Here is a 144,179-nt window from a genome sequence, read left to right as displayed (position 1 = left end):
AATTTAAAGGAAATTGGTTGCACACTCTTGCCAAGAGTTAAACAAGAAGATTGATACCACTTTTACGTCTGTATGATATAGATGTAGCTGGAGGCAGCTTAGCTTAGCACAAACACTGGAACCAGAAGGAAACAGCTGGCCTAGCTCTGTCCAAAGGTCACAAAATTCACCTATCAGCACCTCTTATAGCTCACTAATTAACATTTTTATCCCGCTTGTTGACCTGAAAATCTACAAAACCACCCATATGGTATTCCCAAACATTTTCCCCAACTTTGGCATCGTCTCTAACTCAAAACATATCAGAAGAGAAGATCCAGTGGGCCGATCCTCTTGCCTTCTAACCTCATTGGCTATATGACTTACACTGTATGTGTGTGCATTGCTACATAGACTGACGTAACAGTACAGCTCACCCCATCCTCTGTTTCCCTTCCCCTTTTCCATCTCTGTCCCTTTCCCCCATGTTGCCCCAGGCACCAGTGTCACTTCCCATCATGCTTTGCTCTAGCAGTATAAGTGACGCTATATGGCTGTGTGATGTGTTGCTATGTAAATTTTTCCTGCCCGAACAACACTGCAGACTCTTCATTATCATAGTTTATTTGAATTCAATGTTGCATTTTATTGTGAAGTGAAAGTTAAAAGGTGTTTCTGGCAGAGTGCATTAGCATCGTTGTACCATACATTACCCCCCCATGCTTGTTTTTTTTTCCAGTGATCCGCTTCCTGTAGGAAGCTAACTGCTGTTGTGTGTGAACTGGTCTGTGTGTAATCCACATTACAATACACAGCGGCAGCTTTATGTTTTACCTTTTTACCAAAGCACATTGATCCCTTTGTGAGCAGGTCTCATGGGAAAACCACAGCTGCAGACAATCAATGATGGTCAATTTCCAAGCCAACCATACATCCCAGCTATTCATCCATACAGCAGAGTAGATATACTGTGAATAACATTGAAACAAAAGTTACAAACAACAGTCTTTTCTCTCCTCATCATCTAATTGTTCATCTATACATCTAGATTCATATCCCTTACAAACGAATACACATATTGTGCATCGTACTGAAACAAAATACTGAATTCATCTCTGTATGTGGTCTCCGTCCATCTATCCATCCATCCAGTAGATACAGGATGTGGTGCCTGGACAAAATACCAGAAACTCTATGAAATATAGCTTCACATCTCATTCCAGTTTGTCATCAAAGGTATGTGTAGAGAAATATTTGCCACATCTTTTTTGTTAAATTCATGTAAAAAAGAAGGATGAAAACAATTCCCTCACTTTTCCTTCCTGCGAAGTCAGGACAAAGGAGAGACTAACAATGGTTATGGTGAGGGTTAATGCAACACTATGGGTGTTACTCATATAATAAGGCTATTGGAATCAAGGATGTAATAATGCCTAAACAGTGTTATTTATAACGGATACATCATGTTGCTGATGTAGACTCAAAATGCAACCATTAAAACTATCAATGTAATGTAACATACATTTGTAATAGTGTACAGAACATTTTTTCTCCTTAATGGATATGCCATCATGTACACTCCAACTGATCTCTCCCTGTGTTATGTCATTAACATCATTATATGTCATTTTAGGTGTCATGTGATATCCTGTTATAACAGGAAAAAGGAAAATACTGATTTACAAGGTCTTTCACTGTAGAGATTTAATAACATTTAGAGTTGTGTTTTTTGTCATGCCAGTGTTCAGGACTGATTTGAATGTGATGGAACAACATCTTGATTGAACAATGTTGGTCGCACATGGTGCTTAATAAAACTTATTATTTCTTGGCTGTTCTACAGCTGTGCAGAGAAGTGGCGCATACCTACTGGACTCTAAAACATGACAGTCCATACCAGCTAAATACATTTTGCAGTTATTATTACTGTAAGGTAATGATACACTGTGAATCTGTTAGGCTTGTTTGGAATTTTTTTCCATCTTTAGCTTATGCTGTTTTAAAATGTATGGCTTATTAGACACCCCCATATTCTAAAAAGACCATAACTTCATCCATTTTGGCCAACACACAGAATTTTTTGTGTGTGTGTATTTTAATGTGTAATTGCCTTTGCTAACCATTCATCCACCCCGACACATACATGATGTATAAATTCAACTTGATACACACATAGTAAAAATATACAGAGAAGTGCACAATGCTTTAATAAACGTGAGTAACCTCCTTGTCACCCTCTGCTTCCTCTTTCAATCCATCCATCCATCCATCCATCCATCCATTCATCCATCCAGTGTGATTTATCTGAGTGTGTGGCAGAGGCCACGTTTCCAAGCCTTCCTGCTCCCACAGTCATGGTCATATGAAACATTAAAGCCAAACTCAGACCATCTATATTTCATACAGCATTTTGCAAACAACAGATGAATAAATTATACCATGAAAGTGGGCATAACCTCTGCATCAGCATATCACCATGGCCTATTTCTCTGCTTTTCTGAATGGTGAGTGGGGTTGATGTATGTTTGTGTGTGAACCAGGCATGTGTGTTGGGGGTAACCACATACGTACATGTGAGTTTATCTGTGTCGTGTATGTGTGTGTCTTTGCATCACTTTTTCCATTGTATTTAACTGTGTGCGTGTGTTCAGTGTCAGCAGGGTTAGGTGTGTACTCTTCAAGGATTAATGAAAGCTCCGCCGTGCCCCTTCTGTGTAAAAAGAGCAACACTGATACACTCGCCAGCTCGCCATCTCTTCTGTCCCCAACCATTATCACTCCCATAAAGACTCTCTTATATAATATGTCCAGCCATTAATGGAAGATAACACCCAGCTCCAACAAAGGACAGAAATGTAATTACCGGTCTGAATAGCACTGCTGCTCCTTATTCTTACCCAGAGAGAGGAGGGAGAGAGACAAGTAGAGTGATAGAAAGGCAAGGGAAGGATTGAGAGACCGGACAAGCATTTAGTGAAAGGGAAAATTATAAAAGGATGAGGGGAGTGTGGGTAATAAGAACAAAGGCAGGGGGAAAGGTTATAGTGGGGAAAGGTACTTCTTTTGTTCTCCCGCTTTGCTCAGTTTGTGTGCCATGTTGATCTGTTGTTGCAATGTGCAGAGCAGATCTCTCCCTGACCTTTCTGACTTTGTTGGCTCTGGGGCAATAGGCATGTGAGTGTGTTGCTCATAACCCAACAAGTCCTGCAGCCTAAAGGACGAAACAGATTGTGTGTCGTAGCCAAAGTCTCGCCACTCGGCAACCATCTTGGCAACGCCCCCGGGCAGTTATTCTGGGCTAACAAGACCCGGCCCCTATCTGAATGGATAGTGAGAGAGCCATAACTGCACTTTCAATGGTCAACGGGACACAAAAACTGCATGTATAATATTACCGGTAAAATCGTATAAAAACTGCTTAAAAAGTTGGATGACTTTTCCCCAAAATAACATTAAAAAGCTTTACACATGAGAAATGTTTCGCTTGCATCAGTGCAACAACGTGATTGGCTAGATATGTCTCCTGTTCAATTGTTATAAAGCTTTTTGGGGGGAGGAGTGGGACATGTGTCACACAACCGCCATCTTTGGTGTTACAGATTTTTCTATTCATACAAAATGTGGTGCATTGTATTAAACCTTCCACCCCTATTGTTGAGCTTCAGCTGAGTTCAGGCTATAAAATCTACCTGGTTAAGGGTAGGGCATCCCCATGGTCATTTTAAAAGAAACCAGTGTTGACTTTTCTGTAGGAAACCCGCGGTGAACAGTGGTCAAGTCACGGTTTTCTGAACTGCCAGCACTATGGCTAAATTTCGCTTGAAAAAAAAACACTTTGACAAAAAAAAAAAAGTCAAATATGACCTCTCATTTCCAAGGTCAGGAAAGAATTTTCACAGTCTACTTGGCTAAGCTTAAGGGATGTTAGTAGTTGGTAGAAAATGGGATGTGAATGGCGATAGGGTTGGAGTCCAATAGCTGATACCATTTTGGATCTTTTCCCCAGTTGGCAAAATACCATTGAGCTCCAATGCAAACAAATCTTTTATCTAACCTTTTAGCTCTCTTTGTTTTTGTTATTGGCAAAAAACAATGCACACAAACATTTAGGTAGCAGTAATTTTTAGCATTAACTCATTCATGAATCGTCCCTTTCCCGGTCAAAATATCCAACATCAACAGTGGCAGAATATATCAGCTGTAGCTGATTAACACTGATACTGTCACAGCTAAAATTAAAATTTGGACTGTTGTTGGGTGAAATTCCATATTTCACTTTACCCCATTTTATTTATTATTTATTTTATTTTGATAAACTTATGACCTGCATCTGGACCTCTGCTATTTGGACAGAGCAAATTTTGAAAATCAAGAAGTAAATTTGAGTAGTCTGCTCCTGTTATTTTATCATGTCTGATACATTAAATCAATTTCATTTCATATCTAATGCTGTTCATCTCATTTTCAGATTGTAGATACAGATGTTGAACATTAATTCTACTGCCACTCAAAAGTGCAGCATTTCTGCCTACTCAGCTAACAGAAAATGATTACAGAGTTCTAAGTTGAATGTTTTAGTTTTACTTATGTGTAAGTTCCGTTTTATGGTAAATTTTAAAAGCTAACCCTAATTAAGATTCGAAAAAGGAATTTGAACGGCTTCTGATTCAATAAGTGGAATAAAACCTGGATTTGGATTCAATGGAATGCTATCAAACCATAGTCTTCGATATCAAAGTGCGACATAAAAGAAAGGATGCAAACAACAGTTTTCTGTGTCCAAGTTAGAAACCTTGTATAAGTAAAAAACCGAATCATTTATTGACGTTTTTGTTTACAGTAACATATGTGAGGTGACTTGTCTGATGAAACACAATTCATTGCATAATATTCTTATCAATGTCAAGATGTTACAGTCATTTCTGACATATCATCTAGTGTTTATCTTTTCATATGACTCCCCATAACAGATATAATGTACCTGTTGTGTCGAATATATTACTTATTATTCAGGATTATTTGTTTGAGATAAATTATTTTTTTCAGTGATCTTTCTTGCTCTTGTGACAGGCATCATGTCAGGTTTGTGGTTGTTTGTCCTGAATCCTGTCAATAGAATGAAACATGCCAAACATGCTGAGGGCAAAGACACACAGTGGGACTACATGTGTTTCCATGAGTGCAAAACATCCCTGCACAAATTTGTGTCTGAGCATTTTATTGAGTGTGTATGTTTTGAGTAAACATGCCTGTGGCAAAGACAAAGGCATTAAAAAAAACACACATCTGGAAGAAAGATGAAATGACAGAACTTTTTTACTGTGACTCCCTCCGAGAGGGCAGGTGTGTTTCCATATGTGTGTGTGTGTGTGTGTGTGTGTGTGTGTGTGTGTGTGTGTGTGTGTGTGTGTGTGTGTGTGTTGCCTTCATGTATTTACATATGCATAGAAATGTACCTATGTGCTTGTGTCGGTGTGTCCTATTGGTTCCAAGTCCGCCTGCTGTGTTTATTTTTTGCCATTCATCCGAATGCTTGTTAAGCTGAGCAATATTTTGCATGGCTGCATGATGAATCATCTGTGTGTTACAAATCACTTCCTGAACGCATCTAACCTTCATGGTTCAACCTCTGGGGGAGTTCATGTGTTCATGTGTGTCAGTGCACAGATAGGGGGGAAGATCTTCTGCAATTGCCACATGTACATTTGTGGAGTAAAATGAGTTGCTGCAACATTTGCTCTGCTGTATATATATGTTTACAGGACTGTGTTGATTTTCTGCAACATTGGGAAAACCTTCAGAGAGTGAGAGAGGAGCAGAACGGGTCAAAATGTTGAGAAATAAGTGAAGCCATTGAGATTTATTAGATATACAGTACAAACGGAGGAAAAATACACTGAATCTTTATCTACACACAGCAATGTGCACATTACATTAAGTTAACATCACTATTACATTCAATTAACTTCGACAAAATATTTCCACTTCTCTCTTCGGACCTATTGTCCTCCCATTTCCTCATTACTTATTGGGAAGACGAAACATTGGCAATTAAAAATTTAAGCTCCTTTTCTTGAATAATTTATCAGTGAGTGGCATATGTTAAATATGTGTTGAAAGCATACATTAGATTTGTTTTGTATACAAATCAGCTCCAGGCTTGCACCCTTAGGGGGGGAGATTGTAGCCTGGGAGATTTGGCGTATACTGATGGTTTTATTATTTAGATGTGCATAGATTTCTATCCTTATTCCTGCTGTTGCTTCTGTTAACTGTGTCTGGTTGTACTGCACATTATTTCACTGATGGAAGGAAGGGAGAGTTTATTATGCAAGGAGTGAAGTATTTTTTGTTATACAATCTGTATGTGTTTGGCTATTGTACATTTTTGTACAACGTGAAATATGGTTAAAACTTTTGCTGTGCTTTATCACTAGAACTAATTGTAGGAGTTGCATTTGGATATTCATATTTGTCTATAATATGTTTATTTATATCAGGCATTGGTAATTGGACTTTGTTGACATGCACTTTACGAAAAAAAGGTGCATACTATATGCTGCATGCAAGGGGAGCCTCAGGGTCACGTGTTTAAAAGTATTCTTAAGTTTCCTTGTAGCAATCACTACGTGTGTAAATTAGTGGACTGGGTTTAAGCTGCATATAGGGTGAGATAAGGCCGCAGGTGATGAATTGAATGTCAGAGGTCAGAGAGCTCATTCAAGGAGAGAAGTGACATGCGGTATCACTATCTTTTACACATTTGCTCAGAGGAGGGGCGTTTCTGTCTTTTCTTTCTTTTTTACAAAGAGAAACAGAGGTCTCCTGCTTACTGGTCACAGTTTCCCAGGTCTGTGAGAGGAGCGGTCAGAGGAGGAGAGAGAAATGACTACAAAACAACGTGATTAAATTGTTTTTAATGAAAGGAAATTTATGATAAGATTATTGCCTCACTCTTAGGACATTAAATAAATGAAATGTGAAGCAATACATGTGCAGCACAAAAAAAGTGACAGACTTAGGTTTAATCACAACCACAAGACCTTTTCATATTTACTCCAGCCAAATATTCCTAATGTTACCAAGTAAGACATTACAGACCTGATTGAGCTGATCAAGACATTTTGCAATATTTTGAGTGAAAGTGAAGGCAAAGGGAGAACAGGGGTGTGTGGCTGAAACAAGAGTTGTGGGGGAGGGAGAGAGGAGAGGAAGGAGAGGGAGGGTTGGGGATGGGGGTGGGGGTGGGGGGTTGAAGCATCTCACGCTAACACAGATCATGATCATCATGTTGGCAGGATCTGAAAGATTAGACACATCAATAGTTTATGAATCTCCACAGTGTTGTGCTCAATTCCCTCTTCTATAAATTACTAAATAAGGGCATTTACATCACAGCAACACTGCAAACTTTTTCTTTTTCTCCTCTGTTTCTTTTCATCTTTTTCTAGTTGAAACTTGGACACAGTCCATTTGACCCTCATGAACCGAGTAATAAGAGAGAGGAACAGAGGGGAAAACACTGCAGAGCCTTTTTTGCTGTTGTGATTCAGAAAAGATGATACAGAGAGAGGGAGAGAGGAAGAGAGAGAAAGAATAAAAGGAAAAGAAGACGTGGTAAAGACGCAAGCACCTAAAAGACTGATATAATTAATAGATGTGGCCCGCCGATACACATGAATTATGCAACTTTTATATTCAAGAAAATTACAAACACAACCCATTGGGAGAGAATGGAGAGGAATCATTATCTGCAGACTTGAACCTTTGTAAAATGCACCAAATTTTTAATAATTAATCCACATAAACAAATAACACATGAATAAAGAACACTTAAAAAGCCACCCAAGCCACAGGAGTTGGGCGAACTTCCTCTCTAACTTTCCTTGTGTGTGGAGAGGAAGAGAGCGGAGAGAGAAAGTAGAGAAGAGAATTAGGTGGAAAGAGACGGAAATAATGTGACAATGAAAAAAATCTAATTTTCTCAGGCAGATTGCTACATTAATTCAGATTTTTTTCATTCAGTGAATTCAGACTTCTCAGTTTATTTATTATTTTTTAAAATGTTTAAAGTTGAAGTTGTTAAGGACATGCATACATGTATGCGTGTATGTTAGGCGTGTGCAACCTTGAAACCTGGCAGGACAGCTGTACATTGGAGAGGGTCATTTCTTAGCCTCATTAACAGAGGAACTGTTGTTGTTGTTGTGAACTGTTGAGTTTTGTTTTTTTTTAATGAAATGTAGCTACTAAATAAAGAATACAAATAGCAAAAAATCCGGATTTGTTTTCCATATATAATATTCTCATGGATTAGCTGACATTTGAGCAACAGAGTCCCTATAGAACAAACTGAGAATGTGCTCAGAAGTAGCGCTGCAAGTAATGAATATTTTCATTATCAGCTCATCTGCAGATTATTTTCTCTAATAATCAACTGATTGTTTGGTCTATGAAATGTTAGGAAATGGAGAAAAACATCCATTTCACAATTTTTACAGAATGCTTTGCCTGACCAACAGTCCAAAACACAAATAAGACAAAGGAAAGCATGAATTCTTCACATGTGCAAAGCTGGAACTGGACAGTGTGTGACTTTTTCACCTGGAAAATGAATTAACAAATTAATGATTATCAAAGTAGTTGCAAATAAATTTTCCGTCGATTAACTAAAAGTTTCAGCTATTCTCAGGAACTTGTTCACACCAAACAAATAAACACAAACTTCTGTTAGATACAAACAACACACTGACTTTAACCAAGTCAGCATGGACCTAGATTTGATTAATCCACCGTGCATTTAGACTGAAATTTTCAAAAATAAAACACAGTCTGAAAACACATACGGTATGCACACACATGCACACACACACACGCACACACATGCACGCCCACACACACACAAACAAAAACACACACAGTCACATATATCCATGAGAGTGGGACAGTGACTATGTCAGATTGGGTTAGGGTGGTGTGGCTGAAGACAGGGGCGGGCAGAAGGACACCCTACAGTGACCACACAGTGATGCCTTGCGGGTGCTCTGACTAGAAATGAGCAAGAGTTGTAACACACACACACACACACACACTAACACACGTGTGCATAGGCAATAGTCACCTTCAACGCAGTACAGCAATATGTTTCATACTGAAAAATATCAGTCAGAAAAGCTCACATCAGGCGCCACTCAAATAGGGCTCTCTTAAACACTGAGTGTTGCAGCTGCACTCCAGCTTCCTCCACATTATCTCTCTTTTTTCTTTAAGCAATATTTGCCCTTCAGTTTCATTTCCTCTCGGATCCATGGTCATTCCACTCAGTGACAATTTTTATCATTACGAATATTTAACTGTAACAATGAAGTCTTTATAACTACAGCAATGAGCAAATTTCCAAGTTGCACAATGTTTGGAAAATCTACACGTTGAAACAAAGTTGAAACAGAGTATCTGTCCATCATGAAATCACAGGAAAGTTATGTTGATTTAAGAGTAGTAGAAAATGTTGAGGCTTATTTATAGTTAGAATATGGAGTTAAGTCTGCTCCTTTGCTCCATCTGTACTTGAGCATTATGGAAAATCAGCATACAGTGCGACTAAAAAATCATTCTTCTTTGATACCTATGGCGCCTCTAACATCACAGCTCCTATCTTTTTGTTTGCCACCTGTACATGTTAAAGCTATTGAGTTTTGCCTGTTCATTCGACAAAATCGTTCCCTGTGTGGCAAGTCTGGCATTTGTAAAGGTGTGAGACGAGAACGCCATGTGTATGAGGGAGCAAAAACACAAGGTGTTATTCTGAAACATCTCTTAGGACTGCCAGTTCCCACCAATCCTCACTCCACATCTTCATCATCCAGTAACATCTGATAACTGGGGGCAACAGCTGCGTGAGTCATTGCCCTGCGTGTCCAGCCCATCTGGCAAAAGTAACACTGCATATTTGATTTTTAAGATGCAACTTTGACTGCAATTGAAAAAGGCCCATGACTGTAACTGCTTGGTTAAATGTCATAGCGTTGGAACAGAAAACAAGTTATGACCCCAGTAGCACTTGGTACTTGGAGCTTTTTATCGTAATTGTGTGCTTAAAATACGGACTCTATGCTACGCTGTCTGACAGTAGGGAATAATAATCACAAAAACAGGTAAAACTAAGGTGGCGGGTAAAAGTGATTTAAAAAGCCAGTGTTTATCCTGATCTGAAAACTAAGCTTTCCAATAACACCTGCTGGAGTGGATAAATCTGAAAATGCCTGATCACATTTAGTGTGGATGAGAGGAACTGAAAATAGTGTCATACAGTAAACCTAGTTGGGGGCAACTCTATGTCGCCTCTAAAAACAGAAAATAATTGATCATTCATTTTAAGTGTCTGTGTAGCTGATACAATAAAAAGACGGAGATCTTAACATAACGTAGTCTAAGTGCATATACAGTAAAGTGTTAGCATGCTGCACTGGAGGACGGAGTCTACCAGGGCCACACAAATTATTCTGTTGACAAAATTTCCACCATTTAACATTGGGCCTATTGTTTTTTTTTTTTGTTTGTTTTTGTTTTGGCCTGTCAACCAACACAATAAATTTGTTCTCATTCTGTGTTGGTGGGGGATCTCCTTGCATTCTTCCCATTTGTTTCTAGCTACAAACCATGAAAATGTGAATTTATTTGTCTTCCTCTCCACCCTCATTCCTCCGCATTTCCCCCTCACCAGAAGCCAGCCAGGGTTCAGTCAGCATGGCAGAGCAGGAGCGGCGTCTCCAGCTTTTGTCTCTGTGGAGAGCAGGGGTTGTGTGGTTCCTAATTGCTGTGTGCCGAAGAGACTTTGGGAGCCAATCAAAATGGCCAATCTCTAAAGACGAGCCAAAACTAATTTGTTAGCAATATACCATCCTACACCTCTCTCTCTCTCTTCCCTCTCTTGCTCGGTCTCCTGATGGCAGTCAAGGGTTCATTTCTGTGCCACTGTGGTCACGACCTCTCCCTCTCTTCCTCTGTGGCTTCACTGGGAGTTCATCTCTGATGCCTCTGTGGTCGTGACCTGGCTCCAAATGATACAATGATGAGAGTGGTGACAAGACTGGCAGAGGAAAAAAAATCACTCTCCCCTCTGTTTATTAAATAGCGTGTCTCTATATTTTCAGTCATTATCTTGTCCCTGTAGTGTGTACATTTCTCTCTGTGTGTGTGTGTGTGTGTGTGTGTGTGTGTGTGTGTGTGTGTGTGTGTGTGTGTGTGTGTGTGTGTGTGTGTGTGTGTGTGTGTGTGTGTGGGTGAGGGGGACACACCTCAGGGAGCGTGAGAGCGGAGCAGCTGTGGTCGGAGAGAGAACACACACGTTAGCTTTGGGTTTCATCCTTGGCTTGTTCAGAAGTGAATCTGGCAGCCTGCTGAGAGACAGAGAGTGTGTATGTGCGTAGGTATGTGTGTATCAGTGGTCACATGTCTCTGTGTGTGTGTGCGTCCTGTCTTGTTACACACCCCATACCTTTTGCTTTGTCACTATCTCCAAGCTCCCTCTATCTCACTGCTTTTCTCTCTCTCTCTCTCTGAGGATCTACAACTTCAAAAGGCAACTTTAAAAAGTGTCTGTTTCACATAGTCAACAAAAGCATCGCTGAGAAAACACACACATACACACACACACACACATAAGCACACAGCTTTGTCTGAGAACACACCTAGCACACTATCTCTGCAGGACACAAAGCCTTCAGAGAATAAAAAAAAAAACAATCACTCTTTTATATTGTAGTGATACTGGCATTTACGGCTGCTAAAGCACTCAGCAGCTTCCTTGAGGCAAAGTGGAGAGGAGGAAGTAAGGAAAAAAAGAATTGATTTTTTTGTGAAAACCTCCATCGTGTGTTGGTGTCTGTACACTGGGAGACAGATAAGATTGAAGGGGGGCCCGATTGTTTGATTGAAATCACATGCAAGCTCATGAGCGAGCTGCAGAGCGCGCGTGTTTCTCCGACAGCGTCTTTGATAGCTGCATTAGCTCAAAATGAGGAAGCCACGCAAACACAGTTGCAGGTCTGAGTGATGCAAGCTCAAAGCAACTCTGCTCCAAATTCCTTGTAAGCAGGTCACATTCACACACAGATAGCAACTAACAAAGGTGATCTGTGGCATGAAACCTCTCCTGATTACAGCGTTTGAAGGTGCAACAGAACATTTATGTACAGGAGTAGACTGATCACCTGGAGTCTTTGATAAAACTCCCAAAATATTTGTCAGACGTGCTACAAGTCAAGAGTATAGTGCCACAGTAATGGTGGCCACAAAAGAAATATCTCCTTGCTCAATTTGTACAACGTGAACCAAAATTTAAAATAATGTCATTTATATTGGAATATATTTATGTTTCTTTCCAATATTTCATGTTTTTATAAAAAATATTGTGTTCATACTTTCCTTTTGTTTTACAAACAGGGCATGGTCATATGTAGTTTTTGACCACCTGAATAGGAAATATAGTCACAACTTTTATTGTGCAGCAAATGGAATATTTTATTTAATCCCGATGGTTAGAAGAGTGTTTCACAATTCTGGAAATACCTTCAGAACAGCAGGAAGTGCTGTTAAAAAACTTTCTTGGCTTTTTAATGATCGCTGGGTATTTATTTTTCAGAAAAAAATGAGGCTTTTCCATCCAATTTCATTTGGCAAATAAGTAAAAATAAGTATGACAGCTGTGACAAAGCCTTGACATTTTTCCAGCTGCTAATGCAAAACAAAACACATACAAAAAAGTCTTGACTTACCTATTAAGCTTTTAGAATTCTTCACAAAATCAAAGGTTTCCATCATATCAAAGATCTTACACCAAACCCTCATTACAAGTCAGCATGTTGTAGACAAGAGTGTATCCTTCCTTGCCACAGTGCACTCTGGACATCCTCAGCTCTGCTCATGGTCCGATATTGGCGCATACTGGCAGCTTCAGGGGTAAAGTGCAAAGTACATCTTCACCAAAGGCCACTGAGTTGACTTGACCAAATCGTCAATCTCAAGCTCACTAAGTGTCAGTGCAAATTTTTGCAATGTAAATGCAAAAAAAAGGTTGCAAAAGCCAAGTTGACAAGTTGGAAGTTGGAACACTAGTGAGTGCAGATGCCACATTAAATCTAAAGCTCATTTTTGTCACATTTTTGGAAGTTCTTAGATATTCCAAAAAGTCCAGTTCAATTTGGCAAAAAAAGAGAAAATCTCTCCTATCAAAGTCAGAAGTAGATAATTGGGACTAGTATTGATGGTGGCTGCAGTCATTTTTTTATGCATGGAATTAAAGAGCTTGATTTGACAGAGATAGAGTAATGAGAAAAAGTAAGATGAAGCATCTTTTAAAGGATCAGTTGAAATTGCCAATCTATTTTAATCTATTGTCACCTTGGGAGAGCAATGTTCCGTTTTTGTGTGGACTAATTGGATTTCAAAAAGTATATTGAAAAAACTCTAATTAGATATTCATCACATGGGGAGGTATGATGTGATCACACGATAAAGAGCACTTTCTTTGAATGCAGGTAACATTCCTTCACCCTCCTCACCCCATCTCCTCACCTGTCTTTTCTTCCTTTCCTCTGCAGACAATGGGTCTCTCCACCTGCTTCTGTATCTCAGTAACCTTAACTGAGTGGCGGTGTTTGAAAACACACCGGATAAATTTACCATTTTGTCATGTTCAACTAACCTCAGTGGTTAAAAAAGAATACAGCCGTCACAGAAAAGGACAATCCAGTCTAAGACATTTTTTATTTCTCATCACTGTCACTTGTTCTCTTCGTTCTGCCTCCAGAGGGAGATTCTCCATTGTTTGAAATCTCAGTGGTCAGGGGTCCCCCACAGGCGTCACCAGAGGTCAAGACTGACATCATTGACCTCATGTCAGGTCAGCCCCTATGGAGATGACCAGAGGGAAAAAAACAAGTGGGGATTTACACACATGATGTGGGGACTATCCAGATTACAAGAATTGAATTAATGTGTTTCAAAGCGTACATGTCACCTATGACATGTGCTATAAAAACAAATTGTTTTTGGCAACATTTTTGTTGCTAGGACAAGATCCCTGTGGTGTTTCTGGGCTGCATTTCCAAAGATCAGTGATATTGTCTTGCCTGGATTTTTTGCTGACGAAGTTAGAGTTTAGGTAGTTGCCGTATCCCATCCCTGCTGTTTATCCTTCAAACGTAAACACTCTTATGGGTTGAGTATATGCTGTATCACTGATAGAGAGGAGGAAAATGGTTTCAAATTTTAACTCCAGGTCCGATTACAATTAGGTTTTTTTTTTCTTTCAACCACATCTCTAGGTCGCCATTGGTGGATGGAGTTTGGAGCAGATGGAGATAGATGCAAACTCCACCTCAAACTCCATGATGATGTCCAAAAGATGCAGTTGTTAAAATTTCTTTCATTTTTTTTTCTTTTTTTAAAATTTGTTCCAAGTTTCCAGCTACTTTGAAAATTTCGAGTAACACTGACTTGTTCTGAGCAAAACCTTGTATCTCATGGTATTTTCTTTTTAAGGGTTATTTTCAATCATTTTCCATGCTTAAAACAATTCAATTTCATACTGCCTGTTAAGAGATCGCTTCCTAACAAGTTTCGAGGGGAAGACATGGGGGGAAAAATCCACAGTCCTCGTTGCTCCCAAAGATGACTCCAAAGTTCGTCTGACGCTAATATGCAGTTAATCAAATCAAGTAGGGATCTTTCAAAGGAACTATGTTTTTAGTGCCTAATTCCCATGTTTTTTTTGGGAGTGTTTCCTTGCCGAGCTGTGGTGGAGGGATGGGAAGGAAATTTACTATAAAGACTGTAATTTTGGAAAAAATTCTAAATCAACCCAGAGCCTCATATTATCATCAGCTTAAAATTCAAATTAACTTTTGCATAGGATCTGTGAGGGGAGATTTGTTTGCTCTCTCTACACGTAAGTGAATAATCCCATGCTCCATACTGTACACTGTATATATAAACAGTAACATGCTCCATACCACCAGCTTGTTGAGTAATGTGGAGTATGTGTCCGCTGCCTCTCGCCCTCTCTGCCCTGCAGAATAGCTGTTTAAATGAGATTAGTCTTGACAAGTGAACTTCAGCTTGTAATAAAAACCCCTTTTTATCTGCAAAGCAGACATTAGAGCTGCCCACCCGAATGAATACCTAACTCCTGAATTACCATAAGAATAGCTCAGCTGAGTACACTCATAATGCTTAAACCAACAGTGCAGAACACACAAACACACACACAAGCACACACACACACACACACACACACACACATGCGCGCATACACATACACCAGCCACGCTAATGAGTAGTTTCACTGTTTGAGATTGCAGCCCTGTTAGGGGTGGCGGCTGCAGTGGCAGCTTCGCCGTGACGATGAGCAGGAGGAATGTCGATAAGCAGACAATATTGTTCTGCAGCGTCCATCCAACACTCCCACCACCCTTAACCCCTGAAAGTTGTCACTCCCAGTGTAAAATTCTCCCAAGACCTCCTCAGTCAGGGACACCAGGACTTTTGTGGCTCCTATTCTTTTATTGCTGAGAGCATTTTAGTGCTCGACAGGATGTGAACTAGAACCAACAAATTTCACCTGCTTCTTGTCTCCTCCATCAATACTCTCTTCTTGGAAGACACTGAGCTCCTGCCCTCCGTACCTTTTTACACACACTCTCCTATAATGCTCCATCTGAGAAAACCTTGAGAATCCTGCTTCCCGTCACCCCACAAACTCCATTTTAATGCCACCCACTCCCATGGGTCTGGGACCTCCAGACCTCAAGACAAGACCCAAGGGGGGACCCATGAACCATCCAATGTCAGACCCCCTTTGTCTCCCACCATCGCTCCTCATAGTGCCCCCCCCCCCCCCCCCAAAAAAAACCCACAGGACCCAGGCCTGGCTGACCAGAGCTGCAGCAGGGTGCAGAAAGCAGGCCGTTGGTTCCCAGGACTGCCGCGCACTTGTCATGTAAATGAAGAAGTCACAACCAATTAGAGTAATTGCAGCGCATCGCTCCGTCTTCGCCACGGCTACTGAGCTGAGGAGGGGCATGGGAGAGAGAGGGATTGAAGGGGGGGAGATTAGAACAGTGAGGAAGAAATGGAGTGAGAAGGAGGAAAGAAGGAGAAGGAAAGAAAGAATGATGACTGAACGGGAGGTATGGTTTTTGTTACAGAAGAATAAAAACAAATCATCATCATCATTTCTTTCTTGATCTGAGATATTCTGAGATTAGCACAACGTAGTTACCTCTTACTTTGCATTGCCAAGTTTTACATGTAAAGCAGCCATTACGATAATAAAATACATTGTTAAAGTTGACACTATCCAACAGTATATGCAGTCGTCAGACCAGCTACAATATTAAAATATAACCTGCAAGTGAATTAATCAATAATTTAAGACTGAAAGTAACCAGTCTTCAGTGAGCGATTGTTTGATACATTTTATTGCTCATACTTTTGTACTTTTAACTTTTATAAGATTATTAAAACTGATTTTTTAAATCATTTTTTATGATGCAGTGTTTTTCCCTTATGTTTTTTGCTTGGGCTGCATAAATAGTTTGAGTACTTTTTTGGCTCTGCTGTTACATGTACAGTAACAGTTGTTACTGTACAACTGTACAAACATTCTTCACTCATTTTCACTTTTGTGTAAATGAGCAAACACACAGAAATGCACAAACAACGTCATATTTGTTTCATGCACTTGAGAAAGAGAGTAATAGTGAGTCAGTAAGGACAGTTATGTTTCTGCACAAGTGGATGCGAGTCTGTGAGTGTGTGTGTAAGGAGAGGGGATGAGTTGGTGTATCACAGCAGGTGGTAGGGGCTAATGGAACCCCCTCTGGCCTATCAAGAGTAAGGGGTGATGGTGCGAGGGAGTGTGTGTGTGTGTGTGTGTGTGTGTGTGTGTGTGTGTGTGTGTGTGTGTGTGTGTGTGTGTGTGTGTGTGTGTGTGTGTGTGTGTATTATGATGGTAGTCGTGTATCCTTGCAAACAGAGCATTTACAGAGTCAGAGAAGTAGAGATGAATGTTAACAAAGGAAAACTGTGATTTGTTTTCTGCTAAAACTGATCAAATACTTAGGCTTTCAAATGAGCATGAGTGAGGGAATGAAAGTAGTACATCACAGTCAAAAAAAAGATTTAGGTGAAGGGGCATTTGCGAGAAAATGGATGGAGAGACAGAGAGAAAGAACGATGGACAAAGAGAGACAGCTATTGGGCCTGAGGCTTCAATCTCCACCTCTGTGGTCAGTCAGCATGAAATGTAATGCCCTCATCCATCCATCCATCCGTCCATCCATCCATCCGTCCATCCATCCATCCATCCATCCATCCATCCATCAGAGAGCTCTCTGTCTGTGGGCTTCAGTATAACGCCTCAGCGCCTGAGGCAACCTATAAAGCTTACACAAACACAGCATGGGTATTAAAGTCATGGGGTGAGTGTTTGTGCGTGCGTGTGTGTGTGTGTGTTAACGTGTGTATTTATGTCTGAATAAAAGCCACTTGTAATGTTTGTTGAGATCCCAAGTGGTCTAGACAGCTTCGCTAAGAGAACCCCTCACCTGCCACTTCTGAGATGGACCTATACTTCACATTAAGACACACACTCACTGTCAGTACTTATACAGAAAACATGTAAACAAAGCAGAGTAGCAGGGCTATGCTAGATACATTCTCCATACGGAAGCAATGACAAAGAGACAGTAACATGGCTCGTGTCCCCTACTGATTTCTTGATTCTTGGGTGATTGCCTTTGCTGCTTTGTTATCAGTTTACTGCAGAGTCAGAAGCTGAACCACAACAGTAAGAAGCCATTAGCAAACAAGTATAGACAGGTTTCCAATTTACTGTCGAGGGTGTGGGCACAGCATTGGGGACATTTTCACTATGTAGAAATAAAGCAACTCACTTGAAACCAATGGAACTACTGTTGAGAAGTGAATTTGTATGTAACACACATCCTGGCACTATATATATATTTTTTTTACCACTCGCCACCTGCGATAGACTACTCTGGCAGCTAAGATGACCCATATTCCAAGGAGAAATGATAGCTAGTAGTAGTGATAATGCTAAACGAGTCAATACACAAAGTAAGCTCCACAGGTACAGAGACAGAATTGACCTGAGTGTGTTCCATAACATCAACTTGGAGCACAGGTTAAACTTAAAAGTACATAAATCCTCTCACGTTGTCCTGCTGCTGCTGCACAAGCTAAAAGCACTGATGCACTGATTCTGGTTGTTATATTTGTAACAGCATGTCTGAAAATCCTGCAGGACTTTCCTAGATAAAGTAACAACAATATTGGTTTATATGTTGACCACCAGTTTTAATTATGTCAACTTTGTTTCATGAGGACTCAGTTTCGTCTGTCATTTTGCCATGCCGGATGGGTCTGAATACCACAATACCCATGAGCGTTGGCCACCGTTGCTATGGAGAAGAGGTCAGTCATAGCCACGAATAAGAGCGGTAGTGAATTCAAAACACTCAGTCAATGAAAATGTGAACAGAAGGCGGCACTATAGTCGCTGAATTTAGCCAAAATTGACCCAGAATCCCAAAGTGGATCATTTAAGCACCAGATTGTTTTTTCAGTTTTCTCAACACCATCATCTTTAGCTCAGGGGTGCACAATTTTAAACTCTGTGATTGGAGGTTTCTTGCTAAAATGTACCTTTGGAGTTGCAATGAACTCTTCACCTTGTGTTTTTGCGCTTTAAACTTTTTAATTAAAGAATTACATATTTTCTTGTGCAGCTGTTCATCTTTTCTACAGTAGTGATAATTCAGCTGGGAGTTTCATGTCGATTCAAGCTGTAGAAGTGCTCCAGCGGTGAGTCCTGTGGAGAAAATGAATGGGACTTTTACTTCCAGAACCAAGGATGTACCGATGCCGAAATAACTCCTTACACAGGGTGTCAGTGTCAAAGTAAGTATAAAACATGGTCATCTTTAATTATACAATAGGACAATTTAAAAAAACGAAAATTGAAAAACGTGTATGTAGGTTGAAATAGTTCAGTACATTAAGAGGTCCATGATCTTAATGAAGTAAGTAGTCATATTTTGTGGTTTATTTTGAAATACGTAGAGACACACATGCACACACATGAACACATGCCATATTTGCTATTTCTCAATCCATTAATTTTTTAATGCTGTGTGAATATTCCCACACAGCATTTCCTAGCCGTGGTTTTGAGTGTGTGTGTGTGTGTGTGTGTGTGTGTGTGTGTGTGCCAGAGGCCTCTCCCAAGGAGCAGAGAAGATTCAATATGTCTACCTCCATTTAAGCACTGAAACATTCATGCCAACCAGCACAGAATGGGACAAGCACATCCACATACACACACATTCAGTGCGCACACACACACCTTTGAGCTACAACCGGTAGAAAGATTGCTCTTATTTTGCGTCTGCATCATAAAAATCTCCAAACATCTGCACATTAACTATGTAGAATTCAACCTTTCTTTCACTGCAGACATTTTTGCAGACTAATATCAGTGAATTTCTCTTGATTCCAGGTTCTTGTGCACTTACTGATCTTACTGATTCTTTTCAACCCTTCATTTAGGACACTATCTTTGCATCTTCTTGTCGCCTGCACATTGGCTTAGCAAGCCACAGCAATGACTGGAGTGTATACGTTTCTCCTCCTATGAATTATGAACACAGTTAGCTCTTTTGTTTATGAATTATTACTGATCTGCCTGCCTCCACAGGATAGTCGCTGGAACAAATGCATTTACACTGTAACCAATCACATTATTGCCTTTTTATTTTCATACATATTTGTTTTATCGCGAGCGAGTTGTTTGGGGTCGAGCGCAAAACAAAGCAACTCATTTCAGAAACATGCTTTTCATTAGGAGGAAACAAATGTTTATTTTATCAGCACTTTGTGAGGAATCATGAATAAATATGGTTTTTGTCTCTGAGGTAAATAAAACAACAATGCAGCAGGAGAAGAGAAGAGATGGAGATGCAACAGAGATGTGGTTTGGTTCTCTGTGGACTTCTGGTCATGGCTGAAGAGAAGAGCGCAGGCGCAAAAATACTGCTAAAAAATACTGATCTGTTATGTTCAGTATGAATGATTTCCAGTATTCAAAATAAGATTCATAGAAAATGAGGTGGAGATACAAATATTTCTGTAAATGCAGTCTAAAATGCAAGAATGAAGTGAGATATGCATGATGTTGTGTGTGTGTGTGTGGTGGGGGGGAGTTACTCCAGACAAGAGAAAAAATAAAAAAGCAAAACAAAAACACAAAGGTCATGAATATGGAATGTGTGTTCCCTGTGATTTAAATATTCATGACATGACGATTAGTATATCATAACGGCATTATCCGTTTCAGCAGCCAAAAGAGGAGAAAACTCTGGCTTGATTGATCTCATCAGGACATCATCAATAATGGATAACTCCAATCATAGTACTGGGAGCACACACTGGCACACAGGCAGGCAGGCATGCACGAGCATACCCCAACATGCACAATCAATTATGACACAATCTGTAATTCAAACCTGCCGTTAAATCAGTCTTACTCCAGACGCAAACACATCATCACACCATGATCTACCTACTACTAAGTGAGAAAATATTTATAAAAAATTGATAATTCTTTTTAAATGTACTAATTGACCTGTACAGGCTGAAGTACTGCAAATTCTCAAATAAACACTAGTACACAACTAACAGCAGGAATCTCAAATTCTTAGTTGTTCTTGTCAAACATGAAGGTTTGTCACTAATAAAGGCCAGAAAACAGGTGAAATTTATTCAACAAGCCTTTATATAATAGCTTCTAATTTGCTTCACTGGTCAAGAATTGTAGACCTTATCAGACCTGTGAAAAACCTACCTGAACCCGAGGTGAACGTAAATAAATACTTTAAAAAATGAGAGCAACCTGATCCAAAAGTGTCCCAAGGGCAGTCTGATCTGAATAGACCCTAGGATAATTAGACCTGATCTACAATATGGTTCACCTGAAAAACCCAAAATAGAGAGAGAACAGCAACCCTTGCAGGGAAATGATGCAACTCCAAATTACAAGCAGCAATTCATGTAATTTTTCCTTGCAATTCACAAACTATCCCTTTTAAATCAAAAAACTGAATGCATTTTGGTCCCGACCCAAATTTGGGTCCTTCTTCAGGTCTTGGGTGGGCATCAAGTTGCCCTGGTGAAGACCTCTACTTTGCAGTTCTTTTGTTCAGTGTTAAGCTACTGTCAACTCCACTCAAAAGTTCCTGCCAATATTTTACAGAAAAAGCAAACTAGCAGCTATTTAATACCTGTATCATTACAGTATTATAAGTATGATAAGAAAAAATGTAAGCTCAGACTGTTTTTTGTTTTTGTATTTTGTTCTTACATAACCACACACTCCAATTTATGGTTTCCATGTCTGCATGTATACAAGGGTGTGCTTGACGTACATTTTGTCATCTGCCCAAGTCCACACAGGGTCTACATCCATGTGTAGCCTAAAATTTGAGTCCGTGTGAACTGTCTGGCTCTGCGAGCACCAGAATAGTAAACTGGACACTGTTTTTTTGTGCACCATATGTCTGCGCTTGGCTTTAACCCCGCATGGCTGCTTAGCTCACATACTTGTTTCAATACAAGAGATAAGGCTTTTGTAATAAGGACTAATCAGTTTGTTTTGCATAAATAACACTATCTCGGGTAACTAATTTAGCTTAGGTTGCTGAAGTATAGATTTCCAAAAATGCAATAAAGAACAGCACAGCACAGCTAATGTTACCCAACACTCTGATATAGTAGCATCCAGAACCTGTAACCCCACAAACTAATGTATTTAGTTTATGATCCTTTATCTTGGAAATAACACTCAGTTACTACTGTAGGTAGTAAGCTAGTTGGCAAGACATGCCAACAGTTGCATCTTAAGTTTAAGTAGATAAACTGACTGTTTAATCCATTCCTTACACTTCTGCACTTGTTTTTGGTTTTTGAAAGACTAAGAAAAAGAGACCCGACCCTCTACTACATAGTGTCTGTTTTACTACAGGCCCATACACATGGCTTTGAGAAATCCAAAGCCTACAGGCCCACCATGCCTATTTACAGTTGCTAAGCAATAATTGATAAGACATTTGCTATTTAGGGTAGCTAGTTGGAGAACAGACCAACCAGCTACTGAGTGAGAACAATATTTCCGTCAAAAAGAGAAACTCGCATCAGGGGCGGGGTGAGTATGACATGACTCTTGTTGTAGAGAGGGAATTAGCACTGTGGGAAGTACATTCTACTGAATTTATCAAGGCAACAAATTAACATGGAGAAAGGGTTGAGTTTGCATTTACAGCAAACACTATAAACAGAAAATCAAAACAGGAGCAGATCAGAAAATAGGGGAGTTGTTTAATTATGTTTACTTATAGTATATGATGAAATATACACTTTTGAAAGAGAGCAAATTAAGAATAAAGGCCTTTCTGTCATATACATAAATCTGTTTCAAATAAAGGCCTGGTTCTCTCTGCAGTTACGGTAAATAAAGGTGGCCACTATTTTAGAATTTAAGGTGCTTGAGTTAATCTGCTTGCTAATCTGATTTTCAACTGCTGGATATCTCTCATCTGATTTGATTGCATTGATTTGTCTGCACAGAAACATAGGTATTTGAAATATACTTGAAAAACAGCAGCCACAAATTAAGATTAAGGTCAGTTTCTCTTCTACACCAACAAGTTTTGGCACCATTTAGAGCAGACAAGACACAGCATTGAGTATGGTACCCATGCCAAAAAGAACTCAGAAATGACACACAATGCTGAAGCTGAGGAGCCACGAGGAAGCATGTTAGTGAAGGAATGTTCACTGCTACTACTCTTCCACTCCTTCCCCTCCCCCCCCGTCACCTGAGGAGACAGTCTGAAAGACAGATCATGGTGTGTTTTGGTAAGTGAAATGTATGTGCATGTGTATGTGTGTGTGGATGGGGATGGAGATGAGATTCAGAGGATGAGACTCATGGATGGATCTTTCTTGTAAAGTGCTCCATTTGTGCACAGAGGTGTCCTGAGTGTCTAGACAAACCTACATGTAAAGTTCATTCGCATGCGCTTATGTGAACCTCTCTCGTACACTCACGCCCCTGCCATCTCGCTCTCTCTGAGCCGTACAGTATAGGCCCTACTGTACTTAGATGTCATAAAATTTAAATGAAGCTTCCCTTCAACCTGCTGCAAGTTTGTTTGCTTGATTTTGAGAGTTAAGGCAAAATATCATTAATGATAACAATTAAGTGGACCTATACCTGCAAACTGATCATGTTTATTTGAAAAGTATTAAAGATAATAATATTTAGTATTAGTATTAATAAATGTATTATTTTGGTGTTTTTTTCCTTTGTCTCTCTTCTTTCTTTCCTTCCTTCTGCATGAGTCTGCTTGTTCATTTTAGATTGCGCTCTGTATCCTCGGGGCTGAGGGCAATGCTTAAAGAGTGTCTAGCCTCACTACAGCTGGGCCTCTTTGCCAGACAGACCACACACACAGAAGCTACTGGATGCAAACATGAAGTATATATTTGAACCAAACCCTAAAAACAGCTTCTTAGCTGCTGCAAACCGGACACTAAAAACTCTTCCACTCTCGGCCGAGTTTATCTTGTGGCTGACTTACTCATCTACAGTAAAAACACCTTTCTGGGAAAAGATTATAAAGGAGTTGTTTTCCATCCAAATGGACGCTAAAGTGCCTTTTCTTGTATACTTCCACACAGGAAGGGATGGTAAGTGAGTTTACTCCTCTACACCTCGGCCCCAACAGGGCAGGTGTCTTGTGTTGGATTACCCCTGAGGTTATCATCAGACCTTCAGCTGCTGATGCCAAATATTGAGAAAAAGTGTAGCCATACACACATAGCTGTTACACACACCGTATTAACTTCAGCAAAAACAAGGAAAATAGGAGTGGGTTTTATTTCATCCACTATCATTGCTCTTCACTAATGCTGCTTTTGTTTTCGTTTAGGAAGCAATGTCAGACCTTTGGTCATATTTTCCATTCAGATTCACTCCATGATCCCACTGTTCAACCCTGTCTTCTAAAATTATGTTTGTGTACAACTGATTTGGATCAGCAAAAATGTTTTGTAGGAAACATAATGCTGCCCAGATAATGATTTTTATCAAGCTATCCAGGAAATGTTTAAATTGAACATACTGTATCTGCCAACTGTTTGCTGCAGTGTCAATACAAAATATTCATACTTAATGTAATTACAAAATGTTCACTGTCAAGGATATCATTTGTTTTCCTTATAATATCAATTCCTGGCCTCGATTAACGAAATAGTTTGATATTTGATATATTTGATATTATTTGCTTTCTTGTCTAGTTCTGAGAGTGGTACTGATCTTCTCATCTAAATCTTGCAAATAAGCATATTTCCCCAAGCTGAACTTTTTTTTTTTTTTTTTTTGGTTATGTCTAGGCAGCTCAAAACGTGATGTCACTATTAGCATAAACATGGCCAGTGAAGAAAATCCAGAAAACAATTAAATTTCCTTTAAATTGCAATTGGCACACCACGTTAGTATATTAAAAAATAAATTGAAAAATTGTTTCAAAAAGAACATGCAAATTGTATAACATCAAGAACATCAAAGTATTAATAATATTTTGAATGTTATTATATATCATATATCATAGCTTTACCACAGCCTGTATAGCACACAGTGCACACAGATAAATGACAGTGTTAATTATTACTGTCATTATTTCAAAGAAAAGCAGTTATATTGATAGTAATTACTGCTTCTAAGTGTGTGTAGGTGTGTGATGGTGCAGGTGCACATGTGTGCAGTTGGGTGTATCCTTAGGGTATTTAATCAAACTATGAAATTTTTGATGGACTGTAAGATGCAGTTACTTTGGTGAAATGTCATTGGCTCCATCTGCTCCACCCTGTGATGTCATGTGATGCCTGCCAGGGTTGCCAGTTCAAGATTGTGTCCCACCCTAGCTCATACTACGCAATGTTGTGTGTCTGTGCATGTGTTTCTGTTACTGTACATATGCCACAGTGTTGTTTTTGTTTGTGTTGTCCAGTGTGATCTATGTCTCGCGGGGTCTCACTGACTCAGTTGTGTGTGTGTGTGTGTGTGTGTTTTTGGGGGGGGGGCAGTCTGTTTGTTGTGTTTCCCTGTGTCGCATTGAGTCATCAGTGCGCTTGTCATTGCCATAGCGACTATGCAGTGACATATGCCCGCTTCTTGGCTCCCTGACTGACAGTTCCGCTGGACTGCTGAAATCCAAAGGATGTTGCAACAAATCACACCTCTTTCTCTTCCTTCCTCTGAGTGTCAGACGGCCTGTCGCTCAGCTCTTCCTCCCTAGTTCTGTTTATGTACTACAAGATTTAGTAAAAGAAAAACAGGCCAGATTCCCTGTGTCAAATGTTTGTAAAGATCCTCTACATTTCTGACAGAAACTCACCAAAAGGAGATGATGAAAAGTGCAAGAGCGATGGAAGGAAGGAATTTGATCACTTTTCATTATTATTATTATTATTGTTATTATTATTATTGGTTTCCTTGTCTTCGAACACCAGACAGTGTCTGTTTCTACATGCTCACTGGTAGCTGCACACTGAGGCTTTCTACCTCCTGTGATCCTGAGGTGGTGTTGTTGTGTGCCAAGCAATAGTCAGACCTCTGCACTCAAACAACACCGGTGCAGCCTCCATACATCCCAAGACTTGTTCACAATTGATTTCACACTGAGTCAATTTCAAAACAGAGAAAAGATGTTGAGATAGATCTGAACTCCAGGAAATATCAAAACATGGATGTGTTGCGTTTTGTTGATAATAGAGGAATATATCTGAGAAAAATGCATCTCAGGGTTGGAGCCAAGATGCAGATGTAAGCTGTATTCTTGGAGAGCAGACGAAACGGTTCATCTAACTGAGCTGCGATGGACTTGTCTCTGCTTGGTATCTTTAACAACTTTTCAGATATGTGTCCAGTCTGTTTCTTCTTCCAGTAAACATTCAATATTCACTGGATGAGCGTGGAATTGAAAAAAGAAGAAAACTGTTGTATTAGTGTGAAGAAGCTTCACTGAAGGTTGTCGAAGGCACTAGAGGTCTTCCTGTATTAAAAACTGAGTTTGTTCAGAGGCCTGGAGTTAAATCAGTTAAGTGAATAACTTTTTACTGAGGTAAGTAACAGAAAGACTTTGGTGATTATACTCCAACAATATAAAGCATCTTCAATGAGTATAGGCCCATAGAAAGATAGGAGACGGGAAAGATTTCCTCTGGAGTCCTCTGTCATATTAAAGCCTGACAGCCTTATAAGAGAACCTGACATGTGCTTGGATCCTGGAATGTTACTGCTTCACATCAGCGTGAGAAACTGAATGAAAGCTGCAACATAGTGTTTGCATGTCCCAATATTGTATATTGTATAATGTACTTAGTGATAAGCAACCACTAATGAAAAAAATGCGTCAGGACAAACTCAGTCAGAAACACTCTCTTAACAAATGCTGTTGATGTTTCAACCTCAGTTTTACTCATCAAGATACATAATAAAAATAATTTTAAAAAAAGACAGATTGGTGTTAAGTAGAATAAATATTTCCTACGTTTATGTCTGTGGATTTAAAGGTGGAAACATAATGGTTATATCATGTATATGCAATTCATTTTATTAGGGGCATTATTCATTAGCTGTTATATTCACATGGGTAAATGTTGTGGAATGTGTTAGTATCTATAATTTACATTTTTGTGTTTGCATCCCATTGTCCTCACAAACGAGTGCATCCTCACTGACACAAAGAGTGTCTCTGCAGCTCTCTAATGGGAGAACAAGCTGTGTGAAGAGACAAAATGTCACCAGGTGGTCCTCACTCAGCCACCTCCCCACTCAGGGCATACTTAGCATTTAAAACCCCCCACCCCACCCTGAAAAAAAAGACGTGCTAACATTTAAAGGTGGGGGGAAGAGAGGGAAAGGACGCACAGACGGGCTTTAGCAAGGCAGGCAAGCAGGCAGGCGGCAGATTCCTCCGGCCCTGTAGTGGAGCCGTGGGGAAGTTTTTAATTCCTCCATCCTTATGGTTCATTTGTCCCCCAGATCCCCCATGTGAAGCTCTGCGATGACCACTCATGTGTGCACTGCTGTTGAATTATTTACAGGAGAGATAAGGGGAGAAGGAGGAGATGGAAAGATGGAGAGGAGTGGAGGGGGAGAGGGAGGTGAGAGGAGGAGGCGCAGGGGGAGAGACGAGGTGAGAGGGAGCTCGGAGTGCAGCAGTGAGGAGGAGAGGTGTGGAGATGCAGGGGAGAGGTGAGAGGTGAGGTGAGGAAGAAGGGGACCGGAAAAAAGAGGTGAGAAGAGCAAGGAGAGGTGGGAGAGAGATGGAGGAAGGGTGAGAGGCGGCAGAGGATGAGGACTGGACATTGAAAAGGTTTTACAATAGTTTCTGTATTAATATAATCCCTTGATGCTGTAGTTGGTGATAATCAGTCACTGCTGTGGTGAATTTACTTCTGTTTTTTCCACTGCTGATATACCTCGAAAAGTAGAAAAAACATCACTTCTACTGCACCAAAGAACACTGTGTTTTATGAGAAACCAGAATTGAACTGGTGGGCTCAGCTACTGTGCCACAGCTGGCACAAGCAATAAACTAAAACAAACGTTTTTCTTAATTTATAATTACTGAGTGAAGTCAGTGTGCATATCTATTTACAAAGTAACAGAGACATCAATTAACATTTAAAACTGTCTTTAAATCTGCTTACTACTATTTTGTATTGTGCTTTAAACCATTTATTAGGTGTTAATATATTGGTTGTACATGGGTAATCAAGTGCTACCACTACTTGGATGGTTATCACCCTATTAAAGATCCAATATTATTTTATTTTTCAAAATTTTGTGTCATTATGTTATGTTTTAGAATAAGAGTGTTGTTCATGATGTTTTGAAATAAAAGTAGTTAAAAACAACAGCATTTAAGCTCAGATATGAACCCAATTGGCCTCAAAATTCACCTCTTCCAAACTCAAAGGTGCACTGTGTGATACCTTTGGCTTCTTAATGTGTTATATTTCCTGTTGAAAGGGGAAGAAAGCATTAAAAATGGAGAGATATCATTCAAAAGTATAAACTAATAGTAGCAGACAATAAGATATTCTGACTTTTGGCCAAAGTACAAGGCACATGCCCAACACCCCGGATTTTACATTTCCATAATGCTGTCATATAGCATCTTTCATTAGACAATCCCTGCCTTATAAAGGCCCACATCTTTAAAACTCTACAGTTTTTAGCTGTAATCAAGATAACCCTGATGACATCATCAGGATCATCTTCTCAGACTTTAGAAAACTCCTCCGGAACCACAGAGGGCATGTTTAAAATCAATTGAGTGCTCCTTTAAGAAAAGCAGTTTCAAAACTGTGTGATGTTATGTTTGCTTGAAAGGTTAGATTTTTCCGTACTTTCACGTCAGTGCATGATGTGTAACATTCAGTGTGTGTACATGCTTGTCCATGTCTATCTTGTTCCCATGTTGCAGTACATAGAGATATAGACGGCATTGAAAGGTGATAGTCTTCTCTTCAGTGACCCACTGCCCTTCACTGTGCAGTCACTGATCACATCTCCGTCATTAATGTGGGAGACTGGCAGGCCCTGGTGCCACGTCACACACTCACCAGACTATACTCTACTCCTGTGTGCTGCTTTATGGACATAATTGGGTTGGAGTGACGCAACACACACAGTCAGTGTCGGCGACATCATTGCACAGTGACAGTTACCTGAGTACGTACAGCACACACACACACACACACACACACACACACACACACACACACACACACACACACACACACACACACACACACACACACACAATCCGATGTGTAACTTGCCCATGTGATATAGTGTAAAGCAGAGGTGTATGCACAGACTGCAGATACCGTACATGCACATTACTTCTTTTACACATGTATACAAAAAATGAAATGTGGAGCCCCTAAACACACACACACACACACACACACACACACACACACACACACAAATGCATATATACAGAAATATAAGACAGAGTAAGACAGAGAGAGCGAGTGCACTGATTAGTCTGGAAATGTGCCTGTTTGTTGTGTATTTGTGTGTGTTAGTGTGTATAGTGTACACACACACACAAAGTGTCTGGGGGGTACAGTAAGGCCTGGCGGATTTGTAGAAAGGCCCGGATTGTTCATTAATAAAGAAAGGATGAAAAAGGGGGAGTGAGGTGGAGGGGAATGTGTGTGTGTGTGTGTGTGTGTGTGTAAGGGGGTGGGGGGCAAGGAGAGTGGGAGCGAAAGAGAAGGGAAAAAGAGAGAGAGAGAGAGGGAGGGAGCATGGGGGCACAGTATTAGACAGTAATTAAATAATCATCTGTGTTGCTCTCGTTTACTCCCTCCCCTCTTCCTCCCCTTCTTCCTCCTCCGCCTTCTCCTACAGCACTAGCGGCCACAACACCTGTCACAACTCATCACCCTCACACACACACACACGCACACACAAACACGAAGCGAGAGAGAAGGGGCTACAGAATAAATCACATCAAAGCCATACACACATTATGGACACACACAGAGTCTTAAAATATATGCACTCATACATAACACAGAGACACACATACATGCTTGTGATAAGAGTGGGGGTCTGGGGAGGGGTATAGGCTGTGTTCTGGGAGACAGAGTGGTTGTCAAATTAATTTCCACCACCCAGTAGACTTCTACGTCTGCCCTCATCACCTTATCCTGCCTCTCTGTCAGGTAGCTGCTGTCCAGCCCAGGTAAATCCTGGATGACGCGGACTGGTGACAGACTCTATGAAGTGTCAGCGGTGATTATAAAAACAGTCTGAGACAGACCTGATTACTGCGGTCAAGGAAAACCTTTCAAGTAATGGTGGTGACTGTCCACATGTTGTCTCATGACAGTCAACAAGAAGGATAATTCTGGTTTATGACAACTCAAATCCTATTTTTGAAGTTTTTCAGTCATTGGTTTAGATAATCTGGATAACTGATGGGTTTTTTTCCCAACCTGTCTGATCTTCTGACAGCATGTGTCTTTTGACCCATCAGACTTTGTGGCATTCCCACATCTCAGCTATTATTTTGGTGCATATGATGCTATCATAACTGATACAAATAATGGCCAAAACTGAATGAAAATGTAGGAAAATGAATATGAAAGACTTCAGTTGCAATAAACTGGGATTATCCTTTAAAGCCCAAACACACATACAAATGGGTTGCGAGATTACTTCCATGTGTGTGTTTTTAAGGGGAAAAATGTTGTTGTTTTTTAATAATCTGAATTTTAATTTCATAATTTTGGCCATAATAGCTATTAGTAATAACATTTCACACACCAACTTAAAGTAGAGCTTTAGATTCCAGTAAAGGCAACCAACACAAGCAGTCAGACTTTCAAACAAGGTGGTAAATTTATCTCCATATTAACCAGGTGCATGAACCAAAAGATGTGAAACTTTTTTTTGTAACATCAGCCAGTAGTTAATAAATATTATGGAAAGATTCTCATACAATACCATCACTCTGCTTCTCAGTGTAATGGTTTTGAGATGTTACTGACAACAGTTAAAAGCTATAACTGTCCCTTTAAATAACCCCTACAGTGAATATAGCTATGAAAGCTATGAAACTCTAATATATTTTATTTGAAACATGACATCCAAAGCAAATAAGCCTTCACAGAGCTGGTTTAATATACTGTTTTGTGTTTGTGTTAACACTGTAATCTCCATCTGGCTATATATTAATCACTGGCATAATGTACATGCATGCCCACACATACACATGTATTAACATAAACACTGTCAGTTTCAGACACACAAAGAATCAGCACACACTCACCAACATACAGTTTCCAAACGCACCCCAACCTGACAGAGAAGTACATTATGTATAATTACTCTCAGCCATATGGCCATGGGGACTGTTGGCCAGGCCGACAGGGTTCAGCTCTGAGGAGAACACACACACGTAGACTCACACACACACACACACGCACACACACACACACACACACACACACACACACACACACACACACACACACACACGCTGCAGAATAAACATTCAATAGTGTTGCTGTGGATTCATTCTCTCATTCATTGATTCATATTCCTGTGTGCAGCCACAGGGCCTCCCAGTGAAATCCGGCGTACAGGCCAGTATGGCTAGATAATTTGGCCTTTGTTAATGATGATCACAAAATTGTGCCTCTATACAGCAGGAGGTAAACAGGATTCTGATTAACATCTGCTGGGAATTACTCATTGATTTCGTCTCCTTTTTTTGGGGGGTGATTGTAATGTTGCTGGAAAAAATCAATGCCTCCTGCACTGATGTAAAAAGTCAGACATATTTGTGGATCTGGTGTCCCACATGTGAAGCCAAACAATTGTAAAGCAATTAGGTTTTGGGGAGATGTGTTTTTGCAAGTTTTAGCTCCTTAACTACAAATTATGTGTACTTTATACTACTACTGACCATTTTTCTAGTACATGCTGTACAAGTTCAGACTTTTCTTACCTTTCAGGCAGCTGTTGGTTTCCATTCCCTCTCTCTTCCATTCGGTTTTTTTCATAACCGTTATATGGTAATGCAATTTACTGTATGTCCATACTGTTTAGTTCAGCTATAATTAGGTACAGCAGTGTGTCAGCATGCTAATATGCTCACAACGACAACGCAAACATGCTAATGTTTACCATATTCACCGACTTAGTCTAAGAGCATGCTAACATTATCCCTAAACAAAGTACAGCTGAGGCTGATGGGATTGGGAATTAATAAGTTTTATAAGTATTTGGTCAAAAACCAAAGTATTGGATAAATTAAAGTTTGACTTGATTATGGCATTAAACGAATAGTTAAGATCACCAAAGTGATTACAGTTCATTAGAGGGGCATGAAGAGCTATGTATACCAGATTTCATTGTAATCCATCCAGTAGCTGTTTAGACATTTAATTCAAAACCATATATATAAACCACATGGTGGTGCAAGATCAAAATCCAGGGTATCACCAGAATCAGTAGGACTTGAGTGTCAATACGAAATTTTGTGTCAGTCCATCTCATACGTGTTGATACATTTCTTTTAAGGACTAGTGAAAAGTTTGACCTGCTGTTGTTGCGAAGTAGTCCAGACAAAAGTGGTGGACAGACCAATGGACTGACATCGCAAACCCTTGAGCCATGCTGCTAGCATGTCTAAGAATCTGAAACACTGTAGCCTTATACCAAAAATATTCAGCAGCACTGTATTCACGTTTTGGAGTAAATGTGGTAAACATGCAGAATTACTGGTATTGCCATCTAAATTCACTGCTTGCTTATCATCAGCGATCATTTATGAGTAATTCCTTGAACCCAGTGAACAATTTCTACTGTTTATAGAATTAATTTGGTCTCTATTTAAGAACTCCCCTCTCTTTAGAGATTATACCTTTTGGTTCCCTTGCACTTTGCTGTGATCTTGCCGGTAATCCAAGAAGGTAATTTTACTGATACTCACATCCAACATCCCTCTTGCTAACAGGCTTCATACCTATGTTAAATGAAAAATCTATGTTAGAAAATCACACTGCAGGCCTTTCCTAGGACATTGGCAGTATGATGCCTCAGAAGTTCTGTTTGCTTTCTAAAACTGAGTAGAAATGATAAAAAGAAAACAAATATACTGTTGCTCTGTATGGACACGTGTAAATCCTTGGAAGTTCATCAGGAGCAAACAAACAAACTGGAAAACATACACATTAATAGCTACTGTATCTGGAGAAACAGAAAAGCCAGGAAGTGATTATTGGAAAGAATGAGATTTTCCATCTATGTAACATAATGAAAAGGAAATATTCATATTAGGGGAAAACAAACTATTGAAAAGCTGCTCATTAAACCTCATAAATAAATGCAAATCATCTTAATTAGTTCGAGGACCTTGGGTGCCTCTGAGCTTCTTCTGCTCCTCTCTCTTTTCTCTCACTTGTTTTTTTCCCTGTTGTTTGTTTTCTTGCCGTTGTTGTTGTTTTTGAAGTCCGTTTCCCCCTCCATCTCCTCCTCCTCTCCATCTCTTCCATTCATCTCTCTCCTCTCTCCTCCCCTCTGGTTTGGTCGTTGGACTTGTGTCTCAAGGTTCTTTCATCGTCGCCCAGTCTACCCGGCCTAACCCTCTCCGAATGCCCGATCCAGAGGAGGGTGACTGGGAGGTTTGGGTGGAGTGTTTGGTTGGGGATGGGAGATTTGGGGTTCTGGTGCCACTTTTTGGCATATCAGTTGAGCTGGAGCCAAGCTCTCTCAGCGAAGTCAGGAGTGCTCAAGAAAAAATAAAAATCACTCACAGCGGGCTTTGGGAATGTGATGGATTTTATGTGCTGCATCTGAGTAGTACTTTGAAAGTATAGCTTCAAAAAAGAACATCAAGGGGAAATGGTACCAAGATATTTTTAGACAAAATTCTAAGAAAGCATTTTGAAATGATTATGTTTTTAATGTCTGTAAAATGCAGGAACTTTTTATTGTATTGCTGAGTCAGACTGTCTGTAAAGATGTGGTTGTCTACAGCTTTGTTAAGTGCAACAGTGCAGACTGGGCCTTGCGGCTTCGTTAGGCACAACTTGCTACTGTGACACATGCTGGTGTGAGAGGGAGATGTAGTTCGGACACCTGTGTTGTCACTTGGTCTACCTGCTGTTATTAGTTTAGGGACACCTAATTGGTCTCTGGTCTATCTGTTATATCCTTATGAACCACTAATGGGGCTATTTGCCTAGAGAGGAGGATGAGAGGAACAGATAATTGGCTGTGTTCCTGTGAGGTGCTACACAGGCACACAGTCACTGCTATGCTCAATTTGCAATTTTCCAGGAAATCTCACACCTAGTCACTTTAACAATGTGTTGTTAATCATAGTTTTCTTTGCTCTACAGGAGAACACCAGCCATAGAAACAGGTGTAAGATACTGTAGACTTGTTTTCATTCATTGTTAAATGACAATGTGTTGTGGTAACAAATACCAGCTTGGTGTGCTCTTTATCCTTGTGGAATTGGAAACATATTAGACTGTAGTGCTGCTACCAAGCTTCCTTAAGTTGTGAGCAAGTGCCTTTACACCCCTGAGAATGAACAAGGTAACAACAGCACCTGAGTGAAAAAATAAGCAAGGAATTACTTACATGCTAGGTGATTTCATACCATATGATTTACACCCAATGCCAACATTCACTGCCAAACCAGAAAAAAGTAGAAATCATGAATTGTTTAGCTGATTTGAATCGATTCACTCAGTTCAGCTCAAAGACTGACAGCTACAGACAATGTAGTTTGTTGACTTTTTTTCTAAGTTATGCAGTCGTATCACCATTCAGATGCAATTCAGGAAGTACAACAATAGGTGAACACATCACCACTCTTAGCACCATTATTTGGCCTTTTGTTAGGTCAGAAGTTCAGTCTGAGACTGGTTCACACTATTATGCTCTGTTCAGTACAAAACTAAGGCACTGTTATGAGGTTAATAGCTCAGCAGCCACCTATTTGCAACAAAGTTATCACTTTGTTAATGTCCCAGCTGGGCTGACAACAGTGCCTCCAGTCACCAGTGAGGGGAGCTCCACAGCTAAAAGGTACAGATTCGTTCGGTGGCAATGGGGATTCAATGTAGTCAGTTCAGCTTGAAGATTCAGTGCGAAATGTTCCTTCGTACATTTAATATTTCCCAGACCATGAGCAAGTGTTTTATTTGGTAATCATTACCATATACTGACCCAAACCGCACCTTAAGCATACTCTTATCTGCCATTACCGATGCCGCGACCGATCTAATGCTAATTTGATCAATATTGTAATTTTCATGCGCAGGTAGAGTGTCCTCACGAGAAGAATGACAGCATCAGTTGTTTCAAATGGTGCTCCAAAACATACGTTTACGTTAAACTGACAAAGCATGCTAGCGGCTGCAGTAATTATGACAGGAGCAAAGGAGGAATTCAGGCGACATTATTACACAGCAACAAACGCCTTTTATGGACAGGTTGAGGTGGATGGATTGGTCAGAACATCAGACTTTAACACAGGAGACTGCTGTTTGTAACCAACAGTCAATGTTGCTTGTTTAAAGAATGACCACAGTCGTCCCATAAATTTAACAAGGTAATGATTTTAACCCAAACCACGACCATTCCCTGAGCCGAAATAAGTAGTTTTTGTCCTCGAACCTTGCCGAACATTAACTATAGCGACTTCATGTTATACAACAGATTTATTTTTCAGCAGTGATTAGTAACTGTATTGGAAGGCACAGATGAACGATGTTGTCCCGCCAATATTGGCATCGGATCAGAAAATGCTTCTAAGTGTCGTTCCCTGGGCATTGACAAACATCATATTTTGTTGTTTAATTTGGAGGATTTGTTGGTAGATATGATATAAAAGTGAGAATTTTAAAAATTTTGCCATTAAATGTTAAAAACCTAATTCAAGATTTTGTGGAATTGTCCAATATCAAAGTACTTGTCTGGAAATAGGGTTGAAACAACAATGGTATGTACATTTTGAAGGAACCCCAAATATAGTAAGTGGACTGATATGCCAGGTAGAGAGAGGAGTGCTATGGGATCTGCGGAAGTCAGTGTGTTATGCAACATAATCATAGGGTGTGACCTCTGGTATCACTTACAGCGACCTATATAATAAATACCGGCCACTGACACACATACACCCACTGACACAGATAAGACTGAACCATGTACACAAAGTAGGTGCAGATGTTAAAAATGCATGGCTGATGCTGCACAAACTGTAATGACTTGCCGTACGCAACACTGTAGCCAAAATATCAACAAATATATAAAAGAAAGTTCATTTTCTGTAATGACCGATCCAAACTTAGCAGGTGACAATTTGGAATATATTTAGTTAACTAGTAAATTAGTGCTGTTACTGGTCACAGATCAGCTGCATCAGCTCCCTTTAAGCAGTTATGATTATTTCAATGTTACAAAACACCCAGCGGAGGTCTAATTAGATTAAATGACCAATAAGTCACACTTATTAAGAGTGCTCCTCAACCACACTCCTCATAGACAGACCTCTTTCCCTCCATTGGCACAGAGTGCTTGTGATTTCTCGTGTTGTTATTCCCTCTACTATAAATTATTCAATATTTGTTTGAATAAATGAACATGAAAAATAATCTCCAATGGCTACAGAAGGCAATAGTTAATTGGAATTAAAGAAAAAAGTTTGAGCCTTCTTTTTTGTTGTTGTTGTGCTTCTTTCTTTCGCATTCTTGCCTTTTATACTTTCTTGCATTGTACCACTGGACTTTTTTCTTCTTTCATGTCAGTTCATTACGTTTAATTTATTAATGTCCAATATTTAATGTGCCAAAAATGTCAGATTCAAACAGATGAAAATGGGGCATTTTCTCCTTGTACGGGGGATGCACAAGCTGTTTGCTGCTTCTTGTTGTGACTCTGGGGGCCAAACGAAGGATGGGAGGGGAAGAAACAGAGAGAGAGACAGAGGGAGGGGAAGAGAGCGAGAAAGAGTGAACTCTTCAGTCAGACCTGAAGTTTATCTTTAACCAAGCTTCGAGCTCCCAAACCACAATGCTGCTTGGTGCCAAAAGGCACAACTTTACAGAAACTAACCTAAAAACGGGGCTGGAGTTGGTGGGAAGAAGACAACTTTACAGAAACAAACAAACAAACCTCGCAACCTTACTGTAACTCTGAAAAAGAGAAACTTTCCATGGACTAAACTTACTGCTTCTCAGACATACAAATCAAGTCATCTTCAACTTTTGTATTGTAATGAAATCTATAATTGATAAATAAAGTTATGTCTTATGCAGCTTTGGCTTCGATATGAAATGTTTTCTTCTATAGCAGGAAAGCAATATAAGCTTTAATCACACACACACACACACACACACACACACACACACACACACACACACACACACACACACACACACACACACAGACTGACACACACACACACACACACACACACACACACATACAGAGTGCAGTCGTGCAGCTATTGATCTACAAGCACTTTGTCCTTGATGTCTGTCCCACTGTCACTATGATCAATGTCTTATTGACTCACGGGGGGAGAGTCAGCTGACAGACACACAAACACATACAAACACACACACACACACACACACACACACACACACACACACACACACACACACACACACACACACACCTCTGTGATGATTAAGATGTGTGATGCTATATGAGTGTTACTGTCATCACCTTCTCTGCGATCATTCTTACCTCAGAAAAGACACAGACAGACATGAGCACAAACGCGCCTCTCTTCCTTGGATTTAAAGTGGTTTTGAATGTTTTATTTAATGTATTGAAAGTCTTCATAAAAATACAAGTTGATATTTGTCAAATATCAGCAAATGTCTCAGAGAGGACAGCACAGAAAGTGAAATGATTTGGCCTGTTTGCATGTTTGGATGACAAAGTGAGTCACTTAGTGAAGGATGACACAGCTAAAGAAAACTTCTGAAAACCTCAGAATGAATCTGTATACACATATGTGTGTGTGTGTGTGTGGGGGGGCTTCGACTGATAATCGTTTGTGACTTTTGGACACATCACACACACACAAAAATGTAGACACAAATTTAGAGTTGCTATGGCAACCGAAGGCTAGCACACAATGTTCAAGAGGCGGTTTCTCGAACCATTTGCCAATTTGGTTAATTATGTCTTTGTGCCGGTGAATAGGCCTTGACTCCCTCCTCTCTCTTCCCCACCGCCCCCCGTGCCTGTCCAAGCTCAGGCCTGAGCACAGCCAGCTGACACACACACAGTCACACAGACATATTGTTTGGGGGCTGGGTCCAGGAAACTGAGAGCGGGCGGATGGAGGTAGGAACATAGAACAGCAGCTCTAATGAGCCACTGGCTGTCAGGAACGGTTAGGCTGCTGCGCATGGAGAGGCGGGGCCAGCGGAGGGGCGGGGGCCTTCACACACCACAACCACACACACACACACACACACAAAGTCATAAAGAGTAGGTTGGTCAGGCGCAACTCCCCACCTCTCATTGTGAGAGATGGAAACTCTGTTCTGTCCCTCTCATGGTTTTAAAGTTTTTTTCAGTTCTGTTTTCACATCTGCCTCTCCCTGTCGCCTTCAGACATTTACTAGATCATGTGTCAGTCTTTTCCTGACACTGTCTTTATCCCTGTCTCTGACACTGAATCTCCCTCAGTCTGTTAGCTCCTGAGCTGACATTATGATAATTAATTTCATTTGAAAAATGCATTTCCAGACACAAGACGCATAATACCTGCCAGACGAAGTCCTTACATAATAGACGAAATTCAGCTGCTATTACACATGTTACATGAGTCATATGACTTGCATCACACCCCGCTGACATGCAGTTCATTTATTACTGAGCATATATGTAACTGATGCAGTCAAAGTGTGTTTGGCATGTGCTGTGAACGTGCATCATTTAGTTCCAGTCAGCGAGTCCTGCTGTCCACTACATATGTTTGCTATGTTTCTTTGCCTCCATTACATGAATGTGCAAACCAGCTCTCATACAATGACAACCATCTGTCAATACAAACACACACTCACACATACACACCCGAAACACTGCAAGCTCCACCTCCTAACTATATTCAAAAGCTGTCTATAAAGTCAATAGAAAAATCAATGAAGTTCTGACAGAGACAAAAGGCCTGGGAGTAGGAGCAGCTGAACTTTTCCGTTCCTTTCCACACTTTCCTCTCCAGCAGATGTCACAGTAAAAGTTGATGTCTGTCTGTCGAGATGAGATAGCTGGAGTGCTGGCTGAGGTTAAAGCGATGTGAAACCACACCTGAGACTTGAGGACTCCACTGTCGATTTCATTCGGCGGCTCCTTCACGTTCTGATGCTGCATGAGATTACACTTTGATTTGGGAGTCTTGACAGTTAAAAAGCCTAGGTGGAAAATGAATGGGTAATGTCTTCTGCTGAGTAGTCCATAGAAACCACAGTTCCCTGGTGTACTTCACTGCACTGTAGTAAGTGTGTCTGATTGTAAAGAAGTGCTGTAGACTGGAGGGTGTTTGCCAACAGCAGGACAGACCTCGGAGCAGGCTCGCCCCACACTGAAATAAAGGCACAGATGCTATCAATTAACACAGGCCTTGGAGTCATTTACTGCACTGTCTATGCTCATCGCCCCTTCCTTTTGCTTAATTAAAACTCCATCTAGTCTTCAGTCCCTATTTCTTGTTAAAGGAGTAGTTCAACATTTGGGGAACTACTGAGTGTGCTGAGAGTTTCGATGAGAAGATTGACCACTCATGTATGTACGGTAAATATGTTAGCAGCCGGTTAGCTTAGCTTAGCATAAAGACTAGAAACGGGGAAACGTCTAGCCGGCAACTTCCTGGAGGTTGCGGCATCTTCCTGGAGGTTGCGGCAACTTGGCAAAGAAATAGTCTAGCATTCTATTTCCTTTCTTTCTTTTTTTTTGCCTATCTGGAGCTTTACAGATGCTGGCAGGCAAATTTTGTCACCTCTGGACAGAGCCAGGCTAGATGTCTCCCCCTGCTTCTAGTCTTTATTCTAAGCCAAGCTAACCGGCAGCTGGCTGTAGCTTCATATTTATCGTACAGACATGAGAGTGGCTCAATCTTCTCTTCTAACTCTCAGCAAGAAAGCAAATAAGCACTTTCCATAAATGTTAAACTAGTCCTTAAAATACTGGTTTGTTTGCCTGCTTATATCTCCATGACTTTCATCGTCATTTTTTGTACATGCCCCTCAGCATTGTCCCCTATTTCTCTTTTTCTGCCTGTCTGTGCTTGTTCCAGTGACATGAGCAACATGATTCGATGATGAATGTGTCAAGGTTCATTCTGTCTTTTTTTCTTTTTTCCTTTTTGTTTGGCAGCTGAGGAGCCTCTCGGTTATGTAAAAAGATTACTCTTTTGCTACAGATTCAAGCCATTGCTCCAATGTCCTTGAGCATGACAATGAATCTCTGTCTAGCTCTAGGCAGTGCCGCTGTACTGTAGTGCTGTAGCTGACCCTGACCCATGACCTTTGCTGTAAAAACCAAATTATCCCGCAGAAATGGTCAGGCTGTTTTCAGCAGTGGTCTTTTGTGGGAGGAAAAGAAGGAGGACCAGAGACAACAATGTCCAATGACATAACAGAAATGAGATGTGATAATAATAATAATGGACTGACAATGACGCCAGCTGATAATGACACCCCTGGGAGACATCAGCGTGATTTTCAAATCCTCTCTGTCACTGGGTTTGGTTTGTGAACGTGATGCACATCCAGGCTGACACACTGAATAATGGAGAGAGAGGACGGAGAGGAAGAGGAGACTGAGCGACAGTGGTACAGGATGAGATGGATAAACAGGGAAGCAGACAAAGATGGAGGGACGGATGAGAGGGCAAAGGGATGGAGGGATGGAGGAAGTTGATGGTGGAGGAAAGGGCTGTCACTGAGACTCTGTTAATGATGTACAGATGGCCTGTGAGTCTCCCCTCCCCACACCAGTAATCTAATGAAGAGACGTGGATTACCGTTAACTCAGATTAATTTTTAACATGGTGGAGGAGACGGTGATGACAGCCATGATTATTATCATTACCATAATCATTCCCACTTTGTCTGCCACTCGGTGTGTGTGTGGTTAATTGAATGTGTGTGTGTGTGTGCGCGTGTGTGTGTGCATTGTCACATGGCTTTGAAAATACTGTACACACGCTTGCGAGAGGTTTTTATGAACCTTGTTCATTTGCATGGAGTCTAGACATGACATCACGTCATCATCCTTTTGTTTTTCATAAACAATATGTATTGACCCTCAGTCAGGCCGGGGCAACATCTCTACATGTAAGACCAGCAGAAAACACAGGAAAACATAAAAGACCTTTTGTTTTAGGATGAGTGAGTGAGGAGGGGAGGCAGGAATCAGAAAAACTAAATTCCCATATCCTCACCTCTCACAAGGCTGTAATGTGGAGTTTCACCAAGTTAAGAATGCATGGATAATGGGAGGAGAGGAGGGAGGGAGGAAACCGGAAGGAATGAAAGAGGTGAATGTGGGGAAATAAATGAAAAACTGAGGTGAAGGTTTGGGTGAAGCTATTTCAAAGGAAATAATGCTGAAGAAGACATCTATTTGATCAAAACATGTTATTGGATTTTGGTAATCTGTGTCAGTTTCTCACAGATTTGATGTTTTATATTTATATCATAGTGTAATATATTCTTTATCTGATACCTGTTGGCAGGTCAGATAGGAGCAAAGTGATTTGTTCACAGTGTAGCAGCAAATCACATGTGAAAGAAAAAATTGTACGTGTGGGGGTAGGGAAAAGTTTGCTTGTGTTCTGTGGGGTTGTATGTGAGTGAGTGTGTGTGTGTGTGTGTGTGTGTGTGTGTGTGTGTGTGTGTGTGTGTGTGTGTGTGTGTGTGTGTGTGTGTGTGTGTGTGTGTGTGTTTTTGTGTTTGTAAGTGTGCGTTTGTGTGCGTTTGTGTGTGCGTGTGTGTGCGTGTGTTTGTGTGTGTGTGTGTGTGTGTGTGTGTGTGTGTGTGTGTGTGTGTGTGTGTGTGAGTGTGTGTGTGTGCGCGTGCAGTTGGGGGTTAGGCAGAGTCAGACAGTGTCTAATCCTCAATTCCCTCTCTCTTACAACAACAATAAAGCAGGATGAGACAAGATAAAACAATCTCAGTCATTGTTGTCTCACATAATGAATTAAACTGCTGTTTGTTGTTTAAATCACACTGGGCATGCTCAGAGAGCATTTTTTAAGGTAATACTGAGGCACACCACTTGCTGGAAATAAGATTATACAATACCATATACTACTTATTTACTGTGACATGTTTTAAAGCTTTTACAGCGGTTAGCTAGTATTATGTATAAAAGAGATCAGTCTATTTTGCTTCTGAAAGAATAGCTGATGTTAACTACAGATTAATGCTAAAAGTCCCAAATAACATTATTTTTTTTATACTTATTTATTCATTTTTAATTGTGAAAAAAAATTTTTTTTGACATTTTTGAAAAATGTCCAGAGCTCAGCAATTCTCTTCACCACAACTTTTACCCCATCTCCCTCTCTGGGCATAGGCACAGTATCACTGACACATTTAAGTATTGTTAAACATTGTTAGCATTACCGAGATGTCATCGTTGTACACACGCGCACACTCACAGGCACACACATTCATGATCATACACTGTATCCCCACCTCCTGATTCGGGATCTTTGACGCAAGGATGTGGGTGAAGGCAATGGGAGGCAGAGCTGTCACTTTTCCTGTCTGTCTGTCTGTGCTGAGGCGAGAGTGTGTGTGAGTGTGTGTGTGAGACAGAGAGAGAGAGAAAGAGAGATAGAGGTTTCTCTTAATAAGCAGGTCCCTAAAAGCACACCGATTACCCCAATTAAACAGTGTTCCCATCACCATCTCTGGGTCCCGGGCCCCAAGAGCCTGTTAGCCTGTCTGAAAGAGTTGACAATAGGCCAGGCTGACACACCCAGTCGACTACGTGCATAATACACACACACACACAAGTATATATACATACCCCGGAGGAAATCTCCGGGGTATATATATGTCTTCATGTTAAAATCTTATGACACCAGTACAAAAAGCTTCTTTCTCTGCAGAGGAAAGTAAGAAAAGTGGAAAAAATAGGATGTTTTAGCTCATGTCATAGGACTTACTAATTAAAGAATAGAAAAGGTTTGGAAGATGCATACAGTATTTACAGTTGGATCAAATGATGTAATGATCAGAACTACATTTTAGGCTGTCATTGTGGCATATCAAACTACTGTAAAAACAACATTTCTTATTTCTAGTAATAAAAATTCAGCCCAGGAAGCATTTAAAAGATGGTCAGAAAAAAACATTTTAGTTTACAGTTTGTCAATTCAAGAAAAACTCTCAGAATATGATATGGAATTAGAAAAATCATACTTAAATAACTAAAAACTTTAACAGGAATGCATGTAGCCACTGAAGACTGCACTGACGTCAACAGTGATGCAACCCGCCATCTGGACATCAGTTCAGCATCTGACAAATAATTTCATAAACCAACTAATTTAAAGATGTTTTTCCCCTTATGTAAAGTGGAAATAAGTTACAGCTAAGAAGGCAATTAAGTGCATTTCCCAGAGGAGAATGCAGGAGGAGGGAGTCAGACCTGTTCACACACAAAAACAATTTCACACCCCACACATCCTCAATATTGACATTCCCAAAAGACTGTCAGTACCTCCATTAATTTTGCACATGATAGCTGTCATTAAATGCATTCCCATCCATCCATCCAGTTTTATGTGCATTTTCAATTTGTGCATAAAAAAACCCCTGAGTAGAAATTCAGAAAATTTGTAAATAACGTATGTGAAGCATGAAACGTCAACAAAACTCAAGCTTTCTGTTGCACTGAAGAGACAGAAAAATAGCAGCAGACAAAAAACATCAGGTCTGTGCAGAGCGATGAGGAGACTATATCTTTCTTCAAATTAATACACGAAACAAACATAAATGTACCTTCCATGTTGTTTGGGACATTGTTTTCCCTCATTTGATGTTGACTGGTGTCCTACTGTATCTCTTGCCCTCTTCTTTTTTGGTTTGAATAGCATCCAACTGGAGAATTAATGCCACAAACTGTTTATCTCAACTCCTAATATTCGCAGAACAGTAGTGGATGAAAACGCTAACTATTTCTCATTTTCTTTTGACAATTTTCTGGAGATCTGGTTTAAACTTAGCACTGCACTGGGGTAGAAACCCAAATACTGTGTCTGAGTTACATCGCAACTGTCACCTGAACATAGCCTATGCACAACAAACTGTATCACAACCAATAAATGGCATGAGATGGTCATCTGAAATGAAATCGACAATTTATCTGACACTCGTGTTGGCAAGACTTGCAGACATTTTTAATGCCTGTCCTATTGTTTGACTCTCTCCCTTTACTTCTTCACACGGACGCATGCACATATTGCTCTCTGTCACACACAAACACACACACACACACACACACACACACACACACACACACACACACACATGCACACACAAACAGCAGTGGTGTCATCTCTGAGTGCTGGGGTCCCATGCTGTCGTCTGGCTGTCACAACCCTGTGGTTGGGCCTGCTGTTCAGGAGAAAAAGCTTGCATTGGGCAGATCCTATTTAGACAGATTAAAAAAGCCATGTCCAGCTGTCTACATCAGTCAACACACTGCCTCTGTGATGGTCCCACCAGATACACCACTGCTCTGCTGAATCTCTGCCTCTCTCTTTCTCTCTATCCCTGATCCATCTCTTTTTATCTCAGTGCATTACCTTCTCTGTCTCCACTCTTCTTATTCTCCCTCTCATCTTTATTTTTGCTGCTGTTTCCCTATAAGACTATACAGTATAATTTAGTGCTTGAAGCACGGGAGCTGCTGTCACAGGGGTTTTAGCAGTTGAATTAGATTAAGCAGAGCACAACAAATGCTGGTGGGGATGAGTTGGCTCTTCTCAGCAGCATGGCATTGTAAGCCTTTTTCCCTAAAACACTGCAGAGATGCAAAAGTGGTTTGGCTTTCAAGGTACAGGGTGAGATAGAGGGGATGAACTGTTTCTCTTTTGTCTCACGGATGACACATCAACACTTACGTGAATCATAATACAAGATTAGTTCCCCTGTGAAGCAACAGGAAAATAGATGTATAGGCCCATGCAGTGTGTATTATTAAAGCAATTTCAATGCATCAGAACAATATGTACAGTACAGATTTGCACTAAAATTAAGGCAGAAACAGTTTGAGGTAGCGAAAGGAAGTGTAGATTCAGCAATTTGTTATTTTAAACTCTGCACAAAACCTTATTGGATTGGACATGGCAGCTCAGCTGTGTGTGTGTGTCTGTGTGCATAGTTGTGTACATGTGTATTCACGTGTCTGCTTGTATAGCTCTAAGCGCTGAAGCATGCATGAATTCATATCTGTACATGTAGTGTCCATTTTGAATGTGATTGTTGTGTGTGTGAGATAGAGGAAGAGGGAGCGAGAGGCAGAGAGACCCCCATTAGTGGCTCTGGCCTGAGGCTGAATCACTAATGATGTCTAACAGTGTAGTAATGGTCCTCTATTCCCCCTTCCTGTCCTTTGGTCCTTCCATCCTTTACTTCCCTTCCTCTCCAGATCCCCACCCTTCCTCTCCACTCCGCTCCATCACCTCGTCGCTTCATGTTTTCTCCACATCAACACACCCATCATATACAGTAAGAACCATTTCTAAGAACCAAATGGCAGGTATTTGTTAGTTAAGATATTTCAGCTATTACCACACAAACCAACCCCGCACTCTTACTTTATCAATAAAACTGAAAATAGGTGGACTCTCCTTCAAACTGCCTTATTTGACCACTCAGGTTTTAATGTCTTGTATTGCCATACCTAAAAGGGTATTTTGAGAGAATGGAAACCAACCTCCCTTCTTTGTTTTAAGAAGTAGTTCCTGTGCTTATTTAGACATTAGGTACAACTCATCTGACTCCTACTGGTAACTTGTTAAGACATGGGGTCCCTTCACTGATCATATCAGAAATCAAATCAACTCAACTGCAACTTAGTGGACCATGATGAGTTGTATTTTATATGAAGTGCTTAAATTAACCTTTCTAAAGTTCACTCATTGGACATCAGTGGGGACAATTTAAGCCTGTAGGGACATTTACATTATGGCAGCTTTGGACACTAGATCTAAAGTTTATCTCAGCATCTCCTTTGTTGTTTCTTGGTTGTCTTTTATCAAAAAGTTCCAAATAACATTAATAAAAACCTGAAGATGTGTGTTTTCTTTTTTAATCCAAAGTTGTGAACGCCTATATAGTTCTCTAATTTCCCAATCATTTTGTGATAATTTAATGAAAAGAACTGTACAGTGTGGTACTAATTTGTGAACAAAAATACACTTCCCATCACAGCATTCCAATTAATTGCTAATGTAACCTTGTGAGTCTTTTAGTCGGTACTGAACACACAAAAATGTGAATATTGCACATTATTGTTGTACATTAATATGAATGGAGATTGTTTGGATAGCGACACCTGTGTGCCTCTGTTCAATGTAGCACAATATCACAAATTTTTGTAAGTGATAGCGCGACAAATTTGACATCTCCCATTTATTCATAGCCTCAGTTTCATACCACAGACATTCTGATATGGGATTAAGAGAAATCTGAGTCTTTCTTGTGTGACTGCACTCTAAGAAACAATATAGAGTTTTTTCTCAGCCAAACTCTGCCAAAGAATGATTTCCCTGAGAGAAATTGAAAATAATATAGGCCTGGAATATGATATTATCGAGTCTGCCAACAACAACTCCTCGATAAACAGTTTAAAAAGCTTTTCTCAGCTTTTATGAATGAGCAAAGAGACAGAAGATCAGCAAAAGATAGATAGATGAATGGATGAATGGATGGATGGATAGATAGATAGATAGATAGATAGATAGATAGATAGATAGATAGATAGATAGATAGATAGATAGATAGATAGATGGGCAAAATGACCTATAAAGGCTCCATCATCAGGAGGCATGGAGCCAGTTAAACGGACAGCCATATAGAGCTGGAACCCTTTAAACACCATCACAATGCACTGTTAACTCCCCCGTCAACAACTAGTCCCGACGGGTCGTCTGCATGTGAAGGAAGCGAGATGGAGGAATGGAGAGAAGGCGCTGGAAAATAGATGACAGAAAATGAAAGAGAAGAGGTGGGGTGTGTGCAGCAGAATGAGACTTCTCCTGTCTTGGCCCTAATGGTCCAAATTAGGCTGGGGGAGAGGATGGGTGTGTGTGTGTGTGTGGTGACTGAGGAAGAGAGAGTGGGGATGCGGGAGGGTTGGGCTGAAGGGGTCTGAGCCTGAAGACTGAGGCGGCCCAGAGCTAAGTGACTCAGGCTCAACACCATATGAGCTGGCAGCTTGTCACATCCCAGCCCATCACTGAGGGACCAGATAGCAGAGCCTGTTTCACCACAGAGCACCTCCTGTCACTTCAAACGCACACACATGTGGTTTAGATAATTTCATAGATTTTTTGTTTTTTTTTTTAGAAATTTCTATAAAGGCACATTCGCACCAGCATTTAAAACGGCAAGATTTGCTGCAAAATGTAATTTATTTAAGTGGAATGGCTATGATCAGTGGATTCACTTGTGATGGCAATTAAGTCTGAGCAATTTTTTTTTAAATCTCAAATGCAGCTTTGGTAAAGTGTTTCATATGAATCCACACATTTTACAAGTCATCTTGACAATGCTGTCTTTTGAAGAAAATGAGAGACAGAGTCCAAAATGAAGGAAGCTTTGTAGCTTAGCTGTGTCCCACTATCCAGTTTTATTTAATGCTATAATGCCACTGTACGAATTGCCCCACAAAAGAAGCATGTTTTTTAGACAGTTATGAGAGGGGAGTTGGTTGGGATATGTCTTTTGAATAAATTTTGAAATTATTGTCCCATAAGCTATCAAGCTAATGAGCTTGCTAACTGACCATTAGAAAGCTAGCTAGCTAAGAGAGGTTCAGTAAATCTTTATTAAATAGAAAGTGGTGGCTAATCCTTACCACAAAATGCTAGAGAGGAGTACAGAGGAAAGAGAAAAAACCTCAGAGATCTAATGTGACTGACAAGCCCTGGCATTTTCCTGGCCTCGCTAGCACATTAGATGTGAGCTGGCCAGCAACAGTATTTCACCAGCTAGCTCTGTGAGTAGTCACTGCGTCATCAAGCCTTTAGCGGCGCCTATTTCGCAAAGATGCACAAATTAATTTTGCTGTGCCACTTTTTGGTTTGATCTTGTCTTTTTGTTGCTTGCTCTAAATGAACATTGTCCCCGTTTTTGAAATATTCTCTAGATTTTGCGATATAACCCAAGACAATTAATGAGGACAGACATTAAGAACATACTGTAGCATCATCTAACAACATGGTTTTACAAGTTATTATAAATAAATTTATAGCGAAGAAAAAGCAACATGTCTTTTGCAACACAAACACCTGCTTGCAACTGATTTCTCAATTATCCGCTACCTGAAACTTGCATAGATTGCAGTATCGGATATGATTGCAGTTATTTTAACTGGATATTGGATATATTGTATCATATTGGATTTTCTGTTAATATGCAAATCCCACTGGGAGAAGCTATTCACATCAACCTCCAAGTGGCAATTAGAAATAGAATATAAGGCTGTAAACAGGCTGTAAACATAGCAGGGATTTCTCTGATCTCACAAAAAATGAAAATTATCTGCTGTACTTTGTTTATGATTAATTTTAAGTTTATCTGTACAAAGCCACAACCGATCAATCAATCAGATATGGCCAAAACTAGGAAATAATACTTGATTGGTAATAACTGATAATAACTAGAATTGCCCTGTAAACCTTCAATAATATAAATCTCTACTATACTATAATGCACACAACAAACACGCATACTGTTTTTTAGAAATTAGTTAGACAAAGCCAAAGTTTCCAAACCAAATTATAGTGATGATGAAGATGAACTCATAGACAGTGTGTCTCTGTGCACATGTGTTTGTTTACTGTACTGTATGTAAAATGCTTTCTCTCCCTCTATCTTTGCCTCCTTCTCTCTTTTTCTAGGGGAATCACACACTGTTTACGCTGCCTTTTTCAACACATGCTTCTTTGTCTCTCATTGGAATATTCATGCCAATTAAAGCCCTGTGCCTAAAAATAGACAACTATGATTATGTTGGCAGGGAGCAGAGATCCTGTATGAAAATTAGTTGTGTATTATTAATGAAATGGGTACAGAACATACAATTTATTCTTATGTTAAGTTATTCAGTGGGGTCAGGATGGTAGTTATTGCTCAGAGGCTGTTTTAAGGTGAACTCATGGCATTTCAGCAGAAGCTAATTGAAAATTTTACTCAGGCTCTCATCAAAATGGAAAATGGCTGTTTCTAAATTAAGTGCAAAGGATTATGTGTATGATTTTTTTAAATTAACTGTATTCAAGTGCTGTTAATTCCCAAAAAGAAAATTCTCAAAAACAAGATTATCAGACACCCTGAAATCACAGTATATAATAGTCATGTGCTGGATTTATTTTGCAGATTTTGTGTGTGTGTGTGTGTGTGTGTGTGTGTGTGTGTGTGTGTGTGTGTGTGTGTGTGTGTGTGTGTGTGTGTGTGTGTGTGTGTGTGTGTGTGTGGACCAGAAATGTTTCAAATTTTACACCTGAAACAGGCAAAAGATTGTCTTAGTTAATATATTACATTAGATTATGAGGAGCATTTCGAACATAGAACACATCTAACTATAGATAAAACAAAATAAATACACAGAAATATTCTTAATCACTTTTCCTCCCTGGGTTGTTCCTCTGCTGCCCTGACTGATTACATCCTTCTGCCTGTTCCCACTGTGCTGATCAGGTCATGTGATCTACACACAGGTGTGTGTTGGCACTAGGTGAAGATATCTACCTGCCTACAGTGGAAGAAAATACACCAGCGCTACTCTCTCCGTGGGCTAGAGTTACGGCCTGGCCGTTGTGTCTTAGCTAACAGCAAACTGAACCCTCACTGCTCCTCTGTCCGTCCAGCATTAAAGCTGCCTCTCTCCCAGACTTCCTCCTTACATCCTGGTCAGCCAAGTCTCTAGTTTCTTTTCCCCTTCCTCTTCGACATTGTCCTGTTGAAGGAACATGAATACACACGATCCTCAGATTATGAGAATCAACGATATGACTGTTATCATTCTTTACATTTACAGTTCATGTGGCCCATCTGTGCAGGAGCAATACATTTGAAGTACACACTTTAATTAACACTGTAGATGTCCACCTTTTTGGCCTTATATAGTTATATGACAAGCCATGTTGTAATTGCTGGCTGTAAACCTGCAATAATGGTTTTATTTTCTTTGCATATTATATGTTGTATTATATGTATCAGACAGTTTGAACAGAATAGTTTTATGTGAATAACATCTCCCACAGTTTCCCCACCGATGAATAGCAGGTTTAATTGCTGCCTGGTTTGAAAACATTTTCCTCAATCCAGGTTTAGTTTCATATCAATATCTTTTCCACAAAAAACAAAGATTTTACAGATAAAGCGTGACCAAGTGTGTGGCAATAAAATGCAAAAATGTAATGATATCCAATAAATGTGAAAATTAGAGCTCTTAAGTAAAAAACTAAAAGTAACCGCCTTCAAGTACCCATATCATTGTCACCCTACTCAGGGCCTTTGTGGTATGTGAGAAAATTTTCATCCTCATTCCTCTGATGATAGAGAAATGCAGTTTAAAGCTCTACAAAAAGATAGTAAGTGAAACTTAGATTAGCTAAGATTATTTTGGCAAAGATCTTTTCGACATCATAAAAATGGTACGTTGGGTTAGCTGATAAATTAAAACTAATCCATATAGCAATCATAAAGAGGCACAAAACTGCTTTTCTGAAACTTAACACTGAATGTAACATTTGGATGGAAATTTATCTCATAGGCTTTACCATTTCATTTCCTGTGTGGTACACAGGTGACAGAATAAATAAACACTTACACACTAAAAATGTGTACTTGTATAAGGCAAATGCAGAATCTTGCTACAGTAATAATACATTTTGATGTAGGATTTAAATCGCAGGTGAATATCTCGACATATTGATTTTATTATATCAAAATTAGCTCCAATATGGATTGTTTATTTCAGATTTTTCATTTATTTCCGTTCTTTTTTAATCACATCAGATACAGGATTTTTTTTTTTTTAGATAGTGTTCACATCCGTAGAGAAATCACAATGAAGTCTCAAATCTCTGTGTTTTTTTTAACAAAGTGTCCTAGAGCATATAACAACCAAAAACAAACTTGTGGAGCCTTCATGTGATCAGATGATGAAGTTAGCTTAGAAAACAGGGGAGGAAAACAAAGACAAAGGACAAAGAAGTGGGAAGAACGAGAGGAGTTGAGCATGGGAGATAGAGAGAGAGGTGTCCATGTCTCTCATTCTGCAAATAAACAAAAAGTAAACACCAGTGGAGGAAACACTGTGACACTTGACGCTGCTCATCGCTCCTCCACCTGCCCACTCATGTTTCCCAGAAGGCCATTCTGCCGGCCACAGGACAAAGCAGCGCAAAAAGCCAACACCTCTCTCCCCCCGGGGCGCTCAGAGACAAAAGAGGGAAAAAAAAGCAATACAACACCTTTGTTTGCTGAGATTAAAACATGTTGCATTCTCTGCCTCCCATCGCCTCTCCTCACCTCCCTCCCTTCCTCTCTCTCCAGGGGTAACTCTACCGGGCGAGAGATGTAACTGTCAGTGAACTCTCTCTCCATTCTTGGTAGCTCATAAAATCTGTCTTATTATTTCTGTGTTTCCTTTTGTTTGGGTGTCATTGTGGTGCGTCTTGTGATGCTGTGATTAGCAGATCAGTCTTGGCACAGGGTGAATGAACAGGCCTATCCTTTTGCTGTGCCTCCTGTGTGATATGGGTATAGAGTTGGTGATGCGACCAGACCTGTGCCCCAGCCTAATTGTTGATGACTGAAACTTAATAGCTGTTGATATAAAAGAATACCCTTCCTAACCCTTCCATTTGGGGAATCTGACTCTGATGATAACAGCTCAGGAATTCACACATGTACAAACATTAGTGCCATAGTCACTGAATAACTGCCTGGTCCGTGCACTATGATAACACTCGTACGTGTAAGGTACACTTTGTGTGTACAGCACATGCCTGATAAACTGAGCCAGCTTCTCTCACACTTGGCAACATGTCTTATGCAATTCCCATGACTGTTATTATTAGACGAAGTTAACAGTCGAGATGTGAGGCAACACTCACATCAAATCCACCAATCTATGGCTGCAATTGTAACCATGGCAGGGATGGAGGCCCTGAGACAGGCACTATCTCCACAGGGGGTATTTGCCAATCTGGCAACCGCAGTGGGAGGTCTCACTCTCATCAGCACTGTAGGATCCAGACCACGTACCACCTACTTTTCCTCACTCTCTTGTCTGCACAGGCTTTAAAATTGAGCTCGCAAATGATGTCCCTGCAGTTGACACATTTCTCATTTGAGTTTGAGAATAAATGTCAATTTTTTTACTTAGGAAACAGTAGTTGACAAAACAAACTCACCATAAGGTTCATTTAGCAGCTGTTCTGGGGTTTTTGATTGTATTACATGATCTACTTTGCTTGCCCAGTTGAAAGTTCAAGTCAAACTTTCAATCTCTTTTAAGCTATCACGGATAAGAAGTCCTTTAAGTGCTTAAAAAAAAGTAACACAATAACTACTTAATGGAACTAGAGGTGAGATTGTTTTATCCACATCCAACATTAAGGTTTCCCTTTTCCTTGGTTCACTCCTACCACATATTCAGTCAAAATCACAAACAAAAAATTCAGCATTGCATAGCATGAATGTAAACAAGCTTTTGGAGCAGTTAAAAGTTTCCTCAACCATCCCAAATGGCAAGCAGATGAATAAAAGCTCATTCCTGACTGGAGGAGGCCGATGATCTTGATGGTTGTGCAGAGTCTAATGTAATTCTGCATTTCTGGTTAGGAGGTGTTTTTTTTTGTGATGATTTACAGGATCTCATTCTGCTGAGAAAGCTGTAAAGAAAAACAAACCCTCCTCTCTTACACAAGGCACTCAAAAGTTTAGATGGGCTTGTGGTTTCGTGTGACTTTTCAAAAGAAACCAAACTAAACAGGCCTGTCTCTTTCGACGCTCGCTCTTTTCTGAGAATGGCGAGTGGATCAAACATAAGCCTCTCTCCTCAAACCCTCCCTCTCTATCCCTGCATTGCCGATCCCACTACAAAAACAGTACGCCCAGATAATGAGGCCGGGTGAGAAAGTGTAAAGTGGAGGTGTATTGAGGGGCCATGTAAGCTGGCCTAATCCTCCTTCACAGCATTTGTTGTATCATTAGAGCTGTAAGGGTTGTGGATCCTGTGACACGGGCCCTATTCACTCCTGTAGCCCTCAGCCAGTACACTGCAGAGAGACACTGCTCAGAGCTAAACCACGGTGGATTTTTCAAAGGTGGGAGAGTCCTCAAAGACCACACAGGACCTCTCCCCTGGGGATAGAAAATGTGGTACAATCTGCTGACAAGAGGGCAAACAAAAAAAGTCCAGAATGCAGGTTTCACTCAGCAGCTTTATTTTTGTGTAAATCTCACAGTAGTTAAGGGACAAGAGATGTGCTTTGCAACGAGTGGATAAACCAGTAATTGGTTGATTTGGTATGGCATCCCCTTATTTATTATGTGGGTGAAAGCAGGTGACTAGCTATTCTGTTTTGCTAAATTTGCTGAGATTACTGCCTTTATTCAAAGCAAGCTGTCTTTGTCTTACCTGCCTGTTTCCCCTTTGGCACTATTATCAATTTTAAGACTTTTCAATTTTAAGAATTTCTATTATTACATTCACCTGCATAGAGGATTTCATTTTATTCTACCAGAGCCTGGTGAAAAAAAGAAACATGCTATGCTGCTGTTTCTTTCATATATTATTGAGAAAATTATCTTTTATAGTATACAGTACCATTGAGAGTTACAGTATATTTTATAGTACATACTTTAGACATTTTGTGTAACATAAAACACAAAGTTCATACAATTTTATCAGCAACTGCAATTTACCAGTGGTACTGGTCTTTCAAGTTTTATTGAGAACAGATTTATTTTCAGAGTTCATTAATGAGTCTGATCCTTTGATTGAAGAACTGAGACTGCTGTAGCCTAGGTAACATGGTGTATGTGTTGAAACTATTCAATGTGAATGAGTGTATACTCTACTTTTTGCAGTTACTCTGCATTCGCCTCTTGTGCATCGTACCATACAGTGCTGATACGAGGTAGCGGGGATGCATTCATTTAGAACTGTAAACCATACAACTCAGGAGAATGACTAACATATTTATATACAGTACAGTATGATAGAACAAGCGTCACACAGTAGCGATATTGCTTTTGGCTACAGCTCTTATTGCTGGCTTATTAAAACACTGAAATGGCTCAGATGAATCAAAGTCAACTTATTCAACATCTTCTATACTGAAACGATTGGCTGAAGTCATGACTGTTATATCTAACGGGATTCAGAGTTTGAGGTGTCTGTACACTGGTAGTCAGGCTCAAAATATTTCAACACTTCTTCAGCACCTGCAGACACCTCCGTATCAGGACCTTACACCCTGTTCCCAGTCTCATTTGGGCTGTTCTTTGAGCTGGTGTTCCCTAAGAGCACCAGTGAAGGTAGCCGTCCACACATGCAGGGCCGTCCCGGCGGAGAGTGTGAGGAAGAAGAGGAAGGCAACTTGGAAACCAAACCAATCAACCACGCCTCCGGCCAGAGCGCTGAACACCAGCTTCCCCAGCACCTCCAGAGTCGCCAGGAAACTGTAGTGGGTTGCCTAAAGGGGGAACGGCAGCCGAGAGTTACCCCAAAGGGAAAAGAGGAATGATGAGAACAGAGATTAAAAGGAGGAGGTGGAGAAAAAGGACAAGGGCGGGAAGAGAGAGGTTGGGAAAGAAAGACACAAATTGTGAGTAACAGGAGAGTGGAGTAAATGGGAAAGTGGAGGGGATAACAAGGGTGGAGAAGGTGACACTTCATTCTATCTTGTAGTGCAATTTATCTGCTGATTCCTTTTAAATCTTTAATACAGAACAATTAGCTAAAACAGACTAAGAAAGGAGGGACAGGTGTGATTTGAAATCTTTAGGTAAGAGCCCCAAATGGCAAAAAGAAACAATAGAAGAAAAAAAAAAATTTTAAAAAGTCTGGAAGCCGGAAAGAGAAAACGTGCGATCATGGCCTGGGACGGAGGCGAAATGAGGAGGAGTATCTGATCCCAGCCTTAAGGCTTTCAAGAAGGAGTGAGAGAGAGCAAGAGAGAGAGAGGGGGGGGGGGGTTGGGGGGGGGGCAGAGATTATCTAATCTCTCTGAGCCTCATTCCTCTTTTTGAGAGCACCACATATAGCAGGTGAATCCAACATCCAACAGAAGGACTCTAGTGACACCTAGACCATTGACCGAACAAATTCATTAATTAGACTGATTTGTCTCTCGGGTTTAGTTAAGACCTTAAATCTTTCCATCTTATAAATATGAACCTTGTTTTAAACACACCTGGTAAACAAGGTAATCCTTCACTATATCCACAAACTACTGTATACCTTAGGCTTCTTTTGTTGGACAAAAAATGTTGAGCAGCAACAATTCATTGATGAATCGATTAGTACATTGACAAAAAATTAATCAGCAACTATTTTGATAATCTATTATCGATTAATTAAATTGCCTTTCAGCAGTTCCAGCTTCCCCAATGTGAGGATTTACTCCTTTTCTGTTTTATGCCGTTTTTAACTGCATATCTTTTGGTTTTTCGACTGTTGGTCAGATCAAACGAGACATTTGAAGGTGTCGCCTTGGACCGGCGGATATTTTTCACTATTTTCTGCCATTTTGCAGTCTAAACAATTTATCATCCTTCCATCCCAAAAATATAACCATGCTGGCAAGTAATTCTGAAATGTTTACGATACCGTGTGCTTCTACAACAACACTAAAAGCAACTGTTTTGCTTTGTACGATTTCTACTGTCATCTGGGACCACAATCCATAAGGAAAACTTCTCACTCAAAAACAAAGACTTAAAATGAAATGATGTGAGAGTTGAGGAGCTGGTGGCGAGTTTAGACCATATCTGAGCTGTAGCTGTGGTCTGTAGGCCGAGGCAAAGAGCTCTGAGAGCCTGTGTGACCACAGCTAAGTGGAGTGCCTTTATTCAGAGCAACTTGTTTAACAGATTCGGTTTCTTTCTCCTGGGGATCGTTAACAAGCACTCACACTATCAGCTTTCTGTCACTGGATAGCAATACCTTCAATAACACACACATATACACACAACGAGCACAGGTGAGCTAATGCTCTCCCCTCCTGCGTGTACACACACAGATTCACACAGCGACACACTAAAAAGCAAACAGTATATGTGCCATGAGAACCTCTCAAATTATCCCTGCTTCTCAATCACATGTTGTGATTGGTTCTCTCCTGTTACTTATTTTATGTATAATCTGATCCTGATATCTGTGTTGCAGCCTGTGATTTTTTTCCCCTCCTTGTTCTCCACTTTAAGAGTGACAGCAATTTAAATGATAATTTGTCACCTTCAGAGATTGACTGAGTGACGTCTGAACGGCTGTGTGAACAACGATCACCTCCAGGCAACGATGGCCCAGTTACGACGGGGACAAAAGGAGTTATGTCAAAGAGGAGAAAAAGACAGACGAGAAGGAAAAGTCAGAGTGGAAAAGAGAGCATTTAAGGGACTACAGAATGACAAAGAAATAGAGCGAGATGGTAGGAGAGACAACGCCATTGGGGAGGTGGAGGGGAGACAAAAAGCAAAGAAGGGATGAATGGAAACTGGGTCTGCTTAGACTTTAGAGATTTTCCAGGTGGAAACAGCTGATGAGAACTGACAGGTATAGGTGACAACAGGTGTGGTACTGTATGCTGATGACTTCCCTCTCCAGCCCCCACTGACGACCAAAGGAAATGACCTAACATTACAAAATAGCTGAATTAAACCGAGACAGATGAGAGGAAAGAGGGGAAGGAAGGATGGAGAAAAGAAAAGAAAGACTGTGTTGTCTGTTAAGCCACAGGAGATGACCTAACACCACACGAGACAATTAACACTGAAAAGATAGTGATAAGAGAGCAGAATTATTACATAACAGCAGCCTGGGTCTTCAGAATGAGGCAGGCATGAGTAAAGTCAGTTTTTACCTGAATGCTTTCCTCGGCCCTTTGAGTGCAATGCATCATGGTAGTGAAGGTGAGTGTGGTGATGAGACCGCCCAGGAAGTGTTGAACACTCATGCTCAGGACGGCCATACCTGAGGGAACGAACCCATGCTTGCAAAATCAATTAAAATCAGTCACAACGTGAGAAAAATTACAGTAAGTTTTTCTTAAAAAAACAATATCAGTTTTACACTGTTGTCTGCTCTGCTACACTTCTCACTTTATTATTCTATGTAGAAGTCAAAGTAGGGAGGCAAAGCAGTTGTAAATGGTAAGCTGCTGAAGCGCCTCCTCTCCTTTCTCCCACCTCCATCAACCCCGCTCCCCCTTGATCCCAAAACACATGTAGTATATCCTCAGAGGGGAAGAGGCAGAGCGGTGTTAGTGGGGAAACACAGAGGAACCACAGAGTTTATCTGTTTCTGCGCCCGCTAACACTGAATTATTCACTCAAGCCGCCAGTTTTTTTGCCGAATAAGACTCTTCAGTCAGCGACACAAGACTGTTGGAGTCATACAGATACACTGACTGATCAGACTGGAAGAGTAGGAAGCGGAGGGTTATCATGTAATATTGAAAAATCTGAAATTGAATGTTTTTCTGTTTCCTTTTTTTTCCAGTTGAGTTTTCCTGAGATCTTTGTTTTGGGTTTAAAGTGGAGGAGGGAGAGGGCCCAACTTTCAGTCTGAGGGGTTTGATAGGGGAACAGACAACTCTGGCAGAGATGAATGGTGCGGATTTGAATCCCAAATGCTTTGCGACTGGCTGTGCGACAGAATCAGATGTCTCATTCAGACATTAACATATGAATGGCTCTCTGGAGAGAGACAGCACCTGTCTATCAATTTCCTCTGCATCATGCACTCTTGTGTTATATTAATACTAAACATCTGGCTCAAAAGTTTGTACTGTAAGCCATGGTAACCAACCTTTTTTGGATTACAATGCCTTCAGGCATCAGTAAATTCTTTCATTCTTTACACATTTCTCTCAGTTTGGAAGTGTGTGCTAGAGCTGTCAAAATTGGCAAAAGATGATGTTCGATTATTCTTTCAAAAAAACATTTGAATATCTATTTTTGCTCATTATGTCCTTAAGAGGACATAATGAGAGACCAAACTACTTGGGTGTATATTTTTGAGATGTACTTCAGGTTGCTAGTGCTGTAATGGGAGGCTAACTGTAGCTTACATAGCTTGCATACAACTTTCTCTTGAAGTACCACAATTTTGCCGTCTACTGACCAAATTTCCAAAAGGGGCTTTTAAGATGGATCAGAGTGAAAATCACTCTCTCTGAAGCTGTGAACTCTCTGCCGTCGTTACCACATGGTTTCTGTTGAGTTATACACTCATTTCAGCCTGACCTACATCTCATTTCTAATCAGTGAAAGTGACGTGTGACTCCTGTCGGTCATGCAGTGCATTCAGTGCAGCAGCCCAGGCCCACGCGAGAACTTGAGGGGCAGAAAAAGAAGACAACAATGACAACAACAATTATGGGCGGCTTCATGCCATTGTTGTTCTTTATTCTGTCCCTTGATAGCTTGTTTAGAGTTAATTATAGCTATCTACCATGCACAGGCATCCTTCTCTTGGCTTCCTTGGGTCCTCCACTCATGCCCAGCAGGAGTAGAGTTACCCATTTTGGCATTTTAATGCGGACAGAGGTATTTGGAGAAAGGAGCTGGCGTGGACATGTTGTTTTCTTTTCACAAAAAAATGAGTTTGAAAATTTAGTTTTGTAGAATGTAGTCTTAGCCAACTGTTTTTTTGACCACTGTGTTTCTGTCTGCAGGTCAACCACAAATCAGACGTGGAAAGGTGTCAATAATTCTACAGAAGGATTTACAGCTTTCACTGTGAATGTAGATGTCTATTGTGAAGTCCTGCTGAATGGATGTTTCTTAACCTTTATATCAAATCACTTATCTGCCAACCACACTGACAGAAATCAGCTAACATTTTCTCCTTTACCATTAGAAAGAATGGACAATGCACAACTTATGTTACAAATATCCAGGGGCTGAACACACGAAGAGAATACTGCAATATGATAGTGCTGCAGTAAATTTGGTGAATATAACTGTTCAGGTGTTGTTGAGACTGCCACAGGTGTTGACTCAACTCAGTGCAGAATTTTGAGCAGTTCCTTTTTTTTTTTTAGCGTCTTTAAGTCATTGTTGGTGAAAGCATAGTTTTGACAATTTGGTCCTCTTTGCTAGTGTAGTTTTGCTGGGTTTAGTGTATAGCATCATTATTTTTTAGACATTGTTTATCCACCACATTACATAATTCTTTATTGTTTTTGACTGATTATAGAGCATATTCAAACGATCGTGTCCAAAACAGCAACTGAAATAGTGCCTATCCTCAACAAAATCTAACATAACCTAAACTATAAGATCATAAAGTTCAGTAAGTGTGACTCTATCTGTGTTTCACCAAGAGAATGTGTTTATCCACATAACCTCACATTATACATCTATGACCTAACCCGGTATTTACATGTAACTGCATGTTACTGAGTGCGTGTGCATTCAAGGAACTAGAGGGTCAAATGAGGATTACATGTGTATGAGATCAGGATCTAGAAAGTTTAAATATGTAAATCTATAGAACCCAATAAACAACATGTGATGCGCTAATACACTATTCACAGACAAGAATAAGAGACTAACAGGACCACTCTAACATCCTGTATCAGTGTTCAAACACTTGTACTGACATAATATATATTTTTCTTGTCATTTCATCACCTGCCTGCATCATATTTACACCAGAGCACCAATATAAACTGACAAACTGGACCATATACTGTATGATCAGTGTAATTACTAATACTGTATGTGTTGAAATTGGGTTCCAGTTCATTGGTGCCTGCCACCTTGTGTGTCACTGTATTTCAATCTGCTTCTCACCTTTCATGAGTGGTGATGGTTCCAGTACAGTGAGTAGAGAGCTCTGGAAGACCATGCTGATGGTTCGCAATACAAACACACGTCGCATCAGAGCCCCGATGCTGAGGAAAGAGCACCAAACAAGCTGAGTATTAGAGAGATATTCACCAACTTTTAGGCACGAGTGTTATCGTTGAGCAGTGTAATATGTGGTGACGGTGACTCTGGGCTTGTATCATTAAATTTAGTGACATTTTGTGTTTCTTCTCATGTCACACACAATTACACACGCATGCATGCGCGCACACAGTAACATGTGTGCACGTGCGTAAGTAAACAAGTCCCCAGATACTAATTGATTCCCTGTTAGTGCAAGAAAATCATCCCCCTGTGGGTTTGGTTCGTGACGTAATCAATAACCTAAGGAGATCCCCAGCATGAGGAAGATAATTAATTACTGTTAACATACACACACACACACAATGAAACACACAAAAACACATACACAAAAAGAGCTCACAGTTGTGTGACATCAGGGATTAATAATGCCAATCACTCAGAGGATGCCTGCCACTCAAAGAGGTGAGTGTTTGTTTATGTTTTTTTGGCATGTAATTATTTATGTGTAAAAAAGGCTGTGAGGAAGAAGGAGCCTGTCACACAAACCAGGATATTTGATTTAGTTGGATAAGTGCACTGAGAGAGTAAAACCATGAACAGTTTAATTCCGTGACCGAGATTTAAATTCCATGTTCAAAAACCAAACACTGATCCAGCACACTCGACATGCAACACAGGTACCTGACCGCACTTGAACCAAGTACGTTGGGGTTATCTGGTTTAGGGCTGCAACTAACTACTATTTTCATAATCAAATAATCTGCAGATTATTTTCTAAATTAATCTTTTGGTCTCTAAAACATCAGAAAACAGTGAAAAATTTCCATCTAAAATTCTCAGAGCCCAAGGTGACATCTTAAAATTCTTGTTTTGCCTGACCAATTGTCCCAAACCTGAAGATATTCAGTTTACAATAAAGAGATGAGGAAGAGATAAAATGAGGAATAGCAGTAAATCCTGGCATTTGAGAGGGTGCAACCATCAAATGTGTATACATATTTGATGACATGATAAAAATGACAAACGAGCAATTGATTATAAAAATAATAGTCGACTGATAAATCGACTAATTATTGCAGCTCTAATACATTCAGTGTCTTAGACTGCCAGACCACGAAAACACCCGTTTGAATGTGTTTCTTTAATATTTGCTCCAGCAACTACAAATGGAAAAAAGTGGAAGCCTTTGATAATATAAACTCACTTGTGCGTGTGATTACAAATTTACAGAGAGTATTACAGAAAACTATTTTAACTAAACTTTGAGTCATTCATTAGTAATTCTGAAGAGATAAAACATTTTGCCCATCTTACAAATATCCAGCAATATAGACCTTAAACCAAATGAATTGTATTTATTTCACTTTTTTTACTTTCTGTTCACAAGACAGCCCCCCCCCCATATCTTCTCCCCTCACCATCTCTCCCCCCACCACCCAGCCTTTCCTTACCTGGCTACTGGAAAACCAATCCTGCATCATTCACATGCTAAAGACATTCTTCTCTCTGCTGCTCCTTTACCTCCCTTCTCAATGACAGCCTTTCATATCACACACTCTCAAGAGATGCTGAGGAGGGTGTGTGTCTGTGTGTGTGTGTGTGTGTGTGTGTGTGTGTGTGTGTGTGTGTGTGTGTGTGTGTGTGTGTGTGTGTGTGTGTGTGTGTGTGTGAGAAAGAGATACCGCCTGGCTGCCACCTCACACGGGCCGGGCCCAGACAAGAATAGCCATGTTCTCGGGTTGCCAGTGGCGGTTGTAAAGGTGGTCACTCATTGACCACTCAGCCGTTTCTGATGGTGGGGAGAATAAAACCTTCCAACTGAGCTTTTAGAGGTGGGACCACAGCCTACTGCACACAGCCCTTTCTCTGTTTGTATGTGTATGTGAATATGTGTGTGTGATAGGAAGAAGTAAGGAAGAAGAAATGTTCATCTGACACTGGAAGGTACATACAACCAAAAATATTAATTTTAACATTTCATTTACTCGAAAACTTAGTTGTAAATTTTACATGTACTTTTAAGAAATCTTTGACTTTGCACCCATTAGGCCATTTATTTATGTCTCTTCTCTAACTCTATACAAACAATTTAGGGTGAGTAATTTTACAAACTGTCTACTGGGTGTAATAAACATTCTCATTTATAGTACAAAACAACTGTTCGCAGTTTCCTTTTTCCTGACACAGTGATTGGCATCAAATTTTCATCTATCAAATTGGATTTTAGCAGAGGCTGGAGATATTATTAAATTATTATCTCCGCACTCTAATTTCATCAGCTGTAATATTACACATACTGGCGTAACAAAGGTGCTTCAATTACAGGTCAAATAAGAGGACACATAATTTGTCTGTTCCAGATTACTGTATCAATTGTGGCTTTAAATAGTTGCATGTTAACTTGGTTTTAAAAAAAGGAATTCTCTCTCAATACAGAATTAGACACATAAACTCTATATTGAGTAGCAGTCCACAACCAGTGCTCCATTTTTTGTGCAAAATCGTTAAACCTCACTGGAGCGCTTGTGTATGCCTGATTTATTGGAAAGGATACTGATCCAGTACATCGGATCTGTGCAATACAAATTTTTTACGACTGATAATAGGTTTAAAGCTACAACCAAAGAATGGCTTGTTAGGGTGGGCAAAGTTAAACCTGTAATTCCCACAGAATTTCTGTCTATCTTCAACAGAATAAAATGTTTAGATGATATACTTCAGAGTGTTTTCTGTCTTTGTCAGGGTGTGAACATTTTACTGCCTTTACAAGTTACTGAGTCCTTTCCAAGTAAGATGGTAAGATCAAAAGCCAAAATATGACAATGACATCTTTTGAAAGTGCTCTCCCTTCAACAAAAATTTTGCCTTTGGAGACATGCTCTGTGTTTGTTAGTATCACTTTACAAGGGGAGAAAAAACATGGGAGCTAGCTGAAAACACAAAACAAAAACAAAAAGACTGACATCAGACAGAGCAGATACAGAACCGAAGACAGAACTGATACATATAAACAAACGGGCAAGCACACTAACACATACCATACAAGCACAAATGCCAACAGATGAGCAAGAGACACAACTTTGCCTTTCCATTGATTGACATACTGTGTCCCTTCATGTAATAGGGCAAAAAGTTAGGTAAATAGCAGAACATTTACCAAATGTGGATGGAAGGAAAGAATTATGGCTGGATGTTTTCTTAAGAGGATAGTAATGCATGGTGTGGGAACTAACACGTTGTCCTCCATAAAGTCATTGTTATTTATAGTTCCCATTACATCACACTGGCCATAGGCAGGGATGTGCTATAATGTGATCCTAGTATAAGCAGACGTAAAACCTTATGCAACGAAGGTCAGGCACAAATGGCACAATGTCAATATGCTGAAGGGGGAACATGTAAAGGTTAAATACAATCATACTATTAAGATAGAAATTGTTAATCCAAAACTGGATTCAACTGTGCTAAAATAACTTCTAATAGAAATTTCTCTAAATGTAATTTTGTATCAACTGGATTTTTAACACTGTATACCTGTGCAAAAATATCCCATTTATGGAAAATACCGGGGTTTCAGCACAGTCATTACATCTAATCACTATAATATATTTAATCTAATATTTTTATTATATTAATCAGAAAGTCTTATTAAATCTTATATCTTAGTATCTGACTGTAAATCTGAGAATTAAATTCAACCAGAGTTGCACGTTGTCTCTGCACATGAGTGTGTGTGATGGATTTGCTGCTCATGCTGTTCTCACACCACCCATCAGACACAGGGGGTCCAGGAGCTCTAAGACAAAGCTATGTTTCTTAAATTACTGCAAACACACAGTCAGACAGACAGAAAGACACACACACACACACACACACACACACACACACACACACACACACACACACACACACACACACACACACACACACACACACACACACACACACACACACACACACACACACACACACACACACACACACACACACACACAAAAACACACAAGAGCATATGAAACGTGATAAAAAAAACTGGAACAACAGGCACAAAGTGACGGGGATGAGGAAAAGGAGGAGGAAGAAAGCTGCATGAAAGCAGGAGTCGGTGTACACTTAAAGCTTGGCAGAAGAAGAAGAACAGCAGCAGGCTGAAGAGGAGGAGGAGGATGATGGTAACATCTGATAAGATGATGGAATGTGTGAGGCTGATATGTTCATTAGGAGCATTGGACTGTACTTCATTAATCTTCTCCCATTTCATTCCCACTGTTGGAGTTTGGTCTGAATTTTAATTTTAACCCCTTGATTGTTTACTTTTTTTAAAATATTGACTGTTTTGAGTCACCAGTTTGTGTAACAGTGAAATTGTATTCTCCTGCTGGAAGCATGATGCCAACATTTTCTACTTCTTAAAATTGGCTTGTTTTATAATCAAAAACTCTTGTATTTTCCACACTCTAAATGGACTTGAATGACTCTGTCTAGAGATCCCACTTATCACCTGTGACCGGGGGCCACCAGTCAATGGTTCACATTCATGTGTGAATATTAGAGCTGAAATTAATCATTGAATATTTATTTTTTTCAATTTTCGTTTTTTTTTGACATTTTCATATAAAAAAAGATTGATTGATTTGATGAGGAAATAACGGGCAGATTAATCCATAATTAAGTTAACTGGTAGTTTCAGCCTAAGTGAATAACGGACAACTCGTGGAGGAATGTGGATTTGGTGATTTGTACTTTTAGACTGTGTGGTCTTTGATTTTCATACTCATTTTTATAAATTTCCAAGGACATTTTTCCCTGATGTCCAGTCATTTTAAAACCCTGCAAAATAATAACACTGAAAAGAATCAAGAGTCACAAAATGCTACTTCCATACAAAAAAACCACAGTGAGGCCACAGATAACCAAAAAGATGGCGAGAATGATGGTGTTGATGAAAGCAACCTGAACTGAGCAAGCAGAAGGCCTCCCAGGGACGACCCACAGATGGAGAAGCCCATGGCGATAACGCCGTTCCAGAAGCCGAGCTCCCGGGCGGTCATGTGGTGATCCAAAAGGAACAGAGGAAACATGGTCACTGCACCCTGCTCACCTGCATACACAGAGACAGGAGGAAAAGGAAGATGAGAGGCAGAAGGATGAGAAGAGGAGAAAAAAGGGGCAAAAAGGAAGCAAGAGAGAGACAGGAATATGTTATTCAGTTAAATACAGTGATGGGAGAATTTGGCGCTGCAGGGTAAAATATACAATCAATCCACCATGTGTTATGTACTGTATGTTTCTGACTAAGCATTACTATTTTTCACTTATAATATGTGAGACATCTCCTGAGTACACATGCTTATTCCAGTCACAGTCAAATACAAGGGATGAGGATGTTGAACCAATCTGTTTAGCCTGCAAGACTGAACAACATGCATTTCCTGAGATGACGACTGTAGAATCAAATACAGCACAATGACACGCGGCGCACCTAGGCCTATTCCTGGAAAGTGTCAATAATAGATGCTTGACAAGAAAAAGAATACCCTCAGTCACTTTATCAAACGGGGGCCTAGCACTTTTCCTAAAGCACAAAAAGGAAAACACAACAAAAACACAAAAAGTTCCACAGATGAAACAGACCTCACAAAGACCTTTCAGTTAAAATAAAAAGTTTCTGTCAGACAGTAAGTCTGACGACTTTCTCTGTGTGGCGTTGAGTGTGGGGGTAATGTTCTGCTGAATATTACAGTAAAATATTCAGTGGCACCGACTATACGCCATTATTATATTAATGGAGACTGACTTCAGAAAGACAGTGGGACCAAGGAGCTGCATGAGTGACAGCTTGGCTCCCAGACTGCTGTCAAAGACGACACAACACAACCGAAGACTCACTCACTCAGTCAGCCAGGAGACAAACAAAAATAGAGAAAGAGGAAAAAAGACAGATGAAACAGACTGAAATAAAGAATAATAATAAGAGAATGCTGAGAAGCTCCCAGTGATAGGGAGTACAGCAGCAGAATGAGAGTGTCACCGCTGTAACAGTCGTGTGAAAACCCAGCAAAAACGTGGGGTAGAAAACGTGGATTCTCTGTGTAGGAGACACTTGCTTCTGACTTCTGTCATGCCGGTATCACCGTTGGCAATTTACACATAGTTAATACAGATGGGGATGACTAGTTGGTCATTTAAGTTAAATGAGCTAATCAGATAGGCTTGTAGTGACTTTCCCTAAACATATCTACCTGTCTGACAGACAAATGTTTTATTTTTCTTTCAGATAAGGTAAGATGCTAAGCAAAAGAGAAGAGTGAAAGAGAAATGAGGAGACAAAGAACTACCACTACTGCAAGTCTACAGAGATCCTTCACATCACAGTAAATGTACTGAACAGTATATTGCCTGCACTACGGCTGGGCAATAAACCCAATTTATCACATTACCAATATTATGACTCTCTTAGTCATCCACGTTTATTCATTGCAATTCTGAACAGATTGAATCCCACATAATTAAACTGGGAATAACTAAAACAAGCAGTGACGTATAACCAGAAGTTCAACCAATCATTGAGGACACAGTCCAGTACAGACATACAGAATCTGAACTGTAATAGTTAATTAAGGAAAAATGACCATGCACTGATGTAATAATAAATACAATTTATACAATATTATATTGATATTAAAGTCAATGATGCGACTAGTTAACCAACAGAGATTGAATTTGCAACTATTTTGATAATCTATTAATAATTTCAGTCGTTTTTCAAGCAGAAGTGTCAAACAAGGTTCCAGCTTCACAAATGTGTGAATTTGATGGTCTGGGTTTTGGACTGTTGGTCAGGTAAAACAAGCAATTTGTAAATGTCATGTTTGGCTTAGGGAAATTATGATGGACATTTTCCACTATTTCTGACATTTTATAGTCAAAGTGGTTAATCAATTAATTGAAAAAAAATCAGCAGCAGATTTGTCAATGATGAAAATAGTTCTAGAAAATCACTAGTTGCATGAAAATCAGTAGTTGCAGCCCTATAGCAGAGAGATTTTAGATCCTATCGTTGAGCCCTAAAATATGGAACACGCTGAAATTTAAAAAAAGCTGATGATGCACTGATTTGATTGATTTTGGCATTGATTAACCTTACTTCACTTTTGAGGAAAAGAGAACAATTTTATATGCAGATCAAGTGATAGTGTATCCTTGGAACTGAGCCATCAGAGTAAATAGGAAGCTGTTTGTATTGATCTCCAGCATTCGGCTAAAGGTAGACGGTAAAACAGGATTCCGCTGCTGAAAACGACACATAATGTAATTGTACAAAAAAAATTTGTAAAAAGCATGTAAATTTTACTTTACTTTACTAAATTTTTATTAGGTCTGCATAATATAAGACATTACATTACCATCATTTCACACACCCAGTGGGAGCTGCACTGATACTAACACCCTCTCTGTGCATTATTCACATTTTAATCTGTCATCCTCTGTACTGAACTGTTCTGAGTTGCATCAACTGTGCAGTAACCATATTAGTCATAATAAAGTAAACATTGGCAACAGCAGTACCCATGATGCCTGGGTTGTTTACGCATGGTTCTGTGCTCCCGTGCTTGTCAGCCTGTTGTTTAGCTCAAAGCTCAGAGCTTTCACAGTCCTGCCTTCAACTAATTATTTCTTTAAAGAGGGGGGTTGGGGGAGGGCATGGAGACAAACACAACCAGGCTGATTATTCCTTTCTATAAATATTCTCAAAGCAACAATTGTCCATTTCAGCAGGGATTTCATTAGACATCCGCAAAGATTAAACAAGCAGAGTGGAGGGGAAGGAGGAAAGGGTGGAACAAGAGTGAAGGGGGGAGAGGATGAGAGTGATAGAGCGGGGAGAAAGAGGGAAAAGTGGAGGACTAAGAGAGAGTAAATGATAACGGGAAAAGAAAGAAATAGAAATAAAGATAGAAAAGGCAGAGATAAAGGGCAGTAAGTGAAAAGAGGGAAGAGAAGTAGATACTGAGATATAGACAATCATAATGCATTTATTTAAAAAATAATAAGATGTGCGTCAAACATGACTGGAGATAGGAGAGCACCCAGGGAAGGAGACAGCTAAAGACAGAGGAAGAGGAGGAGGGTAGATAAAGAGAGACATTGTTAGGAGGTTAGTGAAGAGGAAACAGAGGAGAGATGGCAGCCTCAAAGAAAGCTTTGTGTTTATGTTTACATTCAGCTCAGAAAGACAAAACAATTTAACATTAAGAGAGAAAGTGACAGAAAGAGCGGACGCAAAGTTGTTTTATTTATCCCAGATATTTAAACTTGCCTCATGACAACATCAATGATTTACTAGACTTGCAAGCAAGCACAGCAGGGTCCAAGCACTCTGACTCTGAGTTTTTGACTGTTAAACTCTTACCAATATATTACTATAGGTCTGGTAAGTTGGACCTCATCAGAAATCTGTATCTTTGCTGCACAATAGGTAACTTTGATGGCACAAAACAGATAGAAGTCCCTGTGCCAGCAGTGCAAACAGAGCTAAAGCTACATTTTTCATAACAGCAGGTGACTCGATGAGTAAAACGCTGGATGACAAAACAGTTTCAATATGTTTGTCATCAGCAAAGCAAAAAACAAGCAAATTTATCAACAAATTTATGAGAAAACTGCTCGTAATTTTTGTGAAAACTCTACCACAAACGGTACCAACAGACTGACAGAGTATCTCTCATCTTGGCTGGTCTTGCTCTGTTTTAGGACAGTCATTCCAAATCGTCACTATTAGTTTTGCAATTATGCAATGACTTTTAATAATTCTAAACATGAAACGTTTATCCATGGTGATATATAGGAGAGATGGTCTGTGTGTGTGGCACGCAGAAGTTTGGTAAAATTTCTTTTACTGTGAATAGTTAAATAAGTAGAAGATGAACTGATCTCCAAAAGCAAAGTGTTTTCAGGTTGCCGTTTCCTCAGTTCATAATGTAATTTAGAAATGGCAGTTAACATGAACGGTGGCAATCAAGTTGAGGTTCGGAGGACCAAGAAAACTTTCCGAGAGAACAGCTCTTAGGATTGCTAGGCAAGGCAAAGGCAAATCAAAACCCCGGTCTGACTGCAAAAAACCTTCAGGAAGATTTAACAGACTCTAGAGTGGTGGTGCCACTGACCTTCATGGAAGAGTCATCGGTAGAAAACCTTTCCTGCGTCCTCACCACAAATTTAAGCATAACATGTTTGTAAAAGAACATCTAAACAAGCCTGAAGCATTTTGGAAACAAGTCCTGTGGACTGATGAAGTTAAATAAGAACTTTTTTGCTGCAACGAGCAAAGGTATATGTGGCAAAAAAATGGTGCAGCATTTCATGAAAAGAGCAGCTCTCCAACTGTTAAGCACGGGGGTTTGATCGATCAGTCTTTGGGCCTTTGTTGCAGCCAGTGGCACGGGGAACATTTCACTGGTAGAGGGAAGAATGGATTCAATTAAATACCAACAAATTCTGGGAGCAAACATCACACAGTCTGTAAAAAAGCTGAAGATGAAAAGAGAATAGTTTCTTCAACAGGATAATGATCCTAAACAAACCTCAAAATCCACCGTTGAATACCTCGAGAGACGCAAGCTGAAGGTTTTGCCATGGGCCTCAAAGTCCCAGGACCTAGACATCACGGAAAATCTGTGGATGGACCTCAAAAAAACAGTGCACGAAAGACAGCCGAAGAATCTCACGGAATTAGAAGCCTTTTACAAGAAAGAATGGGCAAAAATCTCCCATACAAGAACTGAAAGACTCTTAGCTGCTACAAAACGTGTTTACAAGCTGTGATAGTTGCCAAAGGGGTGTTACTAAGCACTGACCATGCAGGGTGCCCTAACCTTCATCCTGGGCCCTCTTCCTTTTCTGTCATTTTGAAACTGTAAAGAATAGGGACAAAAAAAGTAATCTTGCTTAAAATATTAAAGAAATGTTGCATCTTTAACCTTTTGGAAATCAGGTCACCTTTTACTAACTTAACTATTAACAGTAACAGAAATTTTGTCCAGGGGTACCTAAACTTTTGCATGCCACTGCATATTCTGTATGTGTGTGGTGAAAGGGTGTTGGATGATAGTATAGAGGGATCAGAGTCGGCTAAGGGTGAGATAAGGGTGAAAGGTCGACAAGGACAGTGGGGTCAAACCCTGACCTCCAAGCTGCAGCTTAGACAAAAGAGCCGGCAGAGCAGGATAGATCACTGAGGACGCCCAGTCACCCTGCAGAAAGACATTATCACTCCCTGCCATGAGCACGGTAAACAGAGAAAGGTTTATACATACTACATGTTTGAGTACAGCACACACACACACAAAGGCCTATGTGCATACACATGCACAAACGCCTTTCAGCTCTTTAGGCTCCCTGAGGACAAAACAGTAAACAGAGCCTTGTCTATAGACACTTTCACAATATACTATGTATATTAGTCTATTGACTTACTTGCAAAGACTAGGAGTCCCTGCAGATCAATGCAGATGTCAAGAAGTTCGCTGTGGCCTTAGGGGGTCATGAACATGGGAAAATGCACTCTAGAAGCAAAACAACCACTATCTCTCCACCCATCCCGCTCCTGCTAGATTACTGTGTGGACTGTTTTGGTTTATTTTCTGAGAAATTGGGCAATATTAATATTCATCTGAATACACTGTCCCCATCATTTTCAATGATGTTTCAATGATTGTAGGAACCTCTGCACTCTGGGTTACAAAAGTTTTCCTTATAATACAAACACTTACAGTGGCCTCAGAAAATGTTTAGACCCCTTCACTTTTTGCACACTTTATTGTAATGCAGATTTCATTTTAAATCGATAAAACTGACATTTTTTCTCATCAATCTACACTCCATAACCCTAGACACATCTAAGGGATAATCAAAGCAAAGAGGATGCACCTGGCCACAATATGTAGTGCCATAGAGAAGGGTCTGAAAACTATTGTAAATGAGAGTTTTGCAAAAAATTCTAAAAACATGTTTTCACTTTGTCATTATGGGTTATTAAGTGTAGTTTGGTGGGCAAAAATAGCAGTTTTATCCATTTACAATTAAATATACAACACAAAGTGTGCAAAAAGTGTTCAAAAACGGCACAATGTGATCCACACATGAACAAAACAGTTGCCACACTACCAAAATTAAAGATTTGGGGCTTTTCATAAGTCTGAAATTGACAGAATGGGTGTTGACAAACACAAAACTCTAGACAACAATTAATCTAATTTATTAATCTTTTCTTATGTAATTAAATGTTTTTCTACATCAGTTATTTAATTTAGGCACACCAACAAAACAGGCCCATGTTGTCAATTATTATCCGTTGGCGAAAGCACATAGTGCTGATTTTTGACCATTAAGCCACACATATCAACTTTGCACTTGGATTTAGCTCATTGTGTGAAATTTATGTGGCAAAAAAATAGGATTGGACATTTAAACATCTAGAAAGATCTTGCACCCATATGTCTCTGCCTGGACAAATGTGTTTATTTCTATTGCCATTTTGCTCTCTGCTGTCTCTCAGGGCACCATGTGGTGGTTGTTCATTAATTCATCCCCTCCTTCAGCCTCCCTCCCCGCAGCCCCTCTTTTTCCCTCTGGAAAATGCCCCCCACTCCCTCTCTGAGTTTCTCTCTTATCTCATTCCCACTCTTCCACCTCCCTTCATCGCTCAGAACTCCATCACCTCCCCAACCCACCATCACCCGCTACTGCTGTCATCCTTGAAGTGTTTCTGCAGACTGGACCACAGGTCTCAAGTCAATACAGGGATGCTGTGTGTGAGTATGTACATATTCATGTGAGTTGAGCAAGGCAACAAACATTTTCAATTTGCAGTTAGTGATTTTGTATGCAGTTTCCATTCCACTGTCCTCTTCTAATAAACATTTCTGCATGTGCAACCCATTGTAGTCAGCATACACTCGCCTTATTAGGTACAACTAGCTAAAAATGAAGCAGTCCAAAACAACAGTCCGGAACGAAACGTTTACCATCATGATGGTTATAATGTTCAGTTTTTGTTGAAACTGTTATAGTGAGGGGTTATTTTGGAGGCTGTCGCTGATGGTGCTTTTGAGCTGTATTGCCTCAAACTGAGAAATATTCTAATATTTTGTTTACCACATATACATAAATGAGGGTTTACCAAGTACCTAATAACCTCTACATAGTAAGCTGACAGCACAGTCTATTTTTGTCATTAACCCTTATAGCTGTCATTTCAGAGGGTAAGGTTAAAGGGGAGTATTGGAACAAAGCTTTTATTTTTCTGTTCATCCATCCCTCCGTCCACCTGGTCAATTCCCAAAGAAAGCCACCGCTTCTTCTCATCCTCATTTACATTTCTTGTCAAACACAAAAGGCTACTAACTCCTTAGCTTTTAAACGTTCTAGCACTGATGTGTGCAACCCCACAGCATGACTTACACTAGGGACTTTGGCAATAAAAAGCATGTTAATTTAAAGATGTTTAGGTGGTGATACAGAAGACAAAAGAGCAGTAACATTGTTTTTCCCACTTATGACAACAACAGGACATCAAAATGTTTCTATCCAACATTTGATCTCACATTCACAACTTGAAACCTCCCCTTTTTTTTTTTTTTACCTCCTTCCCTTATATTTTCTGTCTCACTAGTGCCTGCATTCCTCCCCCTCACGCCCTCCGTCCATCTCGCCAAGTCTACTGAGACAGTTCTCCCATCTTGCCTGTGGCCTCAGATGGCACAGGGGTCACAGTTCAGACCCGAGGCTCTCAGTGATTGGCCACAGTGTTGGACACAGCACAAACTCAGAGTTCATTAGGGATAGATGAGGGAGAGGGGTCTGTGCTTGTGAATGTGTGTGTGTGTGTGTGTGTGTGTGTTACTTTGTATGAATCAGGGGGGTTCAGACAGGCAGATCACCGGTCTCACACAAACATACCCACACACCCCTTGAACAAAAACAATAGTGTCTCACATAGGCAATTATGCTGCCACATCCAGGCCTGATCTAAAATATTACACAATCCTTTTTTTGCCTCAAAGTTGGTAAATATTCAGACTACTACAACAGGAAAGGTTAACAAGTGACAAGGCTGTTAATATATCCACAGAGGTCAATCAAGGCACTGAAAACACTAAGAATAATTATTGTTGTAATCATGAGCATCAGCCGATAGCGTGTGTGTGTGTGTGTGTTCGTGTGACAGAGAGAGTGCTAGGGGGCTGCTCCCTAGACAGATTAGGGGGTCCAGCCAGTCTTCATATTTTGTCTAGTAGTGTCGTCTGCTGGGGCTCATCCGATTACCGAGCCACCCTTAACACTCTCTCAAAAAACACACACTCACAAACAACCACACACACACACAATTTAAAAACAAAGGCATATACATTCATGAACATACACAAGTAAAGACTATGCAAATGTGAGGAGACAATTATATTCCCACCACCCACATACGCATAAACACACATCAGTGTGATGCGCCGTCTTCCATTTCAGTTTCTGAACGCCACAGACACAAAGACACTCTAATCCTTACATAATCCCCTTCTGCTACCAAACACCAAACTCTGGTCATATCAACTCTCTCTCCCACACACAAAAGCCTGACGGCTTCAAAACTACCTCATACTTTTACTTTCTTAGTGGAACTAACACACTCACATTGTCTGCATGAACTTGAAGGTAGACTGTGTAACTTTTGCTGAACTGCCACTTGGGGCAGCATAGTGCTAAATATTAAATCACAGTGTTACAGTAGCACAAGTAGAAAAGAGTCAAAAAGTCAGCAGTTTGACTCAGTAACCCATCAAAATCTTAAGTTTGCAACCATTAGCTAATATTACCCACCATGAGCTACTGGGCATACCAGACTAAGAAAGGCTGTAGCAGCAAACCCCCCGTTTGTATTGAAATGAATAAGGGTGGGTTCTATTGCTTATTCATTCAAATTGTCATTTGCAAGAGGAAAAATGTATTTTTCATTCTTTCTAAAGTTACATAGTCTCACTTTAATATGTATTCAAACTACCATTGTATTCTCATTGAAGTGCCTTAGGTTTATACCTCTGTAACTGTGACACTGTTTTATCTAAAAAGGACCTGTATTTTCCAATGTGCATAAAGGACCTGTTAAGACATGATAAACTGCCTTGCGATGATTATCCCCCCATCCTCTTCAATATGCTCATTCATGAGTTCAGTCAGTCCTCACAAACATATCAACAGAGACATCTAGTGGTGAAAACAACTTAAGAAAGGTCACAGTTGTACAAAAGGGAGCATTTCAGGAAATATAACTTTTCAGTGCTTCAGGGAAGTTTTTTCTTTTTTTTCTGTCTATCTTGTGACATTAAATAGGTCAGAAAATTAATTAAGAGAGTAACAAATTAATTGATAATAAAAATGATCATTAGTAGCAGCCCAACAAATAAAATTCAGTTTCATTAGGAAAGGTTTAGACAAAAATATTAGTTTTAATAGTAGGCGTATATAAAATTAACCACATTGTAGTTTCCAGTATTTTTTTTAATTTAATGAGTTTATTCTTGCATTTTAATCAGACTCACCCAGTTTGTATGTCAAGACATACAGGACTGTCCAAGGTGTGCCAGGCACTGCCAGCAGCTTCCTCCACACTCTCCATGGCCTCATAGCATCCACTCCCTGCCCTCCCCTCCTGCTGCCATCTCCCTGCTGGCCTCTCACAGTCTCATCATCCAGGAGAGGCCCCCCCCACACAAAAAGAGCCACGCCTGCATACACAAACGTCAGCAGCATGAACATCCAGCTCCATCCAGCCACGTCAATCACTGCCAACAGCCCACCTCCGGCAAACACCGACCCAGCTTTATAGCCCACCACCTGGGCTGTGTTGCCCAGCCCCAGCTCCCCACGACCTTTCAACAACCCCACTGCCGTCCCATCTACAGCAATATCCTGGACAGAGGCCAAGGTGTTCATGGTCAACAGGGTTCCTGCTACTCCCCAGATGTGTGCTTCTGGGGCCAAGGCAGCACTGGAGAGGCATGTCAAGGCCAGCCCAGAAACTGTTCCGACCAGCCAGTGACGCTTGGTGCCGACCCGGTCCACCAAAGGAGCCCAGAGCACCTTGAGGACCCAGGGGAAGTAGAGGATCTTGGTGAAGCCGATGCGGGTTAGGGAGTGACCAGCTCCACGCAGGTAGACAGGAAGCAGTGATGACTGGAGACCATAGGGGATGCCCTGGACAAAGTACAGCAGGCCCAAAAAGACTAGTTTGTCATTCATGATCTACTTCAAAACGTGACCCTCTCACTGAGCAGACCCTCCAGTGGTCCATTGGTCAGGTCACTGTCATCATTCTGATTAAAGGGGAGTACTTTAAATGGACAAGCTGACCCAGATGAACTGATTGACCTGAAATGAAAAGACGTGTGAGGTTCGGGGTTATTGATGTTAAACTTACAATGATGTGGATAAGAAGCAGCTACGGGGTGGCTAAAGACTTTCACAGCTCCCGCAGGCAGCCTTTAAAGGATGTGTCTTTACGGCAGTTTTAACCACTTCTCTACCCTGGTAAGTAGCCAGTAACGTTAACCTGGCTAACGTTAGCCCCCTCAAAGTCAAACGCCTTATGTACATAAACATGTTCAATACTGTGATGACTACATTGGATTTCATCATGTAATTCGTATATTCTTAAACACAAACGTGACTTTGCATCGCTGACATTTTACTGACAGGTATAATAGTTAAGTTTGTTTCCACACTGTCTGACTAGCTACCGCTTGCTAGCTAGCTTGCTGTCGTGCTAAGCCTAGTAAACGAGCAGCTTTAAGACACATTTGTTCAGCATGTCATGATTACTTGGGGTTGTTGCAATGAGAAAAATAGTTCCGTATCTGTTATGAGAGAAATCTTAACACATACTGAGAGAGAAAGTTGGTTAGCCTAGCGATCGCTAACCGGGGAGGGAGCTCCGCTCGTTTACGTACAGTTGTGGTCTGAATGAGCTAAGAGGTTGCCAGGTTCTGTGACAGCAATCCCTCTTCCGCGGATGGCAAACCAAGTAGGCAGAGAGGGTGTCTGTTTTCCTTTCATTGTAAAAGACCCAGTTCAACATGTTTCATTTATTAGACCTTCAATACTTTATTTAATAATAATAATAAGACACACCTAGAAGATATATTTTATTACCCAACCTGGCAACCCTACAGTGTAATGTGCCATAAATGAGATTGTCTATGCCTCATGAAGACTTGCAAAAAAATCTGAGAATATTAAAGATTATAGAACTTATACAATCTTACTATACATTGTTCATCCTATAGCCGGTTGGGTTATGTCTGTCTGATATGTACTGTACGTGCACAGTGTAACATAATGTGAGGTTAATAGAAAAGAGATGGCAAAAATAGGCCTTGATACAAAAAGGTTTTATTTGCAAAATATCCAAGCTCCTTCAGGGTGACTTCTGCTACTGAATAGGGGAGTACAGTCTACATCATAGACTGTACAGTGTACATCTGTTTGCAGCTGCAAGGTGATTGCTGACTTAAGCTTCCGTTCAAGTACCACATGGGAGAATCTAATAACTGTAAGAGTAAATCTGTCATGGCTCATACGTGCGTTGGGTTAAGAGTGTTGGAAGAAAAGGAATAACTTGGACAGAATATATCTGCTGAAGCAGTGCTGGTTCCATGTTAAACTTGGCGCATTGCTGTTAATATCTTCTAAATGACAGAAACAAAGAGAAAAGACAGTCTTGTCACAAGAGCCTAAGGCACAATATGTGTCAAGAGACTATAAGTCATTTTTCCACCACTGCACATGGGGCGGATCTTTTGTTGTATGAGCTTTGATACCATTGAATGGCTACTAGTTTTCCCCCCCACAGAGAGCAAGCAGAATCTTCTCATAGTCTCCTTTAGTGTCATCCTGAAAGAAAAAAAAATGGTCAGTAAATCTTTAAACTGTTCCCCTTTGTATCTTGTTTTGTGATTTGTCTTATGTATGGAGGAAGGGTGTATTGTCATTATCTGTGGTAAGATGTTTTCTCACCAAAATATCAAGGTAGAGTGTTTTGTTGTAGTTTTTCTTGTACTCCTCCTTGATCTGTTTCAAGTCAATTTCAGAGCGGCTCACCATGATGCGGGTCAGGATGTTTTTGCGGGTACCTTTGCCCTAATGGGCAGAGTCAGTCAGAAAAGAGACAGTCAGGGAAAGCCTGGGGCAGCAGGCACAGCATCCTGCATGCATTTTTTAGTTTATTTTGTAAAAGTGGCCTAAACATACTGTACCTTCATGGCCAAGTAGAGCTTCTCAGCAAAGAATGCAGGCCTACTTCCAGCACACTTCACTATGGTTATTTAAAAAAAAAAAAAAAAAAAAGGTTCAAGTTTAAATCAAGTTTGTGCATAAATCACTGGATGAATGTTTAGGTATTTGAATTAGAGTAGAGGTTTTTGCCTTTACCTATTGCAGTGAGACAGTTTTCAATATCTCCTTTCATTTCCAGGTCGATAGCCTTGGCCACGTCCACTTTGCTGTACTTTGAGTACCTCTCAAATACTGAAGGAGAGGACATAGTGGAAGGCTGTTAGATCTGAAAGGACCACACAGGAACTAGTAAGATATTACTAAATAAGGCAGTCAGCCAGCTAACCTTGGCGGAGATGAAGGGCACTTCTGGTGGTGAGGATTTCAATGAAGATGGAGCAGTCTTTGCCCTTCCTCCCCTCGCCAGCCTCGTACAGAGCCCTGGCATCACTGTCAACCAGCTGCTCAGAAACTCCTTCAGTCCTACCGGCCTGTGATAAACAGACAGAGCAACTTCATTGTATTGAACCCGACTAAACACAGTTCAGTATCCCTTTAAGATAGTAGAGGGATAGCAAAGGGAGGGTTTGGGATGACCCAGGCACTATACTTGCTGTACTTCAGTTTGCTGTGTGACACACTGTCGCTTATTTTTCAAAGCAAAAGATTCTTGAAAAATCTAAATTTACTGCTGTGCAAGCCTGATTGATAATGAAGCAAACCTTCATAGGCAGCATCTTGCTGCGAATGGAGCGGGATAATGATAGATAGATGCAAGAGATTTATGATGTGCAAGTCAATTAGGAAACTGGTTTCTCTGTTTGTATACCTAAGATAGGACCTGTGATATCATCTCCCTATTTCAGAGCAGTCCTCGTTTATATTCAAATGTGGTGCTTCTATCATATAATATGTGCTGGACGCTGGAAATCTTAACAATTCAATCACACATTTTTTGCACATGAGAACTAAATATTGGCATAGGCAAGAAATATGATATTGCCTAATAAATAAAGATCTATCACACAGATCGAAAAGAAAGTTGACAAGGTTTAAAAAGCAGAACAAACAAAGAAAATAAGACAATGAAATTAATTTACCCACCAGATAGATTAAAGCAGATATTCTACAGCTCACTCATTAAACAAAATGCAGCTTTTGACTTAATTCAAACTGGAATTTATGTTCAGCCTATGAGTTTGTCCTGTGCATTTCCCCTTGTAAGATGCCCAAATATAATGCCACAATAGGCTCAATTTTGTTAGCATATATGTGTGTATTGAGGTAGGGAGATGGTTTATGTTTATAAACCACTACCACTCCAGGGAGTGTTATGTTTGTGACTGAATAATTGTCTGTGGTAAATGTGTATTAAAAATCCTGGAACAAGTAAGGAAGGAAACCCACAGTAATGGGACAGAAAGCAAACACACACAATTACCTTGCAGAGTGCAAGGAGGGCAGCCCTGAAGTCTCCACTAGTGTCGGACCTGATGTCGTCCTCCAGGTCCTTCTTGTATTCTTAGTGAAGAAGGCAAAATAGGAAGATACAAAATTAATGTTCAGAATGAGCAAATTGTGTTTCAGCAAGTCCATTTCTGATGCGTAAACCTTCTCTCATATTCCCGAGGCTGTAATTTTCCACTGTCACCTGTTCTATCACTTCTATTTCCAAACACTAGCTTGATGAAACTGAGGCTTGTTGCTTAAAATTTGTTGCTACACACCCTCCTTGTAGGCTGTCTTTATATCCAGGATCTGTCTGTTGGTCCGTGACGCCAAAATCTCTATCAGGGTGTTCTCATCTGTGCCCAGACCCTGAGACATGGATGCATGGATAGATAGTTTGATACAGAGAAAAACAGCTTATTCTCCACTGGTCTAATTCAAACAAAAACACACCTTGTTCCCACTGTTAAGAAAATAATATGTGAATATGTGGAAGTGGGTGAATTTCATTATGCACAAAAAAAAAAAAAAAAAAGTGAGATCGAAACATTCACCATAGATATGTTCCAGTGTCCTTGGTTTCTAAAGGCTCGAGTATTTTTCATGTTTATATAAATGTTCATTTTAAGTGAGACTGCATTTGTGTGTTTGTGCACCTTCATAGCCAGTTTCAGCTGCTGGGCATCGTACTGCGCCGGTGTTTTCAGCAGAGCCAACACCACATCCTCCAGATCTCCCTTCAGAGCGCTCTTCAACGCTGGTTCCAGAGGCTACGAGGGAACAACCGATGTTGTAAACGTAAGTGTTTGAGAGCATGTGATCATGTGCATAACTACTTTGAAACAAAATGTAAAATGTGTACCACATTCTTGCTATGAACATTTTTGTGTAGTTCTCAATACCTTGCCACAGGCCTGCTGGTAAGCCTCTTTGATCTGCTGTCTCTGCTCGTTGCTCCTTTTCACCAGAATTTCAATAATGGTATTCTCATCTACACCTGCAGAAATGACAGGATATTGGATATAATCATGATCATTCTGCATCTGTATGACAGAGACAAATATTCAATTCAGCTGAGATCTTAACCCTTATAGTATCTGTTCTCCAGTGTAAAGGCCCACACAAAGATGTGAGGCAACTTTCTACCACAGTCAACTGCAATTTTTGGAGTAATGATGCATGATTGCCACCAGAGGGTGTTAAGGTTCTTACCACAAAGGCTAGCCCTTCATACTTGAAGTAAAGACACATTGTAAAGCCAGAACATGTTCACACAGGCTCCAAATACTCCATGTGTACATTTTTTTAAGTTCACCTTTCGCCTTGATGGCCTTATCCAAGACTCCTGCATCTCCGCCTGGGCAGAAATTGGTTGCTGCGGTCACCGTTCCTTCGTTTTTTAGGACCTGAGCGACACAACAGAGATATTTGTACGTTTTGTAAATACTTGACTTCTATTTAGTGGTGTGCACGAGGTGGGTTGTAAAATAGACATACAAAAGAAAATAGAAAAAGAAAAAAAAAAAAAAAAAAACAAACGCCTGTGGGCACTGCCCTGCGTCTCTGCCCCTATACCACGAAGGTGCGCTTTAAAATGCCTCTGCACGCCAGTGTTGGACTGACCTGAACAATAAAAGAAGAGAAGAGGCACAGACTGAAATCAGTCTGCATGCCTTTATGCAACTTTCCCTTACTTCACATTGAGAAACCAGGGAGAGTAGAAGTAGCATTGTGTTTGCAGAGTTTGTAAAGGGAGGGGTGCCAGTTCCTGTTTCTTACGTCACACACTCACAAGAGTTTGTATGGTCATCTTTCTCATTGCCTATAATCTTTTCCACCCAGACTCCCTCTCTCTTTAATAATAGTCCTAATCTTATCTTTCTGCTCTGCTCCACTCCTTTTTCCTTCCCTCTATCCACCATTTAAGATCCCACTCATTCATTCTCTTCCCTCACTATCTTCTAAACTTCTCCGCTTCCCTCGCTCTAAACTCTGCGTGATAATTTTTTTCCACTGGAACATACCACAGGATGAAAAAAAAAAAGAAGGAAAAAACAGGGTGGTTGGCCTTAGCAACTGGAACAGACCCACAAGGTTACGTACTGAGTCATCGGGCAAGCCCAGATAGATTGTCTGCTTCAAGAAGGCTTGTATCAAAGACATGGTTGGACTGCTGGAGTCGGTCTGTAGGGGGAGAGAGCAGCAGAAGAGAACTGTCAGCACTGATGTGATACAAAGAGGAGTAGAGTGGAGGAGCTAAAGCTAAAATAAATGAGCACACTGTGGATGTTATTCAAAGAAGAAATGATCACTCTTTTATTGAGAGTAAAGTTCTCATTTATGAAACAAGTTAGCAGAAGAAAGAATATTTCTCCTTCATCCACTCCTAGAGAGCAAAAACTCTGCATCTTTACTGTAGATTTGTATTTGGTGGTTTTCCATAATGGCAAGTATGTGGAGACTTCCTGGCCACACCCACGTTCAACTCTGAGTCGGATACGCAGTTTATTGTAGGCTAGAGGATAGAGCCAGGCTCCTCTGATGTGTTAATATTGATACTGAGTGAAAACTCTGCTGCATAATTAAACCACCTCAACTCCTCAGTGCCAAATGTGTAAATCCAAGACAAGTATCGCTGCTTTTCCCCCCCCAGCCACACCCTCCTGGGTTGCATCACTAAGCTGAGGGAGAGAAAACTTAGAGCCATCACATCTCGCACCTGATTTCACCGAACGCTCACACTAACAGCTGGACAACGGACTTTAGATTTAGGCGACTTACCGCGTGGCCTTGTAGGGAAGAAGTGAGTCTGACTGAGATTCCAGGAGTGCGGTCGCGACAGAGAGAGCGTATTTATACCCATAATAAACCCCACCTAGTAACCAGCCCACACTCCCCTTACACAGCTGCCATTGGATTGAACCGCTGCTTGCCACAGCAGAAGCGCAACGGATCTCTGTCCACAACGCAACGTCGTGCGTAAGACCTCGTAACAGTTGCTCCAGCGGGCTTGCAACAGGCTTTCAACAGGCATGCTGCCTATTGGCACACATGCTGACCAAGTGCCAGGTAGTGATCTTTCATCAAAATGGGGATTACGTGTAAAATCACTAATATATACACCTAGAGTACGTCTTGTACTTTGGGAGCAGTGTTATGATGACTCACTTTATTGTACTTACATATTTTTGTATTTCTTGTGGGGTTTTTCTGCAGTATTCCTTAGAAATTGATTTATTCTAATATTTATTTTCGGTCGCTGTTCTTATCTATTCTATTATCTTTACGTTTCTTAAGCTTTATATTTTAAAGATGGACTGTGATTTTGTTGTTCCCTCAACACTTAGACATTTCAATATTATATTTAAAAGTTTATATAGTAAAATGATCGTGTCTTTTAATTAATATAGGCTCCCCTGCACGTGATTATCGATCATTCCGCTAACTAACCACTTTTAGCATAATTAAAGTATTGCTCCATCACTTGGTATCTGTGGCCTCTATGCTTCTGTGCATGTGTTTGTTGGAAGCCCAGTGTAAATAAACCAAGACTTGAATTTCAGTGATGTTTAAGGCTCTGTGGACACATACGCAGGTTTCTTCCTCTGTTCCACACAGGTAATGTATTCACTGCCGGGATCCAGTTGTGTCCACAGCAAAAGAAAAAGTTTGATGTTACTGCTGTTTCATTTGCCAGTAGACAGAATGATGTCTATCTCTCTTTTGCTGTTATCTCTCCTCTTGCAAAAATGTTATCAGGAGGTTAAGTTCAACAAAACCTCATCAAATGAATCCACGATTCATTGTGTATCTATCTATGGAACCTCTGATCAGTATGTTCCTGTATACCTCAGCATTATGGTACCTGTAGGCCCAACTGAATAAGGACCACCTCAACATCCCCCAAAAGAGTCCACCTTTGGTGCGATGTGGTAATGAGTTTTTTTAAGGTGTGGCATGTTGTCACGACAAGACATCTAGGGCCAGGGTAAAGACACATTTGGCTGATCATGGCATTATTTTAACACATTCATCGCACTGTAAGTAGCTGTCTAAACAATCAAGACTTCATAGGCCCTGGGTAAAGTCCATCAAAACTTTCTGCACTGAAAGGCAATTTGTCTCTGTTGTGAATAGTGCAGATGTGTTTAATGGCTCTATTTTTTTTAATTGTTGAAGTTGTAGTATTTAACAAAGTGACATTATACAAACACAGTGGAATATAGTCAGGGCAGGGTTTGGATTGTGAAAAAGGAAGGCGGAGGCAAAGCTGCATTTTCATTAAAGTGGCATCATGGGTGGATATATTGTCAAGCAAGGTGATGCTTAAGATGCGGTCCCAATGTTCCAAATGAGTATCTTGTTCGAAAATAGAAAGGACATCCTCATAGAAGGGCTTTGCCAAGAACAACAGGGAAAGAGAGTGCAATACCTTTACCACCATGAAATTTTTTTTTTTTTCCATCAATTATTTCTATAGGAGGTACAGTTTACGGACACAGCACTGTAGCAAATATGTCCTTTCATTAAACCAGATCATCTCCATGCAGCAATCCTGCATGGAGATAATTTCCTAATACTCGTCAGTGCAGTTCACCTGGGTGTAGGTGACATATTCCAGGCTCATTCCCTTCACCCAAATAGTTGAGGAAAATGCGAGGTAAACAAACAGAAACAGGACAGACTGATTTGAAATGAGTGTGTGTAGTATGAAGTATATGCGTGTGCCTGTGTGTACGAGACAGCATCTAGTTACAATCTCTATCTTACACACGGGAAACCTGAGGACTGTTTGGGGCATCTTTTTACCAGCGGGCTCTGTGGGGTTTAAGCCAGTACCTGGTGAAACTCCATCTCTGCAGGTTTAATATTTAAAGGCTGTTGAGAGTTTGGTTCCCCTTAGAGATCAGGATCGATGTGTCCTTGCGCTCCTGGTCAGCATAGCAGCACCCTAACTGCATTGAATCACACCGAAGGGATCTGATCTGCTCTGAGACCAGGTAGTTTTCTGATTAATTCATACGTATATTTTGGATTTTATATGTCAGTTACATGGCAGTAAAGCTCAATTTTCAGTAAATTCAAATCACTTTATTTAGCAAAAGAACTGCCAAGTGAGATGTAAGATTTGTTCTCATTTAGCACTGTGAAAACAGGGAAACTAAAAAAAAAGCGCACAAATTAGACTTTGGGATTTTCACTTTTTCCTCTCGTCAAGCTAGTAGTTTATAGTAGCTTGGAGAGGCCGGATTACTGAGTGAATCTGCTGGGTGAACTTTTTGAAAATAGTTTAAGGGTTGAACGAGAGTTCATAATGTAGATTAAAATATTTTTGGAATTTTCAATTGCATATAAATTGGAAATTTTCACCTATCAGTGATCTCTATGGCTTCGAAACAATATTAACTATCTTTTCTCTGCAGATTTTGGACAGATCCCCAGGGCAAACAAAGAAAAGTAGTGGCAGTCAAAACACACTTGTGCACACAATGTATGTGAACTCTTCTGGAGCTGAGAATGGATCCTATTCACTGACCTTCCTGGGAAAGAAAGTAGGGAGACATCAGTCTGTGGCTCCTGCAGGCAAGCAACGTGAGTTTAAAACACCAACAACTAGTAGACACCCACACATTAGCAATGGATTGTCTTCATCTTTAGGGTGGTAATGACATCCTTGTGCTCATTTCAGTATCAGATATCAGATTATATCTTGTAGACAAAGCTGCTCTGAGTGATAAATGTGTTAAAGGCAGTCAGGTGAAGTTAGACGAGGCTTAAATGTTTCAGCTGCTTGGCTGCCTCCGTTGTGAAGCAGTGGAGCAGTCGGTGTATCAGAACAAATATACCGCAACGTTCCTGGCAGGGTCTGGTATGAGATCTGGGTATGATGACCAGCCAGGACCAGATTTAAATACACCCACACATGCAAACACACATACTAATAGACAAGTATATGCACGCTTATCTTAAACGAAAGTAGAATTGCAGATATGTTTTGTGTTCACGTAGCCTGCATGCAGAGGTCTTTGGGTTCCTATCATGCTTGCATTAGGTCACTGTAAGCTCCATCCTTTTCCATCTAGATGGTTTTGTTACCTGAAAGTGATCTGTTCTCCTGCCACCTCACATCCATCCATATGCTGTGTATTCCACACATCAATAGTTGCCTTTTTATTTGGAATCCATGAGTAAAGATTATACCCTGTTCCTCATTTCTATGTCTGCCTGGACACCAAAATTTCCTTTTTCACGTCCTGTACATCATCTGAAAGTCAATTTTTCTTCTCAGGCGCTTGGGAAACAACTAACAGGTCTACCTGCGCGGAGGACCCTCTGGTGCCCTCGCGGCCCGGCCGGGTCCCAGTGGCAGCACAGGTGCTGGAGGATTTACCAGGCAGCGTACCAGAGCTGAGGGATGACAGGCCATGTCCAATAAATCGCAACACAGAGTTTGACCAGTATGAGGACAACACAGCAGGTAGGACCAGTATAATCCTTACGCACACATTCATGCAATCACTGAGGCATAAACTGTAGCTTGCATTATCTCTTTCATAAGGTAAATTAGCCAGCGATTACAATCTTTTATCTGCTCACTTTTATTCCCTTACTCAACTCCAAACAAAACATGCTTACACTGTTATAAGTTTCAATTCTGCTCTGTTTTGATCCTTCGGGTTTACCCTCTGTCTGCTTTCAAGCTCATGCAGCAGACAACCTGAGTGTTTTTTATCCTACCAACTTTTCTCTGTAATTCCTGACGTTATTTCTGTTTCTCTACTAAAAGGTGTTTCTGGGAGGAAAATAACAGCGTGACGGCACGCCCGCATTCCTGTATGAGCAAACAAAGAGTGGAGAGGTTAGGATGGGAACGTATGAGACAGAGCGGGGATGTGTCAGTATTTTAGACAAACTTGGCCACAGTGACAAAAAAATAAACAGGGACTAACGATTACTACCTTCCCAATGCATATAACCACATAAATAACTGAATTACTGACATTATGTACATTTTGAGTGTATTTTCAAAAATAAACATGTAAATAGACCTTAAACTGCCTGCTAATCACGCATCACAATGGTGAAGATGTGAAAACTGTTTTAAATCTGATAAATAAAAAGTTAACTGTTTTACTGAAGTTTGTGCTTTATTTTTTGACGTGCCTGCATCGTTGTCAGACATTTTTGAAGTGCAATAAAATGATGATAAAACACATTATGAATAAACACATTGTACAACTTTAGTTTCTCATATGAAAAACTGTGAAGGTGACAAGTTGGACGGATTTACTTTCACTATATCCAGTTGTATGATTGTTTTGATTGCTTCAGAGAATTACAAGCAAAATTCTGCCCTGACACACACACTCAATCACCCACATAAACAGACACACACACAGATGAAGGAGTGATTTATGAGCTCCAGCAGCCAATGAAACTATTTCATGAATTTGACATGAATATCATTACTTATCTCCAGTCTAATGATAATTTGTGGATTGCTGGAATACCTTTGTGTGTCTCAGGGGATTTTTCTTGTGTTACAAGGCTTGCTCTTACCCTCGCTCTTCTCTTCTTCTTTCCTTTGGCTATTACTCCACTCCCCAAGCTGATTCCAACTGTCCACCAACATTTGCTTCATTGTTCAAGCTGTTGTTCTACACAAATCTCTCTAGACGAAGAGGTGGGCTGTGTTCAGGTGCTGGATTGGCGTAGATCAAAGGAAATACTCATCACTGTGTCTGCAGCATTATACTGTTGTAGTTGGTGGAGGTGGAGTTAGTTTTATCTACTTTACATTTAAGTAGTAGTCCAGTGGTTCCCAAACTGGGGGCTGACCTTCTAAAGGTCGCAAGATAAATCTGAAGGGTCGTAATATCATCAACGGGACAGGAATGAAAAAAAAAAAAAAAAACAACGGATAATTTTACCCTTCTGGGCCTCCAACAGTTAAGATCTGACACGTAGTGAAGTAAAATTATAAGGTAGTTGAAACATTCATGTAAAGTATAAGTAGCTCAAAACTGTACTTAAGTACAGTACTTGAGTAAATGCACTTCGTTACTTTCCACCTCTGCTGTGTAGAGAATGGGCTGATGACGGGGTATGGAGGTGGAAAAGATATTGACGGTATATATAAGCTGTGGCGGTTGAGGTTACAGAAATAAAGCTTTCTACTCACTATCACCGTCGTGGTCTTGAACTGAATGGTGATTTACGGCATGTTTTTTCTGCAGGCTCTTCAGAATCTCAGCTGTCAGATAACAGTTTGGTGGATCAGGCAATAGAAGCTGAGCGATCACAAGACGTCAAGATCTACATCCCCTACGAGTCAGCTGAACTCTGCATCTCTCAGGTAAAATAATGAGCGTCATCGGCGGGAGAGCAGCACACAATAAACACTGTGTCTCATGCAGCAATGTATTTATATTCAGAATGGAATCAGTTTCATACCTTTAGACAAGAATACTGAAAAACATATGAATCTGAACTCACCCAAAGTTGTAGACCAACATGGTGAGAGCAGATAAAATAACCTTTACTTCATCTCATGAAACAGTGAATATTAGTTAAATGTGTGACTTGGAGCTCTGTCCAGTTGTTCAGTGAGATGGCATGCAGGCACACAATGAATACACTGTCGACACAGGGTTGTGTTCTTGCTCAAACTCACATGGTTACCCCGATGCTGCTGCTGTGGCCCTGGAAGGCACTTGGTGCCTGTGTATGTGAGGTCTATGTGTTTGCATACACTCCAAAACAGATAGAAGAGAACTTCATGATCACAGCACAAGAGAACTGGGTGAGGAAGTGTGTGTGTGTGTGTGTGTGTGTGTGTGTGTGTGTGTGTGTGTGTGTGTGTGTGTGTGTGTGTGTGTGTGTGTGTGTGTGTGTGTGTGTGTGTGTGTGTGTGTGTGTGTGTGTGTGTGTGTGCACTAAAATGTAACAGTAATGCAGATGATGGTGTGTTATCAGGAATTGACAATGCAGAAGATCGGATCTCATTACCAGAACAAGTTAAACACCCTGCAGAGATTCCAGGACCTCTGCCAGGAGAAGGTGGAGACGAAGAACGCTGACGCTGAAAAACCAACTTCCTGTCCTTTTTTCTCCCTTATTATCTAAATATCTGGCTTATTCCCCTGCAACTCCTGGTGCTCCCTTGTGGTAAGCTTTTTTCTTTCTGGTCTTAAAGTTCAACAATACAGTCAAATTCTCAGAACCGTACTTCAAACTGTAGAATGAATTCATCAGTCATGCTTGTGCAGACTTTATAGTCAGTATAGGTGACATATCAAACAGTCATTAATGTATTTCTCTCCTAGCCTGGCCCTGTCTCTTGCAGGCCTTGACTGCACACATCGAGCAGCTGCTGGAGGAGCAGAGAGCTGAGAGGAGGAGTAAAGAGGAGGCAATGCAGTGGCACAGAGAAAAGGTTAAACTTAACAAACTCTTATGTCTTCCTCTGTTCTGAAGAACCCTCTTGTGGCCATATTTCAAAGTAAACCTTTTAAATTTTCATTACATAATTATCAGACTAATTTTGCCTCTCTCTTTCTTTTAGAGCAAAATGCTGGAATTGTTCTCCAACAGGCTGGACGTCCTACACGGCCCCAGGCCTCCAGTGAGTCTGCGTGCATGCATTCACGTGCATGTGTACCCATTATATATTACCCCTTTAATAATGCTCACTGACACTGAACAGCACTACAGGAGCTGCACATGAACCGACAGGAAGTAGGGAAAGTCCAAGAAATGTTGATGGTATCATCACAGGAGCTGCAGGAAGCTGCAGATGAAGGTAACGGATCAGAGAACAAAGGACAACAACAGACTGTGGTGGGTTGGAATTAGTTACCATGATAGTCTGCAGCTCATATCTCAGAGCATGATCTAAGAATATATATATATGAACTAACGTATTTGGATGATAGCCAACATTAGCACATAAGAACAAACCCATCTCCATGGACTAATATCTGGTGTTACATGACAAAATATATTTTTGTGTGTTCTGCTGTGCTTCTCTCTGCAGGATTGCAGTGAGTCAGATATGCCACTGGAGGGGGCTAAAAATCGTCTGGAGGAGCTGAAGGAGAGTTTGTAGCAGAGGGAGAGAGAGATCACTGAGCTGCTGGAGGCGGAGAGGAGCCCTGTCCCTGCTGCCCCTCAACCACCCTGCAGTGTGTTGCTTCCCACTGTCATACAGAAGTTGCTGTTCAACTATTAAACTATGTGTAAACTGTTAACTGCCTGGGTATCGAATGTCTTTAGATATGGCATTCTCTGTTTTGCTGTAGTAAATACCTCATTCTGTTTTCTTAGACATCACCCTGATTTTATGACTTTCTTGTACTGATACCATAAGTCTGCTTTGTTTTGTTTTCTAGGCTCATGCAATCTGCAGTGCAGTGCCTGAGACCAGAGCTCTTTTGGACCAGATGATTGAGGACAATCAGGTTGCTATGGTTGAAGCCAGAGACGGACTGGACCGTCTACAAACGATTAAAGATGACAGTAATGGCAGAGAGGACAAGACCACTGACCAAAAGCGGTTAGATATCATGGAAACAGTTACCAGATATATTCAATATGTGGCTTCTTATTGGTTGGAATAGACACGGCCAGTCTCAGTACAAAAGTGGCAGGTTAATTTGAGCCAACTTTTATATTTTCTTCATTCATTTTATTGTCTAGAATATAATAATAATGAAAAAGATTTTTTTTTTCCATGTTTCAGGTCATAAGAATATGAGTCAAGTTTGTCCTCAGTACAAGAAACAGTGAGGGAGTATGAGGTCTCTCAAATGGCTTTAGACTGTATCAAAACTGGATAAAGCCGTGTAAAAAATGGTAAATAAATATCTTAAATCCCCTGAGTATGTTGCTTTCTACCTATTATACATTAATGTCAAACGAATAACTACATTCACTTTGCATGCATCCAGCAGTCATGTTAAACATGGTGTGCATCTTTACATTAGCCTTGCAACAACTGTATGTTTCTGCATTAGTATGGTTCACTGAGTGTAAGGTACATCACTTATATCAGTAGTTTTCATTTGTTATTTTATTTTATTTTTTTGCCTCAGATTGTGGTGCAGTCTAAGAGCTGGAGGACATCTGAGGATGAGGGAAAATCCAAAGCACAGAGGGAGTGAAGAGTGTCAGTCAGCAGATTCTCTTGCTGCAGGATCAGGTTGGTGTTGTATCATACAAGTCAGTGTCTCAGTTCAAATCTGGCCTCAGGGGTAAAACACTGATGATAATTTCCCAGTATATTAAAAAACAAACTTGTGTACCAGAGGACGTGGGCCTTCCTTTTCTGTTTTTCTGTCTGAATTTGATGATTTCAGTTCCAACTGAACCGTTACAAGTGTCGACTTAGGATTTGACGTAAATTACATGGGCTGATGAAGCATCATACATATTATGCCTGCTATTGTAATATAACAGGTCATACACTGGATTCATTATTGACTGTTAATCAACACCTTGAGTACATTGTAGCAAATCAATCGACTTTTCTATAGGTTTTTAAGTTTCCAGATTACTAAGTAATTTTAGTAAGCCTTTTAGTGTCACACCCATGTGTTATCATGCTCTTCTCTCAAGCTAAAGCAAATTAAAGAAGAGAAAAAGTAAATAATTGAAAACTACACTTCAGAAAGAACAATGAGGAAGAAATACTACAATATGGTTGAAGATATGAGAGGTACACATTAGCCAGCATTAAATTTTTATGCTTGAAATTAAACAGCAAAAAGTGAGGCTTGCTCAGTTTAATTCTCACTTTTTTTGAGGTTATTAAGGCTTCATGTCTAATGTTTTTTTTCCTTAGATAAGATCTGTGTGTTTTGTCGGATTCAACCAGTGAGCCCAACCGAGGATGCTCAGGGTGGGGCCATCGATTACTCTGTCACCATGGAAATCCCTTGTGGGTAGACGGAGTTGCAGTTTGACAAGGTGTTCAGCAACAAATGTGTTCTTTTGATCCAACTTAAATTTATTTGAAAAGTAGTTTCCGATAATTTATAGTACCAATTTGTGCTAATTAAAACGGAGTAAAGGTACAGTTACTTAAATAATGTCATGTAGCAGATTGATGGAGGCCCACAGAGATGCCTGTAATCCAAGGATCTACAAATGTTTAAATACTGTCAGCTCAGTAGTTCAGAAAATATTTTCACCACACACTGATCCAGTCAGCTATGGATGGCTACGATATCTGTATCTTTGTGTAGGGCCAGACGGCTCAGGGAAGACTTTCACCATGGTGGGGGACAAGAAACAGAAGAACCCCAGGATATAATAATGCCATATTTGATATCCTACAGGAGAACAGTATCAAATTCAACTTCAAGGTAACAGGCAGTCTATCACCAATGTAAATAGAGCTCACTGGGAGCAAAGATCTTAGATGTTACATGAATTATGAGAACCGCAAATTATCTCTTTCCTTTTGTCTCCCATCCCTTTCTCCCTCGCTGTCCCTGCCATCCCCCTGCTCCCCCTCCTCCCTGTGTTTCTTCATCCTTTTACCTCAGGTTTTGTCCTATATGCTGGAGCTGTACAACGACAGGCTGCAGGACCTCTTTGTGAGCCTGGCTGGTGAGGCCCATGCACAGTCCCAGTCCCATGGCCAGGCCAGGCGGGTGGAGATCAAGAGGAACAGAAAGGGGGTTGTGTTCGCCCAAGGAGCAGAGACAAAGGATGCTTCCAGTGCCCAGGAGCTCTACGATCTGTTCCAGCAAGCCAGTGCCAACTGACACATCTCTGCCACCAGTGAGTTCTCTGTACCGTGCCATGCCACCCAGTTCAAACAGGGCCCTGCTAAATGGTTTGGATTAATCGTGTTAGTTACAGTCAGTGTGAGGGGTACATCAGCTCGGTACATCATTACTGGACTGGACGGTGAGTGGCAGAGCAGCCAAAATGTGAATCAGCAACATTGTTTTATAGATGCACACAGGTCATCAGAGTCCATAGAGGACACACCTAATATTTTAGTAATCAGGAGCTGGAGCCACTAGGAACTACAAAATTACTGATATCAATCACAAATACAGTCTATTGACAGTGGATACTGACCAAGTTGTAAAAAGGTGACACACTTAGAAGTACTCTGGAAGGAAGGATGGTACAAAAAAGACAACGAATAATAGTGTTATCACATGTTTATTTGTTTTTATTGGTATTTATGCTATTTTTTCTCCTTAATCATAAACAACTTGTTTAGAGCAGAATGATTATATGATGAATTGATATGTCGATCATTTGAAATATAATCTGCAACAATTTCTTTTAGTGTATGTTGCCCAAGAGATGAATGTGGAGAGTTCCGGCTCCAATCTCATTGTTGGCATCATAGTGGAGAGCAGGAATCTGAGCAATGGGAGCATGAGCACTAGTAAGTTGAGCCTTGTGGACCTGGCAGGCAGTGAGAGAGCAGCCAAGACTGGCGCCAAGGAACACCAGCGACGGTTTGATCATATATCATGTCCTGACTTGCGCATCAAGTGAGTGTAAAGCATTCTCTAAATTCTCCTCTCCTCCGCAGGAGGCTAACTCCATTAACAAGTCTCTGAGTGCCCTTAATTGATTTCCGCCTTGTCTGCTGAATTCCCCCATGTACCTTACAGGAATAGCAAGCTGACACAGGTAAACATATGAAGCAGTAAACTTTGATGATCCAATCTGATACAGTTTTGAATTAATTCAAACTTTGTTGGCTTCACATACAAATTATAAATATTGCAGAAATGAACATTACGTTGCTCATGATTTCTTAGGTGTGGTCTTGGACTGTGATGGAGAAATGCAGGTCACCCAAAAACGACCTGTGCTTTTTCATCAATCGTCCATGCAGGACTCTCTGGGTGGCATTGCCCAAACCCTCATGATTGTCAACATTTCTCCTTCAGAATGCAACCTTGATGAGACTCTCACATCTCTCATGTTAGAAGAGAGAGAGAGAGAGAAAGAGAGAGATTCATTGTTTGATTTATTTGAATGCTAACAAACTCTTAACTAACACATGAACTTCCTGAACCTTCCCGTTACGCAACAAGAGTGAAAGCCATAACCAACAATGCTCAGAGAAATGGGGAAAGCAAAGAGATTGCCCAACTGAAAGAGGTATATGTCACTATAATCTGTTACAGTCAGAAGTGTCAAAACATAAATCTATATTGAGAGTAAAACTAAAAGAATTTGATTGCCACATTGAAACAGACACACTTATTTTATTTCTGTTTTCTATTTCCATTTTTTTCTGATAGATGAGGTCAGGACAGACAGTTGAAGAGGAGGATGTGCTATATTGCACATTCTGCACAATAGTGCGGTAAAGTGGTGAAATGGGATCATTGGGACCATTTCTCGTATTTTGTATGCATTGTTGAAGCCACAAATGCCTATGAATAAGCATATCTTTAAAGTCCTTTAAATATTTGATTTTGTAACATGGAGGGATGGGTGACATCACTATAGGGGCACTGACAGTGGCATTCAGGGGATTGCGTGCACTTTGTTAATGGGTGCTGCCTGCCTGGGTCTATAGAATGAGGCCCCCGCAATTTGGGGCCCCATGTGTAACTGAATAGGCAAAAAGGAAGTCAGTTGGTCATTCAGTTTCCACTTCTATTGTAAGTAGTAAAAAGCAACAAGTTTGTAGCCCATTAGAGCCTGAGAGGTTAAGTCTCCAGTTTCTCTATACTGTTGTCGGGTGAGATCTCATGGCTGGGAATGGATGCTCTCAAAACACGCAAAGGCCCTGTTATGTTGTTGTTTTCTTTTTTCTGATGAGCAGGGGGTTCACTAAAATTAGAGCTGATGAGAGAAGCTAAAGACAACTGTTTGAAGGGCACTGCTCAGAAAGTGCCAAAGTTTGCAGGGGAAATTTATGGATTTTGTTATTTGTAGACATTAATATTTCAGAAAAAGTAAGCCTGCAAGGTTTTATTTCACCTTAAATGTATATATGCTACTGTTTCATATCAACATCCATGTGATGAAGGCAATTATTTAATTGAGGAGTCCTGGGGCTGTTTATTGGCGTGTTTTTGTTACACTGCAGGCCTTGGCTCACACTAAAACAGTCACAGCGGAGTCAAGGCTTCAAAATTGTTTGAGGCAGGATAGCATTTCAGCACTGATGGGGGATAAAAGTTTCTATAAGTAGGCTGTCTTTTGTCTGCATTTGAGCCTAATCTTAATTGTTCAGCATTTTTAATCTATACCGCGGGCCCTACAAGTGCTTCTCTTTGTCACGCCACATTAGAGCCATGATTCCTAGCTTTGCGTGCTGTGTTTTATTGGCTGCTTTAGACCAGAGGCCGCTCAGCACATGTTCACTGTGATTTGTTATTCTTTAATGACGGCCATAGTTTAATTCATACTGTGAGCTCTGTGGACCAGAACAAAGTGAGGGACAAAGACACAGAATGCTACAGAGAGCACATGGAGAGGGAACAGGGTTGATGAGGGGCTGAGGTCTCATCCTCTGGGTGTGTTTTTTTCACCATCAACACAAACCAGTTCACTGTAAATGGTTTGCATGCATGACCACCCACAGGCAAAATTGCAAATGATGCCTTAATACAGTTAATGACCACAAGCTTGCTGTCACCACATGACTTCTGTCAGTATATGCTAGGCTTTTGAGGACAATCTGAGAGTTACTATACTTCTACAATAAGAAGATGTAAATGGCAGAGTTACTGTATCTTGGAAATAGAAACATTACTAGTACAACACAGAAATTAAGCATTTCCTTTTTTATTTTAAAATTACATGCTTCCCCACAAATATTATGATATGCATCATAAGAAGTGACTACTTCTAACACACATTATAGGCTATAAGTGCCATTTATTTCACCCTTTTCCTCATTTCATCTACTTTGAAGATGTTATTAAAAAAAAGTTAGGTTTGCTGACATTATCAACTATGATGAGAGCGCAGTGCTCTGAGATTTAGTGCTCTGAGTTAATCTTTTCAAGAGGTAATTCAAAATGTTTGCAGTTATAAATAATGAAAATAAAAGTGAATACCTGAATACCTATGACAGTTATTATACCACACAACAAATACCACGTCCTTTCAAGGAATGTGTGTTTAAATATATATACTTTACCTAAGTTAATATTAATTTAATTACTTTAATATTGCTTTAACCAACTTGACCAAAGTTACCACTAAACCAGTATTCTCTGAAATGGCGTAAACACAAAAATAATAACTGATATTCCCCACAAATCACTTGATTTGTCGAAACTTAGGCACCAAAAATCTTTAAAGGGCCCCTTCAGACAGGTTTTAAGACATAAAGAAAATATTTGATTTGGAAAATAGCTTGTGTCTGACAAAGTGTTTCAACAAAAAAGTTCAATTACCAAGTTAAAAATTCTTGAAATGACATCTTCTCCTTCTCCCTCACAGAAACACCCAGAAAATGAATATGCAAATATTGTTCTTCAGCATAAGAATGTGAAAACAGCCATTGTCAAACTCTGCACATACAATGAAGGTCAAACATCCAACTAGAGTAACAACAAGCAAAACACATTTCCGAGTGGAGGAGGGCCTTTAAATTTTACACTCTTTCATGCTATTCCTGGGCATTCCAGAGGTTAGTGAAGACAGCTGTGACCAGAGGGTTGCCAGTTTGAATCCTTGGGACAGACTTTACTGACTATTGTTCAAGTGTAAGAACTCACTGGTCATTTTAGAAGGCTGTGTCTGTAAGATGCAGTTTACAGGTAGGACTCTGCTGGAAAAGAACATGATCACTCAGTAGACTTCACTGTATAGATATAAGTGTTAAACAGTGAATACTGTCATGAACACAACTTTCAAACTCTCCATTTCAGGATGAAGTTCCCATAAGTAATTCTGCCCGACTCCCTTTTTGTTCAAACACATACTGCCATCCTTCTTCACACTTAGCTTATGAAAATAGAACTGCCCGATTTCACACCCCGCTGTCCTCTTTACCTCGTCAAAGATGTCTGGGACTGTACCTAATCTGATTGTGTGGGAGGTCACAGTACTGATGGGAGAGGAGGAGGAGGTTCAAAATGTCTTACATACTTTTGCGTCATTCCTCGGAGAGCCACTGGGGGAGACTGCGGAGATGGGAGCAGATGACTTCGCTCGGCAGTGTTTGCCTTGAAGCTACAGTAAAAAGAGGAGGAGGAGCCAGGGAAGGGGGATAAAGACAGGAAGAAGATGAGGATGTGATGGGGACGAGAAGATGAAAGAGAATCTAACAGATGAGGAGGAGATAGGAGAAAAGTTGAAGCGAGGAGGGGGACAAGAGGGCCAACGAGAGTGAGGATGAACCCTGCATGAACACAGTTTGAGGCCTGAGGCGCCGATCACCAATCTGAAACACCGTCTCTCTCTCCCTCCCTCAGTGTTTAACTGTAACTAATAACTTAAGATAAAGACTTTTAATGAGGGGGCTGGTTTCAAGCTAGTTTCATTTTTAATGTGGTGGGACACGAAAGCGGAGGGACTCTACCCTTTCAAAGAACAGGCACAGAAGCACTTAGAATGACCCTCACTCAGCAAATAAAGTGTTCAATACAAAGATGAAGTTAGTTCATATTCGGTGCTATTTCTAGCTATTTTTCAATATTTTAGAAACACATTTATACATACTGCATAATTCCCTTTTGTTGTTCATGTGTGTGTTCATGGTTTTGACCACATTTGCCAAAACAAAAACTCAAGTCTATGAAAAAGGTCTAATGAGAGGTACTGTATCGCTGGGGTGTTATGAATGTTAGCCAAAAACGGTGGCTAATAAAAATAATAATTATTTGTGTTTTGATATTTCAAAACATCCACACAGATCATCATTTGGGTTTTTGAGGGTCTAAAACCTCGAGGAGATTGTAATCCTGTATGGACGTGGTTTCATAGTCAGACCAAAATCAGTGCTGAGATCCAGCTCCTGCCCTGGAACAGTTTCAATCCGCAGTCCGTGGAGCAGCGTGGTGAGAAAGACAAACATCTCCAAGCGTGCAAATCCGTCACCAAGACAGCGTCTCTTCCCCATGCCAAAGATGAGAACCTTTTCCGTCAGCTCCTTGTTGAGGAGTCCTGATGGACCCAGGAAGCGTTCAGGGCGAAATGTGTCCGGGTCACCCCAAAGATCACTAGGACAGAGTGAGAAAGATGAAAATCAATAAACCAATAAAACAGAATTTTACATTACTATCAACTGAAAAGATAATGTTAAAAGAGACTGGCATACATTATTTCACTCTTTACTGATACAGTAGCATGTCTTATGAAAGTCAAATTCAAAGTCATTATTAAGTGATGACTGCTTGTGGCTACTCACGTATCATGATTGACTTGATACTGGTTAATGAAGACACATGTGTCTTTAGGAATGAAATATCCATTCAGGGTGAGATTTGTTGTAGTGCTTAAAGAGAGGAAAGGAGAGGAAAGCATTATTAACACTACAGACAACCTCAAATTTACTGTGCACAAAACATTTGTCTTACCAGTGAGGTATGGTGAAAGGGACGTAGGAAGCATGACGAAACACTTCATATATGAACGCCTCCGTGAAAGGCATCTTGGGCTTATCTGAAAACATGGGCAGTCTGGCTGTGCCAATGTGGTTATCTACAAAAGAAAAAAAAACACCAAAATCCATCAGAAATTTATGGAAAACTGGTGAGTTTCATAGTTCCAAAAATCAGTTGTCACAACTTGTAGAACTAGATATTTTTCTTTGACTGAATAGATATTTAGAAATAGATTATTATTCTGAGCACTGTGCAAATCTTGAAAAGAGGTGCCCCTGAAACATAATCTGCATCTCAGTTTCTTTGGGCAGGAGAATGTTACCTCAAAATGTACCTCAAGTCCAGGCTGACCTCCCAAAACCTCCCCAAATGTGATGTCTCAAATGTTTGTCCTCACTGAGACCAAAACAGCAGGTGCATTCAGGTGCTCCTCTTCAACTCGTAAAGTCACCAGGAAGTTCACCCAAATGGGTGACAATGAAGTGGTCAAGAGCAGTGTTAAACTAGGGCTTCATGGACCATGATGGCTGATAACGTTTATGAAACTATGAGGACCTGTGAGTAACTTGTACAGGCTGTTCACAATAACGAACACAGATATATTTCCGCCCTTTAGGAGTTGGTGCAGGGTGTTGCAATACAAACTAGATACAATACAGGGGTGATAGCTCCTCAGCTGGGATGCAAGTTAAGTCAGGGTTTGGCCAGTAGAGCCCAACAAGTTGGGGTCTGCAATGATATCAAATCACTCTACAGCTAATTAGTGGGTTTCTAAAATAACTGCATGATGATTAGTTTTCATTCAGACTTGGTTACATAAGGTATGCTCATCTTTCAAATGAATAAAAAATTCTCTCACTTGTTCACCAATAAGGTTTCTAGTAAAGTGGTGAACCTGCTGTAAACAATAGATAAAAGTTTCTTAGTCAATAAATTGTGTTTATTTAAATTTAGTTCAATTGATGAGAATGTGAAGAATGTTAAACTTTGTGTTCAATGCCTTGCGTGTTACCGCCTTTGTGTCAGTCTGGAACAACTCTCTAACCTTTTTGTCTTTCTCTGGCTGTTTGTGCCTCCCTCTCTCATTCTGACTCATCCAGTCTTCTCTTAGTGTCAGTCTCTCTCTCTCTCTCTCTCTCTATCTCTCTCTCTCTGTGAAAATGCAACGTGCCTCAGAACAGACAGCACCAGTTCTGTCAGCCCACATCAAAAGTAGCTCTGGCATCAGCAAATTGGACTGATCTTTTGTGAGTTTCTCTCGTGGCTGTCAGATTCTGTCTGTTCGGGAAGAGCACTCGGGTTGGCCATTGTTGGGTCTTTATTATGTTGATTTTGCCTGAAATTTTGATACTTCCTAACGGACATCAAATATGCCTGGCTACTCCTGTGATGCTAATAAATATTTTACAAAGAGATGCATTTTCACCTGTTTATGTCCTAAAAAACATCTTTTAACTTTATGAATCCTTTGTGGTGCATATTTTATCAGATAAGAGCTAAATTTGGTATTGGTCTCTGTGTCTACTTCATATCTCCAATATTAAGACCTACTGTATGTGAAGCAACACTTTCTTCTCTAAAGTTAGTAGTTTTGCGGTATCAATAATAAACGACCCGCCGCAATCTTTTCTCATTAGCGATGTGTAAATCATTAATGAGCAATCTTCTATTTCTTCTATGAGTAAATTATGAGACCGGACCCTGGATAGGCCCTCACTATTTATCATACCATGAATTCTTTCTCTTCTGATGAGATACATGCACGCAAAGGTTTATCTTCGTATACAAATAAAAATAGAATCACAGTACATTTTATATAATACGGATAGCAGCGATATGTAATATTACAACATAAGACATTACCTATCTCCTGGTGTATTCTGTCCTGGATGTCAGGAAACTTGATGAGGTACAACAGGCTCCACTGTAAACCAGCAATGATGGTGTCAAATCCTTTAGAAAAACACAAAAAATACAACTGCAGTGAAGAGATTGATCGCCTTCATCAGTATGATCAATTTAATGTCATTGCCAACACTATTTGTCATCAATGATAATAGAAGTGAGATGTCACTGATTTGCAGTGTGTCTAACCTGCTCCAAAGATGTCAATAACAGTGTGAATGATCTGAGAGTTGGAGAGCACAGATGTTTCTGTATTGTCTTCCCTGTCCTCACAAAGTGCAATCAGAGCATCTGTGATGTCCCGGATACAGTTCTGCAATCACACAAACACACACACACACACACACACACACACACACACACATATACAATATGACAGGAAAGTCATCATTTGACTGTGGTTCTGTCTTTCTTAAATCATTGTCGTTATCATCACTGAAGCATCAAGCTATCTTTATTAACAATAGAGTGATTTGTGATTGTGCAGAAATAGAGGTTCAGAATTTAAAAGCAATAATTAGGGAAGAGACAGTAATCAGTTATGGTACGACGCGTGTCTTCCAGTGGGTTGCTAATTCCTAATTAGAGTGTGTGCGAACATTTTAGCCACTCTGCACAAGAACAAAGGTCCCTCCCAGGGGACTTGTTTGTTATTTTTTTGGCTACAGTTGCACACACAGCTACTACTACATGAGTGCAATGTCAGATTAAATAATGGACAGCAAATTAGTGGGACAGATCTAAAGAAAACAACACTTACAGACACGCCATCAGCCACATTAGGCTGTCCTGAAAATATTTTGTTTGTATTTTGTGGTCACTTTGCATAGATTGGCAAAGTTCAAGATAAGACTCAATAAAAAACAGTGATCAGTTAGTCATCATAATACATAATTATATTTTACCACTCATTATGGTGGCTTGGTCTGCGTAGGCATGAGAAATTTTTGTCCCTTTCTTTGAAATATCTATTTTCTATTGTGTGTCCTTCAAAACTCTTAAATTGTGCTTTGCCCATGTACTTTAGTTTTCTTTACAGGTGCCAAAAAACAGCGCAATATTAAAACCAAAATAAAAACATATTGGAACAGATAGACTTTTAAAATATCTAATGAACTTAGTCCTGAAATCATAAGAGGCTGATTTTGTTCCTCAACATATACAGTAATGTCTTGTCGTGCAAAACAACAATGGTTTCCAATTTACGGTGACTGTATTAATGTGTAATTATGCATTGCCTTTTGCATTTTTCGCCCCCCTAAACAATATAAATTCTTGTCTACCAGTGAATCTGCTGGGTCTCCTTGCCTTATCAAAGGTGTTGATGTGTTCCTCAATGCTCCTCTCCATGAATCCATTCATCCTGCGGATGTGCTGGACCATCTTCCTCAGAGATGGACTCGGAAAGTAGCGAAACACAGGGAAAAAATCAGCCAGGTTCCCTGCTGCAAAGATCCTCAGGACCTCGTTGTTGATGTGGACAATAGTGAGAAACTCCTTGTCATTGTAGTCATACCTTTTCCCAAAACAGAGGGCACAGACAACATTTGCCACTGAGGTTACCAGGGGCACCACTGGATCTATACCCGTCACATCTTGGCCCATTTCCCCTTTAAGAGCAACCTGTTCCCGAATCACCTCCACCATCTCAGCAGCCTCAGCACAGACATGCTCCTCCAACAGGCATGTGGCACCAGATCCCCTGGGCTCAGCCTGGGAGAAAGACCTGAGGGCATTCTTACACAGCTTCTTATGGAGCATCCAGGCCGGTCCGTACTTCTCACTAAAGGTCATACTGGTCCCATTGGCTACGGCAGAAAAGGTGAAAAGGTCAGGTCGCCCAGCAAAAGCTTCCCCCTGCCGAACCAGCGCCTGTCTGATGGTGGTATATCCACTCAGGACGACAACAGTCAAAGAGCCCAGACGCATCTGTAGTGATAGAATGAACAAATGATTGAAAAAAAAAAAACAAATACAAAGCCTTTGCCTCTATAAAATGTTTCATTTTACTGTATATACCTTGAAAACATCACCGTACTGGAGCCTCAAGCGGGTTAGAGAAAGATGAATCTGGTCCCCCATCTGGAGCAGATTGCCGACAAGGGGCCACGGTGTAGGGCCAGGAGGAGGGGGATATTTTAGGTGGTCCAATTTGGAGGTTTGATGGTGGCTCCTTCGGCCCCTGAGGGCCATCAGGAGGAGGGTGAGAAGACACAGACCAACAGTGACACTAGACAGAGAAGCACAAGGGTTCTCCTTGATGGGCAGAGTCCCAAACGTCAGTCTCATCTTGCCGGTTAAACTGCAAATACTGAGACATAGGGTGTGAAAGTGAAAACTTATGTATATGAGAGAAAAAGAGAATCCCCATCAAATTAGTTCAAATCAAAAAATTGTGACTTGTGCTTAAAATACAGAGGATTTTTTTCTGAAAAAGTAATTAGCAGGCTACTAAAAGAAAGAAGAAAACCACAGGAAAAAACAAACAAACAAATAATCAAAGACAGAAAGAAATATGGGAAATAATGTTGATAGAAAACTCACCATGCAGCGTCCTCAGTAACTTTGGTGTAATAAAAAGTAGAGAGCCGAACCCAGGCAACAGAGAGCCGAGCAGAGACAAAATTACTCAACAGGCAGAGGTTTGAGGTCTGATCTTGGAGAACTTGTTAGTGAGAGTAGCTTGAAGTTCGGGACGTCCCTTTCAGCAGCAGCCGGGACCCCTGCAGAGGGAGCTGCTGCCCATTCATAATAGAGAGGCGCAAATGGCGAGAAACTTGGCTCAGGGTTAAGGACAAGTCCGGGCAGCCAATGACCACATCAGCCCATTTGACCGCAGACTGGAACCATTCACAACGTGGGCCCCTCCTCTCCTGTTCCTTCTGTCCCTGACAAAGTTGGAGGCTGTTTGTTGCAGTGCATAGGTTTAAAAAAAAAGTCATTTCAAGGGCTTATACGTTGTGAAATTTGTTTTGAAATATACAGGGATGGAAAAAATTCAACTAAACAAACATTACCTATGAGTATCCTGCAAATGTACCATGGCCATCCACAAATTAATATATTTTGAAGGAAGTAATTTATAGCTTATGTGCAAGTACACTTTAGTGTTCTTTATAGCCGGCCTCTAAATATGTCTTATAAATATCTAAGTTTACTTTTGTGCTTTGGAAGGAAAATCACATGAATCCATTGTTAGTTAAAGACATAGCTATGACTGAAGTGCTATTATAGAGCAGTACAAATTGTGGAAAAAAATATCTGTAAACACATGCTTTAACTCTTATTCTGTAATGGGCCACTTTTGACACATTCAAGCAAATAGTAAAATTTTTGTTGGATATATTTCTGAACTTTAAGGTGAGTAAAACCTTGAATATGGGACTTTTAACCTTGTGATATTAGTCCTACTACTTAAGGAAAGGATTTGAGTATGTCCTCCATCAGTTTTATGATCAATGTAATTTCCATATTGTGTCACAAGGGGACGCTCTCCACCTGTTAGGGTTGACTTCATGTACCTGCAGTTTGTGTGAGGTCATGCTTTCAGGCTGCTTTCAGGCTAGATATCATCATTGTCATGATAGTAATGATATGTATACATATTACCACAGCCACAACCTTTCAGGAAGTGGGGACGAAATAACAGCTCACAGTGTACTGCGACACAAATCAACACAACACAACACAACCTCACATACTGGTTTCACAAAATGAAAGCCCAATCCAAACCTCGCTGACACTCTTTGAACAATAACAGAAGATTATTTAAAAGCTTCACAAGGCTATACTGTTAACGCAGTTGCTGGTAACATCTTGTAGTTGTGTATAGGTATGCTATGAGAAACAGTCTCTAGTAATAGTTATGAAGTTCAAATTTTGGTTACAGAAACCAGTACAAACATCAGTCAAAGAAAGATTTATTTTTGCAAAAAAAATTGGGAAAGAGCATATGGATTTGTCCACCATTATAAGAGAACTGCCAAGTCAACTGCTATAGTATAATAATTTAATACCTGACAGATGTAGTTCCCTTTCATTCAAGCAGCCATCGCTTTTATTTTTCATTATTTGTAATGTTTACCTTGTTGCCCTTAACTGATTATCAAAGCCCTTTGTCTCTCTTGTTTCTTGTATCCTCAGCCCTCATTTTCTCTCATTTCATCCATGCCTGCATTACATCCTCCTCCCACTCTCACTATCTCTCCGTCCTTCATTCCTTTCATTCTCCTTTCTTTCTCACTCTCCATCGAACCGTCAATTTAGCTCAGGCTCAACTGTGGGACACCTGGTGCTGTCAAGCCGAGCGACAGCTCCTTTGACCCAGTGGTCCACATCCTCTCCAGGCCGAGGCGGTCCGATCGTGTCATTAACTCTGGCAGACAGAGCCGAGACACACACACTGACTCTGTGGAGCCAGACAAGATGGTGAAGTGTCTAGAAGGAGAATGTGTTGCTCATATTTAAACATTAAGAAAAAGGTTACTGACCTATAGCTCATACATGACTCAAAACACTTGAATGATGTGCTGTTGTACATGTGCCCAACATGTGGCTAAACTAGACAGACTGCTACTACTGCTCTGACAATGATAAAGTATGTGTTGATCAAAAATATAAACCAGTTTTAATTCCTCACTCAGGCACACAACCTTTGCACAAAACTGCTGAGATGGACTTTGCCTTCATACAGCTGTGGGTCAATTGTATGACAAAATAAAGCTATACACATTAGTATGGGAAGGTGGTTTCCACTGTGTTTTGCAACACTCCCTAAATGCAGTTCAGCTGATCTTTTCAACAAGGATTAGATACAGAGGTTGTGTTGTCCCAGGGGATATTTCTCAAAGGGATGTGTGTCTTTCTAGATGAAAATAGGCGCATCAGACCAAGTTATGTGATCACATTGTTCGTGGGAGACAGTGAAGCAGCAGGGGGCCCTTTATGAAAGCAAGCATCTTCCCAATTATGTTTGCTGCCTTGTGGATGGGCCTACCCAGGCGCTCCGGTTGCCTTGGTTTGTACGTAAAAAGTTCATGTTTTTAAAAGTGTATAGACTTTGATATTTATGGGGGAAAAGGCAGAATTTTACTGTTGCAGTTTGATGGTGCTAATTTTAACTACATTAAATAGTGATTAATGTACTTAAGATTGTACCATAGTTTGCAAGATGATATGATAAATCTTAATCAGCAAAGTAACCAGTAAGTCTAGCTGCCAGATAAACAGTGCAGTAAAAGTACAACATTTCTTTCTGAAATGTAGTGGAATATTGGTATAAAGTGGCATTTCCTGTAAATACTCATGTAAAAGTACATCAAAACTGTACTTTAAACTGGGCCTACTGGTAGGTTACATTCCACCACTGCTCCCCAGTAAAAATGAGCTGAAAGAGGAAGGCTACATTTCCTGACTCCTGACTGCTTATTAGGACATTAAATGTACACTACATATTTAAATAATAAATATTTTCTCATGCAAATATTTAAAAACTTCACCGTACCGTACGCCCTACGGCGTTTCACAGTCAGATCAACTGAGCGGTGCGCGCGCCTGCCTCGCGGGGCACGTGGGGTAAACGGGGACTGGTTACGTCTGAACGGGGATTAGCGCGTGCAGGGGGGGGGACCCTTAGAGGACCAAGGAGGACTCCCGGTGCTCCGGCACGTTATGCTGCCGTTTTCTGTTTCCTGGCGCAGACAGCCGCAGGTTTATATAAAGCTGCACGGCGCGTCTACGGTCCGCTGGCGGCGAGAGGCAGCGGAGAGCAACATGCCGGTGACCGGAGTGGGAGTCCACCAGACTGGAGGCACCTCATCAGCATCACCCACAGGTAACAAAACTTTTTTTTAGACTTCTTTTTATGTTTTATAGTGAAAGACTGTAATTCCTCTCAGGGTAAATACAAATCCAATCCAACTAGTTCACCTTTGATAATTAATGTTAAAGCTAATAATTCCTTTTCCTCCCAATGCGACCTGCTGAGTATTTTCTCAATTAACGGATTAACTGGTTTGTCTACATAATGTCAGAAAACCGTGAACAATGCTCGTCGTTACAAGCTTAAAGTTACATATGCAAAGTGCTTGTTTTGTCCAAGTCCAAGAGCAAAGATATTCAATATAATCAATATAAAACAGAGATAAAACAGAGAAACATAGAAACCTTTAGTACGTACTAAAGAGCAATATATTAATCTTTGCTATTTATTTGTGTGTGTGCAGAGATTAAATGTAGCTGTTGGTATCTGTGTATGTAAAATGGAATCTTCTTAATCACCCCTTCATTGTTTCTTACAAATGAGCCAGTACAATGCTTGGAGTTTTTTGGCAAATCTGTAAGAAGCACACCTCTGGTAGTATTGTGCTCCGGCCTGCATCTTGCTGCTCTCTGATCCCCTCTGACCAAATGAGGTCAGTCCAATCCACCGCTCAGAGCCAGCCCGACTTCTCGGTGCCATTCGTAACCCTCGACCCGATGGTGTTACCCTGCTTACAATGCCAGAACCTCATTTGGCACAGTTTTTGTTACTCCACTGGGTTGGGATGGCATCTCATGCACAGGGTTATGACAAACCACGAAAGGAAGTATTCTCACTCAGTGATCCAGATATTAACTTTCACAATCAAGAGGTCACACACACATGCAGTACAGTATATGCACAAAGAAATGCTTGGGTGGACACTGGCTTCCATTTGTGTCTTTTTTAGATGGAAAACACGCAAACATGGACTCCCAGTCTGACAACGGCAACCAGCAGCAGTCTGGGAATGGGTGCGACCACCGGGGTCCAAACCAAAACCACGCATCACAGCATGTAGAAAGACCTGAGACGCAGGCCCTGCCCATGCCAGTCCAAGATCCCCCAATTCAATACACTAAGGTGAGCTGTACCCAGCAGTCAAGAGTCAAAGCAATCAAGGCTGAACCAAATGTGAGGAATGATCCAAGCTCCAGTTTGGTTCAGGTTTCTTTGTCCCTGGAGGGCAATTCAGCTCATAACAAAAATGCATGGAGTACACAGAGATCCATATAGTTTCCCAATAAGAAACTAAGGATTTAAGGGTTTCATTAGAACAAGTAAATCAACCTCTTTTGGCATATGTTGGGTTTGGCTTTCTCAGTCATTAGCATGGTACCTAGCATGGGATCCTTGTAGGTGTCTTACATTAGGAAGCCAAGTTTTGATAACAATTCTGTTTGTTTTTTTGTAGGGTTTTTTTTTTGTTAAAAACTGAGGTGTTTTATGGGTTGGATATTTACCTTTTATCCTTATCCTAACATTAATCATGTATCCCGGTGGGCATTTTCTAACTGGGTTGCTTTCTTAGGCAGATTGAGTCTCATCATCTGGTCTGTAGTTGGGGGAATCAACCTCTTGATAATTGGTTCAGTTGCCCTTTAAAACGGCATTGTGTCCCAGAGATGTAGTCATTTAGTATTCATAGTTTGTGTCCAAAATGAAAATGAAAACTATGCTGTGTCTGCTTGTAATTAGAGGAGAATGGAAATGTGGATTCAACAAGATGAAACACGATGAACATGGGAAAATATTTACAGGTCCTTTATCAGTTAGGGTACTGATGAAGGCAATTACCTAAAAATAGTCTCCCTGCTTTACAGCATGCAGATGCACCTCATAAAAATACCAGAGCAGGCAAAATGACTCCCACTAAATCCAGGGAGCCTGTTATTAATTTCATCAGGCTGAGCGGAGCTGATACGCTTCACCATATGTTTAGGACTGTCTTTGATCTGCTTTGAGACAAAAAGTGGAGGAGATAAAACTCAAAGAAAAAAACGGACTTGAAGAATCTGTTTCTGTGTGTGTGTTATTGCTTTCTAATTCTCCTCTGGCATCTCAGTTGTTCATCAATAACGAGTGGCATGAGTCATGCAGCGGGAGAAAGATTCCTGTGTATAATCCCGCCACAGGAGAGCTGCTGTGTGAAGTGGAGGAGGCTGATGCGGTGAGTATATTATACATCACCAGTAACTTAGAAGTGCTTTTCACCTCTGTACTAGCAAGAATTTGACAAAATGAAGGTGGTGGAGTACGTTCATTGTACCATGTTATGCTTTTTATACAGATGTTTCTGAGTCTCTAGAGTTCTGCAGAGCAAGAGGGATCCCTACCCTGTTGCTCTTCCTGAGGTTTCTTCCATTTTTTTCCCAGTTAAAAGGTTGTTTTTTTTCGGGGGAGTTTTTCCTTATCTGAATCCCGGGTCTAAGAATAGAGGGTGTCGTATGCTGTATAGATTGTAAAACCCCTTTGAGGCAAATTAGCGATTTGTGATATTGGGCTACAAAACTGAAATTGACTTGAGTTTTGTGACCACTTCGTCAAATTGAACCTCTTGTAGGAAGATGTGGACAAGGCGGTGAGGAGTGCTCGAGCCACCTTCCAGATGGGGTCACCATGGCGATGCATGGACGCCTCAGACCGAGGTCATCTACTTAATAGACTTGCTGACTTAGTGGAGAGAGACCGGCTACTACTGGCAGTGAGGAACATACACAATACATCATCAGTTTAAATATTACTCCCCAAAATTTAGTTTTGTGAAAGAGTGAAAGATCAACTGGATTAATACAATGAAGTAATATCACTTGTACACTAATTTCAAGGTTTTTTTTTGTTGTTATTTCTAGACCCTAGAGTCTCTCGACTCTGGCAAAGTCTTTCTCATAGCATATTTTGTAGATCTGATGGCCACGATCAAAACCTTGAGATATTATGGTGGCTGGGCAGACAAGATTCATGGCAAAACCATCCCCATAGGTGAGTTGCCATCTTTTCAGCACTCTGATTCCTCGTAACCTTAAATTATAGATTAAGTTTATATACAGAGATACTGCCATGTTTGACAATTATGTTTTGACATAAAAAAAAGCCACAGTGGGTTCAAAGTGATCATGAATGAGCACTATATATGTGTGTGTGTGTGTGTGTGTGTGTGTGTGTGTATATATATATATATATATATTTGTATATATATATTTGGGGTTTTTTTAGATGGAGAGTACTTTACTTACACACGACATGAGCCCATTGGAGTATGTGGCCAGATCATTCCTGTGAGTAGAAAAATAATTCTGCCCAAACACTAGAGAGACATACACAACACTTGCAAAGTGCAAAGCAAATGTTTAGCTAATTCATCAGTTTCTACAGGGACTGCAGAAACTGTAATAAGACTCTAGTCAAGACTGTAGTTAATGTAAGCATAGCATTAAAATAGTTACATTCCTGTTCAGAATATTTGTTGTTTTAGGCCAAACATTAAAGTATAATTTCATCAACTTTCATGCATTTGTGATTTAAAAAATTGGTCACAGAGTTGTGTGAGAACATCAAATCTGCAGCCAACAATGAGAGTAAGCACTGACAAGAATGTATTCTGTACATGTTTCAATTTAACAACAAAGGATACCAAGAAATCTGGCAAAATGTTTGAACCTCTTTTACCTGAAATCAATATAACTGATGACTGAGTCTGGCTGTGTCACATCCTCATGGATTTTAATACTTATTAAATATGAATTATACTCACCAAAGACTTTTACAAGGTCATTGACAAGACATTTTTACACATGTTGGCCAACAGTGGAACTTCCCGTTGATGATGTTTGCATGGAAGATTGCTCCTGCTCTGTGCTGTGGAAACACTGTAGTCATCAAACCGGCAGAACAGACCCCATTATCAGCCCTGCACATGGCTGCACTCATAAAAGAGGTACTTGGATTATCACCGTTTGCCCCAAACTATAAGAGTAAAGAACATGTGAACAAAAGCCATAAACTTGCATTCAGATATTGTCAAGACCTACATAGCTGTTACACATAGAGAGACTGCTCTAAGATTATGTCTCAGTTAAAGATGAGCATGTGTAGTGGCTGTTCACAAACTCTCTCCATCCATTTCTCTGGGTTCAGGCCGGGTTTCCTCCAGGTGTGGTGAACGTAGTGCCAGGTTATGGTCAGACAGCAGGCTGTGCCATTTCCCACCACATGGAAATAGACAAAGTAGCCTTCACTGGATCTACTGCTGTTAGTATCTACTCAAATGAATAGCAAATCCTCTCTCTTTTCCTCTCTTCTCTTCTCTTCTCTTCTCTTCTCTTCTAGTGTTTTAGTGTCCTTTGTTCCTATTTGTGTTACTACTTTCACTGTAATGTTACTGTGTCTTACACTGCTGGAATTTGGTTGCCAGGTTGGGAAACTCATCCAGAAGGCTGCCGGTGACAGCAATCTGAAAAGAGTTACACTAGAGCTCGGCGGCAAAAATCCAAATATTGTCTTTGCAGACTGTGACTGTGAGTTGGGTTTTTTTTTTTTACAGTTACTGGATTACTCTATAGTTGCTTTTTGAATGTAGTGTTCTTTTTGTACCATCAGTATGTGTTACAGCGTATGTATACTGAATATCGTTGAAGGGACTGCATTATTCTGTGCACTGTTGATGAGAGCAAAATGCTTTAAATTATTCAATTTGCAAGTAAAAATGTGAACAATCAATGTACATCAAATACACAGCATGAAGTTCCAGGTTATCAGAAAGTGGAGCAACCCCCACAGTGCAAGCAACTCAAAATTACATCCTGTCCTGGTCAAAACCTTAAAACTGTTTTAAATGTCAGTGATAGCAAATGAATCTCAAACAAGGATGATGCTGTATAGCCCTTCTTTCTTCCTGTCAACAGTCTAGCTGCAGCATTTTAGACTTATATGTGAACATGTCTGTCTTGTAGTAGAGTACGCAGTGGAGCAGGCCCACAGTGGTCTGTTTTTTAACCAGGGCCAGTGTTGTCTGGCTGGATCCAGGGTGTTTGTGGAGGAACCAATCTATGAGGAGTTTGTTCGTCGCAGCGTAGAGAGAGCCAGATCCAAAGTCCTGGGAAACCCACTGCTGCCAGGGGTGGATCAGGGACCACAGGTATACAGGAACCCTATTTGTTTGAGAATTGATATTGCCTGACAGGTCAGGAAGTAAAATTACCCAAACTACTTAGACACAGAGAAAATAATTTGAGCTGCTGGTTGCTGTTTTTTCTGTAGATCAACCAGAAGCAGTTTGATAGGATTATGGAGCTGATAGAGAGTGGGAAGAGGGAGGGAGCCACGCTGGAATGTGGGGGGTCCGCATGGAGTCAACAGGGACTTTTCATCCAACCCACTGTCTTCTCAAATGTCACAGATGATATGCGCATCGCCAAAGAGGAGGTACTCTATTCTCAAACCCATCTGCACATACACAACCATGTGTCAAACACAGATATTTGTATCTTCATTTCAACACAGTGAATTTTCTCCTCATATAACATTGTCATCCTTGCCGCCACATTTCTCTCCTGTACTCACTCTCTCAGATTTTTGGTCCAGTGCAGCAGATCATGTGTTTCCGCAGCATCCGTGAAGTCATCCAGAGAGCCAACGACACACACTATGGCCTGGCAGCAGGAGTGTTTACTAACGACATTGACAAAGCCCTAACAGTCTCCTCTGCTCTGCAGGCTGGCATGGTCTGGTACAGATCAAATCCTCTACAGTTTATCTTTGGTTAATCTGGAGAATCTGCGCAGCAAAACATCACAGAAGCCTTCCTTAAAGTTATATCAGACTTTGAAATTTTAGATATTATATCAATACATAGTAACGTATGCCTTTGATTGTTATGTAATGAGGTGAACTAATGTTGCTTTTTTTTCTAGGGTGAACTGCTACAATGCCATGAGTGCTCAGTGTCCGTTTGGTGGCTTCAAGATGTCTGGCAATGGGAGGGAGCTGTGAGTGATACCATTGTATAAGCTCTCAGGCAATAGTCCTTTATAATGATGTATTTATGTCCATGTAAGTCGGTACTTTGGTACATGTAATTTTGCAACTTGACTGGTAAATGTTGGTCATGTAATTTGAGGAAACATTATCACAAGTCAATGTAGCACCTTTTCCTTGCATAATTAGTGATGTTTTTTTTTTTGTTTTTTTTTTAATTCTAGGGGAGAATATGCTCTTCAGGAGTACACGGAGGTCAAGGCAGTCACCATCAAAATCTCACAGAAGAACTCTTAACAACGTTATATCAGAGGACTGACTTTTTCCTGTCTTTTAAATGATCCGCCACCCTATGGCTTCAGATCTTCCACAGACATTTTGCAATAATCATATGATGGGGATGTTTTGAAGGTGTCATTCGATTCTGTGTCACTTCATGAACATTTATTCCTCTCATTTCTGCTGAGATATTCCCTATTTTTTCAATATCTTTTCAGTGCTATGTCTCTTTTGCTTGATGTTACAGTGGCAATGCTGACTTTCATCTATCAATGTTCCTCCAGCATACTATCTCAGATGTTTTACTTTAACAGTTTAGTGTACAGTAGCCTATGTTCTCTATAGCAGTGTCTCTTTTGTGTTTGTGTTTGTGTTAGTTTAGAGAGTCTGTTTTTGTTCAGAGTTAACAATTTAAATAGCACTTTGCTCAAAAAGAATTATTTTAATTGGTGCCGTACAAAAAATAGACAAAAGAAATTTCACAAACTATTTACATGGATTTCAAAATGAAATCGAAATTGTTGACCCATATTGATAATCAGTAAACGTTACACTGATTTCAGTGCAGTTACCATGATCATGCCCACTTCTTGTTTTATATCTGTATTACAACAGGGTACTGTGCCATGGTTTTTGTTGACATTTTGCTTCAGTAGTATAGCAATTCAGATAAAAGAGTAATTTCTATGTCTTTACTTTACACTGCAGTAATTATAGACTTTTTCGGTGGTTACTTATAGTTAATGCATGTTTAAAATGCCAGCTATAATGCTTTTCAGTCATGCAGTAAAATAACAATAAATTTGTGAAAAATTATTATCATCTATGCCAATTAATTTCTAAAAGGTCTATAATTATTCCAGTGGCACACCCAACCTCCACATATGACAATGACTGCAGCAGTCATGCTAACAGACAAATGCTGTTTGTGGTTAGTTGTAGGTATCATCTTGGTTTTGGTCCATGAACCAAGTCTCTTATTGCCTCGGAGGCCCGCCCCGACCTCTTCCTCTGCCCGGCCCAGGTTGAGGCCCCCTGGAATTTCCAGGAGGCCCCCCTCTCGGCCCTGGGGCACGGGTCACTGGCCCTCTGGGGTTTGGGGCAGCCAGTGACACATCCTTTTGCAGATTAACCCCTTTCCCTGCTGCACCTGGTTTAGTTTTGGGAGACTTGCTGCCCTTCTCAATTACGACATCTGAGAAGACAGATGGAGAGCAAAAGGAGTTGTGAGGACAGTCAGGTGCAAATTGGCTAGAAGCATGTGCAATAAAGGAATATTAGGGTGTGTGAGTGTACCAGGTGGGGGTGGCTCTTCCTCGGTGGGAGGCGGTATTAGAGACTTGTTTGGCAGCAAGTCCTCCAAGTCTTTCATCACCTGATTAGTGCTGTCCTTGTTGTTTCTACGGTTCTTCTCCTCATCTCGAGCCTAAAGTGTCCACCAACAAACCAGACAGTCATTTGTTTGATTGAATCTTGAAAAAAGGGGCATTTGAAAAAGGAGTGAAACAAGGATAAGAAAACAGAACGCTCATACTGACCATTTGCATCTTCCTTTTAAGGTCCAGGTTTGCTTGTTGGTATCCTTTTGACACTGCATTCAGGTAGTAGATGGCCAACCTGTTATATAGCATTAGAAGTCTTAGGTGAAAGCCATGGTAAACGGTACAACAGCTTAGACCACAGGACAGTTGGCAAGTTTTACGACTTTAATTCCTACAATTACACACATTAATTTTGGCATTTTTAGACCAAATTGGTTTACATTTGACAATTTTAGGCTGAAAAATAAAATAGTGTGTAGGATTTGAAAATGTCTGACTTTGGTGCCGCCTGTGGTAGTAAGAAAAAAGACACAGTGCGATTACCACTCTAGCAATTTTCCTTGGGACAGGCATGTTTTCCTACAGACAAAATTTATGCCATCAGAATAAATTCAAAATGCTATAATCACATGAAAAATCTACACACACAATGTTTGTGTAGGCTTCAGTCAATTTACATAGAAAATACTCAAAATGTGAAAAAATCTAGCCAGACAACTGTACAGATTTTCTTGTGCAGTCAAATTTTCAGAGACATTTTGAAAGCTGAAATTCAAAACAGACTTTTTTAATGTTATTCAGTGGTCATTTAATTTCCTTTCCTCTCCAGTACATGCAATGGCATTTCACCTCTTAATTAGTTGGGGTTTTTTTTCGCAGATACAAAACAGTATTTAAATGCTACGTACACCATGAGGAGGACAGCAGGCATGATGAGTCCAGGGTTGGTGGCATACGTAAAAATATTTCCTATGAAGGATGGTAGATCCTGTTCTATAGTCTCCATGACCACATCATACATCTTCTCTTGACCACTGGCGGAAAGACATGGATCAAATACAGTACACTGTTTATTTGTATCTAATCTTTGGATAAAAAATGTCCACCAAACCACATATGCAAGACAGTTTTAGTATGTTTAAGCATAAATGTGCTTTAATGACCTGCATAGGCACAGCAGATGAAAACTAGCTCTATGCTAACTCTAAGCTAACTCAAGTACATTTCGTTTATGTTTATTATTGTACATGGTTCCTTACCAATAAAGTACTGTAAATGGCAAAAATTCAGAAGCCTAAAATACTTAAAACAACCAGTACATTTGGATAAATTGACTTAAGAGGTTTTAAAATGTTTCAGGTAGATAGTTATTTAACTGACTTAAGTTCTTTTAAAAAACAGAAGAACTCACCGCGAACTATCATTGTAATCTAACCCTGTGATATTATTTCATATTTCACTATCATGTAGTCTACCATTTCAGTCCTGCTGACCTGAATGGCCCACAGTCGAAGGAAGGGGGCAAGGTCATGATAGTGTAGACGACTGGAAGCAGGCTGAGGAACAGCACCAGCAGCAGCAGGCCCATGTAGAAGTTGTTTGACCGCGAGGCCTTGAAAACTCGCTCATGAGGAACGTTACAGGCCATCACTGCCCAGCACTGGTAGTACATCGAGCACAGGAGACGCAAAACGTTCAGACCCACCAGACCTGGTGCATAAAATGCCCCCATCCTGAGGAAAACAAGTTACCGACATTATTTCAAAAATAATGTTTTATCAGCCAATGTTGAGCTTTAGATAAACCTACTGATTCCTCTAATAAGTGGTTTCATGTAATTAATTTGAGTTACTTTTGCAACAGTTTGGCTGCAATATCAACAGGCATGCAAAATAACACATTTAATATGAAGAGGCAGGCACTCCACACTCACTATTTTGTTAATTATACGCACAGTGGAGACAGACAATGACAACAATAAACGTGCTGTTTTTCATGAGAGGGAAGCTCATTAGTCAACAATTAGTCCCATTACAGATTCCCTGGTTATATAGAAAAGGCAGAAAATAAAATCAACCATGCAGATGTAGAGTAATTCACCATATCATTCCTTGATTGAAGACAAGCCCCAGCACATTTCCACTGATGTCAAACTCTCCATATGAAGGCTGGTATAAACACAACAAGATTAGCATGTTCACCTGAATTAACAAAAACCAGGGTCGATGCACTTTGCCCCTCTCTCTCTGTCTATGTTTCTCTCTCTGTGTAATTAAGTTCTCACTGCAGTCTCCTCTTTCACTCAATGGTAGGGATCACCTGTCTTGCCAGATGTCATTGTATGGTATCAGGTTGACTTGAATCCAATATGAACTGTACTGTAATCACACATTGTTCAGTTATAGCTGAATGACATGGTAGCTATACAATGATAATAAAAACACTAATTAAACTGATAAACCCACTTGAAATTGACATTCAGCCGAATTAACTGCAGATACAAGAAGCACAAATGTCGCGCTTAGTTTTATATAAAGCATGGTTTAATGCACAGGACATCGAAATGATGTAATGATTTGTTGGATAGGTAAAAAGAAAATATTAATTTTTTATTTAATTCAACCGAACAAACAAACACAACTAATGTACACGGAGACACTGTGACCCACTGACACACACTGCGAGTACTCACAAATCCAGCCTCCAGGTCCCAGCACCAGCAGTAGTTGAGGAAGCGAACAATGAGAGCTCGCACAAAGTCACCAATCAGGATCGTCAAATAGGTCACTTGCATGTCTGACACGATAAGCTTCACAAATTCCTACACAGAAAATGAAACCGGCGAGGAAAGAATCAAAAGAAATAAGAACAAATATAAACCCACCGATGAAATCAGGCATTTGGTCTCCTCTGTTTGATTAAGTGGGGTGAGGAGGGTAAAGTAGAGGAATTATGTTGCAAAAGGAGTAGAAGGTTACTCTGCGCCCCCCAATTTCTCATTCAACATTGGACAACAGTATATAATGCCAATACTGACTATTCCCACTCCAGTCTCCCAGCAGGGTCCTCTGACTATGTCGGCTGGGTTCACAGCTGGAGGAGGCACGTCTGTTGTGTTGAAGTGAGAGCTGTAGTTGGCATAGTACTGATCCAAAGACCATTCAGTAGCATTCTTGATTGACTTCTCCCTCTCCAACTAAAGAATAAAAAAATACATCAAAGAATAGTCGAGGCAAAGTACGTCAAACCTTATTTATGTGGCACAATTTGCACACATGGAAATACACAGTTTGCAGCCTGGATTTAAAGGAATAGTTCTATTTCGGGAAGTACTATTCACTTTCTGGTTGAGAGTTGGATGACGATATTGATACCACTCTCATATTTGTCTGTTAAATATATAGCTACAGCCACCAGCAGCCAGTTAGCTTATTAGCTCAAACACTGGAAACAGCAGATTTTGTTACCTTTAGACAGAGCAGCACAAGCTGCTTCCTCTTGTTTCCTCTATTGGTGCTAAGCTAAACTAACCAGCAGCTGACTGGCTAGTCTTGAGAGAGGATGAAACAGCTTGTCTGTTATCTCAGTCCAAAGGTAACAAAATCCACCTACCAGCACCTCCAACGCTCACTTATTATCACCTTAATATACTGTTTAATCAGAACAAAAATGACAATTTGCCATTTTACGGATAGTTATGCACCAGAGTGTTTCTTGCTTATCGGGGGATCTTGTTACCTTCAGAGTGAGCCAGACTCACCCCTGTTTCTAGTTTTTGTGAGCTAAGCTTAGTTAACTCGCTGGTGACTGTAGCTTTATATCTAAGAGATGGATTTGGGAGTATTTTAAATCTTCATCTAATTTACCACCAGCAAGCGAATAAGCATATTTCCCAATATGTCAAACTTTTTTTTTTAATGTATGTAGATTAAGGCAATGTCTCAGGCCTTCTGAAAGTTGTAAGTGGAAGTGCTGTTTCAACATGTTAAGTTTAACTGAAGGTCAATACACTATTGTAAAAGCAATTAAGAAATGTAGCTCTTTTACTATAAAACTGTTAAGTAACTACAAGACTGAATTAAGCCAGAGCAAATGCAGCAAAAGTCTAGTGACTTTCCTGACATGAGACACTGTCCATTTACATGGGTAAAAATGAGCCCAAATATGTATTGGTACCTTACGGTTATATGTCATACCTTGGCAGTAACCTCATCAAACAGGGCAAAGAGGAAGGTGTAAAGGTTTCCCAGGAAGAGGGCAAAGATTCGACCAAGCTGCCACTTAAGGGCAATACGAGGGTGATAATCTTCCAACTCTGCAATGGTTTCAAACAGAGGAGGACACACCAGCCCCAGCAGAGACATCACAAACTCCACCTGATACATTGGACGAGAGGGGAGGGTTACTACTCGTTTTTCACTCTCATTTTCAATTCTCAGCTCTCTTGTGTTTTCTATAAAATAATATTTTGAAAACTCACTGCTTAAACAGAAAAGTTTTAATATTTAGTGTCAACCTGCCTCATTCTTTTCAAACCATGACAGATCTTCTTTCTTCATGTCAGCAAACTCCTGGGAACGTTTCACCACAAAGTAGATGAGGTATCCACTGCCTCCAAGGCAGCACAGGATCAGAAAGTTTGCAAGAACCCTGAGGAACCGTCGGAGATGGATGTTCTCGTTTTTCTGGTTCTCCTGTTCATCCACAATGGATTCCTGAATTAGGGAAAAAATAGATAAAAGTGGTAAAATAAATAAAGATGCATTAAACCCTCTTCAAGCCTTGTGTTTTATGTACCATGTTGCAGTTTTCATGTTTCAAAAATTTAAATTTCACTGCAAAGCCTGTAAGTAAAGTGAAATTAAAGGAAACATCCACCCGATTATGCTCTTATATTGGTGTCAACTGTACTTTATTATTCTCAAATGTTTAGTATTCCAGCATTTTATTTTTTTAGTGGGTTGAAAAATTAATTTTCAAATTTAAAAAAGAAAAACAAAACAATTGAGCCACAGCATCCTTAAAACATGTCTTGTGGCTGATGGTAAAAAAACTGGTATCCCAGCTTCCTCCACTGAAGATATTGCCTTTATGACTGTAAAACGGTGAGTCTAGGAGGAAACCCTTGCTCTCAGAAAACATTTAGTCATGTTCCAGTGTTCATCATCCAAACTAAAATATACACACACCATACACCTGCTAACCTTGAAGCTGGTGGTAATAGAGGCGTACTTATTGTCTGCGGTCTCAGGGTTTCCTATCAGGTAGTCCCAGCTAGTGAACATCTTCCAGCTGAAGGTGAACTCTCCCTCCTCCGCCCCGTCTCCACCTTCATTCGAGTTACGAGCCATCCTGAACAGAAAACCAGGTTGGAAAAAAGAGAAAAACAGCCATCAAACATCTCCATCTGCATACATGTACTGTACATCTGATTGCCTGCATTTGTGTGTCTTGCCTACGTTCTAATGACAACCATCAGGCTGTATCCAAATATGCCAACACCCACAAGCAGGTATGACAGAGGGAGTCTGAACTGCAGCAGTCCGATCGTTCGCTCGCTGTTGTAGTAACCATAGAACAAAAAGGAGTACTTGCAGTATCCCTGTTGGTGAGGTACACAAACAAATATCCAAACTTATGGACACATATCACAACTGCACAAGCAGGTGCAAAGCAACTTTCACACTTTTTTAATAAGACTAAGAAAAAGTTAAATATAGCAAATAAAATAGTAACATCTGGTTAAAATTTTGATAAAAGAAAACAGGACTAAGAGTCTACAGCCATGCTAACGGCTCTATGAGGCTGTACATGGGACATTTCTGTTGAGACATTTCCCTAAAAACCACATATCTGAACCCCCGCACTCAGGGAAAAGTCAGGGGATCACCAGAGTCATTTGGATTCATCTTCTGATCACCATGAATGTCTGTACAAAATTTCATGGCAATCCATTTAATGGTTGGTGACATATTCATTCTGGACCAAAAGCGTTGGACCAGTTGCCGTCTTCATAGCCATGCCAGTAGCATGGCTAAAATTACAAACATTAGCATTTAAAACACAGCTTATCTGTTGTAGCCATGTCTTCCAAAGATATAGACTTGTTTTAGCCGCTCATTTTGAATATAATCTGCCTATCTTCATAAATTGAGTCAGGTATGATAAACTGATAGATGAAGCTAAGATCCTCACACCAAAGTCAAAGAGCACAGAGAAGTCCATGGCTGTGGCCTGCTCATCTCGGGGCACGGTTTTCCTGGGAATGGAGCCATAGGGAAGACCCATAAGGACCTAAACACAGAGGAGACGCTTGTAGGTGAGAAAGGAGAGAGATTTGAAAACATGTATGTCTGATACCTCAGGTATCACCTGCTGACATGTATTATGAGAAAGGCTGTACCTCAGGCAGCACCACCAGGCCAAACATGAACCCAAAAAGGACCAGATTCAGACCATACATCCACCTCAGAAAAATAAAGTAGGATGCCACAGATGACCCAAAGTGACCTATGGTTTGGGAAACAGAGACCTTGACTTAGAAATGTAGTGACGGCTTATTAGAAACAGTAAGATCATAGCTCAGTGATTATTTTTCAGATAGTCATTGTGGTACCAACTTTCTACTTCCTTTATCTTCCTCTCCCAGGGTATACAGGCTGTTTTGAAGTTCTCAAAGTCACGTTTAAACTTGATCAGTTTCTGGGGGAAAAAGTTTAAAATGGTTATTTCAATAATATATAATATACTCCACATTATAAATGAATAAAGTTTGTATTGTTTCAGCTTTAAGTGTCAACAAAGCTGTAACATGAACAGATTACCTTCGTCAACATGACTTTGAATGCATACAGCTTCCTGCCTCTTCCTTTCCCAAGAGCTCCTTCAAACTTTTCAACAAACTCCTGGGCCTCCCTGTGTGACCAATCAGAGAAAGCACAGACGACCATGACCTACCTAACCAATGAATGAATTAGTTAGTGGTAACAGGATGTTAAAACAACAGGTGTGGGATGATACACTGATTGATGATACATTCCTACTTAGACTTGGGAAGCAGGAAGCTTCTCTCAGTCAGCCACAACAACATGGATTAAACAGTGTCAAACTCATGAAAAAAATAATGCAGTTTACCTATCGTTTTCCCTTCCCAGAGCCTTGCTTGTCTGTACATAGAGAAACATACCGTCCACCTCTCTCTCACTCTCACACACACACACAAATACACTAACCTACACAATTCCCAGCCTTGGCCCGGGCAAGCCTTCTCACACTGACGATGTCTGACAGGCTGAACTGCAGCCAGCCTTATGTGTGCTGCACTGTGTTTTCCTGAGATTTGAATGACAGCTGTCATCATGTTTCTATTCTGCATCTAAGAGAGGGGAGAATTCCCCCAACAGAATAAAATTTTGAATGTGAGTGAACAATTATTTTCCTGGATCTAATCACTTTGTGAGGTTTCAAGAGTCTAAAGACTTTGATTTCCTGTTGACTGTTTCTGTGCAGAATTAAGTCTGTCTATGAGAATGTGATTAATCGGGCAAACCCTGGCATGCTCCACCAAAAATGTCTTGTATGTTCGAGCATTAGATTAGAGCTAATGTCTTCCAGATTTGTAATATGACAAAACAGGGTCACAGGTAAACCTGATGTGACCCCGCTGTAAAGCATCTCTGTTTAAATAAATCGATTTTGTTTTTTCCAAAGTACTTTTTAATGTCTATACGTCACAGCACTGACAAAGAGAAGTATCAAACAGCCAAAGTGGCAATGAACAAGTTTTAATAATGCATGATCAACATCACATGTACATGACATGAGTGATGGTAGGCATCAAGGAAAGTGAAAAAAATAAATGAGTAACAAGCAAAATACCAAAATAAAACAAGCATAAAAAAACAAAATGCAGCAGCAGCAACAGCCAAAAACAGTCAGAGGATGTGAGTTCAAGTTGGCCACTGTTTTGGATTTTGTTTTTACTTGAGCAGTATGAGTCTCCTCTTCATGCGCCAGGGTTTGTTCCTCAATGTAGTGATCAGTTTCTTCTTCTCCTCTACCTGTTCCTTCAGGGCTTCGATCTCCCCCTCTGACAGTGATTCTTCATCAGACTCGGAGGAAGATGAGGAGCTGATAAAGGGAAAGAGCTGTCACATGCCGTGGCTTTGATAAGGGCGCTACAGGAGCCAAATCTAAACATCAGACGACAGCAGCAACACCAACATCTGAAAATCCAAAACCTCAACTCATCTGTATGTGAAGAACCATTTTACAAAGTAGAGGAAGGGCAGAAATTCAGTGAAGCTCAACTCTTCAAAATATACACATATAAGATGTGCAAGAAATTTTGTTTATTGTGCTGGTCTTCTTGCTATTTATTTAGTTAAAAAGTGACCATTGGGTTATTTTTTATATTTTAATTTAGTGCTAATTAGCAAATGTTAGCATGATAACCCATTAAACTAACATTGCAAACATAGAAAACATTAAGCTGTGCCTGCTTAACATCAGAACGTTAGCATTTAGCTTAAGGCACTGCTGTGCTTCAGTATGGCCTCAAAGAGGCACTAGCATGAGTATAGAATCTAAGGGCCTGGTTTTGGTAGAAAAGAACTAGTTTGTTCAACGTGTTTTCCAAGCACATCTGAAAGCAAAATTGTTCAATAGCTGTTCTAAATGGCCACACTCGAAGATGGGGTGAAAAAGCCTGCAGTCATAGAGAGGGGGAGACACAATAATGTTTTAAATATAGGGGAAAAGGGGCACATTTTCAGACTTTCTGTACTGGAAAGTGTTGCACTCAGGGTACACTCAGAAAGTGCCAGAAATTTTTGGATGACAAAGAAAGCTAGAGATTACTTTCTCACAGCCACACAGTAGCCAATTGCTGTGTGAAGAGGGTGTGAATGTCAGATTGTTAGTTTTAGAAAGCTACAGAAATGGATGGACACAGACAGGTGGCAACTAGCTTGTGAGCAAAGTTGAGCATTTAGCAACTAAAGAGCCAGATGTTTCCCTCAGGAGTTTGGTAGAGACCAAAACAGAGCAAAAAGAGAGTGAATATTGGACTCGCCAGCTGTTTCTCTGGAATTGCTGGATGTGTAAGTTTGCTATATTAACTTATATGTCAATGTTGTGTTCACACCTTCTTTCTACTGCCCCAGAGAGGCCACATCAAAACAGTTACTGCAGGTTCAAAACATTTTGTTTAATAAATTTTTCTCGATGGCAGCATGGATTCTGCTGTCTGCCACAAGGAGTTGGAAAAAAAGAAAATTTTCAAGTCAAACACATAGTGGCTTTCAAAGAATTCAAAAACTTACCGTCAAGTGAAGGGAAGCGTTTGACAAATCTGTCCATCTGTCAGTCTGTCAGCACTATTTTGATAAGCTAAAGGCCAGCACTTTTAAAAGTTTTCTTTTACCTTCTATGCAGCACTTTGTCAAAATGTACTTCTCAAATTGAATTATTATATTAAATAATTTTCATGAGCAGACTTAAGAGTTATGGTATGGATTTGAATTCTTTTGTTAAAAAAAATGTTAAAATCCTCTTTCTTTACATTCAATAGACAGAACCAGTGGTTAGTTACTTTTTAAAGAAGCTAACTACCGGTTAATTAGCTAGCGATCTTGCAGCAAACTACCAAAACACTCCCAGTGAAACAATAGGAAGATTGTGGTGTCTCAGGATGTCTTGTCTTGTTGCCTTTGTTTTAAGGAGGTAGTAAATAATGGATGAACAAAGGAGGATTACACCATCCATCACAGCAGCCAGAAATCTTTATCACTAAAACTTGTTCACCATAACTGAACTGTCTTTTGTAAAACATCTGATAGGATGATGATATAACCTTCTCTGTCGCTCTCAGATGTTTTAAAGTTTCCCTCATCAACAATCAGATGCTGTTGATGTGCCACTTTAAAAATCAACCAGATATACTGTAAATGCCATATATTCAGGGAAACAAGTGTGTATTCTGTGTTGTAATAATAATGATGTTGTTTACAGTGTCTCATCTCCCTGAACGTATGGCACATAAAGTAACTTCATATCACCGGAGTCTGCCGGGAAGTCTGCATGAGACTGCATGGAGAAAGCCCATACGGGTGTGTGGAGCATGCAGGTAGGTGAGAGACAAGTCTCAAAGAATACTGCACCTGCTCAACTTGCCCTTCTTCTTTTTCTTGTCCTTCTCGCCATCTTTATTCCTCCCTTCTTTCCCTTTAACATTTCCCTTCTTCTCCTTATTCTGCTCCTCTTTCTCCTTTTTGGACACCACTCTCCCTCCTTTTTTCCTTTTCTCTCTGTCTTCTTCGCTCTCCTCATCGCTCTCCTCATTAGCAGCTCTCCTCCTGGAGGCTTTTGATCCTTTGCTTTTCACACTCCGGTTGTCTTCCTCATCATCTTCGTCACTGTCCCGGGGCTTAGCCTTCTTCTTTCGTCCTCTTTTCCGTGGTGCCTCATCCTCATCCTCCTCATCTTCCTCGTCATCACTGATCTGTTTGGCTCTACGCTGTGGCTTTGCTCTTCTATTTTTCCTTTTCCTCCTGGCCTCATCTGAGACACACATGTATACATTTATATACAAATGGCTGAAACTTTGATCCAGTGACACAATTTATATTACATTACAAAAAGTACAAAGAATAATGATAAAGAGTTGTAAAAAATGCCCTGGAATCTTTCAGTTGAGCTATCACAAAATAAAGGAGGAAATTTGGAAAACAATCAGTAATTTACACTCTTTTGTCCATCACACCATCACATTGTGACAAATCTTCAAGATATAGTCATATACTGACCAATGTAACTGGATCTCTGATGAAAAGCAGATGAAAATTGTCTCACAAAACTCACCTTCACTTCCACTGTCTAACACAGCATCAACCTCCATTCCAACTGGAACATGTGACCAAAAAACATGCAAACACAAATTCAGGTGATAAATCTCAAATAGGTATCCAGCATTCAAAACTGACTCAGTCATTATCAATATAATAAAAAAAGTTAAGTGTAAAAACTTGAAAATTGACTGTAAGGAAAAATATAAAAAATCTTCTCACCATCTTCAACCTTAACTGCAGCAAGGTTTTTCCGCTTTGGAGGCATTCTTCTGGGTCCTTTTTACTTATCTGTATCTTCTTTTTGTCCAGTTAGACCTCTTCTGCTCACTTCAGACTCTGCCTCGTCTCTACCCATGAGTCACTCAGTGTAAGCAGCTGATACACCTATAAAGATACTGTGTCAAAAATCCAGGACACACACCCACACACACACACACACACACACACACACACACACACACACACACACAAACACACACACATGTAGCAACGGGTGTGCCTCTGCTTAGTCTGTTCAAAGTCAGGGCTCCTTGACGACCGTCAAAGACACAGTCCATTAGATGATAATCAGGAGCCAGGGGAGAAAACAGAGTCAGACAATGCACTTGTCAGTCAAAATGCTAAGTGATATTTGACTAAAGCAAAGAGAGCACATATGCAGTCCACACACTTTAATCCCTGTATTTATTCAAATTCAACTTGTATTATTGCCATATAGTGTATGTGATAATAAAAGGGAAACAGCTCTGACACCAAAAACTGATAGTTGGACATTTGCAATCATTCAGTCATGACCTAGAAAGGAGACACCAGAGCAAATGTAGACATAAAGGTCAGGCTTCATTAAAGTTGGATGGAGGCTTAAGTAAGCCTGAGTGAAAAGTGAAACAACGCACTGTTTTTAAATATTGTACACAGTGTCCTGTGACTCATAAACAGTTTGGTGCAAGACTTACTGTACTCCATCGAATGAGTAATTTAAAAGAAATTGTTTTATTAAAGTCAGACAATTTTCAAGCTATTCATTAAAGGAGAGGTTCAAATTTTTTCAAGCCTATCCCAAAACAATATTCCAATGCCCATATGTACAATGAAAGAGTATCTGTTCCATGCAGTCAAATTCTCAAGTTCATAATGGCCATGGCCCTCTCCAAAGCATTTCCAATAAAAAGTGACGTGGATCAAAAGTCCAAAGTCACAGTTCTGTTTATAAAAAAACAACATTTCAAAGTTCATCTGAAGCTAATATGTGGCTTCAGTAGTCGGAGTTAGTCCAATTAGGTGGTTAGCCTTTTGTGTGAAATTTTGTCTTTGTGTTATCTTTCCACTGTGGCTCAACAAGGAAAGACAAATACGTAAGTTTGTACTAAAAGGACTGTAAGTTCTGAAAACACCCACTTGATTTGATTAACTCAGACTTTATATTGGCTTGGTCTAAACTTTTGAATCCATTTTTGCCATTGTTTAAAGACAGACTTAAAAAATGTGAACCTATCCTTTCATTAACTGTTTTTCTAGCACCATGGTGAAAGTGGAGCCTGAGGGATGAACAGTGTAGCCTGAATTGTCCATGTTTCAAACACTAAGATACAGGATCTACCTGTGTGGTTATGGTCAAATGTCAGATCTGACCTTTTGAATAATGCAGGAGGAAACAGGAGATGCTGGGACTGCTATCCAGCTAACACAGAGCGCAACACGCTGCCGGGAGGTTATATGAATGCTGGCTTGAGGGCTTGTACCTGAAAGACAAGCAAAGCCCTTGAGGTTGGAGTTTTTCATGTCCTCCTGTTCCAGCCCTTCCTCTTGCTCTTCCTCCTTATTGTCCCCCTCCACTTCCTGCAACCTTCCAAATCTCCTCTCCGTCATGCCTCCTTCTCACTATACTATACTTGGGCTAAGAGAAGGCTTAGATGGATTTATTCTTAAGCCCCATTAACTAAAAAGGGTCTAACTTTCCACCAGTTCACACTGAGGCTCAGTGCCTACCTTTAGTCTCCAAAGGAAAACTGGACACCATCCAGCAGTCAAATCAGTGCTTGTAGCGCCGCAATGTCTCACTCCTCCCTTCATTACCATTAGTGAATAAGAGATGCCCATCGTGGTAGAGCGGACATTGAGACATCCGGTAATGTGCAACCTGTCATGGCTCAGTTTTCTGCCACATTGTACCAGCATGGATTGAAGACTGGGACGGAGCCAAAACACAACTCCAGTAGGAGGGTGAAACAGCGGGCATCAGGGGGTTGGTATTACCTGGATAAATAAGAGCAAGGTAGACTATGACAGAGTCTCCAGTATACAGCGGAGATGGAGGGCTTACGTGTCTCCTTATCAGAGTCTCCTGAGTCTTCATTAAATAATGTGATTGAGAATCCTTGGCTCATGATGAAAGAGTAAAGCTTTTACTTCATCCTCTGGATCTCAAATAACTACAGAATTAATACTTAATGTTTGCCTGCCACCAATTGATCATGAGCATCAATGGAAGAGGATCTGATTGGCACTGTGATTTAATGTCAGTGGCATTATGAGCTTGTTGACTTATTGTCTTAAATGATTTAGACACAACACTGTATTCCTCAGGGTAACCCTTACATTGCCTAGATCTTGAATTTCAATTAAGTCTGTACAGGACAAGACTTCCAGTGACTTATCAATATATAGAATTGCAGGTTAATAAAATTGAACTGATGAGACAACACCATTATTTTTAGATTTGACTGACAGGTGATTGGTTGATTGATTTACTGGACCACCCAGTGCCACCCAGTGGCTGGGACACACTGGACTCCTGAGGTGTGTTTTCCAAGTCGAGAGCCCACCCAGTGTTGCAGCTATATTATACAGCTAAAAAACAGATTTAAGTTGAGTGTGTAAGCCCAGCCAGAGATGAGTGATGATTGTTTTACGCCTAGCTAGCTAGGTTAAGTGGCCCCCATGTCTAATGAATTGTTTAATACTTCCCAGTCACAGGTCCGGAGACAGCTGCGCTCAGTGTCTGAGAGGCCAAGAGAAAAATATATGTCATTGTGGTTTAAAATGATTATAGTTGTGAATATAAGTGGACTCATTGGTTAGGAAATTGACAGAGGTTAACAACCAAAGCTAAAGCAGGGTTATTGCAGGGTTATACATTTTTAAAGACAAAAAGGATGTATAGAATTAATCAAAAATAAATGAAAGCAAATTTTAAAAAGTAACATCTTCATGTTTAATTCAGCCATTTCAAAACATTTCATAAAATAATACCTTTGGAGTGATGAGCTGCTTTGATACGAAAGATTAGGCCAGGCAGAGATGGAAAGCAACCTGCACACCTGTCTGTTGCCAAAATAGCATAAAATCACATCTATATTTTTCCTGTAGTGTATGCTGCAGAGAAAGACCATTTTCAACTTATTCAAATTTCAAATTTATACTGCAGATTTAATTTACAAATTTACTGGTTAGTGGTTTCAGAAGACACTGACAGATAAAAGAACCATTATGCAACATTTAAAGAAAATTATATTCTGCTCTTGTTAATATTCATCTAGTAAAACAAAACAACAACTGCTACTGTAATTTGAAGTGCTTACAGTGTCTCTTTTATCATGAATTCACAGTTTTAAACTCACTACTCTCACTACTCTCAGTTAGCACTGTGCATCTAAACATCACTTTCTCAATAAAGTGCTTTGTTTTGAGGCTCATTTGCTGATTAGCTTTTTTTCACCCCCTTAGTGTCTCTGCAGGCTCGGCACCCTGTACATCCTGGGTTCACTTTGCCGAGAGAAACCAGGAAGGTACCCAGGAACCCCGTGGTTGCCGGGGTGATAGGTCCTGGGGATAGGGGTTCTGGTGGCTGGAGGTTGCCATTCATGGTCTCCAGCAGGAGGACGAGGGTTGCGTCCAGTCCTACTAAGATACAGCCTCTGATTATTGCCATAGTTTTCTTCCCCATCTCCTAAAAGAGAAGGTAGAAATAAGAGAAGTGTGTCATTTCAGATGTGGTCAGAAAATAACGACACAGCTTATTAACATACAGTAGAAAGTAAAATCCACTGGCCTGCCAGCTTGACTGAAAACACTTGTAGCTATAAGCACCAGCTTTATCAGCTGCATACCTAGCTGCAGCTAGTTTTCATCATAAAACTGCAGCAGCCCTTGCAGGTAATGTTAATCATCTACTGTATATACTGTACTGCAGACTGCTGTGGCATCAATACATAAACTCTTGTTACCGTAGCTAAAGCATTTTAGCCGACGAGCCTAAAATGACATGAAATGCTGTGTGGGGAAAATATAAAAAAAAGTAAATAAGTTAGATAAATTATTGTGCGCGCGGATTAAAAAAAAGAAGCAGGAAAATTAAGAAATTGTAAAATAAAACAAGCTATTGAAAGAAAAAGAGGGGAAGTAAAGTTTTAATTTATTTTTATCAAATGATTTCTGGTAAAAAAAAAAAATCAAATTTTTGCTATTCTTTACCAAAAGGAGTTTAAAGGAAAAGTATAAAGGTTTGTATTTCATCATATATTCAATTTTGATTATTATGGCAGTATATATAATTAATGTATTCAATTATAGTTTTGACTCTTCAAATTATCTTCTTACTACATTTTGTAAGTTTTGGGCCTCCATAACTAGAGACCAGAACCAAATTTCCTAAATGAAGGCAGAATAACATGAATCTTGACATGATGAATTAGTGACTTAGTCTTACAGTTGAACAGGTTTTTTTTTTGTTTGTTTTTTTTACACTGGATATTTTTTATCCTGTGATAAATATCCTTTTAATTCTTTTTCCTTTTTTCCAGAATTGAAAAGTCTCACTCTCTTGGTCTTGTAGTGAAACGTTGTTGTTTTGTTGCTCTGCAGCCTGTGATGTTTCTTTTCTGGCCTCGTCCAGATCCATTTGTGCCTTCAGCGCTGCTCGTTTGTTCTTCTTCTTGTTTTCCTCATTTTGCTTGAAGGGGACACACAAGCAATTATGATCTTAGAAATGTAGAAGAAATCATAAGGAAATGTGCATCAGTTATTAGATTACTTTTATTCAGCTTCTGCATTTGACAAGCAACACAATGATGAGTGTTAATTGCCGAACCCTCTGGTTTTGGGGCACAAATGAGCTGTTACTCTGCTGCTCTCTGCTGGAGTGACGATACTAATACAACTACACTGGTCACAGTGTGAAACCACAGGTGCCTCAGGTGGTCTATTCGTGCATCCACACACTGTTGGGAAGTTTCAAAGCTGCTAAAAAAGCAAACAATTAACAAACGTGAAGGATCCTGAGAATTTTTACTTTTGCTTGCCTAGAAACTCAATATTTGCTCTAAATTCAGAAATTTTGTTCATTCATAAAAAAATTTCCAACCTTGTCACTTGACTATGAGAATTTTCAATTGTAATCTTTGCTTATTCCAGTGTATTCAAAAGTGCATAAAAGCTAGAGTACTGGTGCTGATGAGAGGAAAAACAAAGGCTAATTTCAGGCTACCGTTTGTAGTTTTTTCTTCAGTTCCACATTAGCTTCTTTGTAGCTTTTGGATGTGGATTGCAAGTAATAGATGGCTAGTCTGAAAAGTAAAATAACAGATTATTATTATCTAAGAAACTTGAACTTTATGACTAAAAGGAAATGATGACAACATGCAAAATAGCTTAAACTGAGCGAAAAGTACATATTCATGCAGTCTGCTGCTGAGTGTTTGCTGACTCACACCATAAGCAATATGAAGGGTAGCACTAGTCCAGGGTTAGAGGCATAGCTGAACACTTTACTGAACCAGGCAGGGAAGTCGGACTCCAGCGTCTCTTGGATCACATCAAACATTCGTTTTTTCCCACTAAGGAGAAGAGAATGATTGTGAGAGAAAGTCAAGTAATCAAATTGTAAAAGCCAGATCACTTGAACAAGCATCATCACCTGAAGGGTCCACAATCAAAAGAAGGAGGAATGGTGACGATGGTGTAGATGGCAGGCAGAGTGGACAGGAAGAGGATGACCAGCAACATGGCCATGTAAAAGTTGTTGGAGCCAGAGGCCTTGAAGACTCTTTCCTGTGGCACATTACAGCACATCACAGCCCAGCACTGCAGGTACATGGACACATGGAGGCGGAGGACATTCAGGGCAGGTAGGCAGGGGGCATAGAAAGCCCCCATCCTGGAGGAAAAGGGAAAGAGGGAGTGGAAGACAGGCTGAAAGTACAGCTCACCATCACTCATTAGTTTTCCATTATACCAGTGCTGCAAGTTGTAAAGAAAACACAAAAATGAGATGTGCTTAAATTTAAATCAAACTAGTGTCATTTTCCTACCATATCATTCCTTGATTGAAGATCAGGCCCAGGACATTCCCACTGACATCAAACTCAGAGTAGGAAGGCTTTCACAAACAACACAAAAAAGACAAAAAATAACTCTGCTGTGACTCATATTTTCAGAGCCAGTACTTCAACTCACCTCTAGAAAAAGGTGCACTTTTTTAATGTTTAATGACAAATAAATTAAGCACTCCGTTGAATTTCAGTGGCACAGTCACTGTGATCAGTTAGAAGGGATGACTCACGAATCCAGCCTCCAGGTCCCAACACCAGCAGTAGTTGAGAAAACGAACAAGCACAGCTCTCAGGAAATCACCAATCAGCAGCGTGATGTAGGTTGTCATGGTATCAGATATGATCAGCCGGACAAACTCCTGCATAGGATGAAGCATTCATATATGATATAATACACATAGATATCAATATGTGATAGTAATATTATACTGTAATGCTGTTGATCATTTAACAGAGATAATTGTTTAAAAGAAAGAATAAATGTTTTTCTGTCATGTTTGCCTCATGATCACCTGAGGTTATTCTCTTTTATTTACTACTTTTTTACTGAGTAAATCTCTAAATATCTAACAAGCAAGTTTACGTTAGTTTACCATGTTTATTGTCTATAAGATTTCTAAGCATAAAATGCAACTGTATGTCCTACCCAACACAAAATACACTGTATGTCATCTTTACTTCTAACCTTAAATCACCTGAGCTTCGGTTTTACCTCCTTTGCATTTTACACATTTCTCAAAGCAACATTTCCATTAGAAAATAAAAAAAACAGTTTTGATTATGGTGTCAAGCAACGCAATTTATGGTAACCTAAAGTTGTCGATAATAAATAAATTGTGACATAATCTGGTAGATTTTTTAAATTCCAGTAAAAAGTGTCTATTAAAAATGGCTGCCCACTAATTCAGACAAAATCAGCAGCCAAGTCCCATAGTAACTGCCTGTGCCATGTTTGTGTCGATTGACAGACAATGACTAAGTAATGAAAAGGGACATTTTAAGATAAAATGGTCATTGGGAAAATGCCGTTGTCAAATGTCAACCGACTTTGGATAAAGCAGATTTTATATTACACATTTTGTTTGTATTCATTCATATGATTATTTCATAAGCAGTCACTTTGAGTGACACAACTTTATGCTGTAACAACACTTACATCATACAGTTACATAATACTTCACAAACACACATGCACACTGACCTGCCCCACCATAGTCTCCCAGCAGGGCCCTCTGGGCACATCAGCGGGTTGGATAGGGATGGGTGGAGCGGTGCTGTTTTCTGATACCGTGCCGTTGTAAAGACTGGATTCCCACGTGGTTATATTAAACTTTACGATCTTTTCCTCTTCCCTCTGAGACATACATACAGATACACACACACTTCATATTGACTATAATGTAACAACACAAAAGTATCTCACACATCCACACATACTAGTTCTCACTTTGAGGTTGATCTCATCCATGAGTGCAATGATGAAGGTGTAGAGGTTTCCCAAGAAGAGGGCAAAGATGCGACCCAGCTGCCACTGCAGGGCGACACGAGGGTGGTAGTTCTCCAGGGAGCTGATGACGTCAAACAGCATGGGGCAGAACATGCCCAGTAATGACATGACCATGTTCACCTGAGGAACACATGGGCCTTAGACTCAAGAAAGCTCACATCGCATGTGAGGACACTAAAGTACAGCATACAAATTGTATTCATATTGAAAAAGTAACAAATAAAGTATACTCAAAGCAGTCAGCGTGCAAACTGAAAAGCTTAGAATTTTGCGTGTGCGACTCATGTACACTATTCCTCTGCAAAGTAATGCACTAAGAGAAGGGAGAAGTTGCTATTCTTAAAATGATAGTGTAGTCCTAGTGCTTTAAAACCATATATCACACAGCTCTATATAATGAACTAGCTAAAGTCTTGACTACTACTAATATGATTCATATACTTTTTTTCGCGTTATTCTGTCTCTCTGATCCCCTGTCTCTCCATCTCTCCTTTCTCATTTCTACCTCATTCCTTTCCCACCAGGTGTGATTCTCCAGTCCATCTAGAGCAAACTTCTGAGAGCGACGCACTACAAAGTAGATGAGGTATCCACTTCCTGCTAAGCAGCACAAGACCAAGAAGTTGGCCAGCACCCTCAGAAAGCGAGTCAGATGGATGTTGTCATCTTTTCGGCTCTCTTGCTCCTCTAAGATTGCTTCCTGGAGAGGTCGAAGAAGGGATATACATTATCTAGATGATTGTATTATAAATAGCAGTACTTATTATACTGGAACACCAACAGTCAGCTGCACTGACCTTGAAACTGGTGGTGATGGAGGCAAACTTATTGTCTGCAGTTTCAGGGTTTCCTATCAAGAAGTCCCAACTGGTGAACATCTTCCAGCTGAAATTAAAGCTGTTATCATCTCCAACCCCTGACTCATTCGCATTACGGGCCATCCTTTAATCAGAAATAACCACAGATTAAGTAGAACATTGTGTCTCAAAGAGATTAATTAGTTGTTTGTAGTAATAATAAACTTACGTTCTTATGACCACCATATAGCTATAGGCCACTGTTCCCACACCAACCAGGAAGTACGACAGAGGCATACGGAACTTGAGCCAGCCAATAGCACGCTGGTTGTTGTAGAAACCGTAGAAGAGGACTGAATACTGAGCGTAACCCTGTGGATAAAAATTGTAGTTGCAGTAAAGTCACAGATTTTTTCACATTTGTAAGTATCGGTAGCACTTGGTGATGTTCTTTCAAAACTTTGGGCTACAATACATCTTTATTTTAAAACTGGCACCCAGAAACATGTAACAAAGCAACATATAATGCTATTTAAAGTGTGTGAGGTGTTGCACACATGTTGTCAACTGACCCCACAGTCCCATAAGACAGCAAAGTCCATGGCACTGGCCTCCTCAGCCCTGGGGACAGTCTTTCTTGGAATGCTGCCATAGGGTCTCCCCATTAATGCCTGTAATAATAATAATAATAATAATACATTTTCACTTCGTAGGGGAAAAATTGAATTTCGAGCTGTATTCTAGACACAATGGGAAGCCAATCTTGTAGTTCCGTCAAAAGCTGAGCAGCTGCATTTTGGAGTAATAGCAGACATTTTATTCCTTTTTTACTGGGTGTGGAATATAGAGAGTTACAGTTATCCTGACAGGATGAAATAAAGGCATGAATAACAAAAATTATATGATTTTAGATATGCTTCGTAACTGGTAAAAGCAGGACAGAATAACCCCTTTTCCTTGGTTTTCATGGTTCAGAACTGAATCAAAAAGGACTCCCAAATTTCTGGCGGAAAGCTTGGTATTGCTTGGCATGATGTCAAGTTTTCAATTAACTCTGATCATCAGGCTGGGTGGGGCAAATATAACTATCTCAGTCTTATTCTTGTTAAGCTGGGGAAGGTTACAAGACACCCAACACTTGATATCCTCAAAGCAGTCTTTTAGGCCAACCAAACTTAAAGAAACAGTAGGATTGAGAGGAAGATATAATTGTGTATAATCAGTGTAAAAATTAAACAGTGTGTTGTGTCTACTAATTATATGACCAAGGGGAAGCATGAAGATTGAGAAGAATAAGGGCCCAGATTCGACCCTTGAGGTACACTGCAAGAAAGGCTCATAGATGAGGAAATGAAGCTACCTAGTTCAACAGAAAAATGCCTGCTAGAGAAATAGGTCTTAGAAATAAGCAGGACAGAGGAGAGTTATCAGAAAAAAAACTTAACAACATAACAGAATGAACTAAGAAATATAAATAAGAACCATACTACAAATGCGCTACAAGGAAATAATGGTGAAAAAATACGCCATACCTCTGGCACCATAACCAGGCCAAAGGTCAGACCAAACAAGATCATGTTGATGCCATACATCCACCTCAGGAAGATAAAGTAAGAGGCAACTGAGGAGCCAAAATGACCTAAGAAGCAGAGGGAATAAATATGAGGACAATCATTACTATTACTAATACTTAAACCTAAAACCAGAGAAAATAAAGTGAGACCTGCAAAATATGTGAACTAAATGTACAACTACTCGGGAACCATACGTTTGTTATTGGCTTGCATAGTTTTATTATACTTTTTTAGCCTGGAAAACTAGAAATAAAACCTGAGGTTATTAGGGAAAGGAGTATTTTGGAAAAAAAGATAAAACAAATCTACTTTCAATCTCCTTTATTTTCATCTCCCATGGAATGCAGGCAGTTTTGAAATTTTCAAAGTCCCGTTGGAACTTCATCCATTTCTAATAAAAAGAAATTAAATAAAAATGCATCATAGAGTCTTTTACATTATTTAGTGATATTATAAATAAATCAAAGTCAGTGATTCCTTGCCTTGGTCATCATGACCTTGTAGGCATAGAGCTTCCTGCCTTTCCCTTTCCCCAAAGCTCCCTCATATTTCTCCACAAACTCCTGGGACTCCCTGTAAGAAAGCCGGCATTTGATTAAAAGATTCATTGGTGAAACCTGGAATTGCAGCTGAGAACTCAGGGGAATCTGATCATTTCAGTACCTTACTCATCAGTAAGAAAGTAATGTACCGTAAAGTGACAAGTTTCTTTTTCATTGGCCAGGGTTTTCCCCTCAGACTTTGGATCAGTTTCTTCCTCTCATCCACTGCCTCCTTCAGCTTCTCCAGCTCCTCCGGTGACAGACACTCTGGCCTCACCTCCTTCTCCTCATAATCCTCTTCTTCATTCTCTTCATTTTCTTCCTCACTTGCCTCCTGCGCTGAACTGAGGCACAGAGGAGCAGTGCGTTTAATGTCTTTGCACCTTTCTTGTGAGCACAATACAATAGTTTTCTTTAGTAAGAAACCACAAATAAGGTGAATTTGTGAGATAATACTGTACCTTGTTTCAACTACTTTTTTGTGCTTTTTCTTCTTCACTTCCTGTGCTTTCTCTTTTACCTTATGTTTACCTCCATCTTCCTCTTTCTCTTCTTTTTTGGCAGGTCTATGATTATTTTTTCCCTTGGCATTTCTTTCTTCAGCTTCTCCCTCTATGTCCTCTTTCTCTTTTTTTTTGGTTTTATCATTTTTTAAATTCTTCCCTGTTTTCATTGTCTTACCACTTTTTATTATGGTGTGCTCCTCCTCGTCTCGCTCTCTTCCTTTTGCTTCTTGATCATTTTTAACTCTCTTTCTCCTGCCTCTTTCTCTTTTCTCAAGCCTGGCCTGCAATTCCTCTTCCCCTTCTCCTGCTTCTTTACATGCTCGTTTCCTCCTCCTATTTCCCTTCTTCTTATTCTTTCTATCAGCATCCCTTCTTTTTCTTCTGTGTCTTTCCCTCTTATGTTCCTCTTGAAAAGTGGAAACCTCATCCTCGTCACCTGTAGTAAAAACGTAGATGCTGTGTTTATTCAGTGGTAGAATTAGCATTAATATACTGCACAGATTATTCACACACGCATAATTCTCTCTGCGGTGCTATAAACCAATAATCACACATAATTATCATGCAGTATTATGGTGTCATAATCCTGTGATATTGTAGACACAGGTCATGACTGAAGGGCAAATAGGAGCGTACATATTATACAGGACTGTGTATGTAAAAAAAGAACTCCAGTCAATGAGCTGGTAGAGCAGCAAGGCCAGATGGGTCTATGGTCGGCAAAGACAGTGGAGCTTCTGAGAGAAGTGAAGGAATAATTTGTCAAAGAAGTATACACTAAAGACAAAAAAGGGATCTAGGTAGAGGAAGAAAATGGAAAGAGACTCCTCTGCCTTTCTAATACCTTGTAGAGTAGAGATAGTCTGAACCAAATGGTGCATCAGTGATTAATATTATGATATAAGAGAACCCACTCACCTGCAGACTCCAGCCCAATGTAAACTGTGGAACAGACATAATTACACTGTCAAAATGAAAAGTTAAAAAAAATTTTCCAAAAAAATGTTCTGACTTTGAATGTTCACTATTTTCAGCTTACAAGAAGTTGGAGTTAATTTGTTATGTTACATTGTTACAACTTGGAACTTCTTCTTCAGTTCATTTTTCTTTTTCTTTTTTCTTTTTTCTTCAGAATCTAATAAGTGAAAATAGCTCGTATGGGTACGTTGTGTCCTCTAGAAGTTTCAGTTTATTCTTACACTTGACCTCAGAACTTGATTAAAATGTAGCATTATTGAGTGATGCCTCCTGAGCCATGGCATCAAATCCTTGCATCTTTCGCTGCATTGCCTACAGATACAGTCAGATCCTAAGGAGGGCTGTTAAATGAGGCAAAACTTCATAACTTCTCCATCTTCATCATGGTTTACATTGTTTTAATTTTTATCCCAGAGAAGACCATGTGATTCATCTGAGACACATGTAAAACTAGACACATAACAGCCTCCCTCCTTAATTCTTCAAATTAGAAAATATAAAGCTTTTTTTTGAGAATTTTAACCCATAAAAATGCTATTAAGCTACCTGTGTTTCTAAATCAAATGCACCAATTTGATTTGACGAGTCAAGTGAACGATCAGTTGGACATTTATTTAACTCATTATTTTAGGTCACACAATGAGACTCATATTATAAGTTCTGAGAGTGAGAACTAGAAAATTGTAAGTGAGGTCAATGCTGAAGTAATCATAAAAGAAGAGTTTATTCATTGTAGTTCACAATGCTTTCACAGTGGATTCCTTTTTCTTTATACATAGTTGCATTGCATTACCAACCCCTGCCTTCTCTGATGACCTCAACTTTATAAATCCTTTCCATTTATTATATCTTTAACACGAGCCTGAACCCCTTTCTCTGGCAGAGCTTAGTCTACTTTATTGTGTACCTGGCACTATTGTCCTGCTTTAAAGGGGGATAAAGAGGACAACAAAAAGGACCACTGACAAACCTAACAGATATTTATGTAGTCGGCCCTTTGATGTGTGTCCTTAGTGTAACCGGAGTGGCCAGCACACGGGTCATTACGGCCATGTGCAGCAGAGGGGCACAAAAGGGACAAACAATGGTCTAATGAAGGGAGACGGGGTGGCCAAGCCCACAAGGACGGGGGAGACAGCCGAGGGCCAGAGGCCAGCTTCCAAATATGCAGCAGAGTGAGTGGGATGCAAGAAATTAGTGTATGAATATGTTTGTGGTGGTGGATGGGTGGCCTTGTCTTGATCGTGACACTTAGAAATTCAGTGGAAATAGCTGTAAGGTTTTTCACTTGTAGGTTCTATTCATATTACTGAAATTAAGGCTCTATTAACCTTAATAAATTGGAATGGTCTTGTCCAAAAATAGGCTCAAAATAGTCTCATACATCGGCTGCAAAGGACAAGCCCACACAGAGCAGCAAGTAAATGTAAATAACAAACAGAACACAGTTATCAGAACTATATCATAAACAAACTACACAGACAGAACCCAAAGGGCCTTGCTTTATCTAAATTTTCAATATTATTTTCTCTTAATGACCATGTTGCCATGAACTACAAATTGAAGATCATTTATGGCAGATTATGGCAAGTAAATCTATCAGTATTTTATCTAAACAGGGACAAAGAATGAATGTCCTCTATAAACAAAAGTCCTGCGTCATAAAATGTGTAAACCAAAATAGCAATTTGGTCATGGAAAAATAAAGATGATCATGGTCTTACTGTCATTCTCAGAGGTGATCAGACTGTCTCGAGGCATCCTCCTCTCATGGTCTTGTATCTCCTACAACAGTCGTCCCAGCATCCAGTGGAAATGTGAAGTCGAAATGAGGCTGCAGGGTTTCAATTGGCTCTCTCCTGCTGCATCTTTAGAGGAAAGAATGCAGCCTATCCAAGCACACACACACACTGCCATGGGAATGAAGAGTGTGTGTTTTTGTGAATATGTGTGTGTGTGTGTGTGTGTGTGTGTGTGTGTGTGTGTGCGTGTAGAGGGGCGTGTACATGATGAGCAACTCGCATGATAAGTTTACTTTTTCGTTGCCACCCATCGACCTGAAACAGGGACAATGACAGCATGGAAACCCTAGAGCCACGCAATTTCACTAGCGATCAATTATTCAGAACAGTTATGACTGCCTTTATACAGCTGTGTGTGTGTTTGCGAGTGATTATGAGTGTGTGTGTGTGTGTGTGTGTGTGTGTGTGTGTGTGTGTGTGTGTGTGTGTGTGTGTGTGTGTGTGTGTGTGTGTGTGTGTGTGTGTGTGTGTGTGCCAGACAAAAACATGATGGCTTTGAGAGCAGCAGCCCTGAATAAGGGTCATGGCTCTTCTGTTTTTATGGTATCATAACAGATGAATCAGCTGTTAGGGCTCACTGAGAAGTGTAATTCAAAAATCACATTCACCTCCTTTAGCTCAATGGTCTCATGGTCCACGACTTGCTTTTCTTCATGAAATAAGGGTGATTTCTACCTTGCATTTTCATCGACGTACAGATGGTTTTCCGATTTGGTTTATTCACATACCCAGCAGTTATTTTCCTTCTGGTCCAACATACTCACCCACATCCTGGTCACCTCTAAATGAGCCCATATGACTAAAACTAGCGATATTAATCTATGCAAAGCACCAGTAAAGAAGTGAATAAAAGGGGACCATGATACTGATCCTTGACCAACTATTTCTTTAAATTTGCTTTTCATTTTTTAAATTTGCTTCCCTAAGTGTCTCACAGGTTTGTGTAAAAATAACTATACTGTAGGCCAGTCTGTTACTCTTATCCTCAAAATAATGGTATATATTTATCTGTGAGTGGTGCAGATTTTTCTGACTGTAAAACCATTCTTCTGTCCCTGTCATATGAAACTAGAATAAATCCCAAAACTGACATTTCACATTGTGGTGAAGAATATGAAATAGGTCACAGATATTGTCTCAGTCTTGTGTGTCTGAGGCGGTTTCTGGACTAATTCTGCCATATGACACTGAAAACATGTGTTTGTGTGTATGCTTGTATAATAATTTTGTAGTGAAAAAAATCTAGTCACCTTAAGGAGACTCGCCTCCAATTCACAGACAAAAGGCTGGTCCCTACAAAGGAAAACATTACATTTTAGGGTTCATATGTGTTTTATGGTGAAGGTTAGGTGTTGGTTAAGTTTAGTATTAGGATTGTTTTGCATTGAGAAGTATGTTATATGTTGTTTCATTGTTATACTAATTCCTTGGAGACTTACCCCGACCTGAATTCGTTTCTCTTAAGGTTTGGGGGGAGAAGTAAGAGTTTGACAAAAAGAAGAAAATGTAATGTTCACATTTTAGAAGTCTATGTGTGCAGAACAAACCATGTGACCGATTGAAACATCAGCGTTAATGCCGAATTAAAATCCTGGAATTTTTCACTTTGAAAAAATCACATAAAATGAGGCCAAGGTGCTGTGCATAAAGCTGCAGTATGTAAGAGAAAGGCAAAGAGGTGAGGGCCAACCCAATATACCTGTAGAGGGCGATGTTGCTTTATACTGGTATGTGTAGGAAGCGACACCTCTGCCCTGGTAAAGATGATATTTATCTTTAACAGACTCCTTGTCTGCATGTGTGCCTGTGTATATTTGTGCTTGCACGTGCGGAGAAAGCCAGTGTCACAGACATGTAACCATGTTTGTGTACATGCACTTCAACTCGTGTAGGAGAGATATCAATTTCCCAGTGCTGAAGTTAGCCGCAGCTTCGAGGAATCATTCAAGGGAGAGAGGATAGAGGTCAATGGAGCAGAGTGTAGCATCAAAACAAACTGCAACAACTGCAAGATGCATCTGACTGTAAATGGATAAATGACTGCAGTACAGCTAAAATGATTAGCAAGCGGGTAAATGAAAGACTACCAAACTGTAAAAGGAAGCAATAGGAGGTTTCTCTCATAAAACTGATGCTGATAAAAGTGGCTACAGGGCATAACATTATTTGATACTGAAGGGTTGGTCCACTCAAATAATGAAACCTCTTGTACAGATTTCTCTGAGATTTCCATCCCCAATAGTATGGGTAGGGATGTAGTTGGGATGCCCACAGTGTAAAAAACGTGCTTTTCCAGAATTAATCCAAAACTATCTGTGTGGAGAGATACACAGAAGGCTAAATGAGAAAATTGTTTTATTTTTTTTTTAAATCTGGATGATCAGACAGACCCCTTTAAGGAGTAGGCTTTGTACAGGTGATGTGGCCCTTATGTGCACATGCAGTGTTTTAATACACACTTTTCTGTCAAAATGTGTTTTAAAGTAATACATTTTTAAAGTTCATATACAGAACAGGGAATCAGAATGGGACATATTCATGGGAATATGAAAAGAGGATTATAGCAATCATACAGTAAATCTGACATATGCTTAATGGTTTAAACCAACGTTTTTTATGGAGAGTAAACTAATCTATTGAAATTTAATCAAAAAAATGTGTCTGCAAATGTCCGAGTCTGTTCTGATGACTGTGCCACAGTGTACGTAATGTTGTCTGAGCAGGAAATGACTTTAATCAGAGCACAGCTTGTCCTGCTTTTTTGTTTGTGTGAAACACTTGAATCATCTGTAGCTATCAGTGTGCAGCCGTTAGACCTTGATAAAAGACTAGTCAGCCCTGCAAAGTGCCTGCATGTACTGTATAAGTCAAACAGCAGCTCTGCAACAGATGATCAGTCTGTCACCAAGCTCCCTGCCCCCTAATGCAGGTCAGAGAGGCAGGAAGAACAGCACAGACTCAGAGGAAGCCTGTCTAGTGAGGACTGAAGGCATTGTACTGTACCTTGCTAAAAATAAATGTCAGGAGATAACAGGGGGGAAAAAAAATCTTGTATCAGAAGGCTTGGTGGTTATCATGAGCAAAAATCCAAGTGTACCCTTACAGTCAAACACAAATGCACAAAAATCACTGACTCTTCCTGTCCTTCTCAGTCCACTACAATCCACCCGTGAACTTCATATAGTATCAACATCTCCTCAGCTCCACAACCGCTGACGCTAAATGTAAAGCAGCAGGCAGTTGTTGCCCCGGGAGTAAACCTGGCTTTTTGTCAGAGGGAGAGAGGGAAGGAAACTGAGAACAGAGTGCAGGTTAATCAGGTGTGACTCAGACTATAAACACATTTTTGCCAGAGGGATTCAAAACGGGACAATCATTGCATACAGAGACTTGTCATTAAATCTAAAGCACACTGTATCACGTATATTTTCACTGTGATTACAGGTTGTCTGTCTGGAAGACTGTCTGGGATGATTGATTGCTTTTGAGGAGAGGTTAACTTGTGGTTTTCAGTTTAAGAGAGATTACAGAAAAACAGATTTCTTTGAATATTGCTGCTGGAGTTTCATCCTAGTTTAATACTAGGATGAGTCATTACAACATCTATAGAGGGGGAATAAGAAAAAAAAAATAGTGGCAGATTGGAACTTGGAACTATCCCATCATAAAGCCACATGTCTTTGCTTCAAAATGTAGCAGTTGTGCCGCTGGATTTTTTTTTCCTGTTTTGTTTTCCCCTTCATTAAATTCCTTCTTCCTGTTTGTGGGTGTTGGACTGTTGCGCTCTAGGGGAAGAGAGAGAACTTTTCAGGAAGGAATTTTCAGCCCTCAATATATCAAGAGCAAGAGAGAAAAGGAGATAAAAAGAGATAGTTTACATAGACGGAGGAGGAAAAGTGTGTTGCTCAATCTTGTACACCCTGTTCATGGCACAGCTACAGATAGACAGTGTGTAGGTGTGAGTGAGAGAGGAAGAGAGGGCATGGTAAGTATGCGTGAGTAAAACAGCGTCATCAGGCAGGGAGGCGGACCCTGTCAGACTATGGGTCGTGTGAAGGGCGGGACTTGGCTGCTGCAATTGACAGATTAGACAGGCGGAGGCGTGGTTTGTCCTTGCAGACAGAGAAGCACGTGGCTAGGCCCGTCTGCACGAGGGAGCAGCAACAAAGACCAGCCAGTCTAGGGAACAGAACAGAACACAGGACATCTGCTGCACACACGTATACACACACACACACACACACACACGCACATGCACACACGCACTCACATGCAGGGGCTCACATTCGTTCACCACAGGCAGGCATGCAGCCACACATAGTCTCATACATCGGCTGCAAAGGAAAAGCCCACACAGAGCAGCAAGTAAATGTAAATAGCAAACCGAACACAGTTATTTGCATATGCACTACTTTTCTGTAGCTTTCCACAAGAACCACACTTGCACAAACACGCACATTTATACGCACACCGTGTTAGTCCAGCAATCAACCAGATACCCATGTAAGGTGAGGTTTGTGTGTGAGGAAGAGAGGAGAAAGGAAGAAGGGGAGAGCTTAGACAGAGCGCAAGCTGGGAAAGTTTGGGCGAACTCCTCCCTGGTCAGGAATAACAAGAAACACATTCACAGGAGAAGCAGAGGAGCTTGTAGCCGCACAAGTGAGGGACTGAATGGTCAGTAGGTGCTAAATCAGCACATGACATTCATTTGATCAATTTTTTTCTTAGTTTCTTTCACATTTCCTCCAGCGTTTCACCCACTGTGAACACCGTAAATGGAACTAAAGGTACAGAGGAATTACAACAAAGCTGCCTCTCACCTCCCCTGAATCATACAGACAGGCACCCTCTGTTCATGAAATGTTTCTCTTTACATACGTTAACACACGCACAAGCACATATGCCCCCCCACCCCCCCGCCCGTAAGGGGTTGCACAAGTTGAATGCGGACAGAGCAGGGCGGGGGATCAAGTTTTAAAGCAATGGTTTTAGCCAACCTCAGTGCAGAGCTTATCAAGCCCCGCACACAGTTTATGTAAATGGATAAGCTGCCATTTCCACCACTGGCCCCTTTATCAACAGTGTCGCACCACACTGACGCCAGACATAGGCAAGCTGTGCGTGTGTGTGTGTGTGTGTGTGTGTGTGTCGTGTGGGCCAATATCTGCCTAGTAACTACAGACAGGCTGTTCCAGATTCACATAAGTAATCCTCACACCCTCTCACACACACACACACACGCGCGCGCGCCAGACAAACTGAAACACAAAAGATAGCCCCAAATTGTATGCATCTGTTGTCATGGCAACATTGTCACTTTCACCTGCTCACGTGTTTTCCTCATGGTTGTGAAAAAAAATCCCCCACTTGATGCAACAACCATCACCATTAAACTTAACCACCCACCCACATACACACTCAATGGTACAGAAACCTACAGACACACACACACGTATATAGAAGCCAAGCTATGACAGCGAGGGGGATGGGTAATGATACTCGACACCTCCCACTCTTTCCTCAGCTGCCCCCTCCCCTCACTGAAACCCATGAACCTTCACATACTAAACAGACATACATTTCACACACACATGCTCCTTCTTTTCTGCTCCGTACAGGGCTGCGTTAACACAACACTCACACACAAAGACCTCAGTGTAAAAAACAGACTAGGTTTCCCTTTGCCTCCCCCCTCCCTCCCCCATGCTTTCTTTACTCACATATGAAGAGCTTAGAGATTATGTCTGTAGAGTAAGTGGACCGTACTATTACTGTATATGATACATGGAGGAGAATTTGAATAAAAAGGCCACATGATGTGTTTTAACAAGTAATATTCAAATTTATCCAGCCACCCATTAGCTATACCGCTTATCCTTTGAGGGGTCACAGGGGGGGCAGGAGCAAATCCCATCTGACTTTGGGCAAGAGGCGGGGTACACCCTGGACAGGTCGCCAGTCTATCACAGGGCTGACATATAAAGACAAACAACCAGTTACACTCACGCTCACGCCTACAGAAAATTTAGAGTCGTAGATTAATCTGATCTGCATGTCTTTGTACCCAGAGGAAACCCACACAGGCATTTGTCGTTGCATATTAAAATCTGAACCATGACTGCTGGCCTTGTAGTGCCTGTCAGTATTTCACTTGTTCAGCTGCATTTGATTGCACTGTCACTTTCATCAGAGAATAAGGTTTCTCGTTTTTAAAGACCCTCCCTTGATACATTGGTTGCAAATTGTATGCAAATGAACTGACTCTCACCAAAGTGAGTCTGTGTGAAAAGCCTAGAAAGACGAGCTGAGGACAGCATGAACATCATGTGATACTGAATAAATTACTGAAAATGATTACTGTGTTGCTCAAGCCCTTGTAGCTCCGCTTCTTTTTCTTTTTTTTCATTCCATGTGGTAACAAAGAAATACTGGCTGTACAACTTTTAAATGACTCAGATAATCACTGGCCATCTGATAGTTATACTGACTTAATAATCACCAGATGGTTCAACAGTTATCTGACCAAAACTGTTGTCAAGGAACTATTCCCTGAGGACCGCTGTTGGTCAACAATTGTTTGCCATGTCTCGTGAACTCTCTCAATCTATAACCAAAGAG

At 40.3% G+C, this 144,179-nt stretch overlaps 7 protein-coding genes across 10 annotated transcripts; 2 read left to right on the top strand and 5 right to left on the bottom strand.

Moving 5' to 3' along the window:
• Positions 1–53,394: 53,394 nt before the first annotated feature.
• Positions 53,395–76,151, bottom strand: mfsd3 (major facilitator superfamily domain containing 3). 2 transcript variants are annotated; one of them, XM_040154899.1, is made up of 6 exons: positions 76,009–76,151; positions 74,667–75,495; positions 65,029–65,176; positions 59,977–60,077; positions 57,039–57,148; positions 53,395–54,650 (listed from the first exon to the last, which is right to left on the bottom strand). In XM_040154899.1, exons 2-6 carry the CDS (start codon positions 75,364–75,366, stop codon positions 54,444–54,446), a joined length of 1,266 nt encoding a protein of 421 aa, XP_040010833.1. In that variant the 5' UTR covers positions 75,367–75,495; positions 76,009–76,151; the 3' UTR covers positions 53,395–54,443. The 2 variants fall into 2 exon arrangements, with proteins under 2 accessions (XP_040010833.1, XP_040010834.1); XM_040154900.1 differs by lacking the exon at positions 76,009–76,151 and having other exon boundaries at positions 74,667–75,524.
• Positions 76,152–76,495: 344 nt separating this feature from the next.
• Positions 76,496–81,664, bottom strand: anxa1a (annexin A1a). The gene is made up of 12 exons (XM_040154901.1): positions 81,628–81,664; positions 80,950–81,030; positions 80,162–80,252; positions 79,749–79,843; positions 79,503–79,616; positions 79,125–79,215; positions 78,839–78,918; positions 77,744–77,888; positions 77,554–77,649; positions 77,379–77,437; positions 77,140–77,262; positions 76,496–77,016 (listed from the first exon to the last, which is right to left on the bottom strand). The coding sequence occupies exons 2-12, from the start codon at positions 81,007–81,009 to the stop codon at positions 76,957–76,959; spliced, it is 1,014 nt and encodes a 337-aa protein (XP_040010835.1). The 5' UTR covers positions 81,010–81,030; positions 81,628–81,664; the 3' UTR covers positions 76,496–76,956.
• Positions 81,665–90,522: 8,858 nt separating this feature from the next.
• LOC120804966 (kinesin-like protein KIN-14I) lies at positions 90,523–92,370 on the top strand. The gene is given in 5 exon segments (XM_040154718.1): positions 90,523–90,562; positions 90,689–90,831; positions 91,092–91,211; positions 91,395–91,632; positions 92,171–92,370. Coding segments are annotated over 5 exon segments (741 nt in total).
• A 4,360-nt stretch (positions 92,371–96,730) lies between these two features.
• LOC120805261 (cytochrome P450 1A1) lies at positions 96,731–101,591 on the bottom strand. Its single transcript, XM_040155335.1, has 7 exons — positions 101,322–101,591; positions 100,611–101,231; positions 99,492–99,615; positions 99,261–99,350; positions 97,371–97,494; positions 97,202–97,288; positions 96,731–97,013 (listed from the first exon to the last, which is right to left on the bottom strand). The coding sequence occupies exons 1-7, from the start codon at positions 101,589–101,591 to the stop codon at positions 96,731–96,733; spliced, it is 1,599 nt and encodes a 532-aa protein (XP_040011269.1).
• A 3,317-nt stretch (positions 101,592–104,908) lies between these two features.
• On the top strand, positions 104,909–112,136 carry LOC120805334 (retinal dehydrogenase 1-like). 2 transcript variants are annotated; one of them, XM_040155489.1, is made up of 14 exons: positions 104,909–105,135; positions 106,013–106,185; positions 107,168–107,272; positions 107,666–107,806; positions 107,955–108,084; positions 108,319–108,380; positions 108,911–109,039; positions 109,240–109,353; positions 109,517–109,619; positions 110,055–110,239; positions 110,362–110,526; positions 110,673–110,830; positions 111,015–111,089; positions 111,303–112,136. In XM_040155489.1, the coding sequence occupies exons 1-14, from the start codon at positions 104,973–104,975 to the stop codon at positions 111,373–111,375; spliced, it is 1,776 nt and encodes a 591-aa protein (XP_040011423.1). In that variant the 5' UTR covers positions 104,909–104,972; the 3' UTR covers positions 111,376–112,136. The 2 variants fall into 2 exon arrangements, with proteins under 2 accessions (XP_040011423.1, XP_040011424.1); XM_040155490.1 differs by lacking the exons at positions 111,015–111,089; positions 111,303–112,136 and having other exon boundaries at positions 110,817–110,886.
• Positions 111,772–119,887, bottom strand: tmc2b (transmembrane channel-like 2b). 2 transcript variants are annotated; one of them, XM_040155486.1, is made up of 17 exons: positions 119,814–119,887; positions 119,504–119,594; positions 119,300–119,381; positions 119,083–119,189; positions 118,875–118,973; positions 118,139–118,281; positions 117,884–118,031; positions 117,200–117,394; positions 116,876–117,055; positions 115,717–115,875; positions 115,372–115,500; positions 114,780–114,847; positions 114,173–114,412; positions 113,588–113,713; positions 112,896–112,974; positions 112,654–112,783; positions 111,772–112,552 (listed from the first exon to the last, which is right to left on the bottom strand). In XM_040155486.1, the coding sequence occupies exons 1-17, from the start codon at positions 119,861–119,863 to the stop codon at positions 112,335–112,337; spliced, it is 2,244 nt and encodes a 747-aa protein (XP_040011420.1). In that variant the 5' UTR covers positions 119,864–119,887; the 3' UTR covers positions 111,772–112,334. The 2 variants fall into 2 exon arrangements, with proteins under 2 accessions (XP_040011420.1, XP_040011422.1); XM_040155488.1 differs by lacking the exons at positions 119,083–119,189; positions 119,814–119,887 and having other exon boundaries at positions 119,504–119,538.
• A 7,361-nt stretch (positions 119,888–127,248) lies between these two features.
• Positions 127,249–137,520, bottom strand: tmc1 (transmembrane channel-like 1). The gene is made up of 20 exons (XM_040154717.1): positions 137,484–137,520; positions 135,700–135,723; positions 134,737–135,217; positions 134,425–134,619; positions 134,216–134,306; positions 134,043–134,124; positions 133,692–133,798; positions 132,732–132,830; positions 132,389–132,531; positions 132,160–132,304; positions 131,868–132,062; positions 131,303–131,482; positions 131,057–131,209; positions 130,086–130,214; positions 129,835–129,902; positions 129,441–129,680; positions 129,235–129,360; positions 129,012–129,090; positions 128,345–128,477; positions 127,249–127,472 (listed from the first exon to the last, which is right to left on the bottom strand). The coding sequence occupies exons 1-20, from the start codon at positions 137,518–137,520 to the stop codon at positions 127,249–127,251; spliced, it is 2,931 nt and encodes a 976-aa protein (XP_040010651.1).
• Between the last annotated feature and the right edge of the window lie 6,659 nt (positions 137,521–144,179).

Source organism: Xiphias gladius, chromosome 19 (genome assembly GCF_016859285.1).
Source record: "Xiphias gladius isolate SHS-SW01 ecotype Sanya breed wild chromosome 19, ASM1685928v1, whole genome shotgun sequence".
NCBI lineage: Eukaryota > Metazoa > Chordata > Actinopteri > Istiophoriformes > Xiphiidae > Xiphias > Xiphias gladius.
The sequence above is the reverse complement of the archived record's forward strand: the minus strand, read 5'-3'. Positions and strand labels throughout refer to the sequence as shown.

What these genes read in the sequence shown, in the direction of transcription:
- mfsd3 (XM_040154899.1), bottom strand. Translation starts at nt 75,366, where the DNA reads ATGAATGACAAACTAGTCTTTTTGGGCCTGCTGTACTTTGTCCAGGGC. An exon ending in CTTCTGCTTGCTCAGTTCAG is followed by an intron (nt 60,078 to 65,028) that starts GTTGCTTTCATC and finishes CTCTTTCCTCAG; the next exon opens with CATCGGGGCTCTGATGCGAC. An exon ending in ACCATCACCACTCATGAAAG is followed by an intron (nt 57,149 to 59,976) that starts GTGAGAAGCAGA and finishes TCGTTCCCTCAG; the next exon opens with GTATGGCCGTCCTGAGCATG.
- anxa1a (XM_040154901.1), bottom strand. Translation starts at nt 81,009, where the DNA reads ATGTCTTTGATACAAGCCTTCTTGAAGCAGACAATCTATCTGGGCTTG. An exon ending in CCCTCCTTGCACTCTGCAAG is followed by an intron (nt 77,889 to 78,838) that starts GTAATTGTGTGT and finishes TGTTTATCACAG; the next exon opens with GCCGGTAGGACTGAAGGAGT. An exon ending in TGCCCTTCATCTCCGCCAAG is followed by an intron (nt 77,650 to 77,743) that starts GTTAGCTGGCTG and finishes CCTCTCCTTCAG; the next exon opens with TATTTGAGAGGTACTCAAAG.
- LOC120805261 (XM_040155335.1), bottom strand. Translation starts at nt 101,591, where the DNA reads ATGAGACTGACGTTTGGGACTCTGCCCATCAAGGAGAACCCTTGTGCT. An exon ending in ACATCAACACCTTTGATAAG is followed by an intron (nt 99,616 to 100,610) that starts GCAAGGAGACCC and finishes GTGTGATTGCAG; the next exon opens with AACTGTATCCGGGACATCAC. An exon ending in TATTGACATCTTTGGAGCAG is followed by an intron (nt 99,351 to 99,491) that starts GTTAGACACACT and finishes GTTTTTCTAAAG; the next exon opens with GATTTGACACCATCATTGCT.
- LOC120805334 (XM_040155489.1), top strand. Translation starts at nt 104,973, where the DNA reads ATGCTGCCGTTTTCTGTTTCCTGGCGCAGACAGCCGCAGGTTTATATA. An exon ending in CTCATCAGCATCACCCACAG is followed by an intron (nt 105,136 to 106,012) that starts GTAACAAAACTT and finishes TGTCTTTTTTAG; the next exon opens with ATGGAAAACACGCAAACATG. An exon ending in AAGTGGAGGAGGCTGATGCG is followed by an intron (nt 107,273 to 107,665) that starts GTGAGTATATTA and finishes AACCTCTTGTAG; the next exon opens with GAAGATGTGGACAAGGCGGT.
- tmc2b (XM_040155486.1), bottom strand. Translation starts at nt 119,863, where the DNA reads ATGTTTCTCTATGTACAGACAAGCAAGGCTCTGGGAAGGGAAAACGAT. An exon ending in CCTGCTGTCCTCCTCATGGT is followed by an intron (nt 112,975 to 113,587) that starts GTACGTAGCATT and finishes GCTATATAACAG; the next exon opens with GTTGGCCATCTACTACCTGA. An exon ending in GGAAGAGCCACCCCCACCTG is followed by an intron (nt 112,553 to 112,653) that starts GTACACTCACAC and finishes CTGTCTTCTCAG; the next exon opens with ATGTCGTAATTGAGAAGGGC.
- tmc1 (XM_040154717.1), bottom strand. Translation starts at nt 137,520, where the DNA reads ATGCCTCGAGACAGTCTGATCACCTCTGAGAATGACA. An exon ending in CATTGGGCTGGAGTCTGCAG is followed by an intron (nt 135,218 to 135,699) that starts GTGAGTGGGTTC and finishes TTTTTACTACAG; the next exon opens with GTGACGAGGATGAGGTTTCC. An exon ending in AAAAAAGTAGTTGAAACAAG is followed by an intron (nt 134,620 to 134,736) that starts GTACAGTATTAT and finishes TCTGTGCCTCAG; the next exon opens with TTCAGCGCAGGAGGCAAGTG.